Genomic DNA, 121,896 nt, shown 5'->3' with positions numbered 1-121,896 from the left:
TACAAGTAATTGTTTTATCATATCCATGGTATACGGTCTGATATACCATGGCTGTCAGCCAATCAGCATTCAGGGATTGAACCACCCAGTTTATAATCAATGTTTAATTCCCTTTTGAAATGACAGGTGCAAACAGTCTGGCTCCATGTGTGGTGGTATATTATTTTACGTAGTTTGACTTTGATATTTGACAAAAGAAAGAAATGCAAAGACTTTTTGGAACACTTTTATTTTTCCTTTACGCTTCCCAAAAGAAAAGCTCCTATACAAACAATGTGTTCTTACCGAGGTGAGGTTTTAACAGGTGGTGGACATGTGTACAGCTAAAATGAGTAAAACAATTCAAGTAAAAACATTTTAAATGTCTCTCATTGGCAGCATTCTAAGAAAACTGAAATGAGTCAGAACCCCACTGTAGTGTATTATATCACAGTTTTGAAAGCGTTGGTGTGGTGTCTACAACACATCAGCATAAAACAGCATTAAATACATTGACTTTATTCAGCGTCATAAAACCAAAAACATGACAATGAACTGAAGGACAAAAATGTTGTTCTGTATATTAACCATTTATTAAATACACTAAACATAATACAAAGGAAAGCAGACCATAATAATATTATCTCATGCTGTTTATATACAGTGCCTTGCGAAAGTATTCGGCCCCCTTGAACTTTGCAGGCTTCAAACATAAAGATATAAAACTGTCTTTTTTTGTGAAGAATCAACAACAAGTGGGACACAATCATGAAGTGGAACGACATTTATTGGATATTTCAAACTTTTTTAACAAATCAAAAACTGAAAAATTGGGCATGCAAAATTATTCAGCCCCCTTAAGTTAATACTTTGTAGCGCCACCTTTTTCTGCGATTACAGCTGTAAGTCGCTTGGGGTATGTCTCTATCAGTTTTGCACATCGAGAGACTGAAATGTTTTCCCATTCATCCTTGCAAAACAGCTCGAGCGCAGTGAGGTTGGATGGAGAGCATTTGTGAACAGCAGTTTTCAGTTCTTTCCACAGATTCTCGATTGGATTCAGGTCTGGACTTTGACTTGGCCATTCTAACACCTGGATATGTTTATTTTTGAACCATTCCATTGTAGATTTTGCTTTATGTTTTGGATCATTGTCTTGTTGGAAGACAAATCTCAGTCCCAGTCTCAGGTCTTTTGCAGACTCCATCAGGTTTTCTTCCAGAATGGTCCCGTATTTGGCTCCATCCATCTTCCCATCAATTTTAACCATCTTCCCTGTCCCTGCTGAAGAAAAGCAGGCCCAAACCATGATGCTGCCACCACCATGTTTGACAGTGGGGATGGTGTGTTCAGCTGTGTTGCTTTTACGCCAAACATAACGTTTTGCATTGTTGCCAAAAAGTTCAATTTTGGTTTCATCTGACCAGAGCACCTTCTTCCACATGTTTGGTGTGTCTCCCAGGTGGCTTGTGGCAAACTTTAAACAACACTTTTTACGGATATCTTTAAGAAATGGCTTTCTTCTTGCCACTCTTCCATAAAGGCCAGATTTGTGCAATATACGACTGATTGTTGTCCTATGGACAGTCTCCCACCTCAGCTGTAGATCTCTGCAGTTCATCCAGAGTGATCATGGGCCTCTTGGCTGCATCTCTGATCAGTATTCTCCTTGTATGAGCTGAAAGTTTAGAGGGACGGCCAGGTCTTGGTAGATTTGCAGTGGTCTGATACTCCTTCCATTTCAATATTATCGCTTGCACAGTGCTCCTTGGGATGTTTAAAGCTTGGGAAATATTTTTGTATCCAAATCCGGCTTTAAACTTCTTCACAACAGTATCCCGGACCTGCCTGGTGTGTTCCTTGTTCTTCATGATGCTCTCTGCGCTTTTAACGGACCTCTGAGACTATCACAGTGCAGGTGCATTTATACGGAGACTTGATTACACACAGGTGGATTGTATTTATCATCATTAGTCATTTAGGTCAACATTGGATAATTCACTGAACTTCTGGAGAGAGTTTGCTGCACTGAAAGTAAAGGGGCTGAATAATTTTGCACGCCCAATTTTTCAGTTTTTGATTTGTTAAAAAAGTTTGAAATATCCAATAAATGTCGTTCCACTTCATGATTGTGTCCCACTTGTTGTTGATTCTTCACAAAAAAATACAGTTTTATATATTTATGTTTGAAGCCTGAAATGTGGCAAAAGGTCGCAAAGTTCAAGGGGGCCGAATACTTTCGCAAGGCACTGTATATATATATATATACCCACATGTCACATTCAGAAGTGCTGGCTGGGAATGGGTTGAACATACAGTAACACCTAGGCTTTCATTTCAGTATCATAGAGCGAACACTTGTTGGGAGCTAGTGGTTTCAATGCAAACCAGTGCCATGGAGACCCTGCAGCTGCTCTGTGATGATGTCAGAGGGGGCGGGGTGGCAGAGTGGGCATAGAGAGCTCGCTGAGGTTGAAGCTGAGGCTAGTCCCGGCTATCATACTGCTTTATAACAGATTCTATACCGTATGCCTCTCTCCCTCATGGTTAGTGCCTGGGACACAGGAAACAGGGCATGTATTGCATAGACCCTATGATATGAACAAATAGTGCGTGAGAGATGAGATTTTCAGTTGTTCACCTGTTGATTGAACAACACAATGTCCCTTTGTATGTAAAAGGCCTTACCCTGTTCCCTCCAATGTCCGAGGGGACATGTAATTCTGTGGTAGACTACCCTGGCAACATATGCCACCAGTGTCAAACACCATCGATAAATACAAGTACCAAGCAGTAATATCACAGCTGTAACATCGTTACAATACAATTAAAGGTATATATCATCAGTTATAGTAACAATAAACACATACAGTTATCTGATAAAGGCAGCTTCCTAAAAGATTAGTGAGATGATGACAGAGACAGAGGGCAGAACAAACTGACAATATCAGTGACAGAGGGAAAGTGAAGTGATGCGAGAGAGGAGGAGGAGTGGAGGGGAGAATAGAGAGGGAAAGAAAGCATGAGCAGAGGAGACTGGAGTGGAGAAGAGATCATGGAAAAGGAAGGAGAAGAATTTGAAAATGACTGAGGTGAGATAGGAAAAGACGAGAGGCAAAATACACCATGCTAAACGTAGACATAACATTCAATTATCTGTACTAAAATTGTACAAAAAAAAATATTTCCAGGAAGGTAAGTAAAGTTAATGGACACAGCTGGATAAACCGTTGCTGCTTTAAAACATCACATGAATGCACTGGCTAGACCATTATCCTCAGCCACATTCCTTAAATAGGCTCCTTAGTATAACAGCAGGTCAGCCAGGTTGCAGCATGCTGCATTCAATGACATTCACAAACTTACAGCAGAACAGAAACACATCTCCTCAGATACACGCACACACACACACACAAAGAACTCTCAGTCACCGGTGACACATAGCTCAGCAGTGCTCCATATCCAGAGACTGTGAATGGGCCACTCTAAAAAGCTTGTGCAGTGCAGGTGCAGCAATGTTATGGCTGAAAGGTAACTGAATGTCCTGCTAAACAGCTCTCTCTGCTGGTACGATGCTGGCATTACAGCTGTTCAAGGCCGACATTTGAAAGCCTGAGTAGCTTGAAACTGAAGGTATGTCATGAAATAGTTATGTTGATTATTTTTCTTTACATTGACTGAGGATATGGTATGGATATGCTTCCATACATATTCTGTCAGTAAATGTCTTGCTGCTTCCCCCGTCTATTAGCCTACAAGGCCCTCCTCACGCATTTCACACGTTACACTACCCACTACATTATTCCATATGTCTGTTTTTCATGTAGCAACAACAGCAAAACATTACTCTGTGACAACATCAACAAATACCTTCAAAGTGAATCATGCTACCAATTTAAAGAAGAATGCCTCTCTCACTCTCTTCAGAATACTTCAGGCCAGGGAGTTGAAATAATGATGGGAATTTGATTATGGTATTGTCCCACCTCGCCAGATCTCCTTTCTCAATCTCATCATTGTTTGATAGATACATAGGCATTTAGACAATACTCAAGATTGTGCTGGTGCCTTTGTTGACCCTTTACATACAGAATACTATGTAAAAACACATGATTATCATAGGTCACTTTCAGGACATTTAAATACAGGGAATGTATAATATCAACTCTGTATGTTTATTTTATGCATATTCACCAGGATATATTGCAAAACGACATATATAATGTATCATACAATATAAGCATAATATAGTAGTTGGCAGGTTATTAGAAAACATATGCCATAGGTTTACTATAATAACACTTATGTATAATGACACTTGTAACAGTACACAGGAGGAGGGGGAGAATGTCCAACATCAACAGGTTATTGTAAAATGCTGTACAAATATTGAAAAAACAAGTACATTCAGGGTCTGCCTGGTGAGTGTTAAAACAGGTCTTATAAACGAGTGATTACACAGGGAGTAACAGGGAAGACATGTCAATACAACAGGATTAGTACAAAGACAACATAACCCAAACATTTTTTTTCCCCAAGAAGAAGAAAAAGGCAGAGCTCGATGCAGGCATGCTGAGAAAAAACAACATTCACTCACAGAGTAGTAAAAAGAAGCCTGCTGCAAGACAAAGCTAAAGCAACTGGCTAGGTAGGAGGGTTAACAACTGTAATTAAAGGGGCAATCTGCAGTTTTGAACAATAACATAGCGGTTACCCTACCACTGATTTGGTAAACAGCTGAGGGATGAGGCTGGCGTTTTGAGGCTATACCATGTTTGTTTACAATTACATTGTTTACAAACAAAGGAGTTAAACAAGTTTATATTTTGGGTTGAACTAAGCTCATGAGGCATCGATAGTTTTATTCTTCAAAAATCAATGGGCATATATATTAATCGCAGATTGCCCCTTTAAGGAAAAGCAATTAAGAAACCATGGGCCTCTCTTGCTGAGAGGATTATTAAGTACAATTACATTTTTTTTTACTCGTGTGTAGCTAGCTGTACAGTAGTAAACTAGTGTGGCTCAAATGACATCAACCACTCTGACAACCCATTTGGAATAGATGGTAGAGAGGGGAGCCACAGTTACCCCCTCTCTGAGACAGAGAATGTGAGAACAGGGGAGCAGAGAGAGAGGGGGCAGGGATTGGAGCGGTTTGAAGTCATGAGAGCACAGTCTCTCGCCCTGACTTGGGCCAGGAGGGAGAGCTGCAACTGAGCCTCCATTGCGGATCCGGGTGTGTAGTGCACTGCCATTCTGATCCACTAGAGCCACCTTGTTGCCATCACATTTGCCCCAAAGAAGAGTTCAGGAGCTGCAAGTACCCTTGTCGTTAAGGCTCCCTCATGGATGTGGACACACACAGATGTCATGGAAAAAAAGGGAACAGCAATGCAATGAGTCAAGGATCTAGCTCCTGTTACTACAGTATTACAGTACTGTAACACGTGTTCAAATCAATAGCACAGTCATCTGAGACTTAATGTGTCAAATGTGTAAACATGTTTGGTCCCAAATCAGAGGAAAACATTTCAAGAAAAAAGGCTGGAGGAGGGGTTTGTGGGAGAGGTGCCCTGAAAGAAAATAAAAATATGCTGAATGGGAGTCCTTGTACGGCGGTGATACTGGTTACGGGAGGAACCTCTGTCTTACCATACGGTATGGTACAGTCTATTAACGTATGCAGCAAGCTTTCGCTGGAATACCTTCTTTCCAAGCTGCATGACCTCTCCAACGCTCCTCCCTCCCTCCTGCCCCAACGCACCGCTGGCATTGGCCAGTCATAGGATCTGCACCTCCCCTATTGGCCGAGGAGATCGGGGGTGCCGGGTGGGGGCGCCATGGGAGGGGCATGGTGTATACAGTACACTCTCACCCCTCTCCTTTTCAAGCTCTTATAAGCCCCCTCCACTGGATTTCAAATAAAAACTTGCGCAGGGAGACAAACCTTCCACGTCATCACCACCCGGCTCCCCGCCCTGCCTCACTTCTTGGCGGCTTGGCGGTAGCTGTATCTCTGGGCCTCGGTGTGCTTGGAGCCTTTTCCAATGCCACTGCAGCCCACCGGCTCCTTGGTGCTGCTGCCCTGGGAGGCCTGGCTTGCCTGGCTGAAGTCCTGCAGCGTGGGGCTGGAATGGGCGCGCTGCAGCCCGTTGTCCTCCAGGATCTGAACCTCGAATACGGACAGGTCATCCTCGCCGCAGCGGATCTTGTTCCGCAGCAGCATGGCGTAGGTACCGTAGCGTGTTTTCTACAAGAAGCGGGAGGGGATGGAGGCAGAAGGAGACAGAGGGAGAGGAGGGAAGGCAAGAAACGCAAAGAGGGTAAGCAGAGGAAGTGAATGAGACAGAAATGCAGTGCTGCATAATTACTTAACGCTCAACTAAATTCCAATTTCTTTCTTTTCCTTTCTGTGTGCCTTTTAAAAGTTCACACACTGTCGCCTCGGGCTCACCTCAAACTCCAGGTACTCGTCTCGCTGGCGGTACTCCTCCAGCTCGCGGCCTTTGACCTTTCGGTCTGGAGGATATGAGCGCAGCTCAGCCAGTTCAGTGGAGATGGCCCGGAACCGAGTCTCATGGGACTGGACCTGCTCCTCCTGTAGGCACAGATACTCAGAGTTCAGAGTTCGCCACCCATGTCACCTGACCAGGGTGATGGGAAGATAGACGTCCATGCATTTTCTCCCAGCACATCATCATCACTCATGTCAACTTTCTAGGCCTGACTGAGTTTTGTCCTTGTGGACATTTAAAATAATCACATTTATTCATTAATTTTAAAGAGTGCCTTCAGGGATTTTTAAAATGGTGGTGGTGATATGGTATGGTCAATTTGATTGGTGATATGATGATATGGTGTAAAGGAGGGTACCTGTGACAGTTTGGAGGTGGAGCTTGGCAGCAGAGGTCGGGCAAATTTCTTCTGTGAACCAATGGCTGCAGGGAAAGGTGGCGCCGAGAACATGGCTGCTACCGTATTGATGCGTGTGATCCACGACTGCATCTGCTCTGTGCTTCTATGGTGGACAAAGCACACACGCACAGTGAGTTTGTGAGATCGTGTTGCACAAACACAAACCAAGGATGGACCTGCACGCATGCATATACACAACATACACACACCACACACACACACCTCCTCCCACACACACACATTTCAATCCCCACCGCACAGCGCTAACTATCTTAGTGATTATCATCACGGCTGCTGAATACAAAAAAATGCTGCTTTGCTCAGACAGCTCTGCCACAACTCCTTGGACACTGGCTGAGAAAGGAGAGAGAGAAGTAGGGAGGGAGGGAGGGAGGGTAAAGAGAAAATAGAAAAGAAAAAAGAGAAAAAGGGCAGAGCGAGAGAGAGGGAGCGAAAAAGATAGGAGGGGAAGAGAGTGAGGGAGAGAGAGGAATGTATCTGGGACAAATGCAGGCTGCAACTGGAGAAGAGCCGGTCCTCCTGGGGGACTGGGACATGTGGCCACGTCATGTGCCTCTGCATCCTGAATTTACACCCCCCCGCTGCCCTCCTCCTCCCAAACACAATCACACTCGCACGCACGCACACAGACACAGCAGGAGGTAGCAACAGCCATTATTTGGCTGGTGAGAAGGGGAGAGACTGGGGCGAGACAGGTAGTGCTCAAACAAGGAGACAAGAAGAGGAGGGCGACCTTGCAAATTCAAGCCCAGGTTTATTGACTGAGGTGGATGTGTGCTGTGCAATTAAGAATAAGTTGCAGGATATGGCTCCAAGACAAAGAATGAACCCTCTAGCATTCAATTGAAAGTGTGTGAACCGAACTCGTAAAAACGAGGGATGGCTCGATCTTACAGGAGTGTGAGAAAGCAAGGTATAAGTCAGTCTTTGAGGTGTGTTAAGAATGGATGAGACAAGAACAGTGAAGTTCCATCCGCACTCACGGTGCCTGGAAGAGGTAGACCCTCCAGTCGGCGGTGCGGAGGTAGAACACATTGGGTCTCTTGCTGTAGTCGGCAGCCCTCATGGCCAGAGAGTGGTGGATGGACACAGCGTTCTTCAGATCTTCGTCCGACAGCTGCTTATCTGGCCGGTACTCTCCCTGCATGGTCAAACAATGACAATCAGCATAAAGTGTGAATACGTCATTATGTCCTTATTGACCATCGCAGTAGTTCTTCTAACCGCAAGGTAGTGTATTCAATCCCCAGATGGTTCTTTAAGTACCGATAATCTAATTTGGTTGTAATGTGAGAATGTTAAGCATCAGTAAGTTGGCAATGGATGAAATGTCATCAATCATAAAACACAGCAATTGATTGTAACTGGATTGTGGATGATTGAATCAGGACACTCTAGTAGATAACTGTGTCCCGACCTCTCGTTCTGCAGGATGACTTGTTGGGATGTTACAAAACAAACCATACTAAGGAAAGGGGTATTTTTGACACCCCAGTAAGGGGCCTTGCCTCTCCCCAAAGCAGACCTGACTGTTGGACCAGAGACCAGTGCCCATAGACATACAGTATATAAATCATTGGCACAGCTGCGTCGCAATGGTAACATCTCTGGACGGGACCCTTGCTTCCGTTCAAATTTAGCGGAACACAAGCCCAAGAAGCAGACAGGGCTGCCCGTAACAAAGGCCAGGACCACTGGTCTATATGGGCATAGAGGGCAGTGCCAGGTCTGAGGACTGTAGTCTGAAGGCACTGAACAAAAGACTCAACCTTTGTGAATTATCTCATTCTGATAATATCCACACTCAACAGGGTATGAAAATCCATCCGCATGGTTGGAGAGTGCATCTGTATGAGCAGTTTTAGTATTTCAGTTTGTGTCAATCAAATATTGGTAAACGTGTATCACAAATGTTATTGTATATGGGTATGTAACAAAGTGGGATAATCTTAGCAATCTTTTGGGGTTTTTTCTTTGGTGCAGAAACTGTATCGTTACTGAATACGAGTATGAAAAAAGTGATTGGACTTGGAAGTCTTTTTGAGACTTTTCAGAACATTTTGCCATGTTCTGTGGTGTGGAACAGTGAGTCTTGTGAGTTCATAAAGTGGGACAGAAGTGGCAGAAGTTTCGTCACACCTGCTCCCGTCGGCAGGAGCTGCTCACCTTCTGTAGGTAGAGAATCAGCCCTTTCAGAATGCCATAGAACGTCTTCCATCCTCTTTTCCCACGCGGTGCTGTGACCAGGAGAATAGTTAGGTCAAAACTCAGGTCAGCTTCAAATGTCCATACTAACATCAGACCTCAATACATTGCTTCATACTAAGTGGTAGGAATTATACGATTTGCTGTATGTGGACCACAAGAAGTATACTGTAGCTGCTGCTAAAGTAACAGCAAAAGACTAAATGAGTAGGATTAACAAATAAACAGCGATGAGGATAGGGAGGGGATAGGGGGTTTGACACATTCTATGATGACTTATAGTGGTCAATATTATATATATTTTTACCAGAGCTATAAATGTATGTATATGGTTTTGGCACATACTTCTTTTGCCGTCTGAGTCAGCGTGCACCTTGCGCACCAGGAAGCCGTTCTTATACAACAGGGCTCCTGAGGGCTGGGCCATGGCCACTAGTGGTTTCCCGCCGCTGGCCGTGCTCTTCATGTGTTTAGAGGCGGAGTCTGCCTGGCTGGTGTCCCCCAGCTCTGAGAAAGACTTCCGCATCTCCTCCTCGTCGCTATAGCGACAAGAAACAGAAGGGTGAGAAACCTGGTTACTATTTTACCACGCCTCCGTTGGCAACACATCAACCAATCACGTTCAACCAATCACTTTCCATCAATCTCACTCTGTGACCGTCCATTATAAGATAGGATGAGACAGAGTAGTTTCAATAGCAGAACACATAGGCCTATTCAAAGTCCCTCTCCCGGTTATAATGTGCATTTTGTCATCTACCAACATTTCTAAAGTGGTGTGTGGGTATAGCCTTGGTTATATAACATATTTACAAAGCACAATTCTACCTAGGGGAAACCTGAGTGAATGATAGTGTTTCTTCCTCTTCAAAGCCTTAATTTGCTGTCTTCCCCTCTTCCTCCCTCCTTCCCTCCACCATTTCTTTGTGATTTCCTCCTGGTCTCTAGAGAACCAGTCCACTCTCCTTGATCAAAACACACCGCAGCAGGAGAGCGACACGATCGATAGCATGGCAGCTTTGAGGTGAAAAACAAGGGCATTCTGTTCCACTAGGGACTTCCTATCTCTGAGATAAATTTCAGACTTGTCACTGACTTTTTCAGTGGCATGTTTCCCCATTGTTTGTGAGAGGAACCCCTCCAAAATGGTGAAAAGTAGTACTTTCCCAAATGCGAAACTAGATCAAACAAAACAAATACATGGGTTACAATTGATGTGTTATTAGAAAACTATACAATGTCTGTGGTTAACAGTGCACAATGAAAATATAACTGTGTCTGTATCTTAGTATACAGTTGATTGTCATCCCTATACCAGTGAAGGCTGGTGGAAGGAGGGTGGCTTATTGTAATGGTGGAAACAGAATGAGTGGAAGGGTATCAAACACATGGTTTCCATTCCAATTGGTTTCCATGTGTTTGATGCCATTCCATGTGTTTCGTATCATTCCATTACAGCCATTACAAAGAGCATGACCTCCGACTGAAATGACACCTCCACTGGTCTATACTGTACATAGAGCCAAGAGGTTTTCCTGATCACATGGCCTGACAGGAAAAACTCTGTTCGTAGTTATATATAGGCTATAATTATAGGGCCCAGAGTTTTTCTTCTTCATGTCACAAGGTCAGGAAAAACTCTGTAGGCACTGCCTACTAAATGTATTCAAACCTTGGCTTCCAACTATGCCTAGGATTTGGAGATAGTTTCAGCTCTCTGTTACATACCCCGTCAGAGCAGCCATGAGGAGCCATTTCTCTTAACGAGAGCTTAGCAGCTGAGGATCAGCTCTCTCAACTCTCGATCTGAGTGTTATTATAGACGAGTTAGTCCAACGATGTCACATTAGGTCCCACTGGGCACAGACATCAGTTTAATGTCTAGTTTTGATATACATTTGGTTGAGTTGTCAACTAACGTGAATTCAACGTGAAATCAACAACAAAAAACATCCAGTCAGCGGCAGCCCTATGAGCAAATACAGCTTGTTGATGAGAGAGGTCAAAGGAGAATGGCAAGATTTGTTCAAGCTAACAGGCGGGCCACAAAGAGACAAATAACGGCGCAGTACAACAGTGGTGTGCAGAACGGCATCTTTGAACGCACAACTCGTCCACTATGTTCGACTCTTATCAGTTAAAACAAGAAGAAGCGGCTCCAGTGGGCACGCGGTCACCAACACTGGACATTTGAGAAGTAGAAAAACATTGCCTGGTCCGACAAATACCAGTTCCTGTTGTGTCATGCTGATGGCAGAGTCAGGATTAGGCGTAAGCAGCATGAGTCCATGGACCCATCCTGCCTGGTATCAACGGTACAGGATGGTGGCGGTGGTGTACTGCCGTCCAATCTGCAGCAACTGCATGATGCCATCGCCTCAGCATGGACTAACTTCCCTGCGGAACATTTCTGACTTGTAAAATCCATGCCTTGAAGAATTTAGGCTGTTCTGGAGGCAAAGGGTGGTTAAACCTGGTACTAGATGGGTGTACCAAATAAACTGGCCGGTGAGTGTAGTTTGGAATTTTGAGGCAGGTTCAAATAATGATCACTCCAGTTCCACTCAAGATGAAGATACTGTACTTAGTATAAACCATTTACACCACATCCCCCCTTACTTATATGATAATCCTACAAACATGGTTGGGCTGCTGCTAACATATTTTTACATGTGGGATAATCTGGACCTGACGCAGCAGTTAAAGAGGATAGCTCATTTTAAGAGCTGAACCTTTCCTATAATGTTTCCCAATACTAGTCAGTTAATCCACCAAATATCAGCCAAACCCAGTTTAAAACAAGGACTACACTTGTTACCTCAGTTTCACCTGTGTAGAAGTTCACAAAACAGACGTGCAAACCACCATCAAAATGGACTCCCTTGGAAACCTTTGAGATTAAGATATGAGTAACCAGCAGTACACAACAACAGTTAGCTCTATATGAGTGAGTGACAGAGCAGGATGGAGAGCTAGTGAGAGCTGGTGAGCATGTGTCTCAGAGTTCTAGCCTGTTGCCTGGTAACTGCTGGCCTGCGTGAATCTCACTATACACTGTGACAAAGGGAGCGCGAGAGAGAGAGCTGAGAGGGGATGGACCGAAATGGGGGAGCGAGCAAGATAGACAGAAAACAAAAGCCTAGAAAGACAAAGCTGATATAGGAGGTAGGAGCCATAATAAAGAGGGGATAGGTGAGATAGAAGGAGAGGAGAGGAGGATAGGGTGGTGATGTGTAGGGGGAAGAGAGGGAACAGGTTGATTAGGTCTGGGGCTGGGCTGGCAGACCTGCACGGCATGCTGGGAAGTGTGATGACATTGTTGCACCAGTAGCTAAAGTGGACACAATAGTCTTGTCACACCTATGACACTTTCCCATTAAAACACATATGATGCGTGACAAGATACAGTATCAGTGTTCCTGTATACTGTTGTGGTCTGTGAAATAGGGCACCCGATGCAGAGCAGAAGTAATCACAACGCCTGACGTACATTACCGTGATGATAGAAAGCATTTCATCCATGGAAATGGTTCAGCTTTTATTTTAGTCCTCAAAATAATCATTATCGTAACCAAAATCTATCAAAATCATCATTATGTAAATGAGTGATGTAGCTGTAGGTGTAATTTGCATGGTCCCTTATAAATAAATGAATAAATAAATAATTTAAATCATTGGACTGGTATATTGGTATTATTATGATAATGTTTTTCAGGAGCCTGGTGATGTCTATATTCTAATGCCAGTGAAATGGGTTCTTCTTATTCCTTCTTCTAACAGGTGATAGGAGCCAGCAGGAGAGGATACAATGGAAGACAGGATGATTATAGAAAAAATAGCCTAATTAAAGGTGCACTATGCAGAAATCGCTCCACCATTTTGTGGTTGCAAAAATTCTAACAGTTTGCTTAATTTCAGTTTATGTGACAATACAAGCATAGAGAATTGAGATCATTGTACAATCTAAAACTGCTGTGAAATGTATTTTCAATTACCAAAATAATATATTTTCAGCTGTTTGAAGCTGGTGTACAAAACTGAAAGTAAGACGCAAAAACAAAACTTAAGAACCATATGCATAGAAATAGCACACATAGAACACATATACCTCTTCTTAAACTTGCTTTCAATGAGAATGATGATCTATAACTCACATTTCTATGTGAATTTGGTTGGGTTGCTCTAAAAGTTATATATTGCAGCTTTAACGGGAAAATAAAATCAGCAATGGCATATTTTCAGTGAACTCTGAAGCTCTTCCAACTATTGTATTTTTTCACAACTGACGCCAGACATATTGACATAGTAAGGCGTGTAGCCTTGTGGTTAGAGTGTTGAACCAGTAACTGAAAGTTTGCTGGATCGAATCCATCGAGTTGACACGGTAAAAATCTGTCGTTCTGCCCCAGAACAAGGCAGTTAACCAACTGTTCCATTGTTTCATTGTAAATAAGAATTTGTTCTTAAATCCTGTTTGGGCTAGGGGGCAGTATTTTCACTTGTGGATGAAAAGCGTGCCCAGAGTAAACTGCCTGCTACTCAGTCCCAGATGCTAATATATGCATATTATTAGTAGTATTGGATAGAAAACACTGACGTTTCTACAACTGTTTGAATGATGTCTGTGAGTATAACAGAACTCATGTAAGGCAAAAACTTGAGAAAGGCAAAAACCTGAGAAAACATCCAACCAGGAAGTGGGAAATCTGAGGTTGGTCGTTTTTCAACTCAGCCCCTATTGAAGATACAGTGGGATATTGTTCATCTTGCACTTCCTCAGGCTTCCACAAGATGTCAACAGTCTTTAGAACGTTGTTTCAGGCTTCTACTGTGAAGGGGGGCTGAATGAGAGGGGAATGAGTCAGAGGTCTGCCAGCAGCCACGAGCTCGTGAGGCGCGGTCATGTGAGAGTTACCTCGCGTTCCATTGCTTTTCTATAGACAAAGGAATTCTCAGGTTGGGACATTATTGAAGATTTATGTTAAAAACATCCTAAACATTGTTTCTATACTTCGTTTGATATGTTTCTACGACCAGTAATATAACTTTTGGACTTTTCGTCTGACCTTTCCGCTGGACTTGCCCGCCCGTTTGGATTTGTTTACCAAACGCCCTAACCAAAGGAGGTATATGGACATAAATGATGAACTTTATCAAACAAATCAAACATTTATTGTGGAACTGGGATTCCTGGGAGTGCATTCTGATGAAGATCATCAAAGGTAAGTGAATATTTATAATGCTATTTCTGACTAATGTTGACTACACAAGATGGCGGATATCTTTTTGTCTTGTTTGGGCTCTAAACGCTGTACTCAGATTATTGCATGGTGTGCTTTTTCTGTAAAGTTTTTTTGAAATCTGACATAGCGGTTGCATTAACTTCTTCGATAACTTCTTCTTCTTTTAATTTTTGGATGAAAAACGTTCCCGTTTTAAACAAGATATTTGTCACGAAAAGATGCTCAACTATGCATATAATTGACAGCTTTGGAAAGAAAACACTCTGACGTTTCCAAAACTGCAAAGATATTGTCTGTGAGTGCCACAGAACTGATGTTACAGAAAAAAAACCAGATAAAAATACAATCAGGAAGTGCCGCATTTTTTAAAACCGCCTCATGGCAATGACTCCTTATATGGCTGTGGAGGAGCTAGAAGTCAGCTTACCTTTTCCATGTTTTCCCCAAGGTGTCTGCAGCATTGTGACGTATTTGTAGGCATATCATTGGAAGATTGACCATAAGAGACTACATTTACCACGTGGTCGCTTGGTGTCCTCCGTTGTAATCTCCAGCTGCAGTATTTTTCCGTGAGCCTCTGATGACAAACCGACTGCCAGGAATGATTTTTCATCGAATAGAATTGTGAAAAACACCTTGAGGATTGATTCTAAACAACGTTTGCCATGTTTCTGTCGATATTATGGAGCTAATTTGGAAAAAAGTTTGGCGTTGTAAGTGACTGCATTTTCGTTTTTTTTTCTTAGCCAAACGTGATGAACAAAACGGAGCGATTTCTCCTACACAAATAATCTTTTTGGAAAAAATGAACATTTGCTATCTAACTATATGAAAACATATTTTGAAAATCTGAGATGACAATGTTGTTAACAAAAGGCTAAGCTTGTGTTTCAATATATTTATTTCATTAGCGATTTTCATGAATAGGAAACGTTGCGTTATGGTAATGAGCTTGAGGCTATGATTACGCTCCCGGATACGGGATTGCTCGACGCTAGAGGTTAAGGAGAAGTTTATCTAAAGTTCCATGTATAATAGTTGTATCTATTATCAATGTTTATGATGAGTATTTCTGTTAATTGATGTGGCTCTCTGCAAAATCACTGCATGTTTTGGAACTACTGAACATAACACACCAATGTAAAATTTGATTTTTGGATATAAATATGCACTTTATCAAACAAAACATACTGTATTGTGTAACACGAAGTCCTATGAGTGTCATCTGATGAAGATCATCAAAGGTTAGTGATTAATTTTATCTATATTTCTGCTTTTTGTGACTCCTCTTTTTGGCTGGAAAAATGGCTGTGTTTTTCTGTGACTTGGTGGTGACCTAAGATAATTGTTTGTGGCGCTTTCGCTGTAAAGCTTTTTGGAAATCAGACACTGTGGCTGGATTAAGGAGAATTTGATCTTTAAAATGGTGCCTAATACTTGATTTAGAGAAATTTGATTTATGAGATTTCTGTTGTTTGAATTTGGCGCCCTGCAATTTCACTGTCTGTTGGCGAGGGGTGCCCCGTTCCCAGACAGGTTAACTGACTTGCCTAGTTAAATAAACCAAAGTGTGTCAAATATATAAAGGATATTTCATGCTGAAACCCTCATATTAAACACGAATGGTGTTGATGGTTTATACTTAGGATAATGTTTTACAGTTGTCATTCTATATTGTTTTATATAATCTTATTAGATTGAAAAATATATATTTTACACGTGATAAGACAACACAGAGGGCTAGAGTTAATTACAGACATAATCTGAAGTACCCAAAAAGGCCACTAAAATTCCTTATATTCCTTGAAAGTTTCCAAATTTCTGTTAATTTACTGGTAAACTTAAAGTTTCCAGTAATATACTCTCCCCTTGCAACCCTAGATTTGAGTCAATAAGGGAGGAGAGCAAGATTAGCAGATGGGCCTTGTTTCCCTTTCTCTCTATTTCCTCTTCTATTATATTGTTCTTCCTCTCTCTCTCCCCATCTCCCTCTCTCTCCCTCTCTCTCTCCTTCTGTATTCTCTCTCTACTTCCTCTCCGTTCCCTTTCATTATTTTCTGTTTCCCTCATTCTCTCTCTCTATCCCTCCCTCTCTCTCTTTCTATGGGGAACATGATGCCCACCCTCCTTTCTCTCTGAACCCCCAGAGCTTCTCCCCACGCCCACTCCCGTGCTGAATGAGGAAATATGTGTGTGTTTGATTGTGCGTGTGCGCAGAACATGTGGGCGCATCCACCTGCATTGGCAAGAGTGGGTATGTGCGCTGTTTCTCTCTCTCTGTCGGCTATCTAGTGGTGCAGCAAATCTATCCGTGTTTGTGTAATCACATGTACACATGTTCAATGGTGATAGTTTATGCATTCATGTATTCAAGGGTTTATGTGCCTACTACAGAATCTGTATGGATGTTTCTAAAAATGACTACTCTATCGTCGGCCTCTTGTCCCTGGAATCTTGGCCATGTATTTTAATTGGCAGTCTGTTTCTATAGAGATGTTTGAACTGGATTGCCTCTCTCTTTGTAGATCTGTTCCCAGACCTGTTTCTTTGACCACATTTCAGTCAGCTACTCCAGGATTGCTGCTATTTTGGGGAAGTTAGTGGGAGGCTGTGGTCATACCTTTGTACAGGATGCAACAAGGACCCTTTAATGGAATGATAGGTGTGTGCGCGAGTGTGTGTGTTCAGAAGTGCGTGTTTATGCTTGCGCTGGAACACAGAGGCAAGAGCAGAATGGTAGCTATGGAGCTGTAGCCATGGTGCTGTAACTATGGCAACAAAGCTTGGAAAGCCAGCAACTGAATTGGCATCTCTGAATCACAGTGGGCTGAGATCCAGAATAGCAACCCTTGACACACAAATGTTTCCATCACAACCCAACAACATGCACATCATTAATAAGGATGATAACAAATCTATCAATACTCTTCACTGTCCAAATACTATTTGAGTGTGTGTGGACTCTGGGTGAACTGTGTGTGTGTGTGTGTGTGTGTGTGTGTGTGTGTGTGTGTGTGTGTGTGTGTGTGTGTGTGTGTGTGTGTGTGTGTGTCAGAACACAGACATACCCATTCACACACTCAAAATACACCTAAATGCACAAATACTGTATGTAGAGTACCAGTCAAAAGTTTGGACACACCTACTCATTCCATGGTTTTTCTTTATTTTTACTATTTTCTACATTGCATAATAATAGTGAAGACATCAAAACTATGATATAATACATATGGAATCATGTAGTAACCAAAAAAGTGTTATATTTGAGATTATTCAAAGTTGCCACCCTTTGCCTTGATGACAGCTTTGCACACTCTTGGCATTCTCTCAACCAGCTTCATGAGTTAGTCACCTGGAATGCATTTTAATTAACATTTTAATTAACAAAGCCCTGAATGAGTAGGTGTGTCCAAACTGGTACTGTAGATAACAAGGCATGCAGGCATTGAAGTGGAACTCACATTGTCCATTGAAGCTTCTCATTCTTGATTGAGTTGTACAGGGCCTGTGGAACAAAAACAGAGTAATACACCAGTTAGATAATAATGACAAATAGTACACAGATTCACCTGGTAGAAACGAATGGCTGAATCCATCAATCAATAAACTATTTAGTTGTAAAGCCAGTTAATCACCAATCAATCAATAGTTTTGGCTCCTCCTTCCTTTCAAGAATCCTCTTTGTCATAGGGCAAAATTAAGTTTGAGCACTGGATGCTCAATTAAAGTGAGTCTATTGAGTAACGCAGCAGGCAAAATAGGATTTTTAAGAAAAAGCAAGTGTTTCTGTGTGCATCCTCATTGATAAATGCAACAGGCTTTTGGAGAGTGTCTGCATTTCGCTTCGCTCTCCCATAAATCTCCTGTGACAGCCAAGCGATTTAGACATTCCTATTCAAATCCAGCCCCTTTAGTGACAATGGGATATGCCAGCGGAATATGATCAACCGTTTAGCACTGAGGTTCTGTGAAAGGACTGTAGAGGTAGTGGAGTGCAGAGCTATCAGCCCCTGATGGTAAATTCATATCAAGGCCTAGTAGGGATGGGACTGATGGACAACTGTGACAGCTGACATGATGGAGAGGACTTTAGCAGGAAGTACATCATCACCACTACTGTCCCTCCCACATCCTCTGAATTCGGGGAAAATATACAATGGTGTACCGATTAAGGAGACAGGACACCATTATCAATACATAGTGGGTTCGGATCCCACTTCTAACACCAGTGTTGATAGAAAGGACAAAGGACAGGACAAATGGCTGTCATGGGTAGTAGGTCTTATCTGCCATTTAAATCAGTGTTGGCTTTATTTAGTAATACATTCTGTCTGATTAAGAAACTGATGCTGATGATGTTCAATTCAATTGAATCATTCGAGTTGATTGACTGTTGGCGTTGGATTTCACCAACTATTCTAGAAATAATATTGCGGTGTGGTTTCTCAGTCAAACCCATTGAAATGAACAATGTGTTTGATGCAGTGTGTCCAATAAAACAAGTGTTCTAAGTTCCCTATTAAACTGTCCCTAACTGAAATACTTGAATGTCAGAGTTTATGAGTATTCATGAGCAGCCAGACCATGTAGATTTTCGGTTCTGGGCCGACTCAAATTTCCCATTGCTAAGGAGACAAACTGTATCAAATTGAAAATCAAACTGTGTTCCAAGCTTCATGAATATTAATATTCAGCGCAGATACGGGCCATCTTTGCGAGAAGCCGGCGTTGGCACATTTCAAAGTCTCATTTACATGCAATCTTTTGTAGCACAAAACTCTTCAACATAAAATCTGGGGGTGAATTTGTGAACCTGAAAAACAGATGGATTGATCTGCTGTTGCTAGTAGCAACAGTGACGACAGCTATAGTGGCTCATTGAGAAATCTCATTACCTTGGGATTCATGGTTATGTTTTAGTCAATTATTGGTTTCTACATATATACACTTAAATGCAATTACAATTCCTGTTCATTTGTTTCTGATTGGAAAACCAGGCAAATTGAACCAAAAGCACAACATACTAACATAAGAAGTAAGCTGTATATCTCACATCTCAGACATACTGTTCACAGTGAACTATTGGGACAGTGACACATTATTTGTTGTTTTGGCTCTGTACTCCAACACTTTGGATTTGAAATGATACAATGACTATGATTTTAAGGTGCAGACTGTCAGCTTTAATTTGAGGGTATTTTAAACCATATCGGGTGAACCGTTTAGAAATTACAGCACTTTTTGTAAACACTTCTACACAAATGTGGATAATACCATGATTACGAATAATCCTGAATTAATTGTGAATAATGATTAGTGAGAAAGTTACAGATATCATACTCCCCCCAAAATGATAACCTCCCCTGTTATTGGAATGGTGAGAGGTTAGCATGCCTTGGGTGTATGATATTTGTGCGTCACTCATCATTATTCACGATTAATTTAGGACTGTAATCATGATAGTAATCATCCACATTAATGTAGAAATATTTAGAAACATTTTCTATTCTTATTTTCAATAAAAGTAACTCCAAACTGGCACAATACATTATTTACCATTAATTTCTATTCGGCACAAAATTATCGAAAACACAAACAAAACAAAAAGCACATGCATCCAACACATTTGTAGAGCCACAAGCTTGATGTAATCATTGTGTTCTAGGAATATGGGACCAAATACTTAACTTTTGACTGCTTTAATATAAGTGAATTTGTCCAAATACTTCTGGTCCCCTAAAATGGAGGGACTATGTATAAAAGTGCAGTAATTTCTAAACGGTTCACCCGATATGGCTGAAAATTAAATCTGACAGTCTGCCCTTTCACCTCATAGTCACTGAATCATTTCAAATCCAAAGTGCTGGACTACAGAGCCAAAACAACAAGAAATGTGTCACTGTCCCAATAGTTTTGGAGCTCACTATATCTATGTATATCTCAGAATACAGTACTGTTCATCCAAACTCCATTAGCTAGCAAGACAGATTATCTCAAACCCAGGGTCCAAAATACGCCTTCTTTCCAAAAAGGCTATATCTTCATTAGGGAAGTATACATAATTACTGTAGTAGTATGTTGGAATGAGATCAAGCTAAGAGAGACTGATGCTGATAAACACATTACACTGGTCCTGACTGCCAAGGAGACCGTGGAAGGGAGTCTAATGTAATGGAGATGAGGGGGGAGTTAATGGTGGAATAAGTGAAACGTATGGGGAGAACCTGTCAGAACCAGAAGAGGAGGTGAGGAGGGGGGAGAGAGAGGGTGAGGAGTGGTGGGAGAGGCGTAATGAGTGCCATTAGGAGCAACTGGCCTCATTCAGATCAGGATGGATGTTCGTCACCTTCACCTACGAGCTACGTCAGCGTCACACGCACGGCACCAGGGCAGCAAATGAGAGTTAGCCTTGAGGGCTGGTGTTAGCACCGGTTACTACACACAACATGCGGTAGCCTAGGTTACGGAAGGGCCTGTCAGCCTTGTGAACACCTAAACTGCAATGTACTCAACTAACAAATTATTCACAACCACATTTGGTCCATAAACTGTATATAGAAATGAATGCATCTGCGGATGTACAAGGTTGCATTGTCTATGATTGTCTATTTCCCTAAATTCCACACACTTATAGTATGTAAAGTACTAGGCATGGCATTTTACATTATGTTGACATGACAGCAATGCACAATGTAATCAGAAATAAGAAAACCCTTTGATTCTGAATGCTTCAAACCCAAACCCACTCACTTTAACCCATGCAAACACAACCAAAGTAAGTGTTGAACAGTGAAACATTGTCCACACCAGGTTGGGCTATGTTAGTTGGAGTCTTACCCGGGTGGCACATTGTACCTTCTTCCTCTTGCGAGCCTGCGGGTGGTTCTGTCCATCCTGGGCCTTGCCCAGCAGGTCTGGGAACATAAGGGGCTTCAGGGAGCGTGAGCGGGGGGTTCGGGGGTAGCGGAATGGGTCAATCATACGGAAGTCTCGCCCATAGCGGACCGAGCACAGGGATCGTGAGCGCAGGCGCCCCGCCGAGTGCAAGCTGTTGACACCAATCATGGCCCCTGGGGGTGATGAAACACAGTAGGTAGCACGGGACTAGAGGCCAATTGCCTCAGTTTAGGCAGTCCGTTAGTGTGGACACAGAACACAGGACACACTGGACAGAGTCAGAACGTCCTTTCTTCCTTCGCAAAATTTCTTCTTTCGTTCAGAGAGTTACACAGTACAGCATGGCCGAGAAAATAAAAAAAGGTCTGTCAGTCTGTGTTGGCAGCTCCTAGGTACAATAGGGAGACTGAGGGCCAAGCAGTTGAGTGACAGTTTCAAGAAGACCGGCACAGGAAGCAGACGGCCACGGTGCCAGAGATCATCAAGCTATATCCTCTACACACACACACACACACACATCAGGTAATCCAGAATCTGATCAACACCTCACAGGCAAAACCCAAAGTGCCAGGGCTTTAATAATGGATGATCGGACAGGTCATCTATAAAACATGTGCCGATTGGATGATTCCTTCACTGCCACTGTATTCCCAAGGTACACCATCCACAGGTGATCAGTTAACACTTGTTGGATCAGATGCTGATTGAATTGATCCTCCAGGAGGTTTGATAGTCTTTCGAGTCCTATCGGGAGAACACAGTAGAGTCTCTCAAACTGATCCCTAAACAGCCGGCCTTCTGTCCCCCTCCTGCCCAGCTAAAACAGCATGCCACGTTGCCTCCAAAAATGGCTCTGATCCAATTGGCCAACTTTTGACCAGTGGCGCAACTGCGGGTGACAGATACGTACACACACTCACAACGAAACACACACACACAATGACACACTCGGAGATGGTGCGCGACACTTGCAGAGGTGTGAAAGGACAGCCAGCATGAAACAGATGGGTGCAAAGGGTGTAAATTAAGAGGTAAAAAGGGCACAGGCTCACACACACATACGTCCTTGTGCTCATATAAAACACACACACAAACAAACACACACAATGTAAAGGGTCAATAGAGGACAGTCTTCTTCAGCAAAGATTCCAAAAAGCACTCTCGGTTGCGTCACTTGCCCCGGAGAGATGAACAAAAAGAAATGAAGAAACAGGAGAAAAATGTAATGAACAACTGACTGACTGACTGACTGACTAGGCCAAAGTCCAAATAAAAGAGAAAAGGAGAATGACACTGTCAGGGAAAGAGGTACAGTAGGTACAGAGGTACAGTCTTATCCAGTAGAGGAAAGGGGGCTATATCCTGTTGCTCCCAGTGTAAAAATGGGCACCCTTCTGTCTGTCAGAATGGAGTGGTGACTACCCCTCTATTTTAGGAGATCAGCATCCGTCCATCTGTCCAGGACCCTTTTCAGCATCTACTTTTAACACCTTGTTCTTCTAGATCACATGTCTTGTCTCGCTCCCACTTTTCACTGGTTCCAAATCTCTTCCCATTGTGCCATCTGGAGGGGGAGGTTTAGAGTAAAGCTTGTCCTCCTGCTGTTGTCTTTCACACCTTGTTTCTCTCCGTCTTTCGCTTGTCTATCTTTCACCGTTCTGTTTTTGGTTCTGTGTCTTTCTGCTGCTGAGGAGGAGAGCTGCCAGAGTCGTACTGAGGAAAGAAACCAGACAGCGACTGTGAATGTGCTCTCTTTCTCTCACTCTCTCGTTCGTATGCGCACCTCCCTCCATCCCTCCCCTCTCTGTCGGGAGCAAATCACAGCCTTCCAACTCCCTCCTCCAGTCACACACACACACACTCAGGCGCGCAGCACACACATAAGCCTCAATATACTTTGAATGGTAACTAGCATTCAGTGCTTGTTTCCTCAGTGAGGTGGGAGAGAAAACGGTAAGGTGAGGGAAGGTGAGAGATGGTTGGAATCAGCATGTGTGTTTTCTTTTGTGTGTGTATGTGTGTGCAGGGTTGGGTAGGTTACTTTCTAAATGTAATCCGTTACAGTTACTAGTTACCTGTCCAAAATTGTAATCAGTAACGTAACTTTTGGATTGACCAAACTCAGTAATGTAATCTGATTACATTCAGCTACTTTTAGGTTACTTTCCCCTTAAGAGGTATTAGAAGAAGACAAAAATGTATGTTACCATTGAACAACATCTATTTCAGGATGAATCAATGTTAAAGTTTACATAGCTGGCCATATATTGATGTTGAATTTTACTTTATGGGTTGGTTATGTAGGATTCTTCTAACACATCCCTTTCTACTACATATAATAATTTGATTAAACTATACCTGTACTGCAGCGCCAGCTGTGCCACCAGAGACCCTGGGTTCGCGCCCAGGCTCTGTCATAACCGGCCGCGACCGGGAGGTCCGTGGGGCGACGCACAATTGGCCTAGCATTGTCCCTGTTAGGGAGGGCTTGGCCGGTAGGATATCCTTGTCTCATCGCGCACCAGCGACTCCTGTGGCGGGCCGGGCGCAGTGCGCGCTAACCAAGGTTGCCAGGTGCACGGTGTTTCCTCCGACACATTGGTGCGGCTGGCTTCCGGGTTGGATGCGCGCTGTGTTAAGAAGCAGTGCGGCTTGGTTGGGTTGTGTATCGGAAGACGCATGACTTTCAACCTTCGTCTCTCCCGAGCCCGTACGGGAGTTGTAGCGATGAGACAAGATAGTAGCTACTAAAACAATTGGATACCACGAAATTGGGGAGAAAAAGGGGTAAAATTCAAAAAAGTAAATAAAATTAAAATTATACCTGTACATTAAAAACCAAAGTTTATCAGAATTACAGTCAATCCAATAAATATTATTCCCCTTGAACTTCAAGAATAGGACTTGAACTTCAAGAATAGGACTTGGATAGATTATAGATTAGCCAAATTGTTTTACCTGAGCATAACCCCAAAACAAAGGATTTATTATGCCAGCCCTACTCTGTTGTTTATGATTTTGTTGTCATGGAGGACTGACTGGGCTCAATGATTCGAGTTGAAAAATAAATGCTGCACTCATGGAATGGCACGCTTTGAGCACTATTTACATGTGAAAAGGAATTCCATATGCTGCATTTTGCTATAGGCCTATTGTTTACCTTTTTGTTGGTGACACTTTGATATCTTGATAATATGCAGCTGTTTAAAGGCTAATCCACAGATGAAACAATAACAAAATGGTCGCACTGCCTCTGTTTTGGTAAAAAATTGAGGGATGAGCCTGGAAAATTTAACCACTCTCAGATTAATAGACAAAACTGACCATCCATGATATCAAAATGATTGTTTTAACCATGTTATGAGGCTATACAGTGTTTGTTTACATTTACAATGTTTACAAACAATGGAGAAAAACAAGTTTATATTTTGGGTTCTCATGTTGGGTTCTCTGTTGAACTAAGCTCGTGAGGCATTTATAAGTTATATTATTCAAGAATCAATGGATTTAAATAGATATCATTTATAACTCAATTATGAGATTAAAGATGTCCCCGGTAAAACTATCAAAAGTGTGCGAGATTGAGCATGTGTCCATTAGGCCTGCGGTGTTTTATCAATTTGAATTAGATTGAGCAATAAAAGCCATAGCCTGGGATTCGCACTATGTAGCTGTTGCATGAGCGAATTTTTCACTGTCTGTCCGCAGGTTTCAAAAACAGTGATTGATAGGCAGTTTAAACTTCTTGAATTCAACCATTATTGGGCTCAAATACACATTTAGATTTGTGAACAGGCATCCACAACAACCACAATCTGTAAGGCGCAAATAACTAAATGAGAGAGCAGCAGTGTGATTCACATCAATGCGCTATATAGATAACAATAATAAGTGATATCCGTATCGCCGTAGACTACACCACAGATGTCATCCTTACCTCTAAGCGTTTATTCAAATTGGATAATCTTTGGAAGCAGACAGCAGTCGCACAATTGGAAGACATACCTTGGACTGTAGCCTAAAAGCCTATTCCTGCGCTTTTCCCGCGATCTATCAAACACATTTGGTGTGTCATCATCGTGGTCAGACTCGTTCAGGAGGTGGGACAAACTTCAATTTGCGCCTTTTTTCAATGCTGATTTGAATGTCATTGCGAAAACAGAGAAGTGTCAAAGATTATTTTTCTAAAACATCCTTTCTGAATTTAAAATTAATCCTTGAAGTAATCACCTAGTTTTTCAAAAGTATCTGTAATCTGTTTACAATGTTTTTGCTGGTAACGGATTACAGTTACCGTTACATTTAATCCGTTACTCCCCAGCCCTGTGTGTGTGTGTGTGTGTGTGTGTGTGTGTGTGTGTGTGTGTGTGTGTGTGAGTGTGTGTACAAATGTGTGTGTTTGTGTGTGGCGTGTAAAAATACATCATTTTAACCAGTAATGAAAAAGTTCAAACCAGACCATGCGTCACCAACAAGCGTGTGTTTAATAACAGTCTATTGATGCACCCGTGCGTCAATATAAGTAACATAGTACAAAAAATGCCATCAAAACCCAGTAGTTTAAACTGGAGATATCGTTTTTTTTTTGCATGGGCTGCATCTCAATCAATCGCATCCGCCTATGTTGGCCTTCCGCATCTGCGGTGGAAAGGGACGAAGCTACAGCAGTGTTCGATGGTGTTCTCTGTTTTGCTCTACAACCCCCACAGGCCCCACGGGACTCGTTTTAAGGTAACCCATACAAATGAATGGAAGTATGGAGGTAGTTTTGTGCCAACAAAAATAAAGGGTTAGAAATATGTGTCCAAAAAAACGAAAATATTTCCTGAGTTTTCTTACATATCCTAGATATAGGACAGACACTTCTTTTTTGCCATTTATGAATGTGATATTCAATGTGTTTCTATGGACTATAGTAGTGAAGGCCAAATTCAATATTTGATACAAATATTTTTTAATACCTAAAGCGGTCCTAAAATTCTAAATCAAATAGCTAAATGATCCATGGTATGACCATCTTAAAACAATTCCATATGTTAGCTTAGTACAACCAACTTAGTACAACCCCCCAACTGCTTAGACTTTTAGAGGTTAACATTCAAGACAACCGCTATTGAATTATGAATATAACATCCCAAAACAAAATGCAGTAACACCATTTATAAAAGCATATTGCTTTCGCTCCTGTTCTTACAGTCAAGGCATTTGACTGCTGCACAAATGATTGAGTTTTAGTACTAACGCTTTCCCAAGAGTATGATAGCTACAATCGCACACCTGAAATTTAAAACAGTATCACCAAATACAATTTGTATGTATTGTATGCTCTACAATGATCCCCACCATGCACCCAGCCACTCAAGATATGAAGTAGAAAAAACGGAAAGAAAAGAGATGGAGGAGAAAATGGAGCACCTGTAAGGAACCTGTGCTGAGAAGAGTGATGAAGGAGGAGGACTAGCCTCCAGAAAATGTGTCAGATAGATGTATTGACTTAAGAATCAGTAAGAGGGACAATGGAACAGGATTAATCACCAAATCTACAGCCGTTGGGCTGACGAGAGATTTAATGAGGGTTTCACTCACACAGCTTGTGATGCATCGGTAAGACTGAAACATCTCAGGTTTGTATATCTAACCGGGAGGCAAGACAAAGGACTAAGAGCTAGATCTATTCTCTGTATGCTCAAGCACAGATGCAAAAAAATACCACAGAAACAAGGTAGACTAGGGGAATATATTGCGTGAAGAGGGAGGGGCAGAAAGGACAAAGAGAAAAGGGCTACAACTTATAGTAGGCATCCAATGAGATAATGCTTTGTCCAACACATATTTCCTTGTCTTTTCATATATGCACTGCCCTTGCCAATGCCTTGTATGACCTTATCAAAGGCGGTGGAGCTGAGACGTCTGTCTCAAATGAACAGGGGGAGCAGAGATGACCCTTTAGTGGAGCTTAAGTGAAGTCCAAAGCAGCCTGCATTAAAACTGACAGTCTGAGGGACAACTTTAGTCATGAGTAAAAGCCTGAGCCTCTCTGTTTCTCTCGCTCTCACATACACGAATGAGTGAGCACACACACACGCGCACACTCTCTCCCTCTCTCGCTCTCTCGTCCACTCTCTCTTATGTTCACTTGTGAGACAGCTTGGGGAGCAGGGGGGGTGAACTCTACAGCCCATATCTCTGCTGATCTAAGCAGCCAACCAACCCTCCCCACCCCTCTCAGACATGACCTCTTTCCCTAAGCCCAGACTGGCAAGGCTGGCACCCAGCAGCATGGCATAAGATATCCTGGCCTGGACGAATGTCTCTAAGAGGTTTTGGGGACAGACACACAGCCAAATGTAGAAGCAAAAGCACAGTTCACCCTCAAATTCCACAGAGAACAAAATATGATAAACTCTGCTAGTAGATAACCAATGATATAAATGATTACTGTTTTAAGAGTAATTAATAAATACATACAGCATTTAACAAAGTGAAGCTGGTTTTTTTTGGAACAGAAGTCTCATAAGTTACATTCCATGTAACCCACATATGCCTGATGTTTCATGTCCCCTTTTCAGCATATTTCCTCTCTAAGTGTAACCTAGTTCAGTGCATCGTTAACTGCTTTTAAAACCTCTGAGCTAGAGCAACTGTAGAGTAGAGAATGAGCGAGCAAGCTTACAGTCCCTGGCCCTGGCCTCTGCACAGTGCACAATGACTCACTGGCTTGGGCTAGCAGACAACCAATTAAAATAGGTATTTTAATAGCAGCTAAAGTAGCTTTTCTAAGAACGAGCAGCTATAGGAGTTAAGGAGTAGCTAAAGGCTCAAGGTGAAAATCTTATCCATGTGCTACACAAGGGCCCCAAATCCTAATTGTTATGTGTCATTGGTTTCATATGCACGTTGTTATAACAATTAAATAATCAGGAGACAGGAATTATTTCAACCATTTATCTAGAACGTGTTCATTTCAACACATAGAACCCTCATTATGCTCTGTTGCACAACCTCAATACAGAACATTTCCTCCCCTCCTGCTTAAATTGTCCCCATTATGAACAACAGTCCTGAGAAGGTGACTGTCAGCCCCTAGGTGACAACTGCTGGGTCAGGGTGTCACCCAGTAAAAGTACTGGACCACTTCCTGGTGTGGACTGGTGATTATGTCGGTGTCGCTTTACTCAACAGTAACTGATCTGTGTGCCTTTACCAGATGACGTCCTCGGCAGGATCCCACTTTGGTCCGTTGAGGTAGTTCCTAGCTAAGACGGTTTCTCCAGGATTGAAAGCTCTGCCCTTTGCTCTCAGTTCACAACGTTTGACTTGGCTCTCCTGTTAACGTTGCACTGTCTCCATTGCGTTGGGAGGTTTGAGTAGGTTGAAGCTTGTGGGAAAGCTTCGATGCAGGCAAAGCCTTGGTGGCTGCATGAGGCATGTTCCTGTAGGATAGCAAGAAGCTGTTAAAGCATTGGTGCAGTGTCCCTTGACCCTGAGACACTTTTAGCACTAGAACCACTGGGCTTCTTAGCCTCCAAGTACCCCCTAGAGAACGCGTGTGTCGGGCATCCCCTTTAACCTACAGTATGTATCAGATTAATCTACTGTGTTGTATTATGGGTGTTACAACATGGCTATACTACTTAAATTTAGTGTTTAATTATGCCTATGTATTGTACCAACATCTACTTATCTCCCTGCAGGTTTATGGACCAAAAAAGCTGCAGATTAGGAGCAGGGTGTGGAGTTGTGTGTGTGTGTCTGTGTCTGTGTGTCCTGTCCTCAAAACTTGCAGCGAGCAGACAAGTTTGCTGTCACTCAGTCAGAGTCCGCATCAGCGTTTCTTCTTCCTTCCCTACTCTCGCGTCGCTTGTTAGATATTATGCATATTGATAGCTTTCTAGCAAACGTTCTCGCCTATTGATTTATCATAGTAGCAGGCTATCAGGAGGCAGCAGCATTCTAAATGATCAGACCAAAACATGAGAAGTGAACAGAGACAGCTTCGCTCTATTCAATCAGAGCAGCGGGATCAATGTTCAGTCCGCCCTTCTCTTTACAGACAGGAAAACTAGCAAGTTAAGTTATTTAGAGCACTATGCTGAGGAGGAGTACGACGCTCGGTTCCTTTGGCTGTCTCCTTGGCAGCAGTAGCTGCTTTCTTGGTGTTCACAATTCTTCAACATCACCACACTATTGTTCTAAATGAAATCACCCTCTTCGCCCTCATTATCCAGTTAATTCAAATATCGATATTAAGTCACATGCACGATTATCAGTTTCTATCGCCCATTCATCCATTGACGGCATTCATTCAGTGAGGAGAGACATATTAGCGCCATGGTACTAACGCCCAGTAGCACATTTGTCATGGCCCCTTAAATTAGGAATAGATGTGAAAAAACTGGTTAACATGCTCTAAATATTTTTCTCTTTGTAATCAAGAAATGCTGACAACTGAGCAATTTAAAATGCAACTATTTAGAAAAAGTCAGGAAAGGAGGAGGACGTTGCCTTCAAAATAGCAGATTTATTTAAAATACAAAATCATATGGCAGGGGGCATTGGCCTATGGCGGTTCTAGTGTTAAGGCATGTTTCGTGGTCTGTACAAACCTCTCTGCCAGTCCATTGGTAAATGGATGATACGGTGCAGACCTGATGTGCTGTACGCCATTGACCTGATATTTGCATCTCCGACCACGAGCAACATTCTGTCCTCAAATGGACCTGCGAAGTTGACGTGTATTTGTTGCCACGCATCCTCCGGCCAATCCCACAGATGAAGAGGTGCAGGATGAGGTGCAAGATGAGGCATGTTGCGAACTTTCTGACATGAGGAACATGTTTTCACTTTCTCCTCAATACTTTCATCTAATCCAGGCCACCAGAAGTAGCTTTGTGCAATTTCCTTCATGCAAACCATTCCACAATGACCTGGGTGTAGCTGTTTTACACTGGTTTCCTCAGCAAAGGCAGAATGATAACTCTCCTCCCCCACAGCAAACAACCGGACTCTACTGACAGCTCAGTTCTCATCGAAAGGTAGGGTTTCAGTTCCGGACCATCTCCTGCGGCTCTATCTTTGATGATAATGTCCATCACTTCAGATAGCACTGTTTCTGGTGTTTCTCCGCACTTGTGTTGAAGTGACTGGTGCATTTTCCACTTGCCTGAAGTAGAAGATGTCCACTTGATGTGACTCTGGCTTGACCACAGGTAGTGGTAACCTGGAAAGTCCATCTACATTGCGGTGCAGTTCTGACATGCGGTACTTGATGTCGTAGGTGTGTACTGAGAACAACAAAGCCCATCTTTGCATTCTGCTTGCAACAAGTGACAGAATGTCAGTATGTAGTCCAAAGATGCTCGTCAGCAGATGATGATCTGTAAGAAGGGTGAACTTCCCCCTGTACAGATACTCCAAAAACAATCCCTAGGGCTTCTCGTTCTATCTGTGCATAGTTACTTTCTGCTTATTTCAATGTCCTCAATGTGAAAGCTTCTCTTACCAGAAGGCATGATATGGGGCACGACTGCTCCCACACCATATGGACTAGCATCATAAGCTAGTTGGATGGGCAATGATGGGTCAAAGTGTGTCAATGCCTCAGATTTCAGAAGTGTTTCCTTGGTTTTCCCGAATGCTTCCTTGCATTGTTCAATCCATTTCCATGTTTTGTCCTGACAGGGCAGTACCTGACATCCCTTATGTAAAAACCCCATGAATGTCACACGTTTTCATGTGATCATGAAAACGTGAAGTTTTGTGATATCATGTGAAGTTAATGTGATACTTCATGTGAAATGAATGTGATATCATGTGACAACGTGTAAAGCAACATGTGATACCATGAAAATACACATGAAAACATGTGATCACATGTGAAGTGTTCCACAAACACATTTCACAAGATTTCATATGTAAAATTTCATGTGAAATCATTTGATTTTCCTTATGTGAAATCATGTTTTTTTCTGTAAAGGCATGCAGTGGCTTAAGCTTCGTTGCTAAGCTCGGAATAAAGTGTCCGGAGTAATTCAGTAACCCCAGGAAAGAACGTGATGGAGCCTTTTGCAGGCTCGTGGCGTTGATGACGTGTCCAAGGTATTCAACCGATGATTGGAAGAATGCATATTTGTCCTTACAAACTTGCAGTCCTTCAATCTCTGTTAGGTCACATCCAGGTTCTGGAGATGGTCCTCTTCATCTTTCCCAGTAATGAGAATGTCATCCAGGTAACATTGTACTCTTGGCAATCCACTCAAGATCTGGTCCATCGCCCTCTGGCACAGCGCTGGCACACTTGTGATTCCAAACGGTAGATGACAGTACCCGAAGAGTCCCTTCTGTGTCACGACAGTCAGCAGCTCCTTTGACTTTTCATCCACGTGCATCTGCAAGTAGGCTTGGCAGAGGTCAATTTTGCTGAACTTTTGACCCCCAGCTAAGCCTGCGAAAGCAGACAACACAAGGTTAACTCTGTTAAAGTCTCCACATATCTTGATTCCACCATACTTCATAAGGACTGGTACGGTGGGTGTTTCTCATTCACTCATGCTGACCGGCTCCAGTTATTTTTTCTTGACTAAAGTGTCCAAATCAGCCTCAACCTTTGGTCTGATAACATACGGTACTGGTCGTCCTTTCAAGAACTTTGTTTTGCTGTCTGGATTAATGCTAAGCTTCACTGTAATTGTCTTTCATGCTAATGCTAATCTTCACTGTAATGTCTTTCATGCTACCCTACTCTCCATTAAAGACTTATCCATGTTTCTTTAAGATGGGGGGTAGTCCTGTGTCTCCATGTGTCATTGTACGCATTGTGGCAGACCAGGAGGTTTGATCTAAATGTTTACGCAGATCAGACACAAGTGTGATAACTCAGTTTCAAGGGTGTTTTATTTTAAAACATTAAAGAAAAAGAAAAGAACCAGGTTTCCTACAGGAGACCTCCTCTGAGTTACCGTCTTCTGGGCTTTGGGGAATGCTGTCTCCTCTGGGGTAGAACACCGAGCTCCTCGGTTCTAGCAGACTGTGACGACGTCTATCAACCTCTCACTAGCAATCTTCTTGATTTCTTCTGTGCACTTGTCCTGATCAACCTAACTGATGAACCTCTTTAGCAGCTATTTTCATGGACACACTGACTTCAATGGGCTTTGCCAAGGTCAGATTACTTTCAGGCAATAGCCTCTTTTGAGTACAAGTCTGTCTCTAATGGTGTCATTTAGTACATCATTAATCTCACAGTGCTATGATAGGTTCTTTAATGCAGCAGAAAACAGTGTCACTGATTCTCCCTCTTCTTGATTTCTTCTGTGGAATCTTTCCAGCAATAACTACTGGTTTAGGTGAAAAGTGTTCTTTCAGTATTTCTACAATATCCCCATACATCTTATTACTTGGTCTGTCTGGCTGTAGTAGGCTGCGTAGTAACTTAAATGTCTTTGTCCCTATGCGGCAGCTTTAGCATCATTACCTACTCCATTCCTGCCCTCCCCTGGTCAATCTATGATGCCGTCTGCCATGTGGTTGCAAATCTTCAACAACTACTTAGTGGCTATCAATGCTACAGGAAATGATGGCCAGATGCTAGGAAGTGTTGTAACTTTGGCTATGGATATTCCAGATAATTTTCAGATTTATTAGTGGAATAATTAGTTGATCTAATATATTGTAATACATTTGGTTATCTTATCCAAATTAATCAAAGGTGGGTCACCATTAATGTTTATAAATATATATAGAGAGTGAGATCCCTTGAATGAACTCTATCCTCTATCCCTAGTTATCATTAACTGTTATTATCAGGACATCAGAGGTCCGGTGGAAGCCAGATGCAGACAGTTCGAATCACAGATGTTTATTTACAGAACAGAGGGCAGGCAAATGGCAGGCCAAGGACAGGCAGAGGTCAGTAATCCAGGGCAGAGTCAGAAAGGTACAGAACGGCAGGCTCAGGGTAAGGGCAGGCAAAAGTCAGTAATCCAGGGCAGTGTCAGAAAAGTACAGAACGGCATGCCGGCTCAGGGTCAGGGCAGGCAGAATGGTCAAAACTGGGAAGACTAGAAAACAGCAACTATAGAAATGGGAAAAATGGGAAAACACGCTGGTTGGACTTGACGGGACAAGACGAACTGGCAAAGCTGAAGAACATACGCACATCCAGGTACTTTCCGCAGGTGCTGGAGTTATGGGTAAACTCATGGAAAACAGAAAGGAAAACACTGCACACTGCTGCTCATGATCCTAGGTGATAACATTTACAATGTTTCGACCCTTAGGTCTTCATCAGGCATCCATATCCCAGGTGGGGGTGGAGGGTCCTATATATAGGGGCAGCACTCAGTGACATCACTTCCTGAAACAGGAGGTAAAAAAATGTATAACATAGTGTCACAATATTAACATTCAATGTATCAGTGTGCAGCGTTTTCCTTTCTGTTTTCCACAAGACGAACTGGCAACAGACAAACAGAAAACGCAGGTATAAATACACAGGAGATAATGCGGACAAATGGGAAACACCTGGTGGGGGGTGGAGACAAGAATAAGACAGGTGAACCCCCCCCAGGGGCGCCACCTGGCATCCTACCCGGGCACATACCTGGTTGACCGGGGTGCCAGCGGCGGAACTCAGCGATGAGGGCTGGGTCCAGGATGTTCCTAGAGGGGACCCAGCACCTCTCCTCCGGGCCATAACCCTCCCAGTCAACCAGGTACTGGAATCCCCTGCCCCGAGGTAGAACACTCAGGACCGTGTAAGTCGGATGGCCATTCGATGAGACGGGCGAGAGGGTTGGGCCTGGAAACAGGAGACAAAGGGCTGTGAGACAAGGATTTAATTCTGGATTCATGGAAAGTGGGATATATACGGAGAGTGCAGAGCAACAGAAGGCGAACAGCAGAGGGGCCAAAGACCTTAGAGATGGGCCGATAAAACGGGGGGAAAGTTTGCAGGACTCCACCCAGGGGGGCAGATCTCGAGTGGACAGCCATATCCTCTGCCCGAGATGATAGCGGGGAGCTGGGGTCCCAGACCGGGCTCTCTTCCAGCTAAGGCCACAAGGGCGGGCGAACATCTGGGCCAAGGGTATGCTGACCTCTTCCTCCTGCTCAGGGAAGAGTGGAGGCTGATAACCCATGGAACACTTGAATGGTGAGAGACCAGTGGCCGAGCAGGGAAGGGTGTTTTGGGTGTATTTGACTCACACGAGTTGCTGGCACCAGGTGGTGGGGTTGGCGGTGACGAGGCAATGAAGGGTCGTCTCCAGGTCCTGATTGGCTCTCCCCGTCTGGCCGTTTCATTGGGGCATCGGCCAGCCTCCAATCTGGGTTCAGAACGCCTTCCAGAACCGGGACGAGAACTGAGGACCGCGGTCGGAGACCTTGTCCACCGGAAGTCCATGGATCCAGAAGATGTGCTGCACCGTGAGCTGGGCCGTTTCCTTGGCTGCGGGTAAGAAAGGGGAATGAAATGGGAGGTTTTGGAAAAACCTATCCACCACAGTGAGGATAGTGGTGTTGCCATTTGATGAAGTGAGACCTGTGACATAGTCCAGGGATATATGGGATTGGGGGTGGTAAGGAATGGGAAGAGGTTGAAGGAGGCCAGCCGGAGCTTGCTGTAGAGTTTTATTCTGGGCACACACGGTGCAGGCGGCGACAAACGCGGAGACGTCAGGAACCAAGGTGGGACACCAAAAATGTTGTTGTACCGGCTGGGAATGCTGCGCCTCACGGACCTGGTTCTCCATACCCCAGATGAGTGCATCCAAGAGACAAGAGGTAGGGAAGATGGTCTCGGGGTCCATTGGTGTAACAGCGGGGCTAGAGAGGCGTGAAAGAGCATCACATCCTAGGACCCCGGGCGGTAGGAGATGGTGAAGTTGAATCAAGCAGGGTCCACCGAGCTTGCCTGGAGTTGAGGCGCTTGGTGGTGCGGAGATATTCCAGGTTCTTGTGATCTGTCCATATTATCAATGGGTGTTCCCCCCCTCTAACCAGTGCCTCCACTCCTCCAACACCATCGTCACCGCGAGTAGTTCTCGGTTACACACTTTGTAATTCCTTTCCGTGGTGTTGAGACAATGGGAGAGGAAAGCGCAGGGATGCAGCTTTGGTCTTGGGTCAAACGCTGGGACAGGACAGACCCCACTCCGGCGTCCGAGGCATCGACCTCTACCACAAAGTGCCTGGGATGGAAGTGAATTGGTGTTTGAGGTCCAAGAACGCCCGTTCTGCAGCTGAGACCACGTGAACGGGACCTTGTGAGTAGGGCTGGGTGGTATATCTTTTTTATGATATACCAGAATGGATGCAGGGACCGGTTTGGGTTTTTACTTTGTTAAATGTGATACGCCAAGTGTAATGTCAATTTTTATAGTTTACTTCGCTACTTGAGTCACCTCTGCGCCACTTCCCCACACAGGCCTAACCACGCCCTCACTCAATGAGCGCATTTGATGTTCAACCACGAGACCCTTGCATTCAGTCTGCATGGTCAATGCAGCACTTGCAACAATGTTGATGACAACAATGCTATTTTCACTTTGCTTATTAATATACATCCACTAGCGTTCTATAATGACACTATTAGTTTGTGTTTCTTACATCAGCAAACAGCTAGTTCGTATTTTCTTAGCAAGTTGCCCTAAATCTTGTGAGACGCTAATTGTTAACCGATAATGCTAATAACTAGCTAGCTAATAAATGTACTGAGTAAAAGCAAACGTAGCTAGCTAATACAGCCTGATAATACAAGTAATGGTGTAGACCTAAATCAGCATGTTGTTTGTGCAACAGTGTCTTCTAAATCAAAGAAGAATATGCAAAGCAAGAATATGTTCGCTACATGAAGTAGCTAAGGGAAAACATGCAATGTAGCCAAAGCTTATAGGGTCCCCTAGGAAACACGAATCAACACTTTAGTTCCTACCCTGTCACAATAACTCCTCCCTGGCATTTTAATTTGTTTACTTTTTGCCAAAAACAAGAAAAGACAAAGACACCGTTAGTTTTATTTGTACATTGTAAATAAAATATTATATTAATGATGATAGGTTAATAATTTAATATTTAAGAATATGTACCTAATGTTCTAATAATCTACCCAGAATGTCAGTAAGTATTTAACTGATATGTTCAGTCGCAATGAAAACTTCACAGAAATCGTAAGTGATAATGGTGCCCAATTCACTTTAGATGAATGGATTTCGTTCCTACATTACAGAGACATTAAACACTCCAAAGTGTCTGTGTACTACCAACGAGCAAATGGCGAGGTGGAATGTTGGAACCACGTTTTAAAAGACTGTCTCCAAACCGCGATCTGAGAGGGAAAGTCTTGGAAACTATATGTCCGACACAGAGTGCGTGCCACTCAAGAAAAGTGAAATCCTACACAGTGGCCAAACGGGGGGCAAAACAATCATCAAAGAGGGAGGTTGTGTGCATGTAAAACTCCCATTTTATGTCTAAAAGGGTACACCGAAGTACAGTGCGCCACCGAAAGTTATCCAAACTAAAGGACCAAGCACCTACGTTGTTTAGGAAACATGTTTTTTTTTTATTTTACCTTTATTTAACTAGGCAAGTCAGTTATGAACAATTATTATTTTCAATGACGGCTTCGGAACAGTGGGTTGTTCAGGGGCAGAGGGGATTCGATCTTGCAACCTTTCGGTAACCACTAGCCTACCTGCCGGAAGGCGTCGCATCTCTCACTGTGTCAGTGATGCTCATCTCAAAGTTCCCTTGCACTTGCAACAGACTATTCAAACTGATGCTCAGAGTCAATTTAGGGTCAGACGAAGCCCGGCTTGGCTAAAGGACTATATTCAGTAAATCTGGAAGGTTGTAAGTAAAAAGAAAACTGCTAAAGTGTAAATTTGATATTCTGATGTTACTGTTATTATGGCTACTGTGCTGTCTTTTAACATTGTTATTATTATGTGCTTGGTAAAATAATAATGGTTAAATTCAAGCATTGTGAATTGCTTTATTTGGGTTATGTTTAGAGAGCTCTTTACTTTCACAAGAAGGAAATATGTTGTGCTCTGCTGCACTACTCAAGTCTACCACTAGAGACATACATGCATTATAACATACCTATTACATACAGAACAGAAGTATCTACTAAGGATGTAGTTATGTAGAAGAAGAGTATGCATGTGCTGATGATGTATGCTGTGATGCTTGCCGAGTAAACTTACCCAAAATTATACCCATCGTGTCCTCAAGTTACTGAGCCTTAAGAATAACACAACAAATAGTGTCCTCATCAATGTCATTTGCAAGAACAAAATATTCAAACCATTCTGTATATGAGCTCCACTGTTCAATACTTTAATCAAACTGTCCAATGTTTCCAACAATTCCAGACATTTTTTGTTTCTCAATTGGCTCCTGATTGTCAATCACTTCAATATTGTCCAACCTCAACCGTGCAATATTTTTCTCAGTCACGTGATCTTCATTCACTTCACTCACTGACGTTTCATCCTCAAGTTCACTCATTAATCAGTTTTTAATTCCAAAGTTCTACTGTAAGATTTGATAAACATTTTGATGTTTTATTGTTTTTGTTAGTCATGCTGCACGATTCCTCGTTTGTAATTTTGAACCTTATGTTTTGCCCCCATTTTGTCTCCAATGATGGAATGTGCCGCCTAGTTAGCTTGTAGTTAGCTTAGCTAGCTGGCTATCACGCAACAGCCCAGACGAAGCTTAGTCTAAATACAGTGAGTGTACAAAACATTAGGAATACCTGTCCTTTCCATGACATAGGCTGACCAGGTGAATCCAGGTGAAAGCTACAATCCACTTCAATCAGTGTAGGATTTTTAAGCCTTGAGACAACTAAGACATTGGATTGTGTATATGTGCCATTCAGAGGGTGAAGGGGCAGGACAAAATATTCAAGTTAATTTGAACAGTGTATGGTAGTAGGTGCCAGGGGCACTGGTTTGAGTGTGTCAAGAACTGCAAAGCTGCTGGGTTTTTCACGCTCAACAGTTTCCCGTGTGTATCAAAAATGGTCCACAAACCCAAAGGTCGAAAACAGGTCATTGATGAAATAGGACAAAGGAGGCTGACACAAATTGTGCAGAGTAACAGACAGGCTACAGTTACTCAACTGACAGTCCAGTACAACATTGATGGTCAAAGACCCATAAAAGAATGCACAACTCGTTGTACCTTGACACAAATGGGGTATGGCAGCCGATGACCTAACAGAGTTCTACTTCTTTCAGCATAAAACAAGAAACTGTGATTGCAGTGGCTAAGGGATGAAAACATTGGAGAATTGAAAAAACATTGCCTGGTCTGATGAATCCCGGTTCCTGCTGTCTCACGCTGATGGGAGGACTAGGGTATGGAGAAAACCACAAGAATACATGCATCCATCATGACGCATGTCAACATAGCAAACTGGTGGTGGTGTTGTGATTGTGTGGGGTGTATTTTCATGGCACACATTGGGCCCCTTGATAAAAGCGGAGCAACGTTTGAATGCCACAGGATATCTGAAGATCATTGCCAATCATGTGCATCCCTTCATAGCAGCAGTGTATCCATCTGTGAATTATTTTTTTCAGCAGGATAATGCCCCATGCCACAAGGCTAGGATTGTCCAGGAATGGTTCCATGGACATGACAGTGAATTCAGCTTACTGCAGTGGCCTGCCCAGTCACCAGATCTCAATCCAACTGAGCATGTGTGGGATGAGACTATTTGGAGTAGATATCCACTACCAGCCAACTTGACACAACTGTGGGAAGCATTGGAGTCAACATGCCAGCATCCTTGTGTAACGCTTTCGACACCTTGTAGAGTCCATGCCTCAACACATTGAGTCTGTTCTGAGGGGAAAAGGGGGAACAATGCAATATTAGGAAGGTGTTCCTAATGTTTTGTATACTCAGTGTATATTGCTTATGCCATAAGTTACGAGTGCATTTCATGTTACTTTTGGGTTGTAAATATATTATAATGCTTGCATGAATGTCATGCTGAATATATGTTCATGTCATTGTCACCAATCAAGTGCAATAGACGGATTGGTTGTTTAGCAACAAAACTGACAGATGCGCAAATTTTGGGCAAAAAAGACGGGGTTGGCTTAGAATGCTGACAACATATAAACTATATATCCAATGTTTATTAAAAACATTTGCAGAATGAGCACTTGTTCTCTATCACTGTGCATTTTCAATAAACATTGGAGACTAAAGCGTGGTCTTTTAAGGCCTTCCCGCACTGTATGTTGGATTCAGTTTTTTATGATTATTACATGTCACACTGTGTAACCAAATAAAAATCTTGATATCAATTATCATATGTATTATTGACTGTATGTTTGTTTATTCCATGTGTGTGTTGTTGTATGTGTCAAACTGCTTTGCTTTATCTTGGCCAGGTCGCAGTTGTAAATGAGAACTTGTTCTCAACTAGCCTACCTGGTTAAATAAAGGTGAAATAAAAAAATAAAAATCAACCTGGTCAGATTGTACAATTTGCTTCAGATTTGTCATCACATTCTGGCTTTGGCTTGTGAGGCTACGTCAGCTGATGTAGGCTACGTCAACTGCAGCATGAATTAAAAAATATATATATTTTTTTACAGCTTTACCTTTTTCACTTTTTAAAAATGTATAATATTTTTTATTCACAATGAATGAAAGATTACATGTGAAGACACTGTACATTTCTCCCCTTCGACCTCTCCCCAGAATGCCTCCAAACACATTTACAAAGAAAGGCAAAGTTATTGAGTTGCATATCAGAAAACAAAACAAAAGTATACAACAATGTTACTTCAATACAAGAAAAAATGTAATAGCCTAACAATTTCAGGTGTTTAGTTGATCCTATAGGACTATAGCAGTAATCTCAAGGGGTGGGGGTAGGGCCAAGAGTACTAATCTGGAGGAAGTGTTTGGAGCTTCACAAAATAGGATATCATCGGTCCCATGTGGAATAAAATGAGTTTTGGTTGACCCTCAAATGGTATACCTCATTTTTTTCTAATTTAGGAACAGCATCAGATCTTTGAGCCAAAGAGAGGCTAAGGCAGGATTGATTTCCAATCCAATAAAATCATTCTGCGGGCCAACAGGGAGGAAAAAGCAATGGCATGCAGCTGTCTATTGGTAAGTTGGTGGTTGAAGTGGTGGTGTGGAGGCTGTGCTTTGGCAAAGTGGGTGGGGTTATATCCTGCCTGTTTGGCCCTGCCACAGTGTCTCCTGACCGCTCCTGTCTCAGCCACCAGTATTTATGTTGCAGGAGTTTATGTGTCGGGGGGCTAGGGTCAGTCTGGAGTATCTGGAGTATTTCTCCTGTCTTATCCGGTGTCCTGTGTCAATTTAAGTATGCTCTCTCGAATTCTCATTTTCTCTCTTTTTCTCTCTCTCTTTCCCTCTTTCTTTCTTTCTTTCTTTCTCTGTCACGTTCGTCGTACGAAGGAGATAGTAGCTACTAAACAATTGGATACCACGAAATTGGGGAGAAAAAGGGGTAAAAAGAAAAGAAAAAAAGAATGAACATTAAACACTGAACAAACTAACAAAACAACAAAACGTGAAGCTAATACGGACAGTGCAGACAGGCAACTAAACATAGAATAAGAACCCACAAACACAAAAGGGAAAATGGCTACCTAAATATGATCCCCAATCAGAGACAACGATAAACAGCTGCCTCTGATTGGGAACCATATCAGGCCACCATAGACATACAAATACCTAGACCTACTAAACCCCTAGACATACAAAACCCCTAGACAATACAAAACTAGCATACCCACCCTCGTCACACCCTGACCTAACCAAAATATAAAGAAAACCGAGATATTAAAGGTCAGAGCGTGACATTCTCTCTCTCGGAGGACCTGAGCCCTAGGACCATGGTCAGGACTACCAGGCCTGATGACTCCTTACTGTCCCCAGTCCACCTGGCCGTGCTGCTACTCCAGTTTCAACTGTTCTACCTGCGGCTATGGAACCCAGACCTGTTCACCGGATGTGCTACCTGTCCCAGACCTGCTGTTTTCAACTCTCTAGAGACAGCAGGAGCAGTAGAGATACTCTGAATGATCGGCTATGAAAAGCCAACTGACATTTACTCCTGAGGTGCTGACCTGTTGCACCCTCGACAACCACTGTGATTATTATTATTTGACCATGCTGGTCATCTATGAACATTTGAACATCTTGGCCATGTTCTGTTATAATCTCCACCTGGCACAGCCAGAAGAGTACTGGCCACCCCTCATAGCCTGGTTCCTCTCTAGGTTTCTTCCTAGGTTCTGGCCTTTCTAGGGAGTTTTTCCTAGCCACTGTGCTTCTACACCTGCATTGCCTGCTGTTTGGAGTTTCAGGCTGGGTTTCTGTACAGCACTTTGTGACATCATCTGATGTAAGAAGGGCTTTATAAAAACATTTGATTGATTTGATTGATATTGGTCTGAGAACAATTGTTGTTTGGTAATCCAAAAATAGCAATTTCTGCACTAGGGTGCAACTTGATATCAAATGCTTCAGAAAAGGTTTTAAATATAGTGGACCATTAATCTGTCAGACAGGGACAGGACCAGAACATGTGGGTCAAGTCCACCAAGGGGCCTTGACACCTGTCACATGACCCATCAATATTTGGGTAGAATTTGGATAATCTGGCCTTGCTGAAATGGATACGGTGAAGTACCTTAAACTGTGTAATGCTTAGCCGGGCACAAGAGGAGCTTCCATTTACAGTAAGTAAGGCATCATTCCAGACTTCATCAGTGATCTCTCCACCAAGTTCCCTTTCCCACTCAGATCGGATTTTATTGAGTGATAGGTTATCAAGGCACATGATTATCTAAAAAATACAGGATATGAGTCACTTTAGTTGAAAAGATGTTTTGGGTGATAGAATTTGAAAGGTTGGGCTTCGAGTGCGAATAAACCGGCGAGATTGGAAATACCTAAATAAACTTGAATGGGGTAGAATCAATTTGATAGTGAGGTCTTCGAAAATGGCAAAGGTGCCATCAATATAATGTAATTAAACTTAGTAAGGCCATTCATCTGCCACAGCCTAAAAGCTGAATCCAGTTTGCCTGGAAGGAAGAGGTGACATATAGGACCTTGAATATAAAAATATTGACAACAACTGGATTGGATGTGTAGCACGAAGCTGAAAGAGGGAGATTGGAGGTGACTAAGGCTGACAAAGAGGAGGAGAAACAGGAATTGGCTTTTGTTTGACACCAGTCCGTTTCTGGGGTGTGAAGCCAGTAAATAATCTTTTGTATATTCGCTGCCCAGTAATAATACATCAAGTTAGGAAGGGCCAGTCCTCCGTGTGTTCTATCTGTCTGGAGAAATGCTTTACGTATTCTTGGATTCCCACCGCCCAATAGAAAAAAATATATAAGTTTATCCACTGGAGTGAAAAAAAACGTTGGTAAAAAAAGACGGAGACATTGGAACAAGTACAGAAATCTGGGCAATACATTCATCTTGATCCAATTCACTTTACCAGCTCAAGTAAAATGAATACTCCAGCTCTGAAAGTCCAGTTTAAGTTTGTTAATTAGGGGATTAAAGTTCTCATCATGGGGGGGGAAGACAAGGTACGGGTGATGATGATCCCTAAATATTTAAAGCCAGACTTTGACATACGAAATGGAATAGTATCCTGTGGAATTTGTAATGCTAATTCATTAATAGGAAAGCATTCATTTTTTGAGAAATTCAATGTATAGCCCGAAAACACACCAAACCTACGCAGTACGTCCCTCAGGGACAAACGCTTCAGGGTCTGAGATATATAAAAGCAAGTCATCTGCATACAAGGAAACTTTGTGTTCCAGTCCGTATCTGTAGATATCATGTATTGAGGGTGTGGCCTTTAGCTTAATAGAAAGGGGTTCTATCGCCAGGGCAAAAAACAGAGGTGACATTGGACATCCCTTGAATATGGCCCTTGATAATGGGAAATACTGTGAACGAAGAACTGATGCCTTGAGTACAACAGTCGAACTCAGGAAATTATGTTTGTGCAGGGATGTTTTTGAGCTTAGCATTTGTCAACACAGGCAGCGCAAGCCTCCCTCTATGCTTATGGACGAGTGAAAAACTAAAAGTATGTGTCTTAGATATAGTTTTCAAATACAAACTTTATATGTCCGAACTCAGCATCAAATAGGCGTCCCAAAAATAACATAGTCATTTGTGGTAGAACATCTATTTTGGCAATTTTGTGCATTTATTAAATCCCACCGGGTAACTTGATTTTGAATGTGTCATGTAAACAAGATTATTAGGGAAATCTTTCTTATTTCTTATTCTTTCTTTTTTGAAAAATATGTAAACATTTAAATCAAACTATTATATTAATCTGACTATTCACAATAATACTCAGTGCTACCGTGTTCCTATTGGTCAGTCACTGGGATTGGCTTCTGACACTGCCAAAACTTTGTCGGAGACTACGACCGCACGTAGTGGTACTTAATTGGCAGACCCAGACCCTGTCACACTGAACGAACCAAAATTTCCAGCAATTGTTTACGACGCAAGAATTGGCCCACAACGGGGAAATTTTATCTGGGACAGCAAAATCATGTCATAAGACGGCAAAATGTTTACAGTCTGTGCAGGCATTTAGCTAGCTCATCTATGCACTTGCCTCTGCTAGCAATACACTGTGCTAACATTAGCCTAGACTGTACCATGTAAAATAACAGTTTAAAACATGTAAAAAACTACTTCTTCTGGATATAATAGTTTCTGTAGGTTCAGACTTCCTCACCAATATTTTGTTATGTCTGGGGGGATTCATAAGAACATCTTTATAACAATTCAAAAATGATGAGATGGGAGACAGGAATTATTTCAACCATTTATCTAGAACTTGCTCATTTCAACACACAGAACCCCCATGATGCTCTGCGGCACAACCCCAATGCACAACACTAATCCTTTCCTAGAATTGCTGTGTTAAAAAAAGTTAGTTAGAAAGTTATGTCTGTCTAATACCCTGATTGAACAGAGGGGGGGGGGGGGGGGGGGGGGGGGGGGGGTCAGCACTATGACTAGTGTGCAAACATCTCTCTGTGTGACATACTACTTCTGCTGAGCAATAGTATGTGGGACTAGGGAACAGGACAGTGGCCCCTAGTGCACATTTGAATGGTTTAAAGTGTTCTTTGTGTCAAAATTGGGTAAACACAGATACAGACGTATAGATGTATAAGTAACCTGCAAGAATGTGTGAGCTCAGCACACACACAACCCATCCCCACACATACAGTGGGGCAAAAAAGTATTTCGTCAGCCACCAATTGTGCAAGTTCTCCCACTTAAAAAGATGAGAGACGCCTGTAATTTTCATCATAGGTACACTTCAACTATGACAGACAAAATGGGGGAAAAAAATCCAGAAAATCACATTGTAGGACTTTTAATGAATTTATTTGCAAATTATGGTGGAAAATAAGTATTTGGTCACCTACAAACAAGCAAGATTTCCGGCTCTCACAGACCTGTAACTTTAAGAGGCTCCTCTGTCCTCCACTCGTTACCTGTATTAATGGCACCTGTTTGAACTTGTTATCAGTATAAAAGACACCTGTCCACAACCTCAAACAGTCACACTCCAAACTCCACTATGGCCAAGACCAAAGAGCTGTCAAAGGACACCAGAAACAAAATTGTAGACCTGCACCAGGCTGGGAAGACTGAATCTGCAATAGGTAAGCAGCTTGGTTTGAAGAAATCAACTGTGGGAGCAATTATTAGGAAATGGAAGACATACAAGACCACTGATAATCTCCCTCGATCTGGGGCTCCACGCAAGATCTCACCCCGTGGGGTCAAAACGATCACAAGAACGGTGAGCAAAAATCCCAGAACCACACGGGGGGACCTAATGAATGACCTGCAGAGAGCTGGGACCAAAGCCTACCATCAGTAACACACTACGCCACCAGGGACTCAAATCCTGCAGTGCCAGACGTGTCCCCCTGCTTAAGCCAGTACATGTCCAGGCCCATCTGAAGTTTGCTAGAGAGCATTTGGATGATCCAGAAGAAGATTGTGAGAATGTCATATGGTCAGATGAAACCAAAATATAACTTTTTGGTAAAAACTCAACTCGTCGTGTTTGGAGGACAAAGAATGCTGAGTTGCATCCAAAGAACACCATACCTACTGTGAAGCATGGGGGTGGAAACATCATGCTTTGGGGCTGTTTTTCTGCAAAGGGACCAGGACGACTGATCCGTGTAAAGGAAAGAATGAATGGGGCCATGTATTGTGAGATTTTGAGTGAAAACCTCCTTCCATCAGCAAGGGCATTGAAGATGTAACGTGGCTGGGTCTTTCAGCATGACAATGATCCCGAACACACCGCCCGGGCAACGAAGGAGTGGCTTCGTAAGAAGCATTTCAAGGTCCTGGAGTGGCCTAGCCAGTCCCCAGATCTCAACCCCATAGAAAATCTTTGGAGGGAGTTGAAAGTCTGTGTTGCCCAGCAACAGCCCCAAAACATCACTGCTTTAGAGGAGATCTGCATGGAGGAATGGGCCAAAATACCAGCAACAGTGTGTGAAAACCTTGCGAAGACTTACAGAAAACGTTTGACCTCTGTCATTGCCAACAAAGGGTATATAACAAAGTATTGAGATAAACTTTTGTTATTGACCAAATACTTATTTTCCACCATAATTTGCAAATACATTTATTAAAAATCCTACAATGTGATTTTCTGGATATTTCCCCTCATTTTGTCTGTCATAGTTGAAGTGTACCTATGATGAAAATTACAGGCCTCTCTCATATTTTTAAGTGGGAGAACTTGCACAATTGGTGTCTGACTAAATACTTTTTTGCCCCACTGTATACCCTGACCCTACACACCCTCTTTAGATACAGGCAGTAGTGCTGGCACACAACATTGGAAGTACAGTACAGAATTTCTCAACTATTTCTGTCTCTGTCTCAGCATCTTCTCTGCTGTCGCTCTGTGCATCTTCTTGTTGTCTGTCTGTCTGTCTGTCTGTCTGTCTGCTTAAGCCTTATGCTTTATGAAAACCACGCTAACAACTTCGACTATATTACAAATCAGTACCCGTCATACTGTATGTGTTCCTCTGAATCAACACCTAACCTAAGTGTTAATTATTATTACACGGCTCCAGACTAACATTTTCCCCTCGTGTCACTGGTGCCACTAACTTTTACAGTTGGTGGCACCAGCCCATGATTAGGTCAGGTCAGGTCAGGCTTATAAAGTAATTCATAGTGCTTTAATAGGAAGTATAATAAATAGACTACTGAGGTATTCAAGAAATATGTTGGTTTTTATCCAACACGTCCAAGCAGGAATGCATGGTTCAAGATATTTTGATGTGAAACCTAATCCAGTGATTGCTGTGAATTTTGGGCAACTATAGTTGCTATATTTTACTGTCATAATAGGACTCCAGAATTTCCAGATTTCTGTTGTTGTTCAATTGAGATATTTATGTGCACTAACTAATAGCATAGGCTAATTCCTTTGGGGTTCAACACCTGAGGAAGTGGAAACTCAAAACACACAAACTAGATCGCTAACTTTAAATATAATGCCCACTGCTAGTAGGTATGTATTCATCCAACAGTAAATGTATGTGCTAAAAAAAACTTTGCAGTTGCCTATAGGCCTATGCCCTCGCAATGGCCAGTGTCCATTTTGCGCACGTACGCCGCTCCAAACTGTGTCTCAAAGCCATATCAAATACTGTACCTTGGCTGTAAAATAGTTGCTATTGAGCTGAGTATTGAGAGTTGAGAAGAAAAAACATGTACAGTGGAAGTCGGAAGTTTACGTACACTTAGGTTGGAGTCATTAAAACACATTTTTCAACCACTACACAAATTTCTTGTTAACAAACTATATTTTTAGCAAGTCGGTTAGGACATCTACTTTGGGCATGACACAAGTAATTTTTCCAACAATTGTTTAAAGACAGATTATTTCACTTATAATTCACTGTATCACAATTCCAGTGGGTCAGAAGTTTACATACACTTAGTTGACTGTGCCTTTAAACAGGTTGGAAAATTCCATATAATTATGTAATGGCTTTAGAAGCTTCTGATAGGCTAATTGACATCATTTGTACCTGTGGATGTATTTCAAGGCCTACCTTCAAACTCAGTGTCTCTATGCTTGATATCATGGGAAAATCAAAAGAAATCAGCCAAAACATTGTAGACCTCCACAAGTCTGGTTCATCCTTAGGAGCAATTTCCAAACGCCTGAAGGTACCACGTTCATCTGTACAAACAATAGTACACAAGTATAAACACCATGGGACAACGCAGCCGTCAAACCGCTCAGGAAGGAGACGCGTTCTGTCTCCTAGAGAATAACTTATTTTGGTGCGAAAAGTGCAAATCAATCCCAGAACAACAGCAAAGGACCCTGTGAAGATGCTGGAGGAAACAGGTACAAAAGTATCTATGTCCATAGTAAAACGAGTCCTATATCGACATAACCTGAAAGGCCGCTCAGCAAGGAAGAAGCCACTGCTCCAAAACCACCATAAAAAAGCCAGACTACGGTTTGACACTGCACATGGGGACAAAGATCATACTTTTTGTAGAAATGTCCTCTGGTCTGATGAAACAAAAATAGAACTGTTTGGGCATAATGACCATCGTTATTTTAGGAGGAAAAAGGGGAGGCTTGCAAGCCGAAGAACACCATCCCAACCGTGAAGCACGGGGGTGGCAGCATCTTGTTGTGGGGGAGCTTTGCTGCAGGAGCGGCTGGTGCACTTCACAAAATAGATGGCATCATGAGGGAGGATAATTGTGTGGATATATTGAAGTAACATCTCAAGACATCAGTCAGGAAGTTAAAGCTTGGTGGCAAATGGGTCTCCCAAATGGACAAAGACCCCAAGCATACTTCCAACGTTGTGGCAAAATGGCTTAAGGACAACAAAGTCAAGGTATTGGAGTGGCCAACACAAAGCCCTGACCTCAATCCTATAGAAGTTTGTGGGCAGAACTTAAAAAGCGTGTGTGAGCAAGGAGGCCTACAAACCTGACTCAGTTACACCAGCTCTGTCAGGAGGAATGGGAATGGGCCAAAATTCACCCATCTTATTGTGGGAAGCTTGTGGACGGCTACCCGAAACGTTTGACCCAAGTTAAACAATTTAAAGGCAATGCTACCAAATATTAATTGAGTGTCTGACCCACTGGGAATGTGATGAAAGAATTAAAAGCTGAAAGAAAGCGTTCTCTCTACTATTATTCTGACATTTCACATTCTTAAAATAAAGTGGTGATGCAAACTGACTTAAGACAGGGAATTATTTCTAGGACTAAATGTCAGGAATTGTGAAAAACTGAGTTTAAATGTATTTGGCTAAGGTGTATGTAAACTTCCGACTTCAACCCTACCTACAGAAAGCTGACACACTCCTCTCTTCATCAGGGACAAGAGGACAAAGCTTCCAAAGCTGTGTTTATCCTGCAATTGCATTTTGAAATGTTATACGATCAGAAGCATTTTTCTCTTGAAAGCTGGTGGGGATAGGAGAGTGGCTCGTTTTTCACAGCAGCAGGCCCCAGTGAGTGCACAGGTAGAGGGGTGGGGCAGGGCAGACACTTTCATTACAGGAATCATTAGGATAATGCACTTTACTGTTTGACCAAATCATGGTTTTAGCCACCCCAAAAACATGACATTTTGAGTGAGGTGACCATGCACAATGTGCACTTTCTAAGTTTATAGGCACCCTTTCTGTTTTTTTACAATCCATGATCTTGGCTGTCTAACTGATTTCAGAGTTGGAGCAGGTCTCTTTGCTGATCCTACATTTTACTTTGAATGTGAGTTTGCGTGACCTCAACTCAGCCTATCAGAAAACCAGGCCAGCCCATCTTGATAGGGGGGCTGGCCATTGCCCACTGGTCAGTCAAAGGCTCATTACAGATTAGTATAACAGAGAAATTGAGCCAAAATCTTTAAAAACAATCTTAACAGACCCATGGGCCACCGGCCATGTCACCTTTTTCATGGTTTTATTTGTTTTATACAAAAATAAATGAGAGAAGTGTGACACCATAGCCAGCTAGTTGCACAGTACAGGAGATTTCTCCATTCTGTCCCTCTATTGTAATGTTAACGGGAAACACATCACTGGGTTTAATCTGAGAAAGCTGCATTGCCGAGAGAGAGAGCGGGCGAGAAAGAGAGAGAGGGGGATGGAGAGAGAGTGAGAGAGAAAGAGAAGGGTAGAAAGAAGGAGAGAGAAAGTTAGTGAGAAAGATAGTTAGAGTTAAATAGAGAGCAAGAAGGAGAGAGAGAGAATAAGAGAATGAATGAAATAAGCCACCTGGTTCCTGATTTCAGCTGTAGTTGGAGGGTTCAGTTTAGTACCCCTCTGTGTACACTGTCCCTCCCAGCCATACCTCAACATATGGAAATCCCGACCAAAAGATCACCTCACATTTGTCTGTAATCTGTGTAACTGAATGTGATCCGTTTGTGTTTTTCCAGTATTTTGGATGCAAAAGGTTGTAACGGCAGATTTCCTCCTCTTCGTCTGAAGAGGAGTAAGGATCGGACCAAGATGCGGCGTGGTATGTGTTCATGATGATATTTTAATTAAAGAAAACACTGAACACTGAACACAAAACAATAAACGGAAAACCGACTGTGAAGCTATAAGAACTGTGCTGACACAAGCAACTAACATAGACAATCACCCACCACCCACAATGACAAAACAGGCTACCTAAATATGGCTCCCAATCAGAGACAACGACTAACACCTGCCTCTGATTGAGAACCATATCAGGCCAAACACAGAAACACAAAACATAGACTGCCCACCCCAACTCACGCCCTGACCATACTAAATAAAGACAAAACAAAGGAAAATAAAGGTCAGAACGTGACAAAGGTATTCTCCATGTTATATTGTATATCCATATACAGTACCACATATGGCACATGTTTATCACCTTACCCACCTCTATACTCTATATAACTATGTATCTTTGGAGATATGAGATCTATGTGATTTTTTATATTCGATTCTACAGTACTCTAGATACAAGACAGAGTCTCTATAAAATAGTTGATATTGATAGTTGATATGTACATAAACAAATAAACAAACAACGATACAACATGCCTCCTTACTTCACGATAAATAAAATATGCATAACAGAATGAGTGCACAAGGAGAAAGGAGAAAGAGCTAGAGGAGAGAAAGAGAGTATGGGGAAAGGGGGAAAGGAAAAAACAGAAGACTGGCCATGAGCTGCTTAGTATTAGGGGGTTGAGGAATGGAAGTACTGTAGCAGGGAAAGAGAAAGATGGTGAGAGAGAGAGAGAGTGTAATGTCAGAGATAGAAGAGAAGAGAAGAGCAGCACATAGGTTTGCCTCCTCTGGGGGTCACTGCTATTTCATACCGCCGGAAATAAAACACTTTGAATCTCAAGAAAAAGGGAGGGAGGGAAGAGAAAGAGAGTAGGCAAAGAGTGAGAGGGTGGCATGGTGTGTGGTGCTGCGGTGCTGCGGTGCTGGCAAAATGGTGCTATACTGAAAACGGAAACGAGAGGGAGAGCGAGAGCGAGAGCAGGCACGAGAGAGAGAGAGGGAAGAGAGAAGGAGATAGAAAGTTAGTGAGAAAGAGAGAGCATTAAAGAGAGAGCTAGAAGTGGAGAGACAGAATGAGAGTATGAAATAAAGAGACAGAGACAGAATGAGAGAATGAGTGAAATTGGATGGATTGAGCCCCCACTTGGTGCAGATGTCAGGCTCAGGTTGGCCCAGTATGAGACACATAGCAGCGTGTGTGTGTCTGTTTGTATGTGTGTGTCTATGCATGCACATATATGTGTGTGTGTGTGTGTGTGTGTGTGTGTGTGTGTGTGTGTGTGTGTGCATTCAAGTGTGCCCGTGTGTGTGTGTTCATGTTTGTGTCTGTGTGTATATAATGGAAAATTATTATGATTATGTGAACTCTGTGCTGAGCAGGGATACATTCCAGATATGGAGGGGGAAATGGGACAGTAGGAAAAGGAGGGAAGGAGACTAGGGATATGAAGCAGATAACAGGGAATCGGCATGACATTCATTCAGTCAGAAGGAAGGAAGTGATTGAAGGATAAGCCAGGAGGGGGATGGGGCAGAGAAGTGGGAGTGGGAGTGCAAGTAGGTGAGGGAGCATGTACAGTGACAAAGCAAAAGGTGAGAAAGACAGAAAACGAGAGCAAAGCATAGAGAAAAAAAAGTGACCAGAAGATTTAGAAATGGAGAGATGGAGAGCGGGCAGGGAAAACATTTGAAGAGTTAGAGAAAGAGAGGGAGCGAGAAAGGAAAGTCAGAGAGAGTGGCAGGAGAGCCTGATTTTAAAAGACTTCCTTGATCTATATGTTGCATTAATAAAAAAGCTACCCCAAGTCAATGGGCTTATTCCTGTGCTTTCCCTCTCTCTCTCTCTATCGCTCTCAATTCAATTCAATTCAAAGGGGCTTAATTGGCATGGAAAAAGTGTTTAAGCAAGTGCAATAAACAATAAACAAAACAACAACTAAACACCAACAAGGCAAAACAAAGACCAAAAAAAAATCTGACATTAACAGTAAACATTACACACAGAAAAAGTTTCAAGAGAATAACAACTATTTAAATATTATAATATTTGCGGTTAAAAAATGTAGCGTAACATTTAAAATGTTGCATAAACTATGCACGGTGTTGTGACAATGCGCAAATATTAGAATGTATTTCAAATGACGGGGGAAATAAATAGGCACGTTGAGAGCTTCAAGTTCCTTGGTGTCCACATCGACAACAAACTAGAATGGTCCAAACACACCAAGACAGTCGTGAAGAGGGCACGACAATACCTATTCCGCCTCAGGAAACTAAAAAGATTTAACATGGGTCCTCAGCACCTCAAAAGGTTCTACAGCTGCAACATCGAGAGCATGGTTGCATCACTGCCTGGTACAGCAACTGCTCGGCGTCCGACCGCAAGGCACTACAGAGGGTAGTGCGTAAGGCCCAGTACATCACTGGGGCTAAGCTTCCTGCCATCCAGCACCTCTACACATTGTCAAAGACCCCAGCCACCCCAGTCATAGACTGTTCTCTCTGCTACCGCACCAAGTCTGGGACCAAAAGGCTTCTCAACAGCATTTACCCCAAAGCCAAAAGACTCCTGAACAGGTAATCAAATGGCTACCCGGACTATTTGCATTGTGTGTGTGTGTGTGTGTGTCCCATTACCTCAATTAGAGCAACTAATCGGTGCCCCCGCACATTGACTCTATTACGGTACCACCAGTATATAGCCTCGCTACTGTTATTTTCACTGTCATTTTACAGATTTTTTTATTTCTTTACTTATCTATTGTTTACATAATACTTATTTTTAACTTAAAAATTGCACTGTTGGTTAGGGCTTGTTAGTACGCATTTCACTGTAAGGTGAAGTACCTGTTGTATTCGGCGCACGTGACAAATAAACTTTGAATTGACTTGATATAGGTTATATTCACATTGGTGTTTCTGACCCAATGGTTGACCTTTTCTCGTGGCAGCAGATAACACATTTTACTATTGGGATTGCACACTGCGGTATTTCACCTATTTAAATGTTTTTATTTCACCTTTATTTAACCAGGTAGGCTAGTTGAGAACAAGTTCTCATTTACTACTGCGACCTGGCCAAGATAGAGCAAAGCAGTACGACACATACAACAACACAGAGTTACACATGGAATAAACAAACTTACAGTCAATAATACAGTAGAAAAAGTCTATATACAGTGTGTGCAAATGAGGTAAGATAAGGGAGATAATGCAATAAATAGGCCAGGGTCGCAAAGTAATTACAATATACCAATTAAACACGGGAGTGATAATGTGCAGAATATGAATGTGCAAGTAGAGATACTGGGGTGCAAAGGAGCAAGATAAATAAATAAATACAGTATGGGGATGAGATAGTTGGATGGGCTATTTACAGATCGGCTATGTACAGGTGCAGGGATCTGTGAGCTGCTCTGACAGCCGGTGCTTAAAGCTAGTGAGGGAGATATGAGTCTCCAGCTTCAGTGATTCTTGCAGTTCATTCCAATCATTGGCAGCAGAGAACTGGAAGGAAAGGTAGCCAAAGGAGGAATTGGCTTTGGGGGTGACTAGTGAGATATACCTGCTGGAGCGTGTGTTACGGGTTGGTGCTGCTATGGTGACCAGTGAGCTGAGATAAGGCGGGGCTTTACCTAGCAAAGACTTGTAGATGACCTGGAGCCAGTGGGTTTGGCGATGAGTATGAAGCGAGGACCAGCCAACGAGAGCATACAGGTCGCAGTGGTGGGTAGCATATTGGGCTTTGGTGACAAAACAGATGGCACTGTGATAGACTGCATCCAACCTAACAGATCCAGTTTGTGTTCAATTTTTTTGTGGGCTTGTGTAATTTGAGTGTAATACTGACATATATATCTATATATACTGTACCAGTCAAAAGTTTGGACACACCTACTCCTTCAAGTTTTATTTTTAATTTTTACTATTTTCTACATTGTAGATTAATAGTGAAGGCATCAAAACTATGAAATAACACATATGGAATGATGTAGTAACCAAAAAATCTTCAAAGCAGCCACCCTTTGCCTTGATGACAGCTTTGCACATGCTTGGCATTCTCTCAACCAGCTTCACCTGGAATGCTTTTCCAACAGTCTTGAAGTAGTTTTTAATTTGGTTGGGTCTAATTGTGTTGCTGCCCTGGTGCTCCGTGTGGTTTATTTGTATTTGTGAACAGAGCCCCAGAACCAGTTGGCTAAGGTGTTCATCTCCTTCAATGTTAGGGTTTTGTGATGGAAGGTTTGGGCATCGCATTCCTTTAGGTGGTTCTGGAATTGAATGGCTCTTTTCTGGATTTTGATAATTAGTGGGCAGGTATAGTCCTATTTCTGCTCTGCATGCATTATTAGGGGTTTTGCGTTGTACTCTGAGGATATCTTTCAGGACTCTGCATGCAGAGTCTCAATTGGGTGTTTTTACCATTTAGTTTGTTCTTGGTTGGTGAGTGGACCCCAGACCTTACTGCCATAGACGGCAATGAGTTCTATAACTGATTGGAGTATTTTTTGCCAGATTCTAATTGGGATGTCAAATTGTATGCTCCTTTTGATGGCGTAGAAGGCCCTTCTTGCCTCTCAGATTGTTCACAGCCTTGTGGAAGTTACCTGTGGTGCTGACGTTTGCTAGTTACCTCTGGTGCTGATGTTTGCTAGTTACCCGTGGTGCTGATGTTTGCTAGTTACCCGTGGTGCTGATGTTTGCTAGTTACCTGTGGTGCTGATGTTTGCTAGTTACCCGTGGGGCTGATGTTTGCTAGTTACCTGTGGTGCTGATGTTTGCTAGTTACCTGTGGGGCTGATGTTTGCTAGTTACCCGTGGTGCTGATGTTTGCTAGTTACCCGTGGTGCTGATGTTTGCTCGTTACCTGTGGTGCTGATGTTTGCTAGTTACCCGTGGGGCTGATGTTTGCTAGTTACCCGTGGTGCTGATGTTTGCTAGTTACCCGTGGTGCTGATATTTGCTAGTTACCTGTGGTGCTGATGTTTGCTAGTTTCCTGTGGTGCTGATGTTTGCTAGTTTCCTTTGGTGCTGATGTTTGCTCGTTACCTGTGGTGCTGATGTTTGCTAGTTACCTGTGGGGCTGATGTTTGCTAGTTACCCGTGGTGCTGATGTTTGCTAGTTACCCGTGGTGCTGATGTTTGCTCGTTACCTGTGGTGCTGATGTTTGCTAGTTACCCGTGGGGCTGATGTTTGCTAGTTACCCGTGGTGCTGATGTTTGCTAGTTACCCGTGGTGCTGATATTTGCTAGTTTCCTTTGGTGCTGATGTTTGCTCATTACCTGTGGTGCTGATGTTTGCTAGTTACCTGTGGGGCTGATGTTTGCTAGTTACCCGTGGTGCTGATGTTTGCTAGTTACCCGTGGTGCTGATGTTTGCTCGTTACCTGTGGTGCTGATGTTTGCTAGTTACCTGTGGGGCTGATGTTTGCTAGTTACCCGTGGTGCTGATGTTTGCTCGTTACCTGTGGTGCTGATGTTTGCTAGTTACCTGTGGGGCTGATGTTTGCTAGTTACCCGTGGTGCTGATGTTTGCTAGTTACCTGTGGTGCTGATGTTTGCTAGTTTCCTGTGGTGCTGATGTTTGCTAGTTTCCTTTGGTGCTGATGTTTGCTAGTTTCCTTTGGTGCTGATGTTTGCTAGTTTCCTGTGGTGCTGATGTTTTCTAGTTACCTGTGGTGCTGATGTTTAGTCTGAGGTATGTGTGATTGTTTGTATCCTCTAGGGCAATGGTGTCTGGAATTAATTTATGCCAAATTGAGTCAAAAGCATTTTTGAATTTATCCCTGTGTTTCCTGTCTCTCTGTGCCAGTTTGTCTTGTTTGCCAAGACAACTAGCGGTTTTCCTTGCTCCTGTTTTTCCCAGTCTCTGTTTGTTTCTAGTCCTCCTGGTTTCAACCCTTGCCTGTCCTGACTGCGTACCCGCCTGCCTGACCACTCTGCTTGTTCTGACTAACAGCCTGCCTATCCTCTTGTACTGTTGTGGACTCGGATCTGGTTTCTGACCCCTGCCTGGCCTGACCTCGAGACTACCTATCGTCTGGTACTGTTTGGACCTGGTTTATGAACTCTCGCCTGTCCCGACCTGCTTTTGCCTACTCCCTTTGTTATAATATATGTCGGAGCTCTACCATCTGCCTCCTGTGTCTGCATTTAGGTCTCGTCTTGTGCCCTTAAATATGCTGTCATTTAAAAAAATATATATATTTTTTTTTTACATTTGATATGACAAATATACTGTTCAGGCATTCAACTGCTAAGTTAACACCTTCACTATTACAATAAACATTTTGCCCAGAATGTCATCTAGGGATTGGATTTGTTTTTGGCCAATTGTTCTTTGGTAGATTTCTACAATATTTCTTTAATCTATAGCATTTCTTAATAGCATGCAGTTTGTTGGGCTTTGATGCCTCATGCTTGAGTATTGCTCTGTTCTAGTAAGCTGTAATTTTGTCTTAAAGTAATGTCATTCTCTCTCTATGTCTCTCTCTCTCAATTCAATTTCAATTTAAGCACTTTATTGGCATGGGAAACGTATGTTAACATTGCCAAAGCAAGTGAAGTAGATAATAAACAAAAATTAACAGTAAACATTACACTCACAAAAGTTGCAAAATAATAATTGGCATTGCAAATGTCATATTATGTGCAAACAGTGAAAGTACAAAAGGGTAAATAAACATAAATACGGGTTGTATTTACAATGGTGTTTGTTCTTCACTGGTTGCTATTTACTTGTGGCAACAAGAAGTCTCTCTGTCTCTCTATGTCTCTCTGTATGTCTCTCTAGGTCTCTCTAGTTCTCACATACAAAAAGCAGTTGTTTTAGAATTCATACCCCTTAATTTCTGGGCGAAAAATATTCCATACTCCCTCTCATGTATTATAGATACATAATTTCAACTTGTTGACTTATGCTCTGGGGAATTGTGTTGAGGGAACACTTTGCAGACAAAATTAATAAAACGCATCATCATTAGCCATATCAACAGCAGGCAACCCACTGATTTAGCTCATCTGGCATCCACTAGTGTGCCTGTGGGTTCTAAATTAAGTCCCCCAGATGGACCTAATCCCATTATGTTGCCAACAACAGGAATAACCTAATATCATAATCTAATATTGTCTGATCTTGAGCGCAGATGCCCCGGAGGGGATGTGCAGTATGTCTTATAGACAACATAACAATTAGCCTCCACCAACACACACCACCCCGCGCCATGCCGAAGTGTGCTACAGGAAATGGTGACCGAGGCAGAGCCGTGGTAGGTGGACTCAGGGGACACACGGAGGCCAGCTGGCCGAGCTACTGTACAGAATACCATGGCACAACAACACAAAGCACTCAGCAGGACACACAAACACACTCGCTGTGGCTTGTGTCTGTGTGTTCATGTGTCTGTGTGTCCATGTGCATGTGCATGCATGTGCATCAGTGTGTGTGTGCTTGTGTGCATGTGCACATGTGTGTATGTGTGTGTGCTTGTGTGTGTGTTTATAGCAATGTACAGTACAGTGACTCACCTTCAGAAGGTCTTTGGAAAAGTCTTGACCCTCATTCAGACCCTCCAGGTTGCCAATGAACTGTGTGCAGGACATCCTTTTTCCAATGTTCTGAAAAATATGACACACAGTACTTACTCTATGCTATTAGTCTCTCGAGACAGACGGGTTGCCTCCCACAATGTACCAATTTTCCAGCATATAGTACATGTCTGTACTTAAGCCAACGCCAATTTGAGAGAGACGAAAGGGCGGAGTTGGGTGCCTCAAAATCCGTCCAGAGCTCTGCTATAAACATTTCCGGTAGTTAGCTAGATGGAGCTCGCGGAGGATATATTCAATTAGTGTATTTTTGCAGGTGAGTAGTTTGCATGCGCCATGAAGTTAGCATTACAAGTTTACAACCACTGACTGACTGTGGAAAAAATGTGCCTAGCCATCTGCGTCCGCATTGCATGTCCACCTCGGTCATGTTTCAGAGGGGATTATTTTGAAGCCTGTCTACGCCAAACGTGTGATTTGTTGGAAGAGTTGTCTGCCTGAAGAGCACCCTCCCTGAATTGGCCAAGAAAATCCTACATCATTTCCAGACCTACTACTGTTGCCCTAGCTCTGGGATTTCCGAGACTCTTATGCTATATATACATATAATCTTTAAAAGTATCACTAATATCAGTCATCAAAAATATTTGAACCACAAATACATTCACAGATTTTTATAATTCATCAGACCTTCTGCAGCTCTCTGACAGCTATATTAGAATTAATCTTTGAAGGATGTTATGGGAAGAAATTACTTTAATGGACCTCATCCAAATTATTTAATCTAGCTGATGAGCTGAGAGTGTTAAGAGGAAGACTGTGCAAAGGACGTCACGCTGCTTGCTTAGCGAGTATCACTTCCTCCTGATTCGGCTCATACCGAGGCTCAACCCAGGACCTCTGCCTCACAAACACACGTCACCACCCTCCTGAAGCGTCTTACTCAGTCCTGCCATCAAAAATCTAGCTATTCGGCAGCGCAAGTGGAGACACTTCAGGCTGAGGACTTTCACAGATAGTGGAAATATTGATGAAAAGAGTCAATGACGATAAAGAGGAAGAAGAAGATGCAGGAGACTATGATGATCAGGATGACACCATTGATGATGATGATGATGAAGAGGAAGAAGAAGATGCAGGAGACTATGATGATCAGGATGACGCCATTGATGATGATGATGATGAAGAGGAAGAAGAAGATGCAGGAGACTATGATGAACAGGATGATGCCATTGATGATGATGATGATGATGAAGAAGAAGAAGATGACGACATTGGTGACTATGATGATGAATGATGATGATGAAGCACAGCGCTACAGTGCCTTCAGAAAGTAATCATACCTCTTCACTTTTTCCAAATTTGTTTGTGTTACAGCCTGTTACAGCCTGAAACATTCTCACCCATCTACACACAACACCCCATAATGACAAAGTGGAAATATGTTTTTAGAAATGTTTGCAAATGTATTGAAAATGAAATACAGAAATATCTAATTTACATAAGTATATATTGACTGCAAATTGAATTCAGGCTGTAAGACAACAAAATGTGGAATAAGTCGAGGGGGGTGAATACACTGAAGGGTATATCAGCCTGGCATCTCTCAATAGAGAGAGTGGGTTTTTCATCCAGCTAGCTCTAGCCCCTTCAATCAGAGATAAATGTATCCATATATTATATAAATGGCTCTGACTTAACTATCTGTAATCATTTGCAGAGGCTGCACATCACACCATGCAGCTGTAGATTGCCTAGATTTAGAGTTGTACTGAAATCAGTCTACAGCTTGATATGGACTGGATTTATGATAGTGTGTGGAGCACATTGTAATCAGGAGGCTGGTCCCAGATCAGCCTTCAATCAGTCTGGGGCTTTCCCCCCATAACTACCATTGTACTGAGTCAGTGGAGCCTGGGGGGATGGATCTCTGAAAATGGTCTCTACTCTAAACTCTAGGCTGAACTCACCTAACACGCACACACACACGCACGCACGCACACACACAGACTGAACTCTACTTACATGGCCATGCAGGTCTGTGTTTAGCAGCATCAGGGCACAGGTCAAGGTATGGACACCATCTGGATAAGAAACATATCCATCACATTCAGTGGTGGAAAAAGTACCCAATTTTCAAACTTGAGTAAAAGTAAAGATACCTTTGTAGAAAATGAAAAGTAACCCAGTAAAATACTACTTGAGTAAAAGTCTAAAAGTATTTGGTTTCAAATATTTTTAAGTATCAAAAGTAAATGTAATTGCAAAAATATACTTAAGTATCAAAAGTAAAAGTATAAATCATTTCAAATTGATCATATTAAGCAAACCAGACGGCACAATTTTCATGTTTATTTATTTATTTACGGATAGCCAGGGTCTCGCCCCAACACTTGGACATAATTTACAAACGAAGCATGTGTATTTAGTGAGTCCACCAGATCAAAGTCAATAGGGATGACCAGGGATGCTCTATTGATAAGTGCGTGAATTGGAACATTTTCCAGTCCTGCTAAGCATTCAGAATATAACTTAAGTACTTTTGGGTGTCAGGGAAAATGCATGGAGTAAAAAGTACATTATTTCCTTTAGGAATGTAGTGAAGTGGTCTAAGGCACTGCATCGCAGCTGTGCCACTAGAGATTCTGGGTTCGAGTACAGGCTCTATCGCAGCCGGCCGCGATCGGGAGACCCATAGGGCGGCAGCACAATTGGCCAAGTGTCGTCCGGGTTAGGGGAGGGTTTGGCCGGCAGGGATGTCCTTGTCCCATCGTGCACTAGCAACTCCTGTGCCTGGCCGTGCGCAGTGCACGATGACACGGTAGCCAGGTGTACGGTGTTTCCTCCGACACCTTGGTGCGGCTGGCTTCCGGGTTAAGTGGGCATTGTGTCAAGAAGCAGTGCGGCTTGGTTGGGTTGTGATTCGCAGGACGCATAGCTCTCGAGCTTCGCCTCTCCCGAGTCCGTACGGGAGTTGCAGCGATGAGACAAGACTGTAACTACCAATTGGATACCACGAAATTGGGGAGAAAACAGGAATGTAGTGAGGTAAAATATTTTTTATATAAATAGTAAAGTAAAGTACTTTACACCACTGCATCTATTAACATGACGACTGAGCTGCCATATTTATATAATAACTATAGTAGACATTAGACAGTACTGTCCTCCTACCCTCAGAGGGTATAAGTTTGGGGTTACAGTGCAGGTATCTCCTGGAGAATTGAGCCAGCACCCGCTCTCTCTCCTGAGTCTCCCCCATCAGGGAAAACTGTCTGAGAAAGGCTCTGGAACACACATACACACACATTAAGCAGGATTACACTGTTTCTCAACCCCAATCAAGTATCCAGTATCCTCAGGGTGGCCATTTTTAAGTTCCAGACCAGCGAAAACGCACCTCATTACGCACTTATTCATCTCATTCAACTACTTAATTAATCACCAAGCCCTTGATTAATTGATTTAGGAGTGTTATTTATGTGCTATAAACACTATTGGCCTATTAAGCTGCCATCACTCAACTTGCCACCAGAGAGCAGTATTACCATATATTAACTACAGTGACTGGATCAATGGAACACAAAATGAAGCCCAGTATCCCTTTTAAGGCAACGTATCCAAAACAATGTTTGTAATGTCTAGAAATCCAGTCACCAAGAACCAATTTATGGAAAACTGGTTTGTTTTTCGCGTTGATCAAGTCAGTCAGTCTGAACCCCTCACCTCAGAGCCTGGTCCACAGCAAGACCCTTGAAGTTAAAGAAGTGTAGATACTCTTCTGCAACCATACAACTGAAGTCATTGCTGGGGTGAGTGAGTGAGTGAGTGAGTGAGTGAGTGAGTGAGTGGGTGAGTGAGTGAGTGAGAGTGAGAGAGAGAGAGAGAGAGAGAGAGAGAGAGAGAGAGAGAGAGAGAGAGAGAGAGAGAGAGAGAGAAAAAAAACATGTTAATCAGATACCAGCTTTCCCAGTCACACAGCGCAGTCGGTTTGAGCCTTGGAGACGAAAACTTAGGGCCGCGGAGGAAGACAGAGGTTTAAGATAAGTTCCAAACCAGGCTTATTATAGCAGTAAATGCTATATACATTGACAATGTATAGCAGCGCATAGTAAAGAGAGTGATTGATAACACACGAAGGCTAGTTGCCAGGTGCTCACTTTTTGCTGAGGTGGCGGGCCACGTCGGACTTCCTGAAGCCGTCCAGGGTGAAGAGGCGTTTGGCCAGGCGCTTAGCGGCCTCCCCGTTGGCACGGTTACCATTGGTGAGGGTGTCGCTGCTCCCCAGGCCCAGCAGCTCACTGAGGTCCTGGTCCAGCTCTGAGTCTGTCGCCAGACGAGCCTTTTCCCTGAAGGGGGAGAGAGGGACAGAAAAAGAGTAGGGGGTTACAAGGAGTAGGGGGAAAGAGAAGGAGAGATGAGTAGAGAGAGAGAGAGAGAAAGAAAGAGATGGAGGGGGATAAAGAGGGAGGGGGTTAGAGAACAAGAGAGGACAGGGAGAGAGAGAGGGAGTGGGAGGAAGAGAGAAAGAGTGAGGGGATGGGTTTATGAATGAGGATGTGGTTAATTTCTTCTCAGCAGCACTGTAACGCTTACAGCAATCCTGTCTAGTCAGGTCTATTGAAAAAGAAAATAACTAGAACCTTCACTATTGTAGGGCAATGTTTACTTTTGGTATGACACAATGATAATACAGTATATTAATACATTATACAAGCTCTTTCTTTAAATCAATATTTTCATGTAACTCCCTTTCTCTTTCTCCCACTTATTAAGCTCCCTTGAAAGTATTAGAAGGTTCAGGAGTGCAGGCCGTACTATATCTGAATTATACTGTGATAATAATTGAAGCATTTTATGTCACCTTGGAACAAGGATGGATCTTTAAAAAATGGAAGATAACGGAATTAAGACAGATTAAGATCTGTTAGATCTGTTAGTAATAAATGGTTTTAAAATTATAGAGGACCATGCCACTGAAACACACACTCACATACATACTTTACCCAGACTACTAGGAAAATAACACAAGCACAGCACAGACCTTCTTATCATCCCTGAGTCATACTTACCTCCACAGAGCAAACAGGCCATTTTATTAGCTGAATGAATGGCTACGTTACTGATCAATGACCAGACACCCCTGTATTATTTGGAGCCAGGCAAAAGAAGCAGATCAGCTACTAAATGTTTTGGTGTACTATGGTGTGCTTTCTGGACAGCAGCTACAGTAACTGTAAAGCACAAAGCATTCTAAGAAAAGTTTAAAATCAGTCAGTCACACAGTTGGAGCTGCAGGCCGGTACCATATACTGTAGTCCCAACCTTCCACGCTACCTAGTCTGAGAGAGGAAGGAAGAGAAGAGAAGGACTAGGGCTATCACCTCGACTGTGAGTTTGAGTGGCGAGTACAAAGGTACATATCGTCTTCGAGTGAGCCACGGCAACAGAACACAGAGCGGGCCTTCACTGTCGTACCTGTCCCCTCTCTGTTTGAGTGTCTCAAACTAGTCACCCTACCAACCTCCCTGATCCCCCCCTTGTCCCTGCCCAGGCCCCCCGGCTTGATTGCATCACCACCTTCCCTCTACCGATCCCCTCTACCTCAATGTGATAGCTAGTGCTAGTACAGTGCATCACCTGGAATCTATCCCCATAAGCCCTAAGTGTCATCTAGCAAATCACTCCCATTAATTTTCGCAAAGACCCACAGTTGTACAAAGGTGATTAGTAAGTCTGGGTTCTTTCATTAATTTTTGTTTTTTTCCCCTATCTCCTTACGGCAAGTTTCCTAAAACCTATCGTCTTTCTTTTTCTCTTTCTGTTTGTTTCTGTTTCCCCTCTTCACTCCGCCCTCTCTCTCTCTTTATCACCCCCCTCTCACGCTGTGTAAACTTTTGCAACGTCCCCTGCAGACCTTGGGATCTAAGCATGGCACGGAACTTGGACCGCCTTTCACTCAAAATATCTTCCTCCCTCTCTCTCCCAACAACCCTCTCTCCCTCATCCCAATTACTCATAGTCAATAGGTACATCCTTTGGATGAGGTATACATTCTGTCCACCTTGACTCGTAATAGAGATATAATCACACAAAGTAAAACAAAGAAAAATAGTGCCAGGGAAAACTTCCATTGATAAACTATATAGGAGTGTGCTATAAATAGCCGCAGGAAGTAGGGATGATGAGGATGCTGCAGCACCCTCTGAAAAATTGGAATTAAAAAATATTAATATATATTTTTTAAGTAGTGCACTGGGCCTTTACTAGTCCTGTATTAGCAGACCAATATAGCCATCTGGAGCACAGACCAAAACAAATGTCAGCATCGCCACCCCCAAACTACTTCCTGTGGCTATGGTGCTATAATATGAATATGATGATATTATTAACAAATCACAACAAATATTATTGTTCTCTCTTTCCACATCAATTATTTAGTATCCAGGGAAAGGAATTAGGTTATATTCCTCAGCCCCGGAGACCGACAGGGTGAAACATTTTTGTTCCGTACTCACACACCTGATCCAACTATTAAACTTATCATTAATCCTTTGACAGTATTTCCATCAGGTGTGTTAGTGCTGGGTGTGAATCCTGGTTGATAAACACACATGGAATACATACATGGATTAGAGAGGCCTATTGTGAGCACCAGCCATTGTTGAAGTGCCGGTTTACTGTATGCAACTCCGCAGGTGACAAACACCATAACACATTACAGTAGTTAGGACTAATTGTTCAGCTATCACAATGCTGCTCAGAGGCCATAAGAGAATTCCCACTAGAATTCCCACTAGTGTCAGCCTCCGCTTCAAAGGGGCCATTGCCACATAATTGGACCCCCTCGTCTGTCTAAATGAGCAGTTCTACACAATGGGCATCTGTTTAATGGCACAAAACATCTCAAAAGGGAGATTTTTACCTTTGTTATTTTTGTTTAACCTTTATTTAACTCGGCAAGTCAGTGAAGAACAAATTCTTATTTACAATGATGGCCTACCCCGGCCAAACCCGGGCAACACTGGGCCAATTGTGTGCCCCCCTATGGGACTCCCAATCACGGCCGGATGTGATGTAGCCTGGACTTCAACCAGGGACTGCAGTGACGCAACTTGCACTGAGATGCAGTGCCTTAGACTACTTCACCACTTGGGAGTTGTGAGGGAGGGGGGGGGGGGTGGCAAAGGGTGAAATTCCAACTCTTATCACATTATGGAGTGGACAAGCCCTCTGCAATAAATCAAATCAAATCAAATTTTATTTGTCACATACACATGGTTAGCAGATGTTAATGCGAGTGTAGCGAAATGCTTGTGCTTCTAGTTCTGACAATGCAGTAATAACCAACAAGTAATCTAGCTAACAATTCCAAAACTACTACCTTATAGACACAAGTGTAAGGGGATAAAGAATATGTACATAAAGATATATGGATGAGTGATGGTACAGAGCGGCATAGGCAAGATACAGTAGATGGTATTGAGTACAGTATGTACATATGAGATGAGTATGTAAACATAGTGGCATAGTTAAAGTGGCTAGTGGATACATGTATTACATAAAGATGCAGTAGATGATATAGAGTACAGTATATACGTATACATATGAGATGAATAATTTAGGGTATGTAAACATTATATTAGGTAGCATTTTTTAAAGTGGCTAGTGATATATTTTACATAATTTCCCATCAATTCCCATTATTAAAGTGGCTGGAGTTGAGTCAGTGTGTTGGCAGCAGCCACTCAATGTTAGTAGTGGCTGTTTAACAGTCTGATGGCCTTGAGATAGAAGCTGTTTTTCAGTTTCTCGGTCCCAGCTTTGATGCACATGTACTGACCTCGCCTTCTGGATGATAGCGGGGTGAACAGGCAGTGGCTCGGGTGGTTGTTGTCCTTGATGATCTTTATGGCCTTCCTGTGACATCGGGTGGTGTAGGTGTCCTGGAGGGCAGGTAGTTTGCCCCCGGTGATGCGTTGTGCAGACCTCACTACCCTCTGGAGAGCCTTACGGTTGTGGGCGGAGCAGTTGCCGTACCAGGCGGTGATACAGCCCGACAGGATGCTCTCGATTGTGCATCTGTAGAAGTTTGTGAGTGCTTTTGGTGACAAGCCGAATTTCTTCAGCCTCCTGAGGTTGAAGAGGCGCTGCTGCGCCTTCTTCACGATGCTGTCTGTGTGGGTGGACCAATTCAGTTTGTCTGTGATGTGTACGCCGAGGAACTTAAAACTTACTACCCTCTCCACTACTGTTCCATCGATGTGGATAGGGGGGTGTTCCCTCTGCTGTTTCCTGAAGTCCACAATCATCTCCTTAGTTTTGTTGACGTTGAGTGTGAGGTTATTTTCCTGACACCACACTCCGAGGGCCCTCACCTCCTCCCTGTAGACCGTCTCGTCGTTGTTGGTAATCAAGCCTACCACTGTTGTGTCGTCCGCAAACTTGATGATTGAGTTGGAGGAGTGCGTGACCACACAGTCGTGGGTGAACAGAGAGTACAGGAGAGGGCTCAGAACGCACCCTTGTGGGGCCCCAGTGTTGAGGATCAGCGGGGTGGAGATGTTGTTGCCTACCCTCACCACCTGGGGGCGGCCCGTCAGGAAGTCCAGTACCCAGTTGCACAGGGCGGGGTCGAGACCCAGGGTCTCGAGCTTGATGACGAGCTTGTCCAGATGGGTTAGGGCAGTGTGCAGTGTGGTTGAGATTGCATCGTCTGTGGACCTATTTGGGCGGTAAGCAAATTGGAGTGGGTCTAGGGTGTCAGGTAGGGTGGAGGTGATATGGTCCTTGACTAGTCTCTCAAAGCACTTCATGATGACGGAAGTGAGTGCTACGGGGCGGTAGTCGTTTAGCTCAGTTACCTTAGCTTTCTTGGGAACAGGAACAATGGTGGACCTCTTGAAGCATGTGGGAACAACAGACTGGGATAGGGATTGATTGAATATGTCCGTAAACACACCAGTATATTTTCAATACCAGCACAATGTAAATATTTACCAGACATATAGAATAGGCAGTAACAGTGTGTGGGTAACATCACTGGGGAAGCCAAGCCAATAAAAAGCCATATTACAACCTATGTTGTGATAATTGCGTTGTTTGCTCTATAACACATTCGTTCATTTGCCACCGTGATATACAATAAGGCAGCGACAGCAAAGAGACAACAGTCACACAGTGCCGGAATAAATTCAACTACACATACGTTTGTTTCATCACAAAATTCTATCCTCCTGATTCCTGCTTACAAACAAAAATTAAAGCAGGACGCACCAGTGACTCAGTCAATAAGAAAGTAGATGTTACCTACAGGACTGTTTTGCTAGCACAGACTGTACTATGTTCCGCAATTCTTCCGATGGCATTGAGGAGTACACCACATCAGTCACTGGCTTCATCAATAAGTGCATCGATGACGTCGTCCCCACAGTGACAGTACATACAGTTGAAGTCAGAAGTTTACATACACTTAGGTTGGAGTCAATAATAATAATAATAACTTGTTTTTCAACCACTCCACAAATTTCTTGTTAACAAACTATAGTTTTGGTAAGTCAGTTAGGACATCTACTTTGTCCATGACACAAGTCCTTTTTCCAACAATTGTTTACAGACAGGTTATTTCACTGTATCACAATTCCAGTGGGTCAGAGGTTTACATACACTAAGTTGCCTGTGCCCTTAAACAGCTTGGAAAAATACATAACATTATCTAATGGCTTTAGAAGCGTCTGATAGGCTAACTGACATCATTTGAGTCAATTGGAGGTGTACCTGTGGATGTATTTCAAGGCCTATCTTCAAACTCAGTGCCTCTTTGCTTGACATCATGGGAAAATCAAAAGAAATCATTCAAGACCTCAGAAAAAAATTGTAGACCTCCACAAGTATGGTTCATCCTTGGGAGCAATTTCCAAATGCCTGAAGGTACCACGTTCATCTGTACAAACAATAGTGCGCAAGTATAAACACCATGGGACCACACAACCATCACACCGCTCAGGAAGGAGACGCGTTCTTTCTCCTAGAGATGAACGTAATTTTGTGCGAAAAGTGCAAACCAACCCCAGAACAACAACAAAGGACCTTGTGAAGATGCTGTAGGAAACTGGTACAAAAGTATCTATGTCCACAGTAAAACGAGTCCTATATCAACATAACCTGAAAAGTCGCTCAGCAATTAAGAAGCCACTGCTCCAAAACCGCCATAAAAAAGCCAGACTACAGTTTGCAACTGCACATGGGGACAAAGATCGTACTTTTTTGGAGAAATGTCCTCTGGTCTGATGAAACAAAAATAGAACTGTTTGGCAATAATGACCATCGTTATGTTTGGAGGAAAAAGGGGGAGGCTTGCAAGCCAAAGAACACCATCCCAACCGTGAAGCACGGGGTGGCAGGTGGTGCTTTGCTGCAGGAGGGACTGGTGCACTTCACATCACGGGGAAGGAAAAATAAGTGGATATATTGAAGCAACATCTCAAGACATCAGTCAGGAAGTTAAAGCTTGGTCGCAAATGGGTCTTCCAAATGAACAATGACCCCAAGCATACTTCCAAAGTTGTAGCAAAATGGCTTAAGGATAACAAAGTCAAGGTATTGGACTGGCCATCACAAAGCCCTGACCTCAATCCTATAGAAAACTTGTGGGCATAACTAAAAAAGCGTGTGCGAGCAAGGAGGCCCACAAACATGACTCAGTTACACCAGCTCTGTCAAGGAGGAATGGGCCAACATTCACCCAATTTATTGTGGGAAGCTTGTGGAAGGCTACCCAAAACATTTGACCCAAGTTAAACAATTTAAAGGCAATGCTACCAAATACTAATTGAGTGTATGTAAACTTCTGACCCACTGGGAGTGTAATGAAAGAAATAAAAGCTGCAATAAATCATTCTCCCTACTATTATTCTGACATTTCACATTCTTAAAATAAAGTGGTGATCCTAACTGACCTAAAACAGGGAATTCTTACTAGGATTAAATGTCAGGAATCAATCAAAGCTTTTGCAGTATGAGCTGACATGTTGTCCATCCAATCATAGATGTAGGATGAACCTAGTATGTTGTATTGGGATTGTGCCACAGAGCATTATGGGGGTTCTAGCTACCAGCGCGAGTGTGCAGTTTTCTCTGCCAGAATGGCCAACACTACCAAAAATGTGGTGTACATTTTTTTTAAAGAACCCCTATCATTCACTGGGGTACACAGAAAAGGAGTGAATTAAAAGTGAGGGTCTACCTCTGCCTGAGATCAGTTTAATGAAGAACGATGAAAAGGTGAGGGCGTTCAATACCAACTGGTATCAAATGTATACAGGGAGCCCATTATCAAGCCACCTGTAATTGCATGTTATGATACTTTACATGCTGAACATCATTTCTGGGATGCCGAAAACAATGCTGAATTATTTGATACCTTCCATCATCCATCATCCGCAGCACATTTTTTTGCGTGGGCTCAAGTAGGCTTTGCACTTTCAAAGATAACACATAATCACTCCGGACAGACACAAGCAAAAACTCATGACATAAATGTTGCAGCAGCCCAGTTGACACCTAAACATTAGAAATCTGACATGTTGTAGGGGATGAAAACAAGACTATCTTTCTGATGCGCCGCCCCCAGGTGGTAAGTGTAGGTAACAACACATCCGCCACACTGATCCTCAACACGGGGGCCCAGCCCCCTCCTGTCCTCCCTGTTCACTCACCAACAACGACGAGACAGCACATAGGGAGGAGGTCAGAGACCTGGCCGTGTGGTGCCAGGACACCAACATCTTCCTTAACGTGATCAAGAAGATGATTGTGGACTACAGGAAAGGAGTACGGAGCATGCCTCCATTCTCATGATGGGGATGTAGTGTAGTTGAGAGCTTCCTTGGTTCCACATCACCAACAAACTAACGTGGTCCAAGCTCACCAAGACAGTCGTGAAGATAGCGCGACAAAACCTATTCCCCCTTAGGAGACTGAAAAGATTTGGCATGGGTCCTCAGATCCTCAAAAGGTTCTAAAGCTGAACCATCGAGAGCATATTGTGCCACTGGTTGCATCACTGCCTGGTACGGCAACTGCTAGGCCTCCGACCGCAAGGCACTACAGAGGGTACACCACTGGGGCCAATCTTCCTGCCATCCAGGACCTCTTTACCAGGAGGTGTCGGAGGAAGGCCCTAAAAATTGTCAAAGACTCCAGCCACCCTAGTCATAGACTGTTCTCTCTGCTACTGCACGGCAAGCAATACCGGAGCGCCAAGTCTAGGTCCAAGAGGCTTCTAAACAGCTTTTATCCCCCCTCTTTTTACGCTGCTGCTACTCTCTGTCATCTTTGCATAAGTCACTTTAATAACTCTTATCTACATCTACATATATATATATATTACCTCAATTACCTCGACTAACCGGTGCCCCGCACACTGACTCTGTACCCGTACCCCCTGTATATAGCCTCGCTATTGTTATTTTACTGTTGCTCTTAATTATTTGTTACTTTTATTTCTTCTTTTTGTAGGTATTTTTCTTAAAACTGCATTGTTGGTAAAGGGCTTGTAAGTAAGCATTTCACTGTAAGGTGAACCTGTTGTATTCGGCGCATGTGACAAATACAATTTGATTTGATCATAAAACAGGAGAGCAACATCTGTCCTGTGAAGTCCACAAAGCAAATATTGCATGTAACAAACAGTTATGGGACCTGCAGCATGGTCAAGCAAGTTAATGTTTTCGACAACTACTGATTGAGAAGCATGGAGTTACAGCAATCGGCACAAAGACTACGGGAGCATCCGCTATTCCATCACCATTTCAACTTAAACATTTAAACATCATTAAATCAACAAGGCTATACATGCTTAGTTTAATACAGTGAAAACAAACTTAAAGATACCAAAAATGATTTAGTCCAATCAATGTTGCTAAATATCATGTGGCTGTCCATGGTACTAATTTCTGTGTGTGTGCGTGCGTGCTTATGTGCGCGCACAAGTAAAACATTTTTTGGGGAACTCAAAATTAAACGCCAATCCTTAATTAAACGCCAATCCTGACCTCTTCTCTTTCATGTTGGCAAAACAGTCTATGGCTGTGTACCCTTTAAGTTTTTGTTTTCATAGGCTACCTAGCTAAAACACTTGAAAGACTAACTTCCTCGCATGGGCAACAATGAACCAGTTATGTTAGCTAGCTAGCTACCGTGAGCCTACTAGGATACATCTAGGCTACATATTGAACTTCAATCGCCTCGGGGGAGTGGCACAATATATTAGTTTATAGTTAGATCATCACTATCATAACCTGTACAGAGAATTAAGTCAAAACCACAAGTCCAAATCCCCATCTCCATCCATGGCTTAGGAACGGACAAATTGAGCAAGCTAGCTACTGCTGGACATGAACACAAGCAGACCAGAAACGGACACGTTTTTCCGACAATGATGACATTTTGCTCAGGATGTGATTTGATGGTGTGAAGCCAAATCCAAACCGGCCTCCCTTGGGGTGGTGTTTTTCTGCGCCAGGACAGCCCACAGTTGAGCTCAGCTCAATGCTGATTGGTGGCATCAATCAATCAAATGCTACTGCGGCAACAACTCTTTTGTTCCAGAGAGCATGGACTACACATACTGAGACAGAGACATGCTGTTTCCCTCGCTCGATTTCTCTGGTGAGATTGACTTTACCAACACCAACACTTTACACTTTATATTTTTATTCAGTATTCTTAGCATGCTAGCTAACCCTAACCTTAAAAATGTTATGGTAGAAATTGCCTAAAAGGTCATGTTACATCATGTTAACAACCAGCGGTTGAAAACTTTTGGAAATTATGTTATGCTGTTAAAATAAGTAAAATTGATTTCCTCAAATATTGAAAAAGATCTCAGAGGTTGAAAAATATATCCAATGTTGAAATTCTCCAAATGGCATTTCCTTTCAGTCTTGTTGTCATTTTATGATTGCCTAATGTGAGTCACCAATGGTGGAAAACTGACTGAAATTATATTTTGTGAGTAAAATACACAAAATCGTGTCTATTATTATTGAAAAAGATCTCATGGTTGAAATTCTACAATTTATACCTCCATTCTGTCCTTTACTAGTGTTATTGTAGAAACCCTTTTTAACTCTTTTAGCTAACCCTTCCCCTAACCCTAACCGTAATCCTTTACCCTAACTTCTAAACTTAACCCTAACCCTTAGCCTAGCTAATGTTAGCCACCTAGCTAGAATTGATAACATATTGGAAATTCTGAACATATTGTACATTTAACAAATTCGGAACATATTGCATGTTTTGCAGAGTCGTAATATATCCTTCAAAATGGGTAATGGACATCCACAAATTAATGCATACCATACGAAACATAACATATCATACTAAATGGAGTGTCTCGGCTTTACGTACAGAATCATATGAACATCTCTGAGACCAGGGTGAATCCCTAAACATCTTTGACCCCTGAAAGAAGCAGAGATGACAAAGAAAAATGTACAGATGTCATCTAGATTCTATATTCATTTATGACATTTTTCTTAAGAGCAAGGGTTTATTTAGTCTTCTAAGGCAACATATAATGACAGAAGAGAAGCTGCTTGTACTGTATCTAATTATAGACAAGTTGACTAACAAATAGCCTACCAAAATGTCAAATTATAAGCAGAAACATATCTAAATCGTTCCATCATCTCTGACTGTAGCCAACAGTGCATTTTCTATATTAGTAGATTAGGGTGCAGGCCTCAGATCTTCACTTTAGCACATACAGTACATGAGTGTAAAACATTAGGAACACCTGCTCTTTCCATGATATAGACTATGGGTTCACAAACGTTTTCACTCAAGGGAACATGAAGGGGATGAGATAGGTTAAAGAAGGATTTAGAGGGTGAATGGGCAAGACAAAATATTTAAGTGCCTTTGAATGGGGTATGGTGGTAAGTGCCAGGCACACCGGTTTGAGTGTGTCAAGAACTGCAATGCTACTGGGTGTTCACTCTCAACAGTTTCTCGTGAGTGTCAAGAATGGTCCACCAACCAAAGACATATAGACAACTTGACAGAACTGTAGAAAGCATTGGAGTCAACTAGGGCCAGCATCCCTGTGTATTGCTTTTGATACCTTGTAGTCCATGCCCCGATGAATTGAGGCTGCTATGAGGACAAGAGAGGGTGCAAATCAATATTAGCAAGGTGTTCCTAATGTTTTGTACACTCACTGTATCGTCGGGCGGTTGCGATGGGTTATTAACAATTTCTGCCGGGTGTGGGTGTCCCGAGTACCACACTAACGCACACGCACGCATGCACAGGAGCGCACGCACCCGGCACGCACAGACACACACACCCACAAACTTGACCAGTCACTACTACCTTGTGTGGTTCAGGTGGTAGAGCATGGTGTTTTCAATGCCAGGGTTGTGGGTTCAATTTCCATGGGGGACCAATATGAAAATGTATGCCCTCACTACTGTAAATCATTCTTGATAAGAGCGTCTGCTAAATTACTAAAATGTCAATCTTGAACAATAAACATAATTCTGCCATGTTAACTGAAGAATGCAAATATAATACTATTTTCTCCAAAAAAGATCACTTACAGTAGACACCATAAGTGTGTAACGGATGTGAAACGGCTAGCTTAGTTAGCGGTGCGCGCTAAATAGCGTTTCAATCGGTGACGTCACTTGCTCTGAGACCTTGCTCTGCAAGGGCCACGGCTTTTGTGGAGCGATGGGTAACGATGCTTCGTGGGTGACTGTTGTTGATGTGTGCAGAGGGTCCCTGGTTCGCGCCCGGGTATGGGCGAGGGGACGGTTTAAACTTATACTGTTACAAGTGGTCCACACGTTCAGCTATAAAAAACCTGTATGTTGGGGCCTCCCAAGTGGTGCAGCGGTCTAAGGCACTGCATCACAGTGATTCCGGGCTGTATCACAACCAGACGTAATCGGGAGTCCCATAGGGTGGCGCACAATTGGCCCAGCGTCGTCCAGGTTAGTGGAGGGTTTGGCCAGGGGCTTTACTTGGCTCATCGCACTCTAGCGACTCCTTGTGGCGGGCCGGGCGCCTGCAGGCTGACCTCGGTCGTCAGTTGAACGGTGTTTACTCTGACACATTGGTGCTTCTGGGTTAAGTGGGCAGGTGTTTAGAAGTGCGGTTTGGAGGGTCATGTTTCAGGGGGACGCATGACTCGACCTTTGCCTCCCGAGCCCGTTGGGGAGTTGCAGTGATGAGACAAGATTGAAATTGGAGAGAAAAAGGGGGTAAAATACAATATATGTATGTATGTTGTGCTCAGACAGTTTTAACCACAACCTACAACATGGTCCTTTATCACCATCTAGTGGTCTATACCACAAGGTGACTGTCTCAGTGCTGTCAAACACAAATACAGACACTCAAACAACAAGGCTCTCCTCTCTCCCTCATCAGCACCTCAGTTCCTCTCTACAGTAACCACAAAACCTACCAGATGGTGCTGGGTTCCAAACCCCTAGCATAATTCTGTTATCATGGTGTTGATGAATGACTGAAAATGTTAAATGAACAAGCAGAAGTGTATATTGAAATATTTCTATTTACAATTACAATAAAATTACAATAGTTTAGCATTTGCATATATTCTAATATATGATAATACATAATCATTTATACTTATATAACGGATAGATATTGCCACGCAATCTGATTGGTAAAGAGTGCGTTCCAGCTATGCTGTTATTAACAGTAATAGTACAGCTAGCTTGATATGTTCAGTAGTTAAGATGTTTAAGGAGCGGATGGTTGAAGATGAGAGCTGTGCTGCCAGAGCCATCTGCCTCAGTCAGTACCAGTCACCTGCTCCAGCCATCACACACACACACACACACACACACACACACACACACACACACACACACACACACACACACACACACACAGCCATGGAAACCAGTGGTAAGGTGAGGCAGGCAGCCTCCTAACGACCTTCACTAACAGTTCTGCTTCAAAATCGCACTGCAGCAGGTGATTGTCCCGGCAGACAAGCCTGGGACTGGGGTGTCTGGAAACTGACATTGATTCAAAGTTGGGGGACGACACTAAAAAAGTATATTTTCAAAGTACATGCACAGTACATAACCTACCTATAACCTTTTATGATCATCATTTACCACGTTTTCCTCTAATATTGTACATAGACAATACACTATAATATAGTGGTTATTTGTTTTTAATTTCATCTCACATTATACCATACTGTATGTTTGGAATGGGATTCTATCTTGGCTTTACTTCATCTATAAGAATAACCTCATACAGTATGTCAGTAGCCTATCAGGTCTGGCCTTTCATACAGTAATACATCAGAATAGTAATGATGACAACACTGACCTGTGGAAAGAGAGGGAGGGGTTGCTGCTGTATGACATCACTGACCTAGGGAAGGAGAATGTGGGGTTGCTGTACCAGCTGCTCCCCAGCATCCGTGCCCCGCCCCCTCCCCCTCTCAGGGGCGTGTCTTCCGGGCTACTACTCAGCCTTTCGCTGGAGGGGGCACGCGTGGCATCCGAGTCTCCCGTCACCGTGACGATGGAATCTGATAGGCTTGTCCCCCTCTCGCAGTGGGCCAATGGGGCGAAGCTCAGCTTGACAATTTGCCGGGCGCTTTGACAGATCATCTGACCCCCCTGGATCTCTGGGGTTAGCGTGGGGAGGTCAAAGGTCAGGACGGTCTGTGTGCTGGAGGTCAGTAGCTCCTCACTGTCCAGGTCCAGGCTGCCGTAGGACGTGCCCTTGGCGCGGTGTGACTCCATGATGCTCTCAAAATGGCGGCTGAAGCTGTCCTCGGAAGTGCCTGCGAGGCGAGGCCCCGACAACAGGACGGGCGACTTGAGGGCCGGGAGGTTGTCAAAGAAACTGTCCAACGGCCTAGAGGTAGAGAGTGAAAGACGGAAAGGAGGAGAGAGACCACGAATGATACACAGGAAGATTACCTACTCTCTTAGTACAGTCTAATATTCTCAGTGAGTCACCCTGGAAATGATCTCAGCTGAAAGATTGCATTATTAGTGTAGTGACTGACTATGGCACACTGTATACTTCAAATGTTTGACCTTAGAAAACTGAATGCTAAAGCAAAACATTTCATCAAACTGGTTTGAAAGGTCTATTGTTAAGTAGGTTTGTTAGGAAGATATAAGGTAGCAGAAGGAGACATACAACATAAGGTAGCGGAAAGAGACACACATTCATATACTACTGTAGCTCTTGCCAGATCCTGCTTCACCAGTGTTCTTGTGGGAGAAAAATGACGACGCCAACTGAAACATTGATTCATATCTTAATTCAAAGCACCTTTGTTCTATTCACAAGGACAGATGCTAGAAATAGATAGGATTTTTATTACAGACTGCTATGAGTACTATCAAACTTCAAATGTGTGAGCATGTGTTTGTGTCTCTGCATTACATACGTGTGTATGATTATGTGTGTGATTGCAAGCATATTTTAAAGTATATTTTTAGGAATGTGTGTGTGCGAGCGCACACGTGTGTGTATGCATTTGTGAGTGTGTGTTTCTACGTGCCTATGTGTCTATGTTCATCTCACCTCTTCAGCAGCTGACTAATCACCTGCTGCTGCTGCTGTCTCTTAATGTCCCCTTGCATCCTCACTGAGGCCCAGCTCACCACCTCCTCCTCCTCCTCCTCCGGCTCCTCTTCCTCTCCTTCCACCTCCTCCTCCTCCGCACTTGTGCTCTCATAGGGACAGACACCGAGGGGGCTGCTGTCTGTACCCGACGTGCTTTTCACGCTACGGTTACTGCCAAATGCTGAGTCGGCGTCTTCCTGCTCAGCCAAAAGCACCTCATCGATGTCGGTCTCGCGGTAACAGCGCAGGGGCACGGCATCCAGGTCCGTCTCCGAGTACTTGAGGGTCATCCGGATGATGCCCGTCTTGGCCGACGCCCCCGCCACAGCTGGGTGAGGAGTCACCAGCTCCACCTCCACGTGCTGCACCTCATGATTAGCCGAGATGAGGGGGAGGGAGGTGGGGGGCGTGGGGGTGGGGGATTCACTGGACTGGCCACTAGGAGGAGCTGTCGAGGCCTCGATGGTATCTGTCATGATGGAACAGAAGAAGCAGTTGATGAAAAGGAACGGAAAATGACTGTGCTGCCATGCTAATCCTAATGTTGTTGTAAGGTTGCTGAAGACTGACCTCTGAGCATGTTTTAACACGTTTCATGTCACTTGAATCACATAGTAGAGTATAGTGTCTACCCCAGTGGTATTCAAACTTTTTCACCGGGGACAACATTTTTTTCCCAAGAACTTCTCTCGACCCCACACTTCCCCAAATCTAATGACGCAACCTTAAAATCGGTACATTTCGATTTTTACATCAACAAATAACCATAAATTCATTGCATTTTCAACTCTTATCGAAATTAAAATAATTAATAATAAATAAACAAAATACATTTACTCAACACAATAAAATGTTTCTATTATCTTTCTCAAAAAAGTTAGTATATTGTCCCATACAATAATCTGTACTCTAAATATTAGTATTTTATTTTGGTGACCCCACTGCAGTTCCCTGAAAACCCAATAAGGGTTGCGACCTGACTTTGAATACCACTGGTCTATTCTATACAGTTAAAGAGCCATAGACATAGTCATAAATACTGTATATAGCCAATACTTTATCTTTCTCTATGGGTAATGAGTATGGGTGGTAAATATGCTCTCACTTTTCTCCCCCCTGCTGGCATCCTCCTCAGCGGAGGTCCCAAATAGGAACTCCCACTTGGCACGAGCTATCCTCTGAGAGTGGAGGGAGGGGCCTGGGACTGCAGAACCACTGTCCGTCTGGAACAACCAAAGAGACATACAAACAGACATGTACACATATACAAAAGCCACTGTTAAAAACCCTCTCTTCTTAACCCTCTCTCTAGCCCTGGGAGACATGGCGCATACAAATATGGCAGCTCTTATTCTAGCTCCTAAGCAACTTTTCAGTATTGTTTTTTGGGGTGTTATTTCTTACGTTATTAGCCCAGAAAATACTTTGTGTTATTACATACAGCCGGAAAGAACTTTTGGATATCAGAGTGGCAGTAACTCACCAGCATTACGACCAGGAATACGACTTCCCGAATTGGATCCGTTGTTCGTACCTCCCAATGCAATTAAACTTATTCCAGAGGCTGCTCCAAAACACTGCCGGCGGAGAAGAGGTATTTGGATTGGACTTCTAGTCCGACTCAGGAGGCGTGCACACCATCCACCGCTTCCGAGTACATTACTCACTAATCTTCAGTCTCTGGATAAGAAAGTAGACGAGCTCAGGGCGAGGATCTCCTTCCAGAAAGACATCAGGAATTGTAACATACTCTGTTTCACGGAAACATGGCTCTCTTGGGATATACTGTCCCCGTCCATACAGCCAGCTGGGCTCTCAGTACATTGCGCAGACAGGAATAAAGCACTCTCCGGGAAGAAGAAAGGCAGGGGTGTATGTTTCATAATTAACTACTCATAGTGTAATTAGTGTGATTTTGTTCACCCGTCCTAGAATACCTCGCAATCAAATGCCGACTGTATTACCTCCCAAGAGAATTATCTTCGGTTATAGTCACAGCCGTGTATATTCCCCATCAAGCCGATACCATGATAGCCCTCAAAGAACTACACTGGACTTTATGCAAACTGGAAACCACATATCCAGAGGAGCATTTATTGTAGCTGGGGATTTTAACAAAGCAAATTTGAGAAAAATGCTACCGAAGTTCTACCAACACATTGACTGTAGTACTCGCGCTGAAAAAACATTGGAACACTGCTACTCAACTTTTCGAAATGCCTACAAGGCCCTCCCCCACCCTCCCTTTGGCAAATCTGATCACGACTCCATTTTGCTCCTCCCTTCCTATTGGCAGAAACTCAAACTGGAAGTACCCGTGCTAAGGTGTAGTCTGTAAGGACCGACACTGGAGTAGAGAAGCAGGTACGGGGAGTCAACATTTAATAAGGAACAGACATGGAACAGGACAGGAACAGCGTCAGGGTAAAACACAGATGTGTGACAATTAATGCAGCAGCGGGGAGCAGAGCTGGGGAACTGACAAATATAGGGGAGGTAATAAACAGGTGATTGAGTCCAGGTGAGTCCAATAAATCCCTAATGCGCGTGGCGAGGGAAGGCAAGTGTGCGTAATGATGGTGGCAGGAATGCGTAATGCAGGGCAGCCAGGCGCCCTCGAGTACTAGGGGGAAAGAGCAGGAGCAGGCGTGACATTTACCCCCCCTCTAGGGGTGCCACCCAGCGTCCCACCGTGTCGAGCATGACGGGTGCCAGCCGAGGCACGGGCGCCGGACAAGCCAGCCTGGCAGAAGCGTGGGAGCCTAGCGAGCCAGCTGAGGCATAGGAGCCTGAGCAGGCGTGACAGTCTGACCAATCGGAATCCATACTTCAAAATGTTTTGATCACGAGGACTGGGATCTGTTCCAGGTAGCCTCTGAGAATAACATAGACTAATACATGGATACGATGACTGAGTTCATCAGGAAGTTTATAGGAGATGTTGTACCCACTGTGATTATTAAAACCTACCGAAACCAGAAACCGTGGAGAGATGGCAGCATTTGTGAAAAAATGAAAGCGCGAACCACTGCATTTAATCATGGCAAGGTGACTGGGAATATTGCCGGATAAAAAACTGTGTAGTTATTCCCTCCGCAAGGCAATCAAACAAGCGAAATGCCGGTACAATGATCCCAAACACACCGCCCGGGCAACGAAGGAGTGGCTTCGTAAGAAGCATTTCAAGGTCCTGGAGTGGCCTAGCCAGTCTCCAGATCTCAACCCCATAGAAAATCTTTGGAGGGAGTTGAAAGTCCGTGTTGCCCAGCAACAGCCCCAAAACATTACTGCTCTAGAGGAGATCTGCATGGAGGAATGGGCCAAAAATGGGCCAAAATACCAGCAACAGTGTGTGAAAACCTTGTGAAGACTTACAGAAAACGTTTGACCTCTGTCATTGCCAACAAAGGGTATATAACAAAGTATTGTGATAAAATAACAAATACTTATTTTCCACCATAATTTGCAAGTAAATTCATTAAAAATCCTACAATGTGATTTTTTTAAAATGTATTTTTCTGTCATAGTTGAAGTGTACGTATGATGAAAATTACAGGCCTCTCTCATCTTTTTAAGTGGGAGAACTTGCACAATTGGTGACTGACTAAATACTTTTTTGCCCCACTGTATTCCCTCCGTAAGGCAATCAAACGGGCAAAACGTCAGTACAGAGACAAAATGAAGTCGCAATTCAACGGCTCAGACATGAGACTTATGTGGCAGGGTCTACAGACAATCAGGGACTACAAAGGGAAAACCAGCCACGTTGCAGATACCACGTCTTGCTTCTGGACGAGCTAAACACCTTCTTCGCCAGCTTTGAGAATAAAACAGTGCCATCAACGCTTCCCGCTACCAAGGACTGTGGGCTCTCCTTCTCCGTGGCCGACGTGAGTAAGCATGTTCATCTCTCCCTTATCCCAGTGTGCTGTCCCCACTTGCTTCAAGATGTCCACCATTGTTCATGTACCCAAGAAAGCAAAGGTAACTGAACTAAATGACTATCGCCTCTTAGCACTTACTTCTGTCATCGTTAAGTGCTTTGAGAGCCTAGGTAAGGATCATATCACCTCTATCTTACCTGGCACCCTAGACCCATTTCAATTAGCTTACTGCCCCCATTAGATCCACAGACGATGCAATCACCATCGCACTGCACACTGCCCTATCCCATCTGGACAAGAGGAATAGAAGAATACTGTTCATTGACTATAGCTCAGCATTCAACACCAGAGTATCCTCCAAGCTCATCATTAAGCTTGGGGCCCTGGATCTGAACCCCGCCCTGTGCAATTGGGTCCTGGACTTCCTGATGGGCCGTCCCCAGGTGTTGAAGGTAGGAAACAACACCTCCACTTTGCTGAGCCTCAACATAGGGGCCCCACCTGTACTCAGGGGCCCCATCTGTGTGCTCAGCCCCCTCCTGTACTCCCTGTTCACACATGACTGCATGGCCACGCATGCCTCCAACTCAATCATTAAGTTTGCAGACGACACAACAGTAGTAGGCCTGATTACCAACAATGACGAGACACCCTACAGGGAAGAAGTTAGGGCCCTTGGAGAGTGGGGCCAGGAAAATAACTTCTCACTCAACGTCAACATAACAAAGGAGTTGATCATGGACTTCAGGAAACAGCAGAGGGAGCACGCTCCTATCCATATTGATGGGATTGCAGTGGAGAAGGTGGAAAGCTTCAAGTACCTCTGCATTCACATCACTGACAATCTGAAATGGTCCACCCACATAGACATTGTGGTGAAGAAAACACAACAGAAGAAGGCGCAACAGCGCTTCTTCAACCTCAGGAGCCTGAAGAAATTTGGCTTGGCCCCTAAAACCCTCACAAACTTTTACAGATGCACAATTGAGAGCATGCTGTCGGGCTGTATCACCGCCTGGTATGGCAACTGCCCTGCCCGCAACCACAGGGCTCTTCAGAGGGTGATGTGGTCTGCCCAACGCATCACTGGGGGAAAACTACCTGCCCTCTAGGACACCTACCCCACCCGATGTCACAGAAAGGCCAAAAAGATCATCAAGGACATCAACCACCCGAGCCACGGCCTGTTCACCACGCTATCATCCAGAAGGTGAGGTCAGTACAGGTGCATCAAAGCTGGGACCAAGAGACTGAAGAACAGCCTCTATCTCAAGGCCATCAGACTGTTCAATAGCCATCACTAGCCAGCTTCCACCCGGTTACACAACCCTGCCCCATATACATAGACTTGGAATCACTAGCCACTTTAATAATGGAACACTGGTCACTTTAATAATGTTTAAACAATGTTTAAATGCTGAGAACTGGCAGGAAAAGGGGTCTGTTACCTCAACTAATAGGGCCTGTGATTGGCTGAGCTATAGTCAATGAACAGCATTCTTCTGTCGTCTTCTATTCCTCATATGTATATACTGTATTCTATTCTACTGTATTTTAGTCAATGCTACTCCGACATTGCTAAATCTAATATTTATATATTTCTTAATTCCATTCTTTTACTTTTAGATTTGTGTGTATTCTTGTTAGATACTACTGCACTGTTGGAGCTAGGAACACAAGAATTTCGCTACACCCACAATAACATCTGCTAAATATGTGTGACCAATTCAATTTGATTTGATTTGGAGAGACACGTTTTGTAGCCTTTTACTGCCAAGGAAGCTACCATTCTTTGAACCTATTGTTCAGTGGCATAGGGCACTTTACACCTCTGTGTTAGGGACCAGGTTGCCAAGGAACGCAGTCAGCTGACCTGGTCAGCCAATCACAGGCCCTATTAGTTGAGGTAACAGACCCCTTTTCCTGCCAGTTCTTTAGTTGGACACAGGGGTGCATAGACAACAGATCAGAAGAACTCTGCACCACCTCAACACGACTCACCACTGGACCCAAGCCTCCACCCTGGACTGCCTGTCTGTTAGGCAGTCCAGTGTGTGAATGACCATAAAACCACTATACACTATCACTACAACAATTGCAGTTGTCTATCCTCCTTGTTTGGTGTGTGGTAATAAACGTGTGTTCTGTCATTAAACATCTGTCTCCTACCTGTCATTTTTGTCCTTTAACCGGGGAGCTGGGACAGTTACACCTATATCTAAACCGGCATGCCTATCGGTTGGTGGCACTCTTTTACCGTCACACACACACACATGGTAAAATTATCAAAATACAAAATATATTTAGTTAACATCAATATATTAAAATGAATATTTCAATGCAACATATTTGAAGAATAATGTCTCACCTGTATCCCTGAGGTGGCAGCCCCTGTCTCGTTGCTCTGGTGGCTGGACTGACTGGACTCTGGGGACACACAGTCCCTTTCCCCCAGGCTACCGGTCACCCCGCTGGAGCTGCGTGATGAGGCTCCTGCTACCCTGATTTGCTCCCCCTCTGGAGGCTCCTCAACCCTCAGCAGACCTCGCTGTTGCCCTGGTCCGTGAACCTCTTCCCCATCCCCATTCAGGCCCTCATCCTCCTCTGGTGAGTCCAGCACCACAGGGCCCAGCAGCAGAACCTCCCTCCTCCTATGCTCAGCTCTTTTCTGCTGGGCCACGCTTAGGGGCTGCTGCCCAGGTCCAGGTCCGTGTATGGGGCTGGAACTGGAGTTTCTGCTCTCCTCCTCCACCAGGTGGCTCCAGGGCTGCCTGGAGGTCCAGCTGACAGGAGCTTCCACCACACTTTGGCGTATATAGAGCCTACGGGCCAGCTCGGCACTATCCCCCGTATCAAAGCAGGAGAAGTCGGCTCTCTCGTCCGGCTCGAAAGACCAGAAATCTCTAGTGTACTGAGGGGGCTGGCAGCGATGCAGTGTGGGGCTTTCTGTGACTCTGAGCTGGGCTCTCAGCAGCCTGGGGTCTTTCAGAGGGGAGCTGGTCTCGGCTGGGGGAAGAGATGGACGGATGAAGCGTGAAGGCAGGGCAGGGGACCCTCCTACACCCACTACTGTGTCTGATAGAATGGAGCTCTGAGCCTGCCCTCTTCCATGCTGTGTCCCGTGATTGGTTGTTGTTGGAGAGTTTGAGTCCTGTGTGCGTGACAATGGTAAAAAGTTTCCAGCCCGGTGAGAGTCAATGTCGTTCGACGCTGGTGTGTGTTGGCCGTGTAAAGGGATATTCATCTTAACTGTCTGATGCTGCAAATGTTGCCGTTGTACATTTGAGACAGAACTGTCAGCTTCTCCAGACATACATCCAGAGTTGGGTCTCTCTACTTCGTCTAAAGCATTGTGCAATGTCAATGAGTTCCTCTTTACCTCTGCTAAAATAGAGGATACTTTAGTAGCCTCCTCGGCTAGCCTCCGGGCCACTTCAGGGCTGTTAGCTGGGGAGGAGGGTTTGCTACAACTTAGCTGATTCAGTACAGTTCCCTCCCCTAGTTTATTTTTAAGTTGGAGGATGGTCCCTTGAGAGGAGGAACTACTGCTACAGGGCTTGTGCACTTGTCTCTGTGTGGCTGGACTACCTGCTAAAGCTTTGTCCTGACCTGCCCAGTGGTGTGGGCTCTGGGCCTGGAGCCCCATGCACGACCTGGGTCTTGAGTTAGGAGACATGCCCAGAGTGGCCTGCCTAGCATGGGACGAAAGCTGGACGGAGGCTGAGCTCCTGGGTAATGGCCCGCAAATAGCCCGGTTTCTATCTGCATCCCCAGCGTGATTTTTGTGGAGATTATTGCAAGCGCTGTGGCGCTGGACAGGAGAACCGCCGGCCCAGGACAGGCAGCGGGCCTGCTGGTTGTGGCGGGAGCCCCTGGGACTCTGCTCGAGCCCATGGATGATCTTACTCCTGAACAGGGGGGAACCAAACCCAAACTCCTCCAGGGCACGCTGGGTGGCCGCAATACCGACAGGATCCAAGACAGGGTGGCGGAGGCTGGGGGAGCCCGTTGGCTGCTGCTGGTGACCCCCTGGGGGACGAAACGCTAGTTTGGGACTGGAGCTGCATGAGGAGCCAGGACTACCCAACCAGATGGGGTCGCTGAGTTTATTCCGGGGGTGGGAAGGTGGGGACGACAGCTCCTCCCCACACCTCCTCTGACAGGCTGAGTTCTGTGGGCTCTCCACTGTCTTGACGTTAGCCTTCTCAATGTAGCTGAAGGTGACCACCGACCGTTTGCCATTGCCCCTCACCCCCTGCCCTTTGGAGGGGTGTGTGTGTGGGGTGGTGGTCTTCCCAATCCCAGAAAAGGCTGGGGAGTGGGTCAGTGCTGCTGGTAAACTCTGTTGCTGGGAGATGCTAGGCGATTGGGTGCCATTACCTTGGTGGAGCTGGAAGCTCACTTTGTGTCTGGAGGGAGACTGGGTGTGGGTGAAGTTATGGGCCAGGCGGTGTATTGGAGCTTTGCTAGGAGTTTGGCATTTTGTCTGGCAGGCTAGCTGGGACAAAAGCCCCGCTGGCTGATCCTGTGCTGAGGCTGAGTCACTCCCTGTCCCAAGCCCCTCCACTCCTCCTCCCAAGCCCCCCTTCCCATCCTGCTCTGGGGCTGACCTCACCTCCACATACAGATTAATGACTTTTCCAGACTGGGACATGACCTCACACTCTGCACATCACGAGGCCAGGAAGAGAGAGAATGATAAAGAAGAGAGAGGAGTATATATTGAGGAGATCTTCTTTCCTACTCAGTAAGAATAAGGACATCGTGGACAAATGGGACCAACAGGCCCATAGGTCGCTTCCAGCAGATCTCTAGTCACCATACCTGTAAAATAGGGAGGGAGGGATGGAGAGAGACAAAGCAAACAGTAGGTAGTGAGAAGTCATACTTTTCTGATCATGTGTGTTACACATGGAGAACAGCTATTGTCTGTTAATGAGTGAAGCGATGACTGGAGGATTAAGTGTAAGAGTAAAGAACTGAGGTAGTGAAATTACTGAATAAGATAGTAAGGAGGTGAATGAGTGAGAGTAGCAGTAGTACAATAAAGAGGGAACAGCCTCAGATAACCTAGAAAAGTAATCCATAATCCCTATAGAATACTGTACACTCCTGCAGACATAGAGGTACAAACAAGCATTTCTGATCCTCCAATCTAGACTTTAAACCTTTCCAATCTAGACTTTACAACAATGAGATAATTGGCTTAATCAATAACAAAGAAAAGCTGCTTTTCCTGATGACTAAATGCCACCCTTCTGGCTTTCTACAAGTTTAAAACAGTGGATTAGGTGCCCTAGTAATTGAGAATGACACATTATCCTGATTGGCTGTTACACAGACCCTCTGTCAGGGCCAATGCCATGCACGTCGCTACAACAACAACTCCTGGATCAGTCAGGTCAGTTTGTAAGATGCTCTTTATAGTAAATTGAATGACCATTCTAGATCCATCATCTCCTGCCTTTCGTCCTTATCTCACCCATGTTCAATGCCTTTTTTCACACCAAATGACAAATACTGAGGGGGTTGGATCTACTGTAACCAATACAAATCTCTTTAGTAATGATGTTACATCTGTAGAAATATACTGTAAATATAGGATGATGCCTTAAGTATTATAGGGTGATATATTTATGTGGTTTTCATTGAGAATATTGAAGATCAGCCAGGTGGATCATCCACCTCACTTCCTCTCCTGAACGCTGACTCATACATGATAACACAGGAGCTGAAACACTTGCAGTCAGAACACTGAATAAAACCAATCAGAGCAAAGCACAGTATATATTCTGACAAGACACTTCAAGGGGATTCAGTTTAGGAAGCATTAAGCTGTAGGAAAATTAAGGCTTGGTTTTCTTCAGAGGAATCAATTTGACATTGATTCAGTGGGAAGGAGACTAGGGACTCTATAACTTTTGTCATTGCTTCCCGATATTCTTCTTCTTCAAAACATAGAACTGGCTATGTATGTCAGCATGTCATACACCATGCTGTCCCTCTGTCATCACAAAGGTTTCAACTCACAAAACCTCTTATCAGATCGGTGTCCCTAAACCGGGACAGTTGTTGCTCAGTATGCAATAATGTGACTAGAATAACATTGTAAACAACAGCCAACTTTCCGGGACATGGACATGTCTTATATGGGCAGAAAGCTTAAATTATTGTTAATCTAACTGCAGTGTCCAATTTACAGTAACTATTACAGTGAAAAAATACCATGCTATTGTTTGAGGATAGTGCACATCAACAAAACACTGATTTGATACATTCACCACTGAAGGTAAATAATGTACTTACATTCAGTAATCTTGCTCTGATTTGTCATCCTGAGGGATAAAATGTAGTGTAGTTTTGTTTGATAAAATACATTTTTATATTCAAATGTAGGAACTGGGTTCTACAATTTGACCCCACTCCTGTCTCTGGCTCCACACCCACCCCGCGCAGCCATCCAGATGTGTGAAGGTTAGTGCCTTTTCTGTAGGGAAGCTAATGATCCATCGTGTATGACATTCCTGGGAGTGTGTAAACGTAGTTTTTTTTGCATGTTCTCTATAGTTATGTACTTGAAAATGTATAAATTGACAAATTCGGCACATTTGGGCAAACTCCTGGCAGACTTGTTACAAAATATTCTGTAGTGATGTAATTCATCACTGGATCAGTCTGAAACTTTGCACACACACACTGCTGCCATCTTGTGGACAATATCTGAATTACACATATAATCCTACATCAGTGTCTGGCCTTTCTCTTTAATTTCAATCATATTAGATATTTTACCAGATCTAAGGTGTTATATTCTCCGACTTTAATTTCACATTTCCACAAACTTCAAAGTGTTTCCTTTCAAATGGTATCAATAATATGTGTATCTTTGCTTCAGGTCCTGAGCTACAGGCAGTTAGATTTGGGTATGTTATTTTAGGAGGAAATTGAAAAAAAGGGTCTGATCGTTAACTGGTTTTAAAGCAAGTCTAACTATTTGCTGAACAAAATGCTTTCAGTTAAGCAATACCTGCTGTCAAACTATCAGAAGTTTTGTTTCACATGTTACTCTGAGAAGCTACGTAGAAAGGAGGAAGAGGGTAGCTAAGAGTGACAGATTGAAGTTAGGACTTGAGAGAGTGTGTGTTTGTGGGGCGCAAATAGGACTTGACAGAACAAAGGGAATGTATTTGAGACTTGGCATGCCAAACACACACATGAAAGCTTGTGCACGCGCACACACAGACACAAACACACAAAGCATTTTCCAAAAACTACTCCTCTATCCCACTAATAGCTTATCTCCCTTCTCTGACCCCAACTTCTCTCCACATCAGTGTAATTCCATGAAGAGTGCATTTTGGGTAACGATTATTTCACCTACTTTTTACCCTATGTCATAAAGAGCACACGTTCAACTTCATAACAAACATGTTTTCCCAACTTAAGAGGTTATATTAAGAAATATGACTATAAAAGTGACAGGGTTGACCATAACAAGGTTGAAAATGTCATCTTAATTTAGTTATAGCTCACCTTGTGACAGGGGGAATAGAAGCTTGTTGTGTGCAACAGGGAGGAGCAATTAAATGCAAGCGTAACAAAACATTTACACTTGTCAAAACATTTCTATCTATGGGTAACAGGGTTGACGTGGTATGCTTGACACACTCAGTTTTCAACCACAAAACAACAGGAAATGGCCAAAAAGAGTAGAACCAGCTCACCTGCTTTTACACTATGATTTGACTATTAGATGGTCTATGTTTCTTTGGGAGAAACAAAAATCTATACAATGAAAGTTCTGTTCATGTAACAGGGATGACCTTAGGGGAAAATGTAAATACATCCCATATCATATGAAATATCAAAGCAACAACATAACTAGGGCTTTACAATAATGATGAAAACTTGGGGATATGTTGGAGTTACGTGGGTTAAAATGTTCCTTACTTATCCTCTGTAGCTCACTTTGTAAAGCATGGTGCTTGTAACGAGTTTAATTCCTGGGACAATTGCTACATATACACATACGACTGACTGCAAGTCGCTTTGGATAAAAATGTCTGCTAAATGGCATATATTATACACTACCATTCAAAAGTTTGGGGTCACTTAGAAATTACCTTGTTTTTGAAAGAAAATAAAGCACATTTTTTGTCCATTAAAATAACATCAAATTGATCAGAAATACAGTGTAGACATTGTTAATGTTGAAAATTACTATTGTATCTGGAAACAGCTGCTTTTGCATGGAATATCTACATAGGCGTACAGAGGCCCATTATCAGCAACCATCACTCCTGTATTCCAATGGCACGTTGTGTTAGCTAATCCAAGTTTATCATTTTAAAAGGCTAATTGATCATTAGAACACCCTTATGCAATTATGTTAGCACAGCTGAAAACTGTTGATTAAAGAAGCAATAAAACTGGCCTTCTTTAGACTAGTTGAGTATCTGGAGCGTCAGCATTTGTGGGTTCAAGTACAGGCTCAAAATGGCTAGAAACAAATAACTTCCTTCTGAAACTTGTCAGTCTATTATTGTTCTGAGAAATGAAAGCTATACCATGTGAGAAATTGCCAAGAAACTGAAGATGTGTTCTACTCCCTTTACAGAACAGTGCAAACTTGCTCTAACCAGAATAGAAAGAGGAGTGGGAGGCCCCGGTGCACAACTGAGCAAGAGGACAAGTACATTAGAGTGTCTAGTTTGAGAAACACATGCCTCACAAGTCCTCAACTGACAGCTTCATTAAATAGTACACACAAAACACCAGTCATGCGGGAAATCAAAACACGGAGAATGCATAGTATTAATATTAGCCCTCTGATTGCAATGAAGAGCAAAACATGCTGCTCCGTTCTCAGCGAGCTGCAGTTTAACTAGGTCTTTCTTTGCAGCAGTTGAACATATGACTGGACAATAATCAAGATAAGATTAAACAAGAGCCTGCAGGACTTTTTTGTGTGCAAAGCTGTCATCAAGTCAAAGGGGGGCTACTTTAAAGAATCTTAAATATAAAATATATTTTGATTTGTTTAAAACTTTTTTGGTTAATACATGATTCCATATGTGTTATTTCATAGTTTTGATTTCTACACAATACATCTACAATGTAGAAAATATAAAAATAAAGAAAATCCCTTGAATGAGTAGACGTGTCCAAACGTTTGACTGGTACTGGTACAGTAGCTGTACCATGATATTTGCATTGCTACTAAGTAACCCTCCAATTGTTCTCCACTATTCCACACTCTAAAGCCCGCCCCATCCCAAGTTGGGTTGTCATCCTAGTGACCGGCAGACCACACCCGTCCCCCCGGATCCATAGGCCCCCCGAGAGGCCAGGACCCATCCTTCAAAAAGAGCACAGAGTGCCACCCACAGAACAGAAGCAGATCAACTGCTATAAGTATTTCCAATGCTCTCACCTCAATTTGCTTTATATATAGCGATGAAAATGATATATATATTCAAAAATCTTGCATGTCTTAATTTCCATCATTAACAATTAATATGCGTAATAATGTCGCCATTTTTGTTAAGCAATTATTATTTAGCAAACAAGTATTGTTATTCATCCTATATTGTCCCTAACATCCTTACCCTCTTGCAACAGATGTGGGACACACACACACACACACACACACACACACACACATAACCCCTTTCCCTCACAATCAACCCTAAGCTCAGATGCTCAACGGATGTTACATCCAAGAGCCCAACTCAAGAAAGGACATGATTTATGAATGCATATACAGTTACAGCTGTTCGAGAAAGCATGCAAGATTGAGCAAAAATGTTCAAAAATCAGATCCACCCCCTTCACCTGAAACACATACATGCTTGTCCCCCATTGTGACCATTTTCGCAAAAATCTCTGTGCAGTCAGACCTTTGATTATTTTGTGCCTCTCTAAATGTCAGAGTGTGACCCCCTACCAATGGGTTACTGGAGCCGGTGTTGCCAGCACTGCCACTACCTGGGTGGGGATACCCCACCAGAATTCAAGGTTGTCAATGCTTTTAGATTTTCGTTGTATATTATGCTCTCCCATCAGAGGGATTTGGCTTTGTAGGACCAACACTGCCAGGCAGGCTCAGCATCTTAAAGGGGCTGTAGGGGCTCTAGGGTATAGGGTTGGGGACCGTTCCAGAATGATAGGACAACAAATAAATAAATTAGATGTATAATTTATTTTAAAATGTATATCCCTCATCTGCACAAAATTGAAAGCTCTCTCTCACAAACCCTGCTCACACGCACATTGCTTCTTGGATATGCAACCATTTCCCTTCTCACTCACTTAACGCCACACTTTTCCAAACACAAAACCACACACCTTCCATCACAATACAGTCACACAGGAGCCTGCAGGACATGCTTTGTGGAGTGTGATGTTAAAAAAAGAAGAGCCTCTCTTTATTAAAGACAAAGGAAGTCTCAAGGTTTTGCTCGCCTGAGGTAGAGTATCTCATGATAAGCTGTAGACCACACTATCTACCAAGAGAGTTGTCATCTATATTCTTCGTAGCTGTCTATTTACCACCACAAACCGATGCTGAAACTAAGACCGAACTCAATGTGCTGTATACGGCCATAAGCAAACAGTAAAATGCTCATCCAGAGGCGGTGCTGCTAGTGGTTGGGGACTTTGATGCAGGCAAATTTAGATCGGTTTTACCAAATTTCTACCAGCATGTTAAATGTGCAACCAGAGAGAAAAAAACTCTAGACCAACTTTACTCCACACATAGAGAGACGTACAAAGCTCTCCCTCGCCCTCCATTTGGCAAATCTGACCATAATTCCATCCTCCTGATTCCTGCTTACAAGCAAAAACTAAAGCAGGAAGCACCAGTGACTCTGTCAATAAAAAAAGTGGTCAGATGAAGAAGATGCTAAGCTACAGGACTGTTTTGCTAGCACAGACTGGAATATGTTCCGGGATTCTTCCGATGGCATTGAGGATTACACCACATCAGTCACTGGCGACATCAATATGTGCATCGATGACGTCATCCCCAAAGTGACTGTACATACATACCCCAACCAGAAGCCATGGATAACAGGCAACATCCGCACTGAGCTAAAGGGTAGAGCTGCCGCTTTCAATGAGCAGGACTCTAATCTGGAAGTTTATAAGAAATCATGATATGCCCTCCGACAAACCATCAAACAGGCAAAGCGTACATACAGGACTAAGATCGAATCGTACTACACCGGCTCCGACGCTCGTAGGATGTGGCAGGGCTTGCAAACTATTACAGACTACAAAGGGAAGCACAGCCGCGAGCTGCCCAGTGACACGAGCCTACCAGAAAAGCTAAATTACTTCTATGCTCACTTCGAGGCAAGTAACACTGAAACATGCATGAGAACATCAGCTGTTACGGACGACTGTGTGATCACGCTCTCCGTAGCCAATATGAGTAAGACCTTTAAACAGATCCCCAGGAAGTGTACTCCGAGCATGCGCTGACCAACTGGCAAGCTAACATCTTCACTGACATTTTCAACATATCCCTGCCTGAGTCTGTAATACCAACATGCTTCAAGCAGACCACCATAGTCCCTGTGCCCAAGAACACTAAGGTAAACTACCTAAATGACTACGGACGCGTAGCACTCATGTCTGTAGCCATGAAGTGTTTTGAAAGGCTGGTCATGGCTCACATCAACACCATTATCCCAGAAACCCTACACTCACTCCAATTTGCATACTGCCCCAACAGATTCACAGATGATGCAATCTCTATTGCAAAAGAAACACCTATGTGAGAACGTTATTCATTGGCTACAGCTCAGCGTTCAACATCATAGTGCCCTTAAAGCTCATCACTAAGCTAAGGACGCTGGGACTAAATACCTCCCTCTGCAACTGAATACTGGACTTCCTGACGGGCCTCCCCCAGGTGGTAAGGGTAGATAACAACACACCCGCCATGCTGATTCTCAACACGGGGCCCCTCAGGGGTGCGTGATCAGTCCCCTCCTGTACTCCCTGTTCACTCATGACTGCATGGCCAGGCACTGTGTGGTGCCAGGACCACAGCCTCTCCCTCAATGTGATCAAGACAAAGGAGATGATTGTGGACTACAGGAAAAGGAGGACCGAGCACGCCCCCATTCTCATTGACATGGCTGTAGTGGAGCAGGTTGAGTTTCAAGTTCCTTGGCGTCCACATCACCAACAAACTAACATGGTCCAAGCACACCAAGACAGTCGGGAAGAGGGCACGACAAAACCTATTCTCCCTCGGGAGACTGAAAAAATTGGGCATGGATCCCCAATTCCTCAAAAGGTTCAACAGCTACAACATCGAGAGCATCCTGACTGGTTGTATCACTGCCTGGTATGGCAACTGCTCGGCCTCCGACTGCAAGGCACCTAAGAGGGAAGTGTGTACGGCCCAGTACATCACTGGGGCCAAGCTTTCTGCCATCCTGGACCGCTATACCAGCTAGTGTCAGAGGAAGGCCCTAAAAATGGTCAAAGACTCTAGTCATCCTAGTCATAGACTGTTCTCTCTGCTACCACATGGCAAGCGGTACCGGAGCATCAACTCTAGGTCCAAGAGGCTTCTAAACAGCTTCTACCCCCAAGACATAAGACTCCTGAACATCTAATTAAATGTCTACCCAGACAATTTGCATTGCCCCCCCCCCCCCTTTACACTGCTGCTACTCTCTGTTTATTATTTATGCATAGCCACTTTAATAACTACATATACATATTGACTCTGTACCGGTATCCCCTGTATATAGCCTCACTATTGTTATTTTACTGCTGATCTTTAATTATTTGTTACTTTTATTTCTTATTTTTTCTTCTTAAAACTGCTTTGTTGGTTAAGGGCTTGTAAGTAAGCATTTCACTGTAAGGTGTTGTATTCGGCGCATCTGACAAATACAATTTGATTTGATTTGACCATCAAATGGTTTCGTGATGAATAAGCCATCTGCTTCAATGAAAGATGGAGTAGAATTTGTCTTTCTGCCCATAATTTAATTGAAAGTACTCCAAAGTGTTTCTTATTTTTCTTGAGTTTAGTCACATAATTTCTCCATTTGCAGTAACTTTATTAGCTAGCCACTCCTTTTGCCCAATCTCTTTCAACCATACAGTTTCAATTCCTCCTCAATCCATGGAACCTTAACAGCTCTAACAGTCGGTTTCTTAAAGTGCATGGTTTTTGTAGTAGTATTTTTATTGACATTTCACAATTTTATCCCATATTAAGAGATACAGTAACAAAGCTAAAATAAGAATAACAAAGAAACAAAAAACAACAACAACAAAAAAGACAGAAATTAAACACAAAAGCTCAGTTTAAAAAAGGAATTGGGTTCAACACATGGAATTTACAGTGTAATCCTGAGACAGGTCAACAACCACCATTGTAAGTAAATCCTTGCAGCAGAATAGCTGATAAATCAGGTTCTAGGTCATTTAAATAAGGTTCCCACATTTTGTAGAACTGATCTGTTTTAGAATGTAATGTACATGTCAGATATTCTAATGGATCCCATTCAAGTAGTATCTCATGCCAATCCTTAACTGAAGGGACCTTGTCATTAATCCACTGTAAGAGGATGTTTTTCCTCGCTGCGAAGGTCAGGATGTTTTTAAAGCCTCCTCTTACACACATAAGTAATATGCCTACTAGGGAGACCTAACAGCAAAGAACCTGGGTCCAATTCTAGGTCGACCCTTAGGATTTTTTCAAGCGCATGTTTTTCAATAATTGGAAGAAGCAATTTCATAAATTCTTCAATTGCATTGTATGAATACCGCTTATTAATCACACCAGACCAACAAAATATCATCATCCACATAAGAGTCACAGCAAAATCTATTGTATGATCTCTTATACACTATTTTAGGCCCAGCTTTTGGAACTTTGGCTTTCACAATATTGTGATCACTGCATCCAATGGGTACGGATACAGCTTTAGAACAAAGTTCTACAGTATTAGTAAAAATGTGATCAATACATGTAGATGATCTTGTTCCTGTAGTGTTTGTAAACACCCTGGTTGACTAATAACCTGAACCAGATTACAGGCACTGGTTACAGTGAGAAGCTTCCTCCTGAGCAGACATCTTGATGAAAATCAGTCAATATGCAGGTCCCCGGGAAAGTAGACCATCTTAATTGGGTTGAGGTTAGGTGCTTGTGGAGACCAGGTCATCTGATGCAGCACTCCATCACTCTCCTTCATGGTGAAATAGCCTTACACAGCCTGTAGGTGTGTTGGGTCATTGTCCTGTTGAAAAACAAATGATAGTCCCACTAAGCGCAAACCAGATGGGGTGGCATATCGCTGCAGAATGCTGTAGTAGCCAAGCTGTTTAAGTGTGCCTTGAACTCTAAATAAATCACTGAAAGTGTCACCAGCAAAGCACCATCACACCTCCTCCTACATGCTTCATGGTAGGAACCACACATGCAGAGATCATCCGTTCACCTACTCTGCGTCTCACAAAGACACACGGTTAGAACCAAAACTCTACAATTTGAACTCTGTGAAGCATTTATTTGGGCTGCAATCTGAGGTGCAGTTAACTCTATTGAACTTATCCTCTGCAGCAGAGATAACTCTGGGCCTTCCTTTCCTGAGGCGGCCTTCATGAGAGCCAGTTTCATCATAGCGCTTGATGGTTTTTGCAACTGCACATGAAGAAACTTTCAAAGTTCTTGAAATTTCTTGAATTGACTGACATTCGTGTCTTGAAGTAATGATGGACTGTCGTTTCTCTTTGTTTATTTGAGCTGTTTTTGCCATAATATGGATTTTGTATTTTACCAAATAGGGCTATCTTCTGTATACCACCCCTACCTTGTCACAACACAATTGATTGGCTCAAACTTAACTTGAAATTCCACAAATTAACTTTTAACAAGGCACACCTGTTAATTGAAATGCATTCCAGGTGAATACCTCATGAAGCTGGTTGAGAGAATGCCAAGAGTGTGCATAGCTGTGGCTACTTTGAAAAAACTCAAATGTAAAATATCTTTTGACTTGTTTAACACTTTTTTGGTTACTACATTATTCCATATGTGTTATTTCGTAGTTTTGATGTCTTCATTATTATTCTACAATGTAGAAAATAGTAAAAATAAAGAAAACCCTGGAATGAGTAGGTGTGTCCAAACTTTTGGCTGGTACTGTATGTTATATCCTTGTATTGCTACTGCTGTATCATCAAATTAATTATCTAAGTCAGAAATATAGAAATGTTATCTGTTGTTAGCAAACTATTGATTTCATTAACCTCATTTCTAAGGCTACATATGGATTATTTTCCTCCCTTTCCTGGTTAGCCTATCAGAGATAGACATAATATGGAAAATAGCAAACATAGCAAGATTTTTTTTTAAATACATTCACCAGTCCATTAATCAGTTGGTGTGTGTGTTTGTGCTGTAGGGTTGAAGCTACGATCCCATAGGCTTGGCTCTCTCATCCCTTCCAGGCTTTTGGGAGGGAGGGTGGACAATGAGCCTCTCATAGCAGATGTAAGCAATGTCCCCACGCGCTCTGGCAGCTTTCATGGCTGGGATAAGTTCTTTCCACGTCTGGTGCACAGCTTCAGGATAATCCTTGTTGATGAAGATATACATTCCTCTCAAGTTCTTAGCTCTTTCCAGAACAGCTACCTTGTCCTTGAACCTCAGGAACTTGACCACTATCGGCCTGGGGCTGTCACCAGTGGTGGGTTTTCCAGTCCCGTGGGCGCACTCCACCTCAATCTTCCTGTGGTCCATCTTTCTCCAAGATCATTTCCTTTACTTTGTGCTCAGACTCCGTCCAGGTCTCATGTGGAGATCCTGCAATTCTGTCCACAATCATGTTGTTCCCGCCTTGATTGTCCCTGGAGATAATCTGATTTCTCTGTCATTGTTATCATGGATTCACATACATAACTGATGTCCTCTCTCAATGACTTACAGATTGCTGTCATCTTGCCGTTGTCCTGTTTAAACTCATCGAGCTGACCATGGGAGAACTGTAAACTGTTCTTCTGGTCCTCGACCTCTCTGGTCAGGTCGCCCATTCTTTTATTAGTTGACTCCACCAGTATTTGGACAAAATACTCGAAGCTATTTTCTTGTTGTTGTCACAGTTGCTTGTAGAACTCTCTTTTGATCGGAGACACTACCGTCCTCAACGGTACTCCCGCCGGCTTTGGTCTTTGTCATGGTAACAATGAAGGTTACTGGACACATGAATGTTCTTGCAACGTCCCATAACAGGCATCTAGAACATTAATGCTGTATTTTCAGAGAAAGATAAGTTCTGCTTGACATTAAGGGAATGTTCTTCTAACTGTTACACCAAAGCGTGCTAAAAGGGTTCTCAGAAGGTTTTTTGCTAACATAGACTGTTCCCCCAAACCAACGAAAAACTGGACACTCAAACATTAGGGGAACATTACGGGTAACAAAAACTGTAATGCCTACAGGGAGAGAGTGTGTCTGTGTGTGTGTCTGTGTGTGTGTCTGTCTGTCTGTCTGTTTGTGTGTGTGTGTGTGCATGTCAGAGAGAGAGAAAAGAGAAAAGAGAGAGATGGAGAAAATACATGTTTTCCATTAGTACTCACTAGCGGAATGTCATGAAGTTGTACATGACCTTGTGGCAGTTAAAGATCTAATCTTCCCTGCTTTAGTGACTTCTTAAAAACATAATGAAGAATGACAAAAACAAATATTTGTAAAAACGTTACCAAGACACCCCACAGCCCAAATAAACCTATTTTCTTTCTAGGAAACATCCTTTTTAACTTAATGCTCTTTCTGTGCCAGCAGACCCTGTTCAGTTTAAAAGGAGGATTATGTGTCCATCCATTTATTGATTCATGGAGCATCAGAGCTATTACCAGGAGGGTCAAGTTAATTTTATTAGTGGCTGTATATGGAGGCAGGAGTGAAAATGCATATTGAATCTACATCACCACTATGATTAAATGTGTTCAATTGTTATTCCTTTCTTTGTACCACAGACATCTCATGCATGAGAAAAACTACTCAGTCCTTGGAGACTGACTCTCTTAGATGTGACAAACACAGGAGAAAAAACATCTCAGTGAATATGTCCTAAACAATAGCATTTTTTAAGACTCGATAAGAACTAATACGAGTTTGTTGCTTTCAATTAGCGCTGTTTTCCAGCGAGGGATCTGGTTGGCCCCACTACCTGTATATGTATGTGTGTCTTTTGGACGGGTTGGGTTAACAACAGAGGTCAAATATCTGTTGGACCTTGTGTGTAATTGACCAATAAAGTGATCTTAATCTGGGTGAACAGAGTGAACATGCGCTACCTTGATGACGGGACTAAAGCTGCTGGCTATGACAAAGGTAAGGAAACTGTGAGCGTCTGGTCACTATTTCCCTACCGAGAGCCAAAGCAAAAGATTTCAGATGCCTATGCCTATATACATGTACAGTGGGGCAAAAAAGTACTTAGTCAGCCACCAATTGTGCAAGTTCTCCCACTTAAAAAGATGAGAGAGGCCTGTAATTTATCATAGGTACACTTCAACTATGACAGAAAAATTATTTTAAAAATCCAGAAAATAACATGGTAGGATTTAGTATGAATTTATTTGCAAATATCTGGTGGAAAATAAGTATTTGGTCAATAACAAAAGTTTATCTCAATACTTTGTTGGCAATGACAGAGGTCAAACGTTTTCTGTAAGTCTTCACAAGGTTGTCACACACTGTTGCTGGTATTTTGGCCCATTCCTACATGCAGATCTCCTCTAGAGCAGTGATGTTTTGGGGCTGTTGCTGGGAAACACGGACTTTCAACTCCCTCCAAAGATTTTCTATGGGGTTGAGATCTGGAGACTGGCTAGGCCACTCCAGGACCTTGAAATGCTTCTTACGAAGCCACTCCTTCGTTGCCCGGGCGGTGTGTTTGGGATCATTATCATGCTGAAAGACCCAGCCACGTTTCATCTTCAATGCCCTTGCTGATGGAAGGAGGTTTTCACTCAAAAATCTCACGATACATGGCCCCATTCATTCTTTCCTTTACACGGATCAGTCGTCCTGGTCCCTTTGCAGAAGAATAGCCCCAAAGCATGATGTTTCCACCCCCATGCTTCACAGTAGGTATGGTGTTCTTTGGATGCAACTCGGCATTCTTTGTCCTCCAAACACGACGAGTTGAGATTTTACCAAAAAGTTATATTTTGGTTTCATCTGACCATATGACATTCTCCCAATCTTCTTCTGGATAATCCAAATGCTCTCTAGCAAACTTCATACGGGCCTGGACATGTACTGGCTTAAGCAGGGGGACACGTCTGGCACTGCAGGATTTGAGTCCCTGGCGGCGTAGTGTGTTACTGATGGTAGGCTTTGTTACTTTGGTCCCAGCTCTCTGCAGGTCATTCACTAGGTGGTTCTGGGATTTTTGCTCACCATTCTTGTGATCATTTTGACCCCACGGGGTGAGATCTTGATCGAGGGAGATTATCAGTGGTCTTGTATGTCTTCCATTTCCTAATAATTGCTCCCACAGTTGATTTCTTCAAACCAAGCTGCTTACCTATTGCAGATTCAGTCTTCCCAGCCTGGTGCAGGTCTACAATTTTGTTTCTGGTGTCTTTGACAGCTCTTTGGTCTTGGCCATAGTGGAGTTTGGAGTGTGACTGTTTGAGGTTGTGGTCAGGTGTCTTTTATACTGATAACAAGTTGCCATTAAGACAGGTAACGAGTGGAGGACAGAGCCACTTAAAGAAGAAGTTACAGGTCTGTGACAGCCAGAAATCTTGCTTGTTTGTAGGTGACCCAATACTTATTTTCCACCATAATTTTCAAATAAATTCCTGAAAAATCCTACAATGTGATTTTTTCTCATTTTGTCTGTCATAGTTGAAGTGTACCTATGATGAAAATTACAGGCCTCTCTCATCTTTTTAAGTGGGAGAACTTGCACAATTGGTGGCTGACTAAATACTTTTTTGCCCCACTGTATATGCCTATACTGACCTGTTTGCTATTGACAATAACACACACACACACACACACCTGTATTCAACCTGCCCAGTTTATTTGTAAAAGCCATAATTGTGGAACAGAAAAACTACTTTAAGTGCATGCATTAACATATTCATACTCATATTCTGAGTATACACAAACATAGCCCCATGCATACGCCCATGAATATGTACACACTCACTAACACATTCTATCGCTCACACATGCACATGTACATACACACCTCATACACACACCCATGGGAGCATGCATTCTTACTTTACCATGCTCTGACTAATAGGATCTCATTATATCTTTCATTTGTCATCATAATCACGCCCAAACATTAGATACAACTTCATCCTCTGTCAGGGCTCTCTGTTCTCCTAGTAAAGCCTTATCTTGATCGACGGTGCACACACAGCACAGTAATAGCAGCGGCAGAGACAGAAGCTGCAGTCTCACACAGAGCCAAATCTCTACTCCTCCCTGCCTCTCTTCTCGTCTCTCCTCTATCATATACTCACCTCTTCTCTTCTTAGCGCGCTCATCCACAGTGGATTTACACCTCCCACATGACTTCTTAGCCCGTCTTCTTGACTTCCTTCCTTCCTTCCTTCCTCCCTCCCCTACCCGGCTGCAGTATGCAGTAGATCCATGGAACTGCCCTATTACTACTACTACAGGCTGCTTTACACTGGCCAGCTTTCCCCTGCAGGCAACGCTTCCTCAGACCACACCCACCGAATGCACCAACCAATCAGCACACGCACACCAGCTGGACCGCTCTCTCACTCTGCCAAACACACTGTGTAAAGGGTAGGAGTGAGTGTGGTGGGTACAGTAGTTTGAGGGTTGATTTCTAGGCACAGAGGGCACTGGGGCAGAAGGGAAGAGTGATATGTGGAATAGAGTTCAGGAGGGAGTTAGGAGAGGAACTGTGTGGTGTCAGGACAACAACCTTTCCCTCAACGCCAGCTAGACAAAGGAGCTGATCGTGGACTACCGGAAACAGAGGGACGAGCACGCCTCCATCCACACTGAGGGCCTTGTAGTGGCGTGGGTTGAGAGCTTCAAGATCCTTGGTGTTCACATCACTAAGAAATTAACATGGTCCACACTAGGGCTGCACAATTCCTGGAACTTTCAATAAATTATCTGGTTTTCCTGAAATCCCAGTTGGAGGTTCCCAGAATCAGGAGGAAATAAGTGGGGAGGCAGGTAGCCTAGTGGTTAGAGCATTGGGCTAGTAACCGAAAGGTTGCTAGATCGAATCCCTGAGCTGACAAGGTTAACTGACATGCCTAGTTAAATATAGGTTAAAAAACGAAAGAGAAAAAAAAGCAGGCAATCCAGATTCCTACAACCAGGATTTTTGGAAAACCTGATAATTTATTTTGCAACCCTAGCCCACACACACCCACACTGTCGTGCCCTCTAACCCGCTCAGGAGACTAAAAAGATTTGGCTTGGGCCCTCAGATCCTCAAAAAGTTCTACAGCTGCACCATTGAGAGCATCTTGACTGGATGCATCACTGCTTGGTAAGACAACTACAAGGCACCCAACCGCAAGGCGCTCCAGAGGGTGGTGTATATCGCTGGGGCCGAGCTCCCTGCCATCCAGGATCCATACCGGCGGTGTCAGAGGAAGGTCAAAAAATGTGTCAAAGACTCCAACCACCCAAGTCATAGACTGTTCTCTCTGCTACCGCATGGCAAGTGGTACCAGTGGACCAAGTCTGGAACCAACAGGACCCGGAACAGCTTCTACCTCCAAGCCATAAGACGGCTAAACAAGACTGCTAAATAGCTAATCAAATGGCTACCCAGACTACCTGCATTTACCTTTTTTGCACTAACTCTCTTGCACTGACTCTATGCACACACTGGATTCTACCCACACACGCATACATACTGTACTTACACTGACACCCCAACACACACATACACACACCCACACACACATAACACGCGCATACTGTCACACACACACTCACCACATACGCTAATGCTACTGTCTCTTATCTATCCTGTTGCCTAGTCACTTCACCCCTAACTATATGTACTGTAAATAGCTACTTCAATCACCTGCTACCCCTGCACATCGACTCGGTACTGGTACTCCCTGAAATAGCCATGTTATTTTTTACACGCTATTGTTATTCGTTATTCACTGTGTATTTATTTCTTGTGTCATTATTATTATTTAAATATTTATGTTTAAATCTGCATTGGTGGAAAATGACCCGTAAGTAAGCATTACACTAAGTCTACACCTGTTGTTTGATTTGAACAACAATAGCCAGATAGACCCTGACCAATGCTGTTTCTGTAGTATAGGGTACTCACTACGGGAAAGTAATAGTTTTCAACACACACACGTCCAAACATGTACCTAATATACCTGAATAAACAAATTATAACAAACCTTCAGCATGAGCTGTAGGTTTAGGGTTAATATAGCCATATTTACAATTCATAGGCACCATAAATAATGTAAACATATTGTGCAATGAATATGGGTGACTTTAATAATTCAAGAAAATATAAAACTTGTTCCTCTAAAAAGAAGTAAAATGTGTTATGAAATTGTATGGGCTTTCATTTGACACCGCCTATTATATAGGTCCTGGATGGCAGGAAGCTTGGCCCCAGTGATGTACTGGGCCGTTTGCACTACCCTCTGTAGCGTCTTATGGTCAGATGCCAAGCAGTTGCAATACCAGGCGGTGATGCAACCGGCCAGGATGGTGCAGCTGTAGAACCTTTTGAGGATCTGGGGACCCATGCCAAAGCGTTTCAGTCTCCTGAGGGGGAAAAGGTTCTGTCGTGCCCTCTTCACGACTGTCTTGGTATGTTTGGATCATGATAGTTCGTTGGTGATGTGGACACCAAAGAAGTTGAAACTCTCGACCCGCTACACTACAGCCCCGTCGATGTTAATGGGGGCCTGTTCGGCCCTCCTTTCCTGTAGTCCATGATCAGCTCCTTTGTCTTGCTCACAATGAGGGAGAGGTTGTTGTCCTGGCACCACACTGCCAGTTCTCTGACCTCCTCCCTCCCATTGTCAGTGATTAGGCCTACCACTGTTGTGTCATCAGCAAACGTAATGATGGTGTTGGAGTCATCTTTGGCCATGCACTTGTGGGTGAACGGGGAATACAGGAAGGGGCTAAGTACACACCCCTGAGGGGCCCCAGTGTTAAGGATCAGCGTGGCAGACGTGTTGCGTGGCAGATGTGAGACACGGAGCGGTAATCATTTAGGCAGTTTACCTTCGCTTCCTTGGGCACAGGGACAATGGTGGTCTGCTTGAAACATGTAGGTATTACAGACTCGGTCAGGGAGAGGTTGAAAATGTCAGTGAAAACACTTGACAGTTGGTCCAAGTATGCTTTGAGTACACGTCCAGGTAATCCGTCTGGGCCAGCGGCTTTGAGAATGTTGACCTGTTTAAAGGTTTTGTTCATATCAGCTACCGAGAGCGTTATCACACAGTCATCCAGAACAGCTGGTGCTCTCGTGCATGTTTCCGTGTTGCTTGCCTTGAAGTGAGCATAAAAGGCATTTAGCTCGCGTCACTGGGCAGCTCGTGTCTTGGTTCCCTTTGTAGTCCGTAATAGTTTCCAAGCCCTTCCATATCCGACGAGCATCAGAGCCATGCAGTTGTGGGTGAACGGGGAATACAGACTGTATTGACGCTTTGCTTGTTTGACGCTTTGCTTGTTTGATGGTTCATCTGAGGGCATAGCGGGATTTCTTATAAGTGTACTGATTAGTCTCCTTGAAAGCAGCAGCTCTAGCCTTTAGCTCGATGCGGATGTTGCCTGTAATCCATGGCTTCTGGTTGGGATATGTACGTACAGTCACTGTGGGGAAGACGTCGTCGATGCACTTCTTGATGAAGCCGATGACTGAGGTGGTGTACTCCTCAATTAGATGAATCCCGGAACATATTCCAGTCTGTGCTAGCAAACAGTCCTGTAGTGTAGCATCCGCGTCATCTGACCACTTACGTATTGAGCGAGTCACTTGTACTTTAGTTTTTGCTTGTAAACAGGAATCAGGAAGATATAATTATGGTCAGATTTGCCAAATGGAGGGCAGGGGAGAGCTTTGTATGCATCTCTGTGTGTGGAGTAAAGGTGGTCTAGGATTTTTTTTCTCTGGTTGCACATGTGACATGCTGGTAAAAATGGGGTAAAACTGATTTAAGTTTGCCTGCATCAAAGTCCCCGCTTCTGGGTGAGCATTTTGTTCTTTGCTTATGGCCTTAGAGTTAGAGCCCGTAGAGTTGGTTGAAAGCGGTCTTGGTGCCAGCTTCGTTATGTGGTGGTAAATAGATGGCTATGAATAATATAGATGAGAACTCTCTTGGTACATAGTGTGGTCTACAGCTTATCATAAGGTACTCTACCTCAGCAATACCTCGAGACTTCTTTAATATTAGACATCGCACACCAGCTATTATTGACAAATGGACACACACCCCCACCCCTCGTCTTACCAGAGGTAGCGTCTCTGTTCTGCTGGTGCTTGGAAAATCCCGCTAGCTCTATATTTTCCGTATCGTCGTTCAGCCACGTTAATCCTTACCCCAAGCACCTATCAGTTCCATCGAAACTGATATAATCCCTATAATGGTGATATTGAGAGAGATACATTACATGACCAAAAGTATGTAGACACCTGCTTGTTGAATATCACATTCCAAAATCATGGGCATTAATATGGAGTTGGTTCCCCCTTTGCTGCTGTAATAGCCTCCACTCTTCTGGGAAGGTTTTCCACTAGATGTTGGAACATTGCTGCGGGGACTTGCATCCATTCAGCCACAAGAGCATTAGTGAAGTCGGGCACTGATGTTGAGCGGTTAGGCCTGGCTCACAGTCGGCGTTCCAATTCATCCCAAAGGTGTTCGATGGGATTGAGGTCAGGGCTCTGTGCATGCCAGTCACGTTCGTTCATACCGATCTGGACAAATTTCTATATGGACCTTGCTTTGTGCACAGGGGCATTGTCATGATGAAATAGGAAAGGGCCTTCCCCAAACTGTTGCCACAAAGTTGGAAGCACAGAATCATCTAGAATGTAATTTTATGATGTAGTGTGAAGAGTTCCATTCACTGGAAGTAAGGGGTCTAGCCCGAACCATGAAAAACAGCCCCAGACCTTTATTCCTCCTCCACCAACTTTACAGTTGTCCGTGTGCTCGATGTTATACACCTGTCAGCATACGGTTGTGCTGAAATAGCCGAATCCACTAATTTGAAGGGGTTTCCTCATACCTTTGGTCATGTAGTGTATCTCAAAGGGTTTGAGATACAGAATTATGCAGTCATAACGTGTTGCATCAGGAGTCACAGTTGAGAGATCTAGCTGTGAAGTCTAAAAGCATTCTCAGACACTCAGATCAGCACAGGAAGAAAGTATAGCACACTTTCAGTCTTTTGAAATATTAAAGAGCATCGCTGGTAGCTTTAAATAAAAGAGCGAACCTATCTTTTTCTATGCATTTCCATCCTGTGTGAAAACGCATATACACTTCACTCAGGATGGAAAGTCTGTTATTTGGTGTGACAATCTCTAATGTGTACCAAATGACTCAACAGCACAGTGACGATCAATTAAAATAACAACTTATTGCTCTTCTTCTATAAAAGACTGATTCTCCTGTCTGCTTGTATGCTGGGGTTCACAGTCTGTACTAAAGGCTCAGCAGACAAAGACAGACACATTAACTGTCTGGTTAGAGATAGACAGATGGACAGACGGATGGGCAAGTAGACAGGCAGGCAGAACTGTCTTTCTGACAGGACGAGCCACCAGCAGCAGACACTGATAACTCGAGAGCACAGAGGATTTACGAGCCCTGATAAACAATAGACGGGTGAAGAGAAGAAGCCGTAACTTTCCTCTCCTCTAACAGCCTTGGCCAATCCCAAAACATGGCATTCTGTAAACACAGCCATCCTCTCAGAACAAACCTTTAGCGTGATGACACCGGGACTGCCAGTGAAAACCTTTGCCCGCAGTCAAGTGAAACCTATTACCAGTCACAATAGGGGAGTGCTGCAAGGCAGCTGGCCACCTCTCTACCCATGACCTCCAACGGAAACTGTGGAGCTGACAGGTAATTTATACAAATGTACCCTGGCTTGTCGTCTCATCTGTAGCCCTACTCCTGTGTCACTGTCTGCAGCCATGCGTTCCCCTGCACACTGTTGAATATGGGGGATATTTGGTAGCAAAAATAATGATAGTCAACTAATTGTGTCCTCTCAGAAGACAGGAAATGGAATTTGAAAACGTATGCTTAAGCTTACTATTTATGAATAAGTCGCTTGCAGGATTTGAAGACATTTACCTCTGCTGGTTTTGCTTCCAAGATTCTCATCTTGCGTAACAGATTAGTGTCGCCTGTCTTTGCAACAGACAACAGCATATGGATAAACATGCACAATCACACGGCTTCACTCATAGCAGGGCATCCTCATAACAGACATCAGAATTTCAGAGCGACCTATTGACTATCACAACAAGCTATCTCTGCAGAATGCACCACTGAAGCCAGCTTTTACCTTTGAGCAGTGTCAGCACTGCTGAAGGCAGATGCATGCGGAGGGGTTTAAAAGCATTGAAGCTTAAGCAGCCTCGCTATAGCCCACCGTAAAAGCAAACCATAGTCACTACTAATCATGTACAGTGTTCCATTTCAAACAAATAGTGTTAAGGCCAATCAAATTATAGGATTATCTTGATTGCTTCCACCGTTGGGGCAATTTGGCTCGTTGTCCACAGTCCACTTTACAAAGACAAACAATGTCACTGTTGTATTGGGGGTACTAAAATAATATCATAATAAGACATGCGACAAGTTAGTAGTGCCCAAACACTTTAATGTGAATGGGGCTAGTTCTTCTCTCTCACGTTCTATCTAAAAGTACTATTTGCCTAACCTTTTTATTTGATCTCAATCTCTTCATTCAAAGACTCAATCATGGACACTTACTGACAGTTGTGGCTGCTTTGTGTGATGTATTGTTGTCTCTACCATCTTGGCCTTTGTGCTGTTGGCTGTGCCCAATAATATTTGTGCTGCTATCATGTTGTGTTGCTACCATGTTGTTGTGATGTTGTGTTGCTACCATGCTGTGTTGTCATGTGTTGCTGCCTTGCTATGTTGTTGTCTTAGGTCTCTCTTTATGTAGTGTTGTGTGGTCTCTCTTGTTGTGATGTGTGTTTTGTTCTATATTTATATTGTTTGTTTTTTTTAAATCCCAGTCCCCGTCCCCGCAGGAGGCCTTTTGCCTTTTGGTAGGCCGTCATTGTAAATTATAATTTGTTCTTAACTGACTTGCCTAGTTAAATAAAGGTAAAATAAATAAAAAATAACCTTGTATGATCAAAAATTGATTGAAGTAATAAAAAACATTATTTGTTATAAATGGTTTGATGGTTTATAACAAATATTTTTTATTATTAATTCAAGCCATTTTGGACATCAATGCCTTAATTGGCATTGGAAGTAGACATGTAGGGTGACATACATTTATTAAGCACGACTCTCCAAAGGACATTTTGACTACCAAATAACAGACTACGAAATATATTACTGGCAATGAAATAGCACTTAACAAACATCTCACACATGCCAAGAATGCAAGCTAAAACACTTAGACTCTCTCTCTGACTCTCTCAGGCCAAAACACAGCTCTAAACAAAGTAGCAGAGGAGGCATTTCGGCTCTAACAATAACAGAGTGCCTCTTTAACAGGTTTTATTTTCATTAATCACACAAGGCTACTGCAAAGCCCTCCATCTGCAGCAAAGCCAAGACAGCTCCACAGATTGTGCTAGTTCTGTAGCAGACCCTAATTATAGCAGCAGGAACGTGAAAAGCTTGACATAATCACAGATTCCAAATGTAAACTGCCCTCTTTAGTGCCAGCAGCACCACCCCAAATCCTACAATGTGATATTGCTTGTTTGGCTTAACCTTATTGTCCATGGCTTTGATTGCATTTTGATTGTATTTGTATGCATTTTGTATGTAACTGTAAATTGAAGGACTGTCTGAAGATTAGCCTAATGATAAGGCTAAAACGATCCAAATCAACAACAACAACAATATTGACCTGCTCAGTATCTCTTGTTTAAAATTAGCAGCACAGTCAGGAACCTCTTTATGGGATGAATATGACTGTACAATCTATGAGCTCCTTAGCCATCCAATGATTTCAAATGGAAAAACACAAAAGCACAAAATGATGAAAAAGACAAAAGCATAGGGGTTAGTGAGAGGGAGTGAGAAACAATGTGTGTGTGTGTGTGTGTGTGTGTGTGTGTGTGTGTGTGTGTGTGTGTGTGTGTGTGTGTGTGTGTGTGTGTGTGTGTGTGTGTGTGTGTGTGTGTGTGTGTGTGTGTGTGTGTGCGTGCGTATGGAAGGAAACAAAACAAAAACGTGGGAGGAAGACAAAATAATCCCTCAAGCTTGATCAGTCACCAATAGTGTGCTGTTTTCTTAGCCTGGCTAACAATGTGAGATAAAGAGGTCAGCAGACAATCACAAACACTGTTACACCAAGAATCAATTAGGTTCCTTCGGACATGGTTAGTGCTGCATACCACTTTATCCTGTCTCTGAAACATAACATGTTATCAGGGCATTATGTTGGGTTCCTGGGCATTATGTTAGATGCAATCTGTTGTGGATCTTATTTCACAGCTATTATGTTCCTGCATTGCTTGCAAATCAAAGCCCCAATACACAATAGACAAATCATTCTAAGATATACAGTGCTACCGCACAATTTAGTTGTTAACCTGGGCCTTACACTAGACATCTTTTCCAATTCATGATCAATTTGTGATCAATTAACAGATCAGACACCAGATTGTCTACAAAATGTTTTTAAGGCATTCATAATGAGGTGCAACCATCCAACTTAAGTTTTTGCAGATAGTTCTCAGTGATAACATGAGAAGATTCTTGTGCATCTGAAATCTATGAATACTTAACTGCTGTGGTGTTTCTAGGGAAATGCAATGGCAAGCAGAACTGCAAAGGTGATGAAGGAGGTATCTTTGTGTGGGTGTGTGTGTGCGTGCTCTGTCAGTTCAGTATCTGTAGATATGTCTCTGTGTACAATCTTAGAAAAAAGGATTCCAAAAGGGTTCTTCAGCTGTCCACATAGGAGAACCCTTTTTGGCTCCAGGTAGAACTATTTTTGGTTGCAGGTAGAACTATTTTGGGTACCATGTTAGACCCTCTGTGTAAAGGGTCCTACTATGAGGACAGCCGAAGAACCCTTTTAGGTTCTAGATAGCAAATAATTTTCTAAGAATGTATGGGGTGGGGAGGACAGTAGCATTGGGAATACAGTGATACAATATCGCTACCTTTGTCATCCCATCACAGAGCTAATAGCCAGAGAGAGGAGCCTGGTTGAAGACTCTGGGGAAAGCAAGCACTTCATAAAGTGCAACAAATGAAGACAGACACTTTCGGCTGGCCTTAGTAATAGAGGAGAGGGTTACTATTTTCCAAGGAGGCATTTGACAGGGTGCCTGGAATGGTCATGTATCCTTCTCCCCTAAGGCAGCTGTAAAATCGAGCAGTCTCTGCAGTATAATTCATCATCATTAGCATATATATCATCATACATTATGGGAAATGTTGTATCTGTACTAGGCCTCTCCTTACAAGAAAAAAACATATGTAAAATGTTTGCTTAAATTTCATGTGAAACCATATTTTCACATTTCTTACATTTTGAGTTCACATGTTAACACCACCTTTTCACATGTGAGGAGAATAACATGTTTTCACCTTACACGTGATTGCAGTTTCACATGTGAAAGTTGCAGTTTTACATGTTAAAAACATTCACGTGAGAATTGGATATGCAGTTTCACATGTGAAAAACTCATGTCTAAATTTCACATGTGGAATTGTAAGTTCAGATGTGAAAATCAATACCGTTAAAAAAATGTTTTTGCTGTTTCACATGTAAGAAAACTTCACACTGTCACGACTTCCACCGAAGGTAGTTCCTCTCCCTGATCGGGAGGCGGTCGGCGTCGCCGGCCTACTGGCCATCACCAATTTATTTTGTGATGTAGCTCAGTGAGGTTGTGCCCAATATTTTTTGTTTCACGCATTTAATTAGAGTGTTATTTAGGAGCTTGTTTGTTCCTCCTTGCGTGAGTAACGGGTGTGTCTGTTGTCGAGGGCGTTTGACTTTTGGATTGTGCCATACCTGTATTTGGTGGACTTGCCTATTAAAAGTACGCATCTCAGACATTTCTGCTCTCTTTTGCCTGACTCCTTCACCTACCTCCTAACGTAACATTGTCACACACACATTACAATCTCAATTTCACATGTAAAGTTGCAAGTTCACATGTGAAAAACACAATAACATGTCAAAATCTAATTTGCAGTTTCATATGTGATAATTTTTCCACATGTGAAAGTGAAAATCTAATTTGCAGTTTCACATGTAAGAAAACTAAGAAAACAAAAAACGGTGATATCATGGATGGTCAGTCCTTGATCCATAGAATAGTCTATAGATTTGAGAGTGGTTGCATTTCTCTAACGTCATCTCTTAGTGTTTTACCCAAACTATGGGAAAACACTTCGTTAAAGTTTCAATTAAGAATTCACGCTTTAAACAACTGAGTATCAGTGTTATTATATAGTGCAATCCTCTAGTGAGTAAGTGCCATTAATATCAAGCAAAACTTCTGAAGTCGAGAACAACACTCTTATTATTGCAAACAACATTTTTAAATGTGAGTGCAAATGAATTGTAAATTAATGCAAATAAATTGTTTTCCAGGTGACACAGTTAAATAAAATATCTCCCTCTTTCCTGCAATTATCCCAAATTTTGGTTGTTACCCATTCCTTTGCTTTCACTGCCTTTTTTCCAGTTGAAAGTTTTGGCACATTCATTCCAACAACATAGCAACCCGGTATCCCACTGCTAGTTTCCCTCTGAAGCTAAGGAGGGTTGTTCCCTGAATTGGAGACTATATATAGCATGAAGTGGTAAAAATGTATGTGTGGGGAACAAAAACTAGAACTGAACATGTGAAACTTCACACGTGTCTGAAGACCAACCACATGTTCAACAAAAATGTTTTTCTCACTTTCATTTTTCAGGTGAGTTGTTGATGTTGTTTTATTGTAAGGGTCTCTTTATGTTTAGTTATACCAAGACCTCAACTGATGTAGAACTAATTCAACATTCAATGTAGGCTATTAGTAATGGTATGTATGTTGACAATAGCAACATGACAATCTCATAAACTCACTGCCACTCACTGGGGCAATTGCTGAAAATGCAGTTAAATGTTACAGAGGTATTCCTCACAAAATTAAACAATGAAATGTTTTTACACAGATGGAATAGAAAACACTTTCAGTAAATATATTATGCTAAAAAATTTTTAGTAGATGTAGCCTTTATTCTATTACTTTTCGTCAGTATTCAGGTGTATTTTTTATTTATTTAAGGCATACAGTGCATTCGGAAAGTATTCAGACCCTTTTACGACATTTTGATAAGTTACAGCCTTATTCTATAATTGATTATTATGATTTTTTTTTTTACCCCGCTTTCTCCCCAATTTCGTGGTATCCAATTGTTTAGTAGCTACTATCTTGTCTCATCGCTACAACTCCCGTACGGGCTCGGGAGAGACGAAGGTTGAAAGTCATGCGTCCTCCGATACACAACCCAACCAAGCCGCACTGCTTCTTAACACAGCACGCATCCAACCCGGAAGCCAGCCGCACCAATGTGTCGGAGGAAACACTGTGCACCTGGCAACCTTGGTTAGCACGCACTGCACCCGGCCCGCCACAGGAGTCGCTGGTGCGCGATGAGACAAGGATATCCATACCGACCAAGCCCTCCCTAACCCGGACGACGCTAGGCAAATTGTGCGTCGCCCCAAGTCAGAAGAAAAACTGAAGAAAAATACACCTTAGCCAAATACATTTAAACTCAGTTTTTCACAATTCCTGACATTTAATCCTAGTAAAAATTCCTTGTCTTAGGTCAGTTTGGATCCCAACTTCATTTTAAGAATGTGAAATCTCAGAATAATAGTAGAGAGAATGATTTATTTCAGCTTTTATTTCTTTCATCACATTCCCAGTGGGTCAGAAGTTTACATACACTCAATTAGTATTTGGTAGCATTGCCTTTAAATTGTTTAACTTTGGTCAAATGATTCAGGTAGCCTTCCACAAGCTTCCCACAATAAGTTGGGTGAATTTTGGCCCATTCCTCCTGACAGAGCTGGTGAAACTGAGTCAGGTTTGTGGGCCTCCTTGCTCGCACACACTTTGTGGGCTTTCAGGGCTTTGTGATGACCACTCCAATACCTTGACTTTGTTGTCCTTAAGCCATTTTTCCACAACGTTGGAAGTATGCTTGGGGTCATTGTCCATTTGGAAGACCCATTTGTGACCCAGCTTTAACTTCCTGGCTGATATCTTGAGATGTTGCTTCAATATATCCACATAATTTCCCTCCCCCATGATGCCATCTTTTTTTGTGAAGTGCACCAGTCCTTCCTGCAGCAAAGCAGCCCCACAACATGATGCTGCCAACCCCATGCTTCACGGTTGGGATGGTGTTCTTCGGCTTGCAAGCCTCCCCCTTTCAAGTTATGTCGATATAGGACTCGTTTTACTATGGATATAGATACTTTTGTACCTGTTTCCTCCAGCATCTTCACAAGGTCCTTTATTGTTGTTCTGGGATTGATTTGCACTTTTCACACCAAAGTACGTTCATCTCTAGGAGACAAACGTGTCTCCTTTCTTAGCGGTATGATGGCTGCGTGGTCCCAAGGTGTTTATACTTGCGTACTATTGTTTGTACAGATGAACTTGGTACCTTCGGGCATTTAGAAATTGCTCCCAAGGATGAACCAGACTCTTGGCTGATTTCTTTTGATTTTCCCATGATGTCATGCAAATAGGCACTGAGTTTGAAGGTAGGCCTTGAAATACATCCACAGGCACACCTCCAATTGACTTATGTCATTTAGCCTATCAGAAGCTTCTAAAGCCATGGCATCATTTTCTGGAATTGTCCAAGCTGTTTAAAGGCACAGTCAACTTAGTGTATGTAAACTTCTGACCCACTGCAATTGTGATACATAAGTTAAATAATCTGTCTGTAAACAATTGTTGGAAAAATGACTTGTGTCATGCACAAAGTAGATGTCCTAACCGACTTACCAAAACTATAGTTTGTTAACAAGAAATTTGTGGAGTGTTTGAAAAACAAGTTTTAATGACTCCAACCTAAGTGTATGTAAACTTCCGACTTCAACTGTAAATATTCAGACCCTTGGCTATGAGACTCAAAATTGAGCTCAGGTGCATCCTGTTTCCATTGATCATACTTGAGATGTTTATACAACTTGATTGGAGTCCACCTGTGGTAAGTTCAATTGATTGGACATGATTTGGAAAGGCACACACCTGTCTATATAAGGTCCCACAGATGACATGCATGTCTGAGCAAAAATCAAGACACCAGGTTGAAGGAATTGTCCGTATAGCTCAGAGACAGGACTGTGTTAAGGCACAGATCTGGGGAAGGGTACCAAAACATTTCTGCAGAATTGAAGGTCCCGAAGAACACAGTGACCTCCATCATTCTTAAATGGAAGTGGTTTGGATCCACCAATAAACTTCCTAGAGCTGGACGCCCGGCCAAACTGAGTAATTGGGGGAGAAGGGCCTTGGTCAGGGAGGTGACAGAGCTCCAGAGTTCCTCTGTTGAGATGGGAGTACTTTCCTGAAGGACAACCATCTCTGCAGCACTCCACCAATCAGGACTTTATGGTAGAGTCACCAGACGGAAGCCACCACTCAGTAAAATATATATGGTAGCCCTCTTGGAGATTGCCAAAAGGCACCTAAAGACTCTCAGACCATGAGAAACAAGATTCTCTGGTCTGATGAAACCAAGATTGAACTCTATGGCCTGAATGACAGAAACCTGGCACCATCCTTGCGGTGAAGCATGGTGGTAGCAGCATCATGCTGTGGGGATGTTTTTCAGCGGCAGGGACTGGAAGACTAGTCAGGATCAAGAAAAAGATTAACGGAGCAAAGTACAGAGAGATCCTTGATGAAAACCTGCTCCAGAGCGCTCTGGACCTCAGACTGGGGGTGAAGGTTCCCCTTCCAACAGGATAACGACCTTAAGCACACAGCCAAGACAACGAGGGAGTGGCTTTTGGACAAGTCCAACCTGACAGAGCTTGAGAAGATCTCCAGAGAAGAATAGGAGAAACTTCCCAAATACAGGTGTGCCAAGCTTGTAGTGTCATACCAAGAAGACTCAAGGCTGTAATCACTGCCAAAGGTGCTTCAGCAAAGTACTGAATAAAGGGTCTGAATACTTATGTAAATGTTATATTTCCGGTTTTTATTTTTAATACATTTTCAAAATCTTCTAAAAACCTGTTTTTTGCTTTGTCATTATGGGGTATTGTGTGTAAATGAATTCGCATTTAAAACAAAAACAAATTTATAATAAGGCTGCAAAGTAACAAAATGTGAAGAAATTCAAGGGGCCTGAATGCTTTCCGAATGCACGATATGGTTTGTTAAACCTTGAAATCAATGGTTTTTGTTTGGCATACATTTTAAAGTGAAAAATCAGAGTCTCAGTGCTATTCCGTTACCATGGAATTGCCCACATCCTGATAAAAATCTTAATTTACAATCTCACGTAGCTCACAATCCATATGACCCAGTATTCGATCACACACAACTTTTCCATTTACGAGCAAAACTTAATTTGCCAATGTGTACTACCAAAATATGCAATGCGCTACAAAATAATAGATACATTACAGCAACATCGACGACACTCTTAGAGGTTGCACATCCTAAAGGTACACCACGAAAACATGGTACAATGTCCTGATATTAGTCATTGATATGTCGGAGAAGAAGGCTACTTTTGCCATTTGATATCATTTAACCTATAACAAACGACATGCAGAGGAACGTGACATCCTGTTGATTAATCACATGCGAATGTTTAAAACGTGACACTTACCGGAACATTATGTTGGTTAAACGTTGCAGAAGGACAGCAAGGTTTCGGTGAGTTGGTCTGATCGCATGTTACTATATAGCAAAGCCCACGGAATAAGAGATGCGTTGTCTATTACACCGGCGTACCGCAGGCAACACGCTGTTATTGGCACTGCAGTCCGCAGCTTCGAGTTCCATCAAGTGTGGAGGTCATCAAATTGAAATAGACATTACGTGATGTAGATACACAAAGGCGACGGTAGCCTATGAAGTGCTGAAACGGACAGCTCCTTACGTTGTTTCCTATGGGAACGAAATATGCCGGTGGAGCGTCTACTGCAAGATAACAGTAGGATATTCTATCTTTCCAGACATCACAACACACTAGAGCATGCTCACACCATCTCACACCCTCCCTGCCGGTTCGAGCATGCTCAGTCACTGCAGCCCAGACTCATTAGTTTGCATGCAGGTATGACAAGTTATTCAGTTGTTGTGGGGAGGGATACGTGAGCATGGCTAGACTACAGTATGATGTCATTGGATGGCAATGCTGTTAACAAAGACTTGTCTGGCACTAAGAGACTGAGGATATTCTGGGTGTCACAGGTGTTGTCCAGACCACTGATAAGGGGAGTACAGATGACATGATTTTGCTTATAGGTGTTACTCATAATTTCTACACATTAACACAGCATAGCCTACACCTGGATGAAAATCTGAGATAAGCAAAATACAGTATATCTATGGATTTCGTGCTTAGGAAAAGTCAGGAGTTGATAATGAACACACTATGGAAAGTTCCTGGTGCGAGTGGAACCCCCTCATAGATGTAGCAGTGCAGAGAAGAGCAGGCTATGATTTATGTGAGGTTTCATTGGAAAACTCAACAGAAAGGTAAGATACTGTATTCATTCCCAGGCTCCTGACACAAACACAAACATAAATACACATTTTAAATACTTTATTTTAACCCACAAATCACATTACAGTCGAGAAGGATATGGATATCTGGAAACTTATGGATATAGAAAGCTCCATACAGCTATCCTGCCCGTGACCGCTGACACGGAGCAGTACCTTACGAGCTGGCTTGCCTTTGTCCTATGCAGGCCTGCAATCTGAAGTATTGTCAGCACATGTACATGACGGCTCCCAAAATTCAGCACCACAAGTTTGCACTGATAACCAAGCCTGTTTAGGTGTGACACAAGGGGCTGGTATGTAGGAGGTCTGCTCCATGTCGGAGTCAAAAGATCAACATACTTCCAAAACTAACACCTCCCTTCAGCTTTCCCCCCACAACAACAATAAATGGCATATTTGGTATTCAAGAAAAAACATCCTCATCAATATCAAACCAGACTCCTCTGACAAGAGAATGTTTTTCAATATTTATTTATTTTTATTTCACCTTTATTTAACCAGGTAGGCAAGTTGAGAACAAGTTCTCATTTACAATTGCGACCTGGCCAAGATAAAGCAAAGCAGTTCGACACATACAACGACACAGTGTTACACATGGAGTAAAACAAACAAACATACAGTCAATAATACAGTATAAACAAGTCTATATACGACGTGAGCAAATGAGGTGAGGTAAGGGAGGTAAAGGCAAAAAAAGGCCATGGTGGCAAAGTAAATACAATATAGCAAGTAAAACACTGGAATGGTAGATTTGCAATGGAAGAATGTGCAAAGTAGAAATAAAAATAATGGGGTGCAAAGGAGCAAAATAAATAAATTAATTAAATACAGTAGGGAAAGAGGTAGTTGTTTGGGCTAAATTATAGGTGGGCTATGTACAGGTGCAGAAATCTATGAGCTGCTCTGACAGTTGGTGCTTAAAGCTAGTGAGGGAGATAAGTGTTTCCAGTTTCAGAGATTTTTGTAGTTCGTTCCAGTCATTGGCAGCAAAGGAGAGGCGGCCAAAGAAAGAATTGGTTTTGGGGGTGACTAGAGAGATATACCTGCTGGAGCGTGTGCTACAGGTGGGAGATGCTATGGTGACCAGCGAGCTGAGATAAGGGGGGACTTTACCTAGGCAGGGTCTTGTAGATGACATGGAGCCAGTGGGTTTGGCGACGAGTATGAAGCGAGGTGACAGCCAACGAGAGCGTACAGGTCGCAATGGTGGGTGGTATATTGGGCTTTGGTGACAAAACGGATTGCAATGTGATAGACTGCATCCAATTTGTTGAGTAGGGTATTGGAGGCTATTTTGTAAATGACATCGCCAAAGTCGAGGATTGGTAGGATGGTCAGTTTTACAAGGGTATGTTTGGCAGCATGAGTGAAGGATACTTTGTTGCGAAATAGGAAGCCAATTCTAGATTTAATTTTGGATTGGAGATGTTTGATATGAGTCTGGAAGGAGAGTTTACAGTCTAACCAGACACCTAAGTATTTGTAGTTGTCCACGTATTCTAAGTCAGAGCCGTCCAGAGTATTGATGTTGGACAGGCGGGCAGGTGCAGGTAGCGATCGGTTGAAGAGCATGCATTTCGTTTTACTTGTATTTAAGAGCAATTGGAGGCCACGGAAGGAGAGTTGTATAGCATTGAAGCTTGCCTGGAGGGTTGTTAACAGTGTCCAAAGAAGGGCCAGAAGTATACAGAATGGTGTCGTCTGCGTAGAGGTGGATCAGAGACTCACCAGCAGCAAGAGCGACCTCATTGATGTATACAGAGAAGAGAGTCGGTCCAAGAATTGAACCCTGTGGCACCCCCATAGAGACTGCCAGAGGTCCGGACAGCAGACCCTCCGATTTGACACACTGAACTCTATCAGAGAAGTAGTTGGTGAACCAGGCGAGGCAATCATTTGAGAAACCAAGGCTGTCGAGTCTGCCGATGAGGATGTGGTGATTGACAGAGTCGAAAGCCTTGGCCAGATCAATGAATACGGCTGCACAGTAATGTTTCTTATCAATGGCGGTTAAGATATCGTTTAGGACCTTGAGCGTGGCTGAGGTGCACCCATGACCAGCTCTGAAACCAGATTGCATAGCAGAGAAGGTATGGTAAGATTCGAAATGGTCGGTAATCTGTTTGCTGACTTGGCTTTCGAAGACCTTAGAAAGGCATGGTAGGATAGATATAGGTCTGTAGCAGTTTGGGTCAAGAGTGTTCCCCCCTTTGAAGAGGCGGATGACCGCAGCTGCTTTCCAATCTTTGGGAATCTCAGACGACACGAAAGAGAGGTTGGACAGGCTAGTAATAGGGGTGGCAACAATTTCGGCAGATCATTTTAGAAAGAAAGGGTCCAGATTGTCTAGCCCGGCTGATTTGTATGGATCCAGATTTTGCAGCTCTTTCAGAACATCAGCTGAACGGATTTGGGAGAAGGAGAAATGGGGAAGGCTTGGGCGAGTTGCTGTGGGGAGTGCAGTGCTGTTGACCGGGGTAGGAGTAGCCAGGTGGAAAGCATGGCCAGCCGTAGAAAAATGCTTATTGAAATTCTCAGTTATGGTGGATTTATCAGTGGTGACAGTGTTTCCTATCTTCAGTGCAGTGCGCAGCTGGGAGGAGGTGTTATTCGCCATGGACTTTACAGTGTCCCAGAACTTTTTTGAGTTAGTGTTTCAGGAAGCAAATATCTGCTTGAAAAAGCTAGCCTTGGCTTTTCTAACTGCCTTTGTATAATGGTTTCTAGCTTCCCTGAACAGCTGCATATCACGGGGGCTGTTCGATGCTAATGCAGAACGCCATAGGATGTTTTTGTGTTGGTTTAAGGGCAGTCAGGGGAGAACCAAGGGCTATATCTGTTCCTGGTTCTAAATTTCTTGAATGGGGCATGTTTATTTAAAATGGTTAGGAAGGCATTTAAAAAAAATATCCAGGCATCCTCTACTGACGGGATGAGATCAATATCCTTCCAGGATACCCCGGCCAGGTCGATTAGAAAGGCCTGCTCGCTGAAGTGTTTCAGGGAGCGTTTGACAGTGATGAGTGGAGGTCGTTTGACCGCTGACCCATTACGGATGCAGGCAATGAGGCAGTGATCGCTGAGATCTTGGTTGAAGACAGCAGAGGTGTATTTAGAGGGCAAGTTGGTTAGGATGATATCTATGAGGGTGCCCGTGTTTAAGGCTTTGTGGAGGTACCTGGTAGGTTCATTGATAATTTGTGTGAGATTGAGGGCATCAAGTTTAGATTGTAGGATGGCTGGGGTGTTAAGCATGTTCCAGTTTAGGTCGCCTAGCAGCACGAGCTCTGAAGATAGATGGGGGGCAATCAGTTCACATATGGTGTCCAGAGCACAGCTGGGGGCAGAGGGTGGTCTATAGCAGGCGGCAACGGTGAGAGACTTGTTTTTAGAGAGGTGGATTTTTAAAAGTAGAAGTTCAAATTGTTTGGGTACAGACCTGGATAGTAGGATAGAACTCTGCAGGCTATCTTTGCAGTAGATTGCAACACCGCCCCCTTTGGTAGTTCTATCTTGTCTGAAAATGTTGTAGTTTGGGATTAAAATTTCTGAATTTTTGGTGGTCTTCCTAAGCCAGGATTCAGACACAGCTAGAACATCCGGGTTGGCAGAGTGTGCTAAAGCAGTGAATAGAACAAACTTAGGGAGGAGGCTTCTAATGTTAACATGCATGAAACCAAGGCTATTACGGTTACAGAAGTCGTCAAAAGAGAGCGCCTGGGGAATAGGAGTGGAGCTAGGCACTGCAGGGCCTGGATTCGCCTCTACATCGCCAGAGGAACAGAGGAGGAGTAGAATAAGGGTACGGCTAAAAGCAATAAGAATTGGTCGTCTAGAACATCTGGAACAGAGAGTAAAAGGAGGTTTCTGGGGGCGATAAAATAGCATCAAGGTGTAATGTACAGACAAAGGTATGGTAGGATGTGAATACAGTGGAGGTAAACCTAGGTATTGAGTGATGAAGAGAGAGATATTGTCTCTAGAAACAGCCGATAAGACAGCTAACGGTTAGCGGGCCGCAGATGGGCGTTCCGGTAACGTCGCGACGGAGGAGCCAGCCGGATAACTCCTTCGGTAGATAACGTCGGCAGTCCAGTTGTGAAGGCCCGGTGGGGCTCCGCGTAGGCAGTAAAACGGGTCCGGATAGGTGATTGTAGCCCAGGAGTGATTGATGGAACTCTTCAGCTGGCTAGCTCCGGAATACTTGATGTTTGCTCCGGAATCGACGAAAGCCGATAGTCACACGGATAGCAGCTAGCTAGCTGTGAGATCCAGGTATGAATGTCCAGAGTTAGCGGTTGAAATCCAGGGACATGGAGAGAAAAATTGGTCCGGTATGTTCCGTTCCGAGCCGCGCTGCGCCGTACAAAACTGCCGATAGATTTTCGAGCTAAAGGATAGCTGATGACCACAAACCGTCGTTAGCTGAATACTAACGATTAGCCAGTAAAGAAGCTAACTAGCTTCTGATTAGCTTCTGATTAGCTTCTGATTAGCTTCTGATTAGCTTCTGGATTAGCTTCTGGCTAGCTCCTGGCTAGCTTCTGGCTAGTTTCTGGCTAGCTTCTTGGAGGATTACAGATTTGAGGTAAATATTACTTTTTTTTTATAAATATAAATTGGTGAGGCGGGTTGCAGGAGAGTGTTTTGAAGATGAGTTTATGGAAAATTTAAAAATATATATAAAAAGGTATGTGAAAAAAGTTGTAAATATATATATATATATATATACGGGACACGACAAGACGAGGACAAAAGACGTCTGAACTGCTATGCCATCTTGGTAGGCATATGATGCACTGATGGTGGTACTGCCTGTCTCGTCTCCCACTCACTCACTCACTCACACACACACACACACACACACACACACACACACACACACCTTGATACAGGTATTTTTGAAATTATAGACATGGCAGGCAACTAGAAAGCAGATAACCACTGCACAGAATGCTGCTCCACAGGATTCCCATGAGTGAAAATGTGTTGCACTGAACAATTGACTCTTTTATACTGCAAACTATACAGTAAAAATAAATCTACATTATTTCAGTGGAGTTTAAGATAAGGCATTGGTAAAACATTTGTACTTATTGAAATACATTTCACTGAAAGATTGACAGTAGTATCTTCATCTTCACCAAGTAGTATAACCACCAACCACCAAAAAAGCCTGCAGAGTTCTGTCATACTATCCAAACAGTTCAAGCTTCTACTTTTAACAATCCATCTCTCCAGAAATAAGTCTCTCTCTGTTGTCGCTTGTTATAGACCCCCCTCAGCTCCCAGCTGTGCCCTGGACACCATATGTGAATTGATTGCCCCCCATCTATCGTCAGAGTTTGTACTGTTAGGTGACCTAAACTAAGATATGCTTAACACCCCGGCCGTCCTACAATCTAAACTTGATGCCCTCAATCTCACACAAATTATCAAGGAACCTACCAGGTACAACCCTGAATCCATAAACATGGGCACCCTCATAGATATCATCCTAACTAACTTGCCCTCCAAATACACCTCTACTGTTTTCAACCAGGATCTCAGCGATCACTGCCTCATTGCCTACGTCGTTATGGGTCCGCGGTCAAATGACCACCCCTCATCACTGTCAAACGCTCCCTAAAACACTTCTGCGAGCAGGCCTTTGTAATCGACCTGGCCCGGGTATCCTGGAAGGATATTGAACTCATCCCGTCAGTAGAGGATGCCTGGTCGTTCTTTAAAAGGGTTTTCCTCACCAACTTAAATAAGCATGCCCCTTTCAAAAAATGTAGAACTAAGAACAGATATAGCCCTGGGTTCACTCCAAACTTGACTGCCCTTGACCAGCACAAAAACATCCTGTGGCGTACTGCACTAGCATCAAATAGTCCCCGCGATATGCAACTTTTCAAGGAAGTCAGGAACCAATATACAGAGTCAGTTAGGAAAGCAAAGGCTAGCTTTTTCAAACAGAAATTTGCATCCCGCAGCACTAATTCCAAAAAGTTTTGGGACACTTTAAAGTCCATGGAGAATAAGAGCACCTCCTCCCATCTGCCCACTGCACCGAGGCTAGGAAACACTGTCACCACCGATAGATACATCCACGATAATCGAGAATTTCAATAAGCATTTCTCTAAGGCTGGCCATGCTTTCCACCTGGCTACCCCAACCCTGGCCAACAGCTCTGCACCCCCCTCAGCAACTGGCCTAAGCTTCCCCCGCTTCTCCTTCATCCAAATCCAGAGAGCTGATGTTCTGAAAGAGCTGCAAAATCTGGATCCCTACAAATCAGCTGGGCTAGACAATCTGGACCCTCTCTTCCTAAAATTATCCACCGCCATTGTTGCAACCCCTGTTAATAGTCTGTTCGACCTCTCTTTCGTATCGTCTGAGATTCCTAAAGACTGGAAAGCGGTCGCGGTCATCCCCCTCTTCAAAGGGGGAGACACTCTAGACCCAAACTGTTACAGACCTATATCCATTCTGTCCTGACTTCCTAATGTCTTTGAAAGCCAAGTTAACAAACAGATCACCGACCATTTCAAATCCCACCATACCTTCTCCGCTATGCAATCTGGTTTCAGAGCTGGTCACGGGTGCACCTCAGCCACGCTCAAGGTCCTAAACGACGTCATAACCACCATCGATAAAAGACAGTACTATGCAGCCGTCTTCATCGACCTGGCCAAGGCTTTCGACTCTTGTCAATCACAGTATTCTTATCGGCAGCATAAACAGCCGTATTTTCTCTAATGACTGCCTTGCCTGGTTCACTAACTACTTCTCAGATAGAGTTCAGTGTGTCAAATCAGAGGACCTGTTATTTGGACATCTGGCAGTCTCTATGGGGGTGCCACAGGGTTCAATTCTCGGACCGACTCTTTTCTCTGTATATATCA

General features: G+C 43.1%; 1 protein-coding gene across 1 annotated transcript; it reads right to left on the bottom strand.

Annotated features, from left to right (window-relative positions):
- Window positions 1-5,954: 5,954 nt before the first annotated feature.
- Window positions 5,955-76,119, bottom strand: LOC139377444 (PH and SEC7 domain-containing protein 1-like). Its single transcript, XM_071120473.1, has 14 exons — window positions 76,061-76,119; window positions 74,843-75,379; window positions 61,624-61,812; window positions 61,190-61,270; window positions 60,638-60,750; window positions 59,489-59,547; window positions 57,443-57,532; window positions 17,828-17,871; window positions 9,469-9,662; window positions 9,085-9,155; window positions 7,902-8,059; window positions 6,856-7,000; window positions 6,437-6,580; window positions 5,955-6,232 (listed from the first exon to the last, which is right to left on the bottom strand). Exons 1-14 carry the CDS (start codon window positions 76,117-76,119, stop codon window positions 5,966-5,968), a joined length of 2,151 nt encoding a protein of 716 aa, XP_070976574.1. The 3' UTR covers window positions 5,955-5,965.
- Window positions 76,120-121,896: the final 45,777 nt, after the last annotated feature.

This window comes from Oncorhynchus clarkii, chromosome 20, assembly GCF_045791955.1.
Source record: "Oncorhynchus clarkii lewisi isolate Uvic-CL-2024 chromosome 20, UVic_Ocla_1.0, whole genome shotgun sequence".
Classification (NCBI taxonomy): Eukaryota; Metazoa; Chordata; class Actinopteri; order Salmoniformes; family Salmonidae; genus Oncorhynchus; species Oncorhynchus clarkii.
Note: the sequence above shows the minus strand (reverse complement) of the source record. Positions and strands in the feature narration are given on the sequence as shown.

What these genes read in the sequence shown, in the direction of transcription:
- LOC139377444 (XM_071120473.1), bottom strand. Translation starts at nt 76,119, where the DNA reads ATGCAAGGGGACATTAAGAGACAGCAGCAGCAGCAGGTGATTAGTCAG. An exon ending in GCCCGCCACCTCAGCAAAAA is followed by an intron (nt 61,271 to 61,623) that starts GTGAGCACCTGG and finishes CACTCACCCCAG; the next exon opens with CAATGACTTCAGTTGTATGG. An exon ending in TTTCCAAAGACCTTCTGAAG is followed by an intron (nt 17,872 to 57,442) that starts GTGAGTCACTGT and finishes TTTGTTCCACAG; the next exon opens with GCCCTGTACAACTCAATCAA.